Genomic DNA, 143497 nt, shown 5'->3' on the forward strand with positions numbered 1-143497 from the left:
CGGGAAGGAAGTAACTGGCTGGATTGTTAAGGTCCCTCTCCGCGGCAGGTTTTCCTGCAATGGAGGTGGCTCGCTATTGGTCGCTGGCAAGATCTTCCTGTCCCCCCCAAAGTCAATGGTAATTTTCATGGCTCGCCCGTCCCATCACTGAGAAACCCGTGGCAGGGGCCGACTTCAGCGGGACTGTAAAATCCCACCAGTGGGAAGGGCCTGAAAACCCCACCCACTGAGGCCCAATTTCCCCATAACACCCACCACAAATACAGGGTGCAGTCATTAATGACTCACTGCCCCACCATACCATGGCATCAAGTCACACACTGGCTGGAATTTTATTGCCCCGCCTGCCCCGGGAATCGGAGTGGGCGAGGGACGGAACATTGAAAGGTGGGTTGACCCTGAGTGGGATTTTATGGTTTTGGGACGAGCGAGGCCATAAAATCCTGCTATCTCCCATCTGAAAGAAAGAAGAAAAACACAGGAGGTGCAGGAAAGGAGACCAGAGACAGAGAAGCAAAAATGTGCAGCAGCAAGAGATACATTGTCCAAATTATCACATGGGAAAGGAGATTGACTATTACTTTTGAAATGCAGTCACTGTTGCATTGTTGGTGAACAAGGCGACATACAAGGTTAAAATAAATCAGCACACTAACCAATCAGTCTATCTTTAATCAGGATGATTGAGAGAAGAATGTTGTCCAAGCACCTAAAGAATTCTTGTCTCTTCTTCAAATAATACCTCAGAGCTTTTTACATTCTCCTGAATAGTTAGACAAGTGCAACATTTCATTCAATGGATCACTCCCTCAGTACCGCACTCAATTATCAGCCTGGATTATATACCCTTATTGTGGATTGGGAGAACCAGAAGCAAATTGTGCCACCAGCTGAACTAAGCTGATAGTTAAAGGGGGCAGATATTTACAATCCACTGCCTGTGGGATGCTGACATGAAGGGCCTGTACAATTCCCCTCGTGACCTTCCCACTGCCCTTTCATCCACTCTGACCAATCAGCAATTTTACATGGGACAGGTGAGGCCTTGGGCTGTCCACCCACTCTCACCCCTATTGAAATCTTTAAGGCCAATTATTGGCCACTTGCTGCTCAGCTTCAATTTTGAAGCTGGCTGGAGAAGTTCCCAATGGGGTGGAGGTGGGAGGGGGAGCATGGCCTGTCTTCCTGCTTGGGCCTTGAGCCCCCTTTTCACATTGGGCATCCCTAACAAGCCCCCTATCCCCTCTCTTCCCCAGTGGTCTCATCTTCCCTCCCCTATCGCAAGACATTCTTCCCGCACTTACCTGATCCTGGGGATTGATGGTAGTCCCAGACCTGGCCATTGCTGCCAGTTGTGTTGCTGGGAATACAGAGCGCTGGACAATCAGACTGGCTTGCAGCTGTCTGAGACAAGACGTCCACTGTTAAATGTGCCGCTGTGATTGGTGGGGATTCGTTTCCCATAGAGTCTTTGGGTGGCAGAGTGGGAAACTCTACAATTCGAAAAATCCAGCCTGCTCTTTCCTTATGATGAAATGACAAAATTGCCATAGTAAATGCACAGTTAATTCATGGGAAAGAACATAATACATCTTTAAATATCACTCTCTTTGTTTGTACCCCTCTCTGTGACATGGATTTTTGATTTAGACTAAGTCAAGAGCAAGTTTACGCACTCGCAATAGTACCTGACAGGACTAAGGTTAACTGACCATTAAGGCATCCTGTAATTGTAATTTAAAGGGTTAGGATGGTGACCAGGTGTGATTTGGTAATAGCATTGACCAGAATACAATATCTTTCATTTGGTATGGGAGACTTCTTTAACTAAAATAACAATGATTAGATTTTCACAATACCCTCTCCCTCCACCCTTTGTTTTCTACATTGATAATAGCTGCTATCATAAGGCAGTTATCATTGGTGGGGTTACATTGTTGTGGTGGTGGTGTTGTTGGGTTTGGGCTTAACAGAACATTATCCTGACATAAACTGTCAGCAATCTTTCCTTTAAAATGTAGTTGCTGCGAACAGCAGTTTTGTTTAGAGCACAGCTTAATGCACACACATTATTTATCCCAGAACAAGGTCTGTGTGTACCTTTCAGGCGGTTGTGTGGCCATACACCCATGCAGCTTACTGAGAACATTGACGGTTGGAACCATTTATAAACAAAGTCTTCCAAGTCTGTAAATTAGGTGATCAAATTCAATGTAGCCACTTCAATTTGATCAAAACCTTCAACTTACTTAGCTGCTTATATTAATTGATATTTTTCTGATCACCTGCCTAATCCTGACATCAGGAATCAATTATTAGGAATTCGTAGCCTCAATGTTCAATGGATGATGTTAGGAATTTGGGAAGTTAACAAGGTTAACAGTTGAATTTGAGATGAAAACAAAACAATAGACAAGTCACAAGATTAGCAGGTGTCGAGAGGAATAATGAGATGCAATTTGCCCAGTAACAAGATTAGCAATTGTCTAGACGAATAATGAGATGTGATTTTCCCAGTAACAAGATTAGCAGGCATCTAGAGAAATTGAGGTACAAATTGTTATATCAAAAACATAGTTTACCAGAGGCTATACAAATAATAACTTCTAAAGACAGGGAATTTCAGAGATAGACAGTCGAATCCACAAGGTCGAATATCAGAGAGACTGAACAGTATAACTGCTAGCACCCTCAATGGGGAAGGGGGGCAGTTTTCCATCCAACAATCAGGCAGGTTATTTCCATCATAGAGGCCAGTTCCATCTATGATCAGAACCACGGAGACCTGGTCTATCTAAGATTTAGAGACATGATAGATTGCAGATATTCTCCTCAAAAGACCAAGTTTTGTGCTTGCACTGAACCAGGAAAAGATGGTTTCCCAGACCTGGACATTTAAGCAGGATTGTATGGTAACTGTTAGCTGGATTTGACTTATAGGGCGGGATCTTGAGTCTGTATTCGTCATCTGCAAGGTTGACGGTGGGGCTCAAGATCCAGAAGGCACAGATTTCAGATCTTCCCCGCCCCTTGCCGACGATGTCATAATGGATGTGAACCTGCTTTGCATGTATTTGAATGTTTTTAAATATTATTAACATGCCATATATTGACCCCTGTCATATATTGACACCGTGCTGATGTGACGTCATGTCAGCACAGTTTACAACAGATTCACCTAGATGTGAACCTGTTATGGGGATCTCCTCAGGTACGCAAATGTACATATAGCCCCCGGGCGAGAGGAACATGGCCAGGAAATAGCCTGGCAATACCCCCTGACAGTGCCAACCTTCATCAAGGGGCAGATGGCACCACGTTAACCTAACAGTGCCAACCTGTGCCAAGGGGCGAGGTGGGTGTAGAAGAGGCTGATGATCGGGGGGGGGGTACAGGGAAAAGGGGCCAATGATTGGGGGTGGCTGAGATGTGCCGACTCTGATTGGAGGTGGGATGGGGAGGGGAGCCCCTGTAACCTCTGTGCTGGGCTGCGGGATGGATGGGGGGGGCGTATACAGGTTACGATCAGGGCGCCCTTTAAAGATGGTGCCCTGATTTCTGAGCAGCCGAGTTTTGGCACTGTGTTCAGCCCCACCTCCTGTATGATGGCATGAAACATGCCCCCTTGATTTTTTCTGGCAGTCTTGAAAGATCTGGAGAGAGAATTGACTGGTTTCTCTGGAGAGAGACACGCTGTTTTCCTCACCAGAAACAACATTCTGCCATTTTTTGCTAAGATTTAGCCCATAGAGTTATGTTCTTTAGGAAAAAGGAGTCTCAGTGAGTTCAGGGAATGTGGGTATATTTTGGGAACAAGAAGCAATTTCAGATAAAAATGTTGTGTTTAGTTATTAACATACTTAAATGTCATAGCGCATATTTCTTGCTGTGTTTTTCTTTTACTTTAATAAATACTCTTTATTAATTGTTTCCACAATAACTGGACCATTTGTCACTGGGTTGTACATTGTTCCTCACAAGGGAAAGATATAAAAGGGTCCAGAGGGGCAATTTTTTCCACACAGAGGGTGGAGAGTGTCAGGAACAAGCTGCCAGAGGTATAGTAGAGGCGGGTACAATTTTGTCTTTTAAAAATTGTTTAGACAGTTACATGGGTAAGATGGGTATGGAGGGATATGGGCCAAACACGGGCAATTGGGACTAACTTAGTGGTTAAACAAAGGGGCGGCATGGACCGGTTGGGCCTGTTTCCATGCTGTAAACCTCTATGACATGATTCAAAATAAACAGACACCACTGAGAACCAGTGTCCAAGTTATCCTTCAAGATTTTGAGATACTCACAGGTAACATGAGCTGAGTTGTTAACAATGAACCTAAGTCATGCAGTACTGAGAGAGAGGGAAAAAAGCCCCTTTCTAAAATCAGTTGGATTTTTCAAACCAAGTCATCTGTTACGACACAGAGATTAATCCCCTTTACCTCGCGTCATAATCTGCTACAATTATTTGGGAAGGTGTTAGCTGCTCTTAATTAACGTTATAGATTCATTAACATAAAGGCTTTAAGTGAACAATTGACAAGGTATTTTGTTTAGATAACCAGGAACTTTAACTAAACAAGTAACATTTGAATTAAAGGGAGTTTTCGACTGAAATGCTGTTCGGATAAAACAAGGACCATTCAGTGCTGAAACAGCAATAACCAAATCTTAGTCACTCTCAAAAAACTATATACAACCAGGTCTGATAGCATTCGGAAGTTTGGAGTCCTTCGTTAGCTGTCAGCTGTCTGTAAGCACTGTGTGATTTGGTACTTGCTGCTGGTTAGAGGGTGATTTATTTTAAACCCTGTCTGAAGTTGGCAGGGTTAAGAACCAATGTTTTTTTGTTTATATATCCAATTCAATCCAATCAAAGTCCAATTCAGAGTCTCAGCAAGTGGGACATTCCCGATCCAAGCTGACAAGACAGGCCTCTCACTTCCTGTCTTGGGCTTGATCTACAAGATCCAAGCTGATTGGAGCAGGCATTGCACCTTCTCCAAGGCTCAATCTCATTTGCATCTTAGCCAAAAGGCCGCTTTAAAAAACTGCTTCAAATGAAGCCTCAGTGTAACCTCATGACTTCAAACAAGTGCAGCACATCAATGCTACACTTGATCTTAGCCAAAAGGCCGAGAAGCGACTGATCCAGTTCAACCAACCCTGCTTCTGGTTGAACTGCACTGAAGGCAGTTGTGTTCCTCTTTTATAATCCTAATGACCTATCAACATTCCTGTACTCAGGATTGGCTTGAGATTGGCAACAATAGTAAATTCAAATTTGATAGGTCCGCTTTAGCTGTGTTTCTTTAAACTCATAGGTTGTTAGCTGAGTATCTTCTTTAAACTCATCGGCTGACGCAATGCAAAACCTGCAGATCCGGTTACCAAGGCAACCCTAAGGCTTGCTCCTTTTGAAACAAATGTTGCCAGTTAAAGCCTATGCTACTCTGCATTTTAAACATCTCAGCATTGAACAAAAACAGCTTTTAAAGGTCCTGATATAACCAGTTTTTAAAGGGACCATGCCTTACTGTTTCCCTTTTAGTATTTTGCATTCTTTATAGACATTCTGTACATCTTTATACACTCAACTTCAAAACACATTTGAATTATTTATTTTATTGTACCTCCTTGTGACAACATTCACGTTGACCAGAATTGTGTTATGTAGCCTTGATAAGTTAAAGCATCTTTGGTTGCACAAAGACTTAATGCCAGGAATTAGACCCGAGACTGAACTGAAATGGAATAATCCTGAGCACAGATTAGAGATAATTTAAATAATAATTATGATGCATGAGCTGTTGAAAACTTTATGATTCAACCTTAATTAAAATTACACCAACAAATAGAACCACCCTTCAACAATCAGCCTTGGCTGCTAAGTTATCAAAACACAAGGATTTAATAATTGGAATGTGCTGTTAGCTGGGTGCGAGAGTCTCAATTTATATTGGACTGTAACAGTTCCAGGAGAGGTAGGCAGCTTAGAAATTATTTTCTGCTATGATAGTGGCATGCAGCTGAGGGCAACTCAAGCCTCTAGCTTATTGTACTACACACAAGAGAGTCTGAAGCTTTATCTTGTGTCTCAACACGCCTCTAGATCACCAAAGTAGTCTGTCCCTCTTAAAGGTAAGTGAAGGCTGCAAAAAATGTTCTCAGTTGAAGATTGACCTTGAAGAAAAATGCAGCACTTGCCCAAAGAGAGGGCTGAAAGTTTCAGTGATGTTGTCCTGGGGCAATAATATTGGTGAAGCACCAATAGGAGAGAAATGATGTTTCTGTGGTGGGGGCCAGGGCGAGACCATCAGAATGGAATGGAAACAGCTTACAAGTGGGTGGGGAATGGTATTTAAAGTTAAAGTTTTTTTAAAGTTTATTTATTAGTGTCACTAGAAGGCTTACATTAACACTGCAATGAAGTTACTGTGAAAATCCCCTAGTCGCCACACTCTGGCGCCTGTGCGGGTACATTGGGGGAGAATTTAGTGTGGCCAATGCACCGACCCAGCACGTCTTTCGGACAGAAGGGAATGGAAACAGCTTGCAAAGGGAAGTAAATGCCTGGAATCTAGTACAGGATGGAAAAAGTTTAAAAGTGTGATGTCTATCCTTGACCAGACTAATTCTAGCAATAGAAAGTAACAGTCACAACTTGTAAATGTTCCTAAGGGTTTCTAATTGTCAATCTAGTTTCAATGGAGATCGATGTAAGATTAGTCGTCTGTTAAACCAGTAAAGTGCTGATTGTCCCCTGACACACAATTAGTTACTACATTCTAAATGGACAACAAAAAATGGATCATCTGAGAAAAATAAGCTGGAGCCATTGTTCAGAAATGAATGCAGTTATTGTTACCTTCATGATTGAACTTTAAATTTGGAATATTAATATATTGGCCCAGAAATTCTTGAAGTGGGTCTTCTCATGGTCTTCTCATGGTCCATGTCATGAATTGGAATTTTGGACAAGATTTTTGTGGAGTCATGCTGACTCTAGAAGCCTTTTCAAATGATGGATGGGATCTGATATAAAATTTCCACTCTATTTCCAGCTAAGCTTATTTTTATGATAGGGAAAGGGACATGGCATGAAACCTGAACCTTACAGGAACATTTGGAACTGGTGCTGAGTTCAAACAGACCCCATTGTCATTCATCCACTGTGTGGGAGTCATAGGTTTATGGAGGCCACATAAACACTTGTGAGCGGCAGATAATGGGCCCGATTTTACCATTGCATCGTGCCCGTTTTCGGGCGTGAAAACGTGGTAAAGTCGGGTGTGAGGCCATTAACACGATCCGTGCCCGCATCTGCGCAGATTGCCACTTTACCGAGACCCGGGAATGACCGCAATCCAATTCGCACCCGAAACGGGCGCAACGGCGATTTAAATGCATTTGCATGCATTTAAAATGAATTAATGAACTGCCCGCCCAACTTTATCAGCATTTCCCCCTTTACCACCACGTTTGCCAATCCGGAATCGTGCCGAAATGGACTTGCTGAATAAAAGTCTGAGTCAGACGCTCCAGCTGCTGAAGAGGCGAGTTCAGAGCTTCCAACGGCTCCCTGACTGAGATCGGTAATGGGGGGGGAGGAGGGAAGTGGGCCAGATCATTCTCTGGTGGGGGAGAGGGCCGATCATTGTCTGGCTGGTGGGGGGAGGGAGGAGGGGGCGGGTCAGATGTACCTCTGGGGGGGGTGGGGGGGGGGGGAGTGAGGCCAGATCATTCTCTTGTGGGGAGGGATTGAGGCCAGATCATTCTCTGGTTGGGGGAGGGGGGCGGGGGGAGAGTGAGGCCAGATCACTCTCTGGGGGGGGGGAGAGTTTGGGGGAGTGAGGCCAGATCATTCTCTGGGGGGGAGGGAGGGAGGCGGGATGTATCTCTAGGGGGAGCGGGGGGGTGGCGGGGGGGTCCTCTGCCACTTTGTGGACAATTGGTGGGAGGGAAGGGGGCAGGGGGTCGCGATCGGTCTGGGTAGTGTGGGGGTGGGTGGATAGGGGGACAGTTATGTCTGTGGGGACTATCGCTCCCGGGCCACTTTCTCCTCTTTCTGCGGCCCGGGAGCGATCTGACACGAGCGCGTTTTCAAATTTTTTTCTAACTGCGCATGCGCAGTTCAGAGCTCCGATCGTTTCGGGCGCGATAAGCCCCGCCCACAGCGCGATTAAGACTCGCGATTTTTTTTTCAGGCTGAGTGCGAACGGGGGCGCCTGAAAGCAGATTTCCAAGTCAGATCTGAATTGTGCCCAGAACTTAGAATGAAAATGGTAAAATCAGGTCCAATGTCTGTTTAAGTGTCATTGATCTAAAGTTATTTAAACCGTGGCCCATTAAAAATGAAAAATAATTAGGCTGTAGCTGTCAGCTAACTTACAAAAAGTAGATCGCTGCTGTTGGAATATATTGATTGACAGGTTATCTAGTGTAGCTTAAGAAAAAAGCCAACTGTTTCTGCAGTTTCAATACACTTCACTGTTGATATTTACAAAGGGCTATTATTACCAATTATGAGCTCATTATGAATGTTTTGCTGAATGTCAAAAACTACAAAAGCACTTATCTTAGCAGGGTTCTGAGTTCGCAATTTGATTGACAGGTTTAAGAGGCCATTAAATTATTAGCTGACTTCTGGTTAGTTACTAGAAGTTTGTTTGTTTGTGTTGACAACACATGGGGTGGAATTCTCCCAAAAAACAACTTCACATTGGTGAGATAACAGGGGCAATCTGCGTCGGTCTCTCAGGCGCACCACACTGCAATCCTCTCACACCTAGTCACTTTTATGAAGAGTTGAGAGTTTTGCACTGGTACTGGGGGGAGGGGGCTGCTGGAGGTAACAAGTCCAAACCATACCAGTGACCCTGGATTCATGGCACTTGGGTGCCATTTTGCAGGGGCTCTCTGATTTCACAGTGCACTGGGAGATCCCATCAATCTCCCCATGAACATCAGGACCCCCCTCATCTGTGACATGTTCTCCCACCCCCTCCCCGACATGGGTCATTGACACTAGGATCCTCCTGATGGGTGTCTCTGCCCAATCCCAGATATGGCCTCTTACCATGGCCCCCAATGTGCCCCCGATCATGATCCCCCCCATCAAGACTCTTGACATGATCCACCGCTCATTGGCCGCTCCCACATTGCACCGCCCCCCATCATAGCCCCATTCAGGCCCTACCCGTTGGCATTGCCTCCAGCACACTGGTGGTGCCAAACTGCCACTGCCAGGGTGCCCAACTGGCACTGCTGGGTGCCCAGTGGGCACTGCCAGGGTGTCTTGTAGGCACTGCCAGATTGTCCAGTGGTCACTAATGTGAGTCTCATAATGTGAGTTTTTTTGTAGTACGTGTGTATGACTGAGAGCTCTCTCAGACTGTTGGAAATTTTTTCATCTCCACATGGCTCCTGAGGTCTGCATGTAAGGATAAATGTTCAGTGGCTATGGAAATTGCATAAGGAAATGGAGGCTTGGACATTGCATGGGGGCATGGGGGAAATGGAGGTGGCAGGGGATATGAGGGAATGGACGTGGCATGGGGATATGGGGGGAATGGAATTGCACTGGAGTCTGAGGGAAATGGAGGTGACATGGGGGTATGAGGGAGAATAGAATTGGCATCACTATTAATTGCCGAAACTATCAGTTGAAGAGGAATTCACAATTCAGGCGTTTAGCCAGGTTTTAAAGTTATTGATTTTCATTGCTATCTTTGCTGAAGGAAACACTTCAATCATCAAATGGAAGGGCACCTTATAATTCACGATTTCTGAAAATCTTTAGTTCCTTGTCACTAATTTGGATTAGTAAGAGACCCTTGAGGAACTATTCCCCGGTAATTATCCTCCTAGATTCCACTATCCCTTTTCCTGGTTTTGCTGTATCTGGTCAGCAGGATGATCTTTTGTGTCACCAACGCCAATTTTAAACATTGGAATTTCAAAATAAATTCCTTCAATTGCATTTCAACCAATGTCTGTGATTTACACGTTTCAATGTTTATGCATTGGGCTGTCAGGGGAATTTCTGACAGAGATGCCATTACTCAATGGAGGATACCATAGATTGCCATGGCAAGCAGTTTGAATGAGAAATACCAGATTGACCCATAAACTGCAACTTGTTTATTCTGCCTGATCATCAGTTCCTGTCGATATGGAACAAGGTCCCAGGATGGCTTATGGAAATCATAGAAATCATAGAAACCCTACAGTACAGAAAAAGGCCATTAGGCCCATCGAGTCTGCACCGACCACAATCCCACCCAGGCCCTACCCCCATATCCCTACAGATTTACCCACTAATCCCCCTAACCTACGCATCTCAGGACACTAAGGGCAATTTTTAGCATGGCCAATCAACCTAACTCGCACATCTTTAGACTGTGGGAGGAAACCGGAGCACCCGGAGGAAACCCACACGGACACGAGGAGAATGTGCAAACTCCACACAGACAGTGACCCAAGCCGGGAATCAAACCCAGGTCCCTGGAGCTGTGAAGCAGCAGTGCTAACCACTGTGCTACCGTGCCGCCCATCATTTGCATTTTGTTGCCAAATTCAACAACATGGGGACAAGGTAAAGGATGACTATTTCTGTGACCGAAATAACATAACCCTTTATTCTCCTATGACAAGTGAAGTGTTTTTAACTCCATTACCCAATTGCAATCAGATGCTAACTGGAAGAGAGATACTTTTTCTCATAGTGTATATTGTGAAGTCTCACGGTTAACTATTTCCATTTTTCTCACGTATCTGAAATGACTTTAATCAGGCATTAGGGTTGGCCTGTTAGAATATGAACTCCCTGATTAAGGACCAAACTGATGGGCCAATCAGGGAGCCTCTTACTTTGCACTTAACCAGGAGTGCCAGTTCCTCTGGGACTCCGAGTGTAGACTCCAAACTGAAAGCATTCTGTGCGCTGTTGTCAGACTTATAAATAAAGGGATTTTGGTGAAGGGACTTCTGTCTCCGAGGACATATTACAGTTTCCTAGAGTTCATGTGATTTATGAATGTTAACTCAGTTTTAAGGACACCATGTGATTTTAGGTGAATTTGCCAACAGGATATAATTACTTAATGCTGATTAGAACTTATTTATTTGCCAAATATTCAGCACCAACTATTTTTCCTTGCTGGAAAATGTTGATCCATTCGAGGGTACAATGTCTTATCCAAGCATTGTCATGTAAATGTAAATATTTGCACTACATTTTGGTGAACTATTCTCCACTGGGAGACATTCTGTTTTCATCCAAGAAATCCACATTTCCAATCTGGAGCAGAGAGAATTCTGACAGTCCTTTCCCTCTGTAACCCCTCCTGGGTCTTTTGAGGCCTTTATGGTCGCTGCATTATTGCCAATTAACTGAAGAAAGAGTGGGGCTCAAATCTGGAACCTACCTTCAGCTGCTCAATGATACATTAGGAAAGATTCTTTCGTGCAGCTTAATATAATAAATCCTTTCTGCTCCTTTATTGACATCTTGTTTTTATTGACTAAAAAAGACTGAAAGACATTAAAGTTTCATCATTACTGCCTCATCAGTATATTGGCAACATAGACATCTTACTTAATTGTCTAATTGCCCATGAACATTATTTTTAATTACTGTATGTGTAGGATTTCTGCACTCAATAGTATGTCAGTCTGGGCCAGTACTTTTTAATGCATTTTAATGCGTTATTTAGCTAATTATTCTTACATCATTCTCCTCCCAATCAAATTGTAACCTACTGGCGGAAACTTTCTTTAACAAGAAATGAATCATCAAGGTTTTAAATGATTAACTGCAGGAAGATCTCCCGTGTCAACAAGAAATGATTTAGTTCATTAGGATCAGCTCTGAAGATGAAGTCTCTTTACTATTCACTTTCTTTTCTCTTTATGAAGATTGTTTCCTCTTTGCCCATTTTTTATCAAAGTGAAGATATGGAAATGTCTCCAAGTGACTTGAACTATGCACAGGTTTGCAATATTCAATCATTTGTGAATATGTTGAAAGATTGGTGAGTTGTACATTTCTTAAAACAAGTTAAGAGAGGGGTTTTATGAAATATATTTGACCTGATCTTTTACTCTTTTGAATAGAAATATATTAAACAGTTCTACACCTTAGCGGATGGCTCTGAAGGTCTTTTAGAAAGTAAGGACTCTCTCTCAGGAAAGATTCGAGAAGTGCAGCATTTCTATGGATTGAAGGAAACGGGGAAACTGACCCAGGAAACTATGGAAATAATGAAAATGCCTCGATGTGGATTTCCTGATGTTGCTCACTACAGTCTCTATCCAGGGAGACCCCGTTGGAGGAAACCATATGTCACATACAGGTAAAGAATTTTGGCAGCCTATCTCTTTCTATTTTTGATTAACAAACAAAAATTACAATGATAAAACCATGTTTTTCCTTCCTCAAGAGTAGTGAACTATGTACCTCGACTAAGCTACTTTGAGGTGGAAGATGCCATTTGGAGGGCTGTGAGTGTTTGGCAAAAGGCAATCCCACTGAATTTTGTCAGAGTCCATAATATTGAAGCTGATATCATGATTTCATTTGAACGACGTGGTACGTTAACTGTTCTTAAACTTGTTGCTCATTAGCAAGGGAATAACTTATCCCCTTAAGTTTTTATTCACTTTCTTTGAATTCATTTCACGGGAACATAGACTGTATGGTTTATGTACTGAATCTTTGAAATGTATTTGTTATTTAATCGGAAGTATTGTTATTGATATTGTATATCCTTATTAAGTGTTTATCACATTTCATTGAGTTAAATTTCAATACATCAGCTGGAATTCTCTGTCCTCGCCAGCATCTGGGATTTTCCGTTCCAGCTGCTGTGAATGGAGATTTGGCTGAGCACCAAATTCTCTGTTCTCACTGGCAGCGGCAGCGGGGCGTGCAATACCAGAGAACCCCAGCCTTTGTATCTTTCGAGAACACTTGCAATGTCATTCAAGATGGTTTTAATGGATTTATTGGTGGCAGCAAAGGCTCATCCTAAGGGCAGCATGGTGGGTGGCACAGTGGTTAGCACTGCTGCCTCACTGTGCCAAGGACCCAGGTTCAATTCCGGCTTCGGGTGAAAGTGTGGAGTTTGCACGTTTTCCCTATGTCTGCGTGGGTTCCCTCCGGGTGCTCCAGTTTCCTCCCACATTCCAAAGATGTGTGGGTTAAGTTGATTGGCCATGCTAAATTGCCCCTCAGTGTCAGGGTGATTAGTGGAGTAAATATATGGGGTAATGGGGATAGGGCCTGGGTGGGATTGTTGTCGGTGCAAGCTCAATGGGCTGAATGACCTCTTTCTGCACTGCAGGGATTCTATGTTTCAATGAAAATGCTTGGAGTAGTTGCCTACACAGTGCAGTAATGTTAAGAATCATTGTGATGATAATCTGGATTAAAAGACTACAGCGGAAAGATCACCAGTAATTTACTGTCAATGGCAGTTCTTATGGAGGCATAGTCAAATCTGTTATTGCATTTGCAGTATTTGGTGGCAAAATTCTCTTTGACATCACTTAATGCCTAGAATGTTTTTTTGTTATTTGTGATATAACAGCCCAAAATAATCTGTAATTTAATAACCTGTTAACCTATTCCCCATACACTAATTTTTATGGATATTATTAGCACCCTCAATAATGTCACACTTTGAGGAAATGAGAGTAATCTTTCTCAGCTAACTGTTGATAGTTAATAGATTTTGTGATGACCCTGCTCCTCTCAGAGATTGAAAGTGATCATTTGAAAATCACAAATCCATCAGCTCTGAAACTGGAATTGTTATCCAGTTCCATCACTTCTGGTATTTTCGAGCTATTAACAATAATAAAACCTTTGGGTCTCATTTATCACCATCTCAGACTTTCATCACCCAGATCTGGCCACTGAAGACTATGGAATTTCAAATGGGTCTTTTATCCAGGGTAAACTGAATTTCTGTGATCTATTCCATTGCTTTGAAAAGCACTGTGCTGGAATCCAGCTCCACCCATTAAAACCAGCCATACCCCTAGTTTAAACTATTGAGTATGGCGAGTTTACACTAATTGTGTCCATTTGCGGCCCTTTGAGAAGTTTTTTCAAATTAATTTATTTTAGGCACAAAGGTTTTGTAGCAACTCTTTTCTTTTAAAGCAAAATAAACATAAAAGTGTGAATATAAAATACTGCAGGTGCTGGAATTTGAAACAAAAACAGAAAAGTGCTGGAAAATCTCAGCAGGTCTGACCGCATCTGTGGAGAGAGAATAGAGCTAACATTTCGAGTCTCGCTGACCCAAAGGCTCTATTCTCTCTCCACAGTTGCTGTCAGAACTGCTGAGATTTTCCAAATATAACAGTGTATTTAACTGACTGAAGGACTGACTAATGTACACCAATTCAATTAGTAAATGGTTCTTTATAGTCCTTAAAGTCATTTAAACTTAAGCTGATGGATCTGACAGAAGGGCTTTGCCGGATCTGGGATGGCAGGGGTGGATATGGGTGAAGGGGCCAGGAAAATATCAGGGTCATGTCTAGATGGATCTCCCATACATCTGTGCCACTCTGTGACTGGGCCAGCAACATCAGGAACCTGCCCGCAGTCCTAATGGGACGTGGAGCTCGGGGGAGACTAGTTAGGAGCCACTTCCGGGAAATAACTCGCCTGCTTTGGCTCCTGTCAAGTGCAGGCTTGGGGTCTCCAGTTGAGGTCAGGGATCCCAAAGCCTCCAGCAAAATCCTGCCCCACTATTAATAAAAAATGCAGCAGGTTATGAATGTTAATTTTTTGATGGAATAATGAAAGTAATTTGAAAATATTAAAATATGATAGAATAGTTGTTAATGAAAGAGAGATAAACAATAATAGGCACGATATGGTCAATTATGGATATTAGCCAAGACTTTCTATTGCAATCTAGTTGCAGTTTGAGGTTGTAATCAGGCAGGAGTCTGTGGGAAGTGGGGTGGAGATCCCTGAGGCTTGCTCTGCCCACAAGTGCCCATCCCATTTTCAGCTCCCATTTCTGGTGGCTGGGGAAAATTTTGATCCCCAAAAGGTTGAAAATTAATTGAGATGACCTTAGCTCAGGCATCCTGCACACCATTGCTCACTATTCTGTCATACAGGATAACTCCGACTAAGTTCCTGTTCACCGGCCCAGCAGCAACAGTGGCGTGGCTGTATGCTTCCAAAGGTCTGATTTGCTAAATTTTCAAGAAACTCACTTCATATTCAACTTTAGAATAACTGAAGTTCCTCATCCCTGGAACCGCTCTTGTGAATCTTTTCCGCACTCTCTTTAATTCCTTCACATCTTTCTCAAAGCTTGGTGCTCAGAACTGGATGCAATACTCCAGTTGAGTCTGAACTAACATTTTTAGCAGTTTTTACATTTCTTCCTTGCTATGGCGATATTGATAAAGTCCAGGATGCAGCACGCATTATGAACCACTCTCTGTGTCCTGCCACCTGCAGTGATTGATGCACAATGACACCCAGATGTCCCTGCTCCTGGTGAGAGACAGCCAGCACCTGGTGAGGGGCGGTCAGCACCCGGTGAGGGACAGCCAGCACCGACAGCTAGAACCCGGTGAGGACCAATTAGCACCCGGTGAGGGACAGCCAGCACCCGGTGAGGGACAGCCAGCACCCAGTGAGGTACAGCCAGCACCCAGTGAGGTACAGCCAGCACCCGGTGAGGTACAGCCAGCACCCGGTGAGGTACAGCCAGCACCCGGTGAGGGACAGCCAGCACCCGGTGAGGTACAGCCAGCACCCGGTGAGGTACAGCCAGCACCCGGTGAGGGACAGCCAGCACCCGGTGAGGGACAGCCAGCACCCGGTGAGGGACAGCCAGCACCCGGTGAGGGACAGCCAGCACCCGGTGAGGGACAGCCAGCACCCGGTGAGGGACAGCCAGCACCCGGTGAGGTACAGCCAGCACCCGGTGAGGTACAGCCAGCACCCGGTGAGGGACAGCCAGCACCCGGTGAGGGACAGCCAGCACCCGGTGAGGTACAGCCAGCACCCGGTGAGGGACAGCCAGCACCCGGTGAGGGACAGCCAGCACCCGGTGAGGGACAGCCAGCACCCGGTGAGGGACAGCCAGCACCCGGTGAGGGATAGCCAGCACCCGGTGAGGGACAGCCAGCACCCGGTGAGGTACAGCCAGCACCCGGTGAGGGACAGCCAGCACCCGGTGAGGGACAGCCAGCACCCGGTGAGGTACAGCCAGCACCCGGTGAGGTACAGCCAGCACCCGGTGAGGGACAGCCAGCACCCGGTGAGGGACAGCCAGCACCCGGTGAGGGACAGCCAGCACCCGGTGAGGGACAGCCAGCACCCGGTGAGGTACAGCCAGCACCCGGTGAGGACCAGTTAGTTCTCTTGAGAATTGCATAAGTCTAGAGTATCAGGCATCGGGAAAAAAACAGGTTTGCGCCCCCCGCGAGCCAGATTGCCATTTCTCTTTCTATCAGATAATAGAACTCACTTTCTAAAAATAAGCCTCACCAGCTACTCACGTCTTCGGTATTGGCAGGTTAACTGAAATGTTTTATTTCACACTAAATAACAGTACATTTCTAAAAAAAAATCCCTGCTTCTTAGGCTAACTGCCTACTTTGTAGAAAGGGAAACAAAACTACAAGGGCGGAATGGTACTGCCACTTTCTGCCCGTTTTGCGGTGGGAGAATGCCGTAAAATCAGGTGTAAAGCAGCTAGCGTGATGGGCGCCGGTTTTTGCGACCGGTGTGATTTTATGACACCCAGAATTCCAGCGTGGTCAGCTGCTCGCTGGAAGTGGACAAGAGGCTGATTAATTTATTGAAATTTATTGAAATGCTGATTTCCATGTGTTTAGTGAGCCTGGCGCTCAATTGTCTGGGCTCACTTGCCTTTATGGCTTCGCTGGGAAAGGTTCTGTCCGGCAAGGAAAGCACCTGCTTTCCATGAACGGGGAAAAAGTCATGTTGGTCTCGCCGATGGAACTGGAGGCCATTGAGGCCCCCCAGGGAGGCTGTGTGCAAGGCGGGGGTGTCCCTTGGGCAGTGCCAGACTGGCAATGACACCCTGGCATCTTGGCAATGTCAGCCTGGCACCTGGGCAATGCCCACCAGGCAGCGCTGGGGGCGGGGCCTATAGTTGGTGGGGCCCATGGGGGGTGGGGGGGCAGAGCCTGTGGGAACGGTGTCTGTGGGGCTGGGGCCTGCGGTGGCAGGGTATGTGGGGAAGATTTGCCTGCTGCCACTCTGCACGCGATTGGTGGGGGAGGGAGGGGGTCCGTGATCGGTGGGGGAGGAGGGAAGGGGGCTGCGATTGGTGGGGGAGAGAGGGGCACCATAATCGGTCTGGGTGGTGGGGGTGTCGAAGGGGGCTGCAACTCAGGCCACGGACCCCCGTGATCATTGGGTGTGAGCTGGTTGAGGCTGCCTGCAGTAACAGGGCCTGGCAGCTCTCTCTCTGTCTGTCAGACTGGTGGTATTGTTAATGCACATGTGCAGCATTAGAGGTCTGCACGTGCGCAATGCCTCCCTCTACAGGCTGTCTGGTGAATTAAGCCCCGCTTCACAGCCTCTCGAGCCAGAAATAGATCAGTCCAAAATTTCAGAGACAGAGTGCATAAGATTAGACGTGAAAACCCGCCCAAAAAACAGATCAGGGACTCTCCCATTTTCAGACTAGCTGGACACTTCGAAAAAATCTCGTAAAATTCCACCTCAATACACAGCAGCTAATCAGCCTCCTTACAATTTCAGCTTGATTTTTTCATTTTCCTGCTTCAGTTTCGTGATCCAATGTGGTTCACAGTGATCCAGCCTGCATCAGAGCGATCTTGTCCTGCTTCTCAACGATCCCGCTCTGCTTCTCGGTGGCTCAGTGGTTAGTACTGCTGCCTCACAGCACCAGGGATCCGGGTTCAATTCTGGACTCGGGTCATTGTCTGTGTGGAGTTTGCACATTCTCCCTGTGTCTGCGTGGCTTTCCTCCAGGGGCTCTGGTTTCCTCCCACAGTCCAAAGATGTGCGGGTTAGATTGATTGGCCATGCTAAATTGACTCTTCAGGCCCTATTTTACCATTTTCATTCGAAGTGCTGGGCGGACTTGAAACTGGGAGTGTTTCAGATCCGACTTTTAGACCTGTTCTCAGGCACCCCCATACACACTCTGCCTGAAAAAATATCAGCGATTCTGAATCGCACTGCAGAGGCTTGTGGGCGGGGCTTAACGCACCCGAAACCCTGCAGCTCCGATTGGTACCTCCAACTGCACATGCACAGGAAAAAAAAAGAGAAACACTCCCCTCCCACATCACTCCTGGGCCAGATAATGCCACCCCCCCCCCCCAGTGCTCACAGACATTGCCCCATCCCCACAACATAACTGACCCCCTTATCCCCCCACCTTCCCACCACCCAGACTGATCGTGGACCATTGCCCCTCCCCCCCACTGATCACACACAGAGTAGCAGCTGACCCCCCTTTCCCCCCACCAACGCACGCAGAGTGGCAGCAGACTCACCTTGCCCCCCTGCCCCTGCCCCCGTCACCCCACCAGAGAGCCATCTGACCCACCTACCTCCCCCCCACCAGAGAGCCATCAGACCCACCTCCTACCCCCCACCAGAGAGCCATCTGACCTGCCTCCCCCCCACCAGAGAGCCACCTGACCTGTCTCTCTCCCTCCCTCTCCCACCAGAGAGCCATCAGACCCGCCTTCCTCCCCTTCACCAGAGAGCCACCTGACCCGCCTTCCCCCCCACCAGAGAGCCATCTGACCCGTCTCCCTCCCTCCCTCTCCCACCAGAGAGCCATCAGACCCACCTCCCTCCCTCCCACCAGAGAGCCATCTGACCCGCTTCCCCCCCACCAGAGAGCCATCTGACCCCGTCTCCCTCCCTCCCCCACCAGAGAGTCATCTGACCTGCCTCCCCCCCTCCCCCCCCCCCATCAGAGTGCCATCTGACCCACTGCCCTCCATCCCCTCCCCCACTACCAATCTAGTCAGAGAGCCACCGGAAGCTCTGAACGTACCTCCTCAGAAGATGGAGCGCCCGAATCAGACTTTTGCAGACCATGTCTGTTTTGCGCCGAATCTAGACGGGTGAACACGGCGGTAAAGGGGGAAGTGCTGGCAAGTTTGGGCGTTTAGCCCATTAAGTCAATTTAAATAGATGCAAATGCATTTAAATTGACGTGGCGCCCGTTTCGGGTGCGGTCCAGACGGCGGCCATATTTGGCCCTTGGTAAAGGGGGAACTGGCGTGGAGGTGTGCACGGATTGTGCTAATCGCCTCTTGCCCGACTTTACCAAGTTTTCCTGCCCCAAAACGGGAGCAACTTGATGGTAAAATCGGGCCCTTAGTGTCTCGGGATTAGCAGGGTAAATATGTGGGTTTACGGGAATAGGGCCAGGGTGGGATAGTGGTTGGTGCAGACTCGATGGGCCGAATGACCTCCTCCTGTACTGTAGGGATTCTACGATTCTATGATTCTCAGCAATCCTAACTTGCTGCACATGCCTCCTGTCCAGTGTAGCTTTGATGTTTGCAGCCAGCAATTACATTTAATGTGTGCTGCCACTGAGTAAACTTTCACTCTGTTTCACTCTGGACAAAGGCTGCCGGACCCGTTGAGTTGTTCTAGCATTTACTGTTTTTGTTTTAGATTTTCAGCATTGGCAGTATTTTAATTATTTATGTAAATGAAGAAACACTTTCAGCCAAGCTTTTGGATGTAGAAACCTCTTGGGTTTCTCCAAAGTTCGGCAATTAGTAAAGAAGCTGGGAAATTTTTCAAAATGTGCTGAGAATACGGGTTAAGTAAAGCATTTTGGTTAATATTGAAGAAGAGAAGTGAGTAGCTGGTGAGGCTTTTTTTTTGGAAAGTAAGTTCCATTGTCCGATAGAAAGAGGAATGACAGGCCAACTCCATCCTCTTGTGGGAATACTGGGATATCTCCCATGACCTGGATAACACTGTGCAGGAAGTACCGGAAGCTGCAGCATTGGGTATTGCTGTTAAGTGATTCTAGCAACACAATGATTAAAATGACAGATATATTTATGTTGGTTTTTGCAAACTGTAGCTGGTTCCTCTCATCTTTGTGGATCTGGTGAGATCATTTAACTCTTTCTGCCACTGAGTGACTATACAGACAGATGCTTGTGATGTGCTGCCACCTTGGCCAGCACCTTCAATTGCATCTTGTGGCTTGCGTCATTGCATGCCCAGCCAAGCCTCCCTCCTTGGTCTTGCTCCACTGGTAGTAAGCTGCCTCAGGTCTCCCAAATTTGCCAGCTAGCTTGCAGCTTTCCTCACAAGCCATTTATTTAGAACCCTTAGGCTACTGCAGGCATTATATTCGATAAAATGTTGTAGGTCCTGCCGACCCCAAAAGGTAAATTCAGAATTGTTAACGTTAATAATGCCTGGAGGTAGTGTCTAATCTGTTAATTATTTTGATTTCAAAACCAACAGAGGATACAGACAATCTGATATTGGCAATTGCAAATTCTTGTGTAACTTGCTAAGGACATTCCCCAAATGGAAAATCTAGCCTCAATTGTCCCTTAGCAATTGAACATTGCTGTATTTGCAGACAATTAAGATGCTTAAGGGTGTGAATTTCCAAGAGCGCTCTCCTGCTCCTCCATGGTAATTTTGACAGAGGAATTGCGGAAACCTCAGACAAACAGCTCAACCTTTCAGTCCTTCATTCAGTGTTCATATGCATCTTCTGCCAAAGTCATATTGGATTAGAAGGTGACAAAATATACAGATAAAATTCTCCCAATGTGCAGGAATTAGGCCAGACTGAACTACTTGATGTGAACAGAAGAGTATAGGAGAGAAATAAAGAGCAGAGAGGGAATAGGAAAGAAATAAAGACCAGAAAGAGAATAGGAGAGAAATACAGAGCAGGGAGAAACAGAAGACCATAAAGAAAGCGAAACAAATCATTTAAATTTTATCAACTGGAATTTGAAAGAGAATTTATATCACCTTAACCCTGAAAATCAACAGCTCATTCCAGCAGGATTTTGAGTTCACTCAGCTTCCTCAGAACTAACACCAGGAACCAAAAATGCATTGGTTCCAGCCTTGCAGTGAAATGCTTCGGATGCTCTCCATGGCTTGATGCCAACATGGGCATTGTCAATATGATGAGACACCATCAGGAACAGAAATTCCCTTCATCAGGGGTTCCTCGGCTCTTGCCTTTCTGCACAGTTTTGTGATTGCCTGGCAAGAGATGGAAGTGTTTCATAGTCTGGACTTCCAAAGGCAGTCAGGAACAGTGGAGGCTCACAGTCACCTCCAGTTCGCATCCACAATGTAGAAGACCCAATATGTGTCCCTAGTGACACTAATGGCAGACAAATGAGAAACCTGCATCCAACCTAAAGTCTCCTGGAGTTAGGCAGAGAATCTCACTGGATGTATCTCTATCTAGGCAGTTGCTACAAAACCACCCTTTTCCAAATTCAACAAAGGTGTTGTTCACATGCTCGGGTGAATCATTGCCAGATCCCTGACATTCTTATTGATAGAAATATATAAAATAACTCTGCTACAAATGGTGGGGAGAAAGTTCGGGAAGAGTCCAGTAATCCAGGTCCAATTATTCTTCTTTGGAATGGAGTTGATGACAGTTCCGGTGAGAACATAGAACAGTACAGCACAGAACAGGCCCTTCGGCCCATGATGTTGTGCCGAGCTTTATCTGAAACCAAGATCAAGCTATCCCACTCCCTATCATCCTGGTGTGCTCCATGTGCCTATCCAATAACCGCTTAAATGTTCCTAAAGTGTCTGACTCCACTATCACTGCAGGCAGTCCATTCCACACCCCAACCACTCTCTGCGTAAAGAACCTAAAGAACCTGAGGATAATTGATTCCTTTCAGGGTTATTAACAATTTCCTGCTGAACAAATGGGCTTTTTCAATATGTGTCTCTGACAGTCATGCTGACATTGAGCTCCATTAAGACCTAACAAGGACATATAGGGCTGAATTCCAGCAGGATCATGGAATTACTTCATCATGTCCCATCGACAGCAGGAGATAAAGAGAAGATATATCTATCCCCTACCCCACAGAAACTTCTCTTCTGGGTACAAATGGAGCAGAATCAGAGCCAAACTGAGATCCACCCCATTTACATCTTGGTCCTCATCAGAATTTTGCCGATACCAGATTTGGAATTAAGAATCTACTGATGATCATGAAACCATTTGTTGACTGTTGGAAAAACCCATCTGGTTCACTAATGTCCTTTAGGAAAGGAATCTGCCTTCCTTACCTGGTTCGGCCTACATGTGACTCCAGAGCCACAGAATGTGGTTGACTCTCAACTGCCCTCTAAGGGCAACTAGGGATGGGCAATAAATGCTGTAAGAAGTCTCACAACACCAGGTTAAAGTCCAGCAGGTTTATTTGGTAGCAAATACCATAAGCTTTCGGAGCACTGCTACTTCGTCAGATGGAGTGGAAATGTGCTCTCAAACAGTACAAACAGACAAAAAGCAGTGCTCCGAAAGCTTATGGTATTTGCTACCAAATAAACCTGTTGGACTTTAACCTGGTGCTGTGAGACTTCTTACCGTGTTCACCCCAGTCCAACGCCGGCATCTCCACACAATAAATGCTGGCCAGTCACTGATGTCCATGGCTCACGAACGAATAAAAAAAAAAGATTTGCTCATAGAAAGACTCTCAACTTAAAACTCTTGAGTTCATAATTCAGCAATGCCAAAACGAATTGTATTCATCCCACCACAGCTGAAGATCAAATGCTTCACATTCTATGTCTGAGGCCATCCAATGAAGTTTCCACCTCTGCTACAGTTTAACTGGGTCTAGCCAAATTCAAATGTAAACAATCACTCTTTGTCCTTGTCAACCCTGCTGGAGCCTTTGGCATGGTTACTCATACTATCCATCTCCAACACCTCTGCTTTGCCTTCCAGCTTGGTGGGATTGCTGTCAGCTTTTTTCCATTCTCATCAATATAATTGTAGCCAAACCACAGTCAACAAAAGCTTCTCTTCCAGCTCCCATATATTTACCTCTGGTCTCCCCAAAGGATCTATCCTTCTATTTCCATCTACGCGCTGCCCCTCAGTGAAATCATCAAAAACAGAGGGAAAATATCTGAAGTATACTGACAATTCCCAGTTCCACTCCACCATGATGTCCCAAAACTTCCCACTGTTTCCTTGAATAAACATTGGGAGGACAGAAACCATTATCTTTAGTCCTCACCGTAAAGCTTGCCTCTTCCTGGCAATTGTCTGAGTCTGAAGCAGACTATTCACAATGGTATTATATTTGACCCTTGGAGGAGCTTCTGCCCACCTCGCTAGACCATCTCCAAGACCGCCAATTTCTACCTCATTAACACTGTCTGACTGCGCCACCCATCCTCAGCTGCTGAAACCCTTAGCCATGCAATCTTCACTTGAGTACTCCAAAGTACTGCCTGCCAAACTCCCACATTCTACTCTTTCTGTAAATTTGAAATTGTCCAAATTTTTTTGACACCCGTTCATCCATTGCCCCTTGTCGCTGACTGACATGGACTGCTGATTAAACAACACCTTTGTTTTCAAAACCTTTCATGGTCTTTCCCTATCTCTGTAATCTCCTCCAGCCCACAACACTCCAAGATACCTGAGTTCTTCTAATTCTGGTGCCTTAAGCAAAGCTGATTTGAATTGCTCCATCATTGGTTTCCTGGGCCCTAATTCAAGGAATTCCTCCCAAGCCTGCCCACCTTGCTTTTAAGACACTCCTTAAAACTAACCTCTTTGATCACGTTTCTTGGTCATTTCATTCAGTGTCTCAGTGTTGATTTGTTTTTGTTTGTGAAACACCTTGGACTGCTTGATTATGTTCAAGATAATAATCATTTGTTGTTGTTGTTAAACTTATTTCTCAGCATTCTGATTCTGTCCAGTTAGCTTTTGAATCAAATATAATGCAACCATGCAGTTTGCAATAGGATAAACTCATTATAGCAGCAATACTGATCAATGAATAATGAATGTTAACATTTTTATCCTTATTATGGCTGCTCTTGAGCATAAATTAAGTAGTATAGTGATTTAAGGCCATGGGGTGGAACCTTACCATATAGTGTCAGCTCAGACTGAAAACCAGTGTCTAGCCCTCCAGTTGCACAGACTGGTTTTCTCTCCAGATCTTCAGCCTCTCAGAGTGAAAACAAATGAGTGGACAGGGTTTACTCTGGTGGGGCGGGGCCTGTTCTCCAACCCCCCCACCTCACATAAATAGAGCCCTCTTCCCCACATGGTTGAACATGTGGTGGGGGGAAGGGAGCTGGGCAATGATGTTCAAATGTTTTCAAATCCATTAAAATAAGGTTTTCACCTTTTGTGGGTGTGAACCTCATGACGTTACCAGCGAGGGTCGGGAAAAAGCGATCCCTCGTGTTTCCTGATTCTCTCTGGATTTTCCGCCTGTGTCACCATTCTCTCTGACGGCGAACTCAGGCTGAAAATCACCCCCAACATCTTGGTCAATAAAGCAATCTAACTGCAGTTATTTCTGACATTGCTCTGTTCTTATTTCATCCTTTTGTCAGCTCATGGTGACAATTTTCCATTTGACGGGCGTGGAGGGACTTTGGCTCACGCATTTTCACCTGCACCGGGTATTGGAGGGAATATTCACTTTGATCGGGATGAGAAATGGACAGTGAGACGCTATGGTAAAGACACTGAATATTCACTAAATCCAAATGAAATCTCAGATTTGTAGTGAGGGCTACATGTATTTATAGGGGTTGTCCAACTTGCACAGGTATGGACTAATCTAATTGGTTTTGCTAATCTATGTAAGTCTTCTTTTAGGTAGGTATCTCCACAATGAAATGTGTAGTGATCCCTTGCCCATCTGAGTGGCCAGTTTCTTTCTTGGAAGCATAAGCAAGTGCGAGAAGCAATCCAGAGGATTTTCACAGTCGCTTCATTGCAGTGTTTTTTTTAATACTTTTCCAATTCAATCAAATCAAGTCCAATTCAGAGTTTCAACAAGCTGAGACATTTCCGATCCAAGCTGACAAGACAGGGCCTTCACACCTGTCTTGGGCCTGATCTACATGAGCCAAGCTGATTGGAGGAGGGGGAGGTTTCCTCCTCCAAGGCTTGATCTCATTTGCATCTTAGCCAAAAGGCGGAGATGCCGCTTTAAAAAATTGCTTCATATGAATATGAAGCTTAAATGCAACCCAATGACCTTGACCAAGTGCAGCATCCAATCCATACTACACTTGATCCCAGCCAAAAGGCCGAGATTGCAGTGTTTTATTTTTTATTTTTTATACTTTTCCAATTCAATCAAATCAAATCCAATTCAGAGTCTCAACAAGTTGAGACATTTCAGATCCAGGCTGACAAGACAGGGCGAGCGATCAAACCACCCTGTCCTGGGCCCGATCTACATGAGCCAAGCTGATTGGAGAAGGGGGAGGTTCCTCCTCCAAGACTTGAGCTCATTTGCATCTTAGCCAAAAGGCCGAGATGCCGCTTTTAAAAATTGCTTCATATGAAACATTTGAAGCCTCAGCGTAACCTAATGACCTCAACCAAGTGGGGCCGACCATGGGCTGCCGATCATGCTACACTTGATCTTAGCCAAAAGGCCGAGAAGTGATTGCACTGTTATTGTGAGCAGACTTAAGTTAAAGAATTCCTCAGCCTTCTTAATCGGTGTTTTCCACTCTTAAAGCTAATGGGAGAAAACACTTTGTTGTCCAGTTTGAAACTCTGTTAGGTTTGACCTTGTTGGGAGCAAATTCCAGTCAATTTGGAAATCCTGATTTGTGTCACTGCAGGTTTTTTTCATGAGTGCTCATTGGAGCAGATGCCTCTATTACAGGAGAAAGCAGAGGAAGCTGGTAAAAATTTCAGGCTGTATTGTTAGTCAGGACATGTGGCACATTAAACCTGATGCAAATAAAGTGCAGCTAGAACAAAAGATACATTTACTGTGAGAACTCACTGTCACAAAGGAGTAGTTGAGGCATTGATCCATTTAAGGGGAAGCTGGATAAATAAATGGGAGAAAGCAGCAGTGGAATATATTGATGGGATTCGATGTGATATAAACACTGGCATGGAGCTGTTGAATCAAACGCCCTGTCTCCGTGGTCTGAATGCTATGTGAGACTATATGAGAGAACGTCACAAAAGCTTCGGTTTTTGCAAGCAGATAATAAACTGTGGCGTGGATGTGTTTGAAAAGTTAGATTATTTCCTTGGGAAAAGCATTTACACAATGTGTCCTCGAACAATCACCTCATTCACTCAGAAATTACTATCACCACGATTGCACTAAACAATTTCAAATAAATGTTTGTGTTAATGTAGCAGATTGAGAAATATCACAGCAACATGTCACATGTACAACTGTTGATATGGACAGTCGTATCTAGGCTATTAACTCTTACTGGCTTTTTATGTGTTTTGAATTTGTCCATGACATAATTAATTATTTCCTTTGCAGGTGTCAACCTGTTTCACGTTGCTACCCATGAATTTGGTCATGCATTGGGGCTTGGTCATTCCAAACATCGATCTGCTGTGATGTACCCCACGTATAAACACCATCAATCAAATATATTGTCTCTTTCTTGGGATGATATCAGGGCAGTGCAAAATCTGTATGGTATGATCAAATTGTTTTTTGATATGACAAATGGCAAAGAGCTTGTTAAATGAGTGCCTATTTTTCAAAACCGAAGGTTTTCCAGTTGTTACTTCCTGATTTGTGCATTTAAGCAGATACAACTAATTGGGAAACTAAATGGACGTCTGTTGCAAAAGATCCCTAACAATTCTTCATCTTGCCCACTCTTGCAAACTTAATTTTCATAGTTCCACAATAGACGCTGCCCATGTTCCTTACATGAGAACTGATTCATCTACTTGAGGTGAAAATAACAGGACGATATCATGGACTCTATTTTCTGTCACTTTTGCTTGGGTGTCACTCTTTCCAAGACTCATAGAACATAGAACATAGAACAGTACAGCACAGAACAGGCCCTTCGGCCCACGATGTTGTGCCGACCTTCATCTGAAACCAAGATCAAGCTATCCCACTCCCTATCATCCTGGTGTGCTCCATGTGCCTATCCAATAACCGCTTAAATGTTTCTAAAGTGTCTGACTCCACTATCACTGCAGGCAGTCCATTCCACACCCCAACCACTCTCTGCGTAAAGAACCTACCTCTGATATCCGTCCTGTATCTCCCACCACGAACCCTATAGTTATGCCCCCTTGTAATAGCTCCATCCACCCGAGGAAATAGTCTTTGAACGTTCACTCTATCTATCCCCTTCATCATTTTATACACCTCTATTAAGTCTCCCCTCAGCCTCCTCCGCTCCAGAGAGAACAGCCCTAGCTCCCTCAACCTTTCCTCATATGACCTACCCTCCAAACCAGGCAGCATCCTGGTAAATCTCCTCTGCACTCTTTCCAGCGCTTCCACATCCTTCTTATAGTGAGGTGACCAGAACTGCACACAATATTCCAAATGTGGTCTCACCAAGGTCCTGTACAGTTGCAGCATAACCCCACGGCTCTTAAACTCCAACCCCCTGTTAATAAAAGCTAACACACTATATGCCTTCTTCACAGCTCTATCCACTTGACTGGCAACCTTTAGAGATCTGTGGATATGGACCCCAAGATCTCTCTGTTCCTCCACAGTCTTCAGAACCCTACCTTTGACCCTGTAATCCACATTTAAATTTGTCCTACCAAAATGAATCACCTCACATTTATCAGTGTTAAACTCCATTTGCCATTTTTCAGCCCAGCTTTGCATCCTATCTATGTCTCTTTGCAGCCTACAACAGCCCTCCACCTCATCCACTACTCCACCAATCTTGGTGTCATCAGCAAATTTACTGATCCACCCTTCAGCCCCCTCCTCTAAGTCATTAATAAAAATCACAAAGAGCAGAGGACCAAGCACTGATCCCTGCGGCACACCGCTAGCAACCTGCCTCCAATCCGAAAATTTTCCATCGACCACCACCCTCTGTCTTCGGTCAGACAGCCAGTTACCTATCCAATCGGCCAACTTTCCCTCTATCCCACACCTCCTCACTTTCATCATAAGCCGACCATGGGGGACCTTATCAAACGCCTTACTAAAATCCATGTATATGACATCAACTGCCCTACCTTCATCAACACACTTAGTTACCTCCTCAAAAAATTCTATCAAATTTGTGAGGCACGACTTGCCCTTCACGAATCCGTGCTGACTATCTCGGATTAATCCGCATCTTTCTAAATGGTCGTAAATCTCATCCCTAAGGACCCTTTCCATCAATTTACCAACCACCGAAGTCAGACTAACCGGTCTATAATTACCAGGGTCATTTCTATTCCCTTTCTTAAACAGAGGAACAACATTCGCCATTCTCCAGCCCTCTGGCACCATCCCCGTGGACAGCGAGGACCCAAAGATCAAAGCCAAAGGCGCTGCAATCTCATCCCTTGCCTCCCACAGAATCCTAGGATACATTTCATCAGGCCCAGGGGACTTATCGACCTTCAGTTTATTCAAAACTGCCAAGACATCCTCCCTCCGAACATCTATTTCCTCCAGCCTATTAGCCTGTAACACCTTCTCTTCCTCAAAAACATGGCCCCTCTCCTTGGTGGACACTGAAGAAAAGTATTCATTCATCACCTCGCCTATCTCTACTGACTCCATACACAAGTTCCCACTACTGTCCTTGACCGGCCCTAACCTCACCCTGGTCATTCTTTTATTCCTCACATAAGAGTAAAAAGCCTTGGGGTTTTCCTTGATCCGACCCGCCAAGGACTTCTCATGTCCCCTCCTAGCTCTCCTAAGCCCCTTTTTCAGCTCATTCCTTGCTAACTTGTAACCCTCAATCGAGCCATCTGAACCTTGTTTCCTCATCCCTACATAAGCTTCCCTCTTCCTTTTCACAAGACATTCCACCTCTTTTGTGAACCATGGTTCCCTCACTCGGCCATTTCCTCCCTGCCTGACAGGGACATACCTATCAAGGACATCCAGTATTTGTTCCTTGAAAAAGTTCCACTTTTCATTAGTTCCTTTCTCTGACAGTTTCTGTTCCCAACTTATGCCCCCTAATTCTCACTGCGGCTCCCCACTGGTATGTCATCCCCCTCAACCGTATCCAAAGCGGAATACTTGTTGCTAAGGGGAACGACCACCGGGGATCCCTGCACGGACTGCTTCCTCCCAGCCCCTCTCACCGTCACCCATCTGTTTTCAATCCTCGGAGTAACTGTATTCCTAAAGCTTGTGTCTATGGCCATCTCTGCGTCCCTGATGATCCTAAGTTCATCCAACTCCAGCTCCAGTTCCCTAACACGGTTTTGGAGGAGCTGCAGATGGGTGCACTTCCCACAGGTGTAATCAGCAGGGACACTGTCATCGTCCCTCACCTCAAACATAGTGCAAGAGGAACATTGCACTGCCTGCACACCCATCCCCTCTAGATACCTTGCCAGTACCAGGTAGAAAGTGCAAAAATGAATTCAACTCACCCCTACTCGCCCTTTCAGCCTAAGCCCTGTGAGCCAAAGTCTTATAGCTCACACTCTGCTTCCCACACACTCCACTGCCCACTCCCGACGCTGCCCGCTGTATACTGCAGCCTACCTTTTATACTTCACGCGCTTAAAAAACCCTTCCCAGACTCCTTTGCTGCCCACTTCTAGTTTTCACTTTAAACTTGAAAAACTGCTGTTAAAGTAAAGGCCAAAAAAATACACACACTAGCTGACTAATTAAATAAATAAACAATTCAATTAATCTCTCACCAGCACTGCTGCCTTCAATCACCCCTCTCAGCTTGCTCCATGGATCAACTCATCCATATAAACTGAGCATTTCGGATTTTTAGATGCTGAATAGTAATTGGACGTGAGTGAAGTCCAGTGGGAAGACTGTCAAACCACCTGGTAATACCTCAACTGTTTCTCTTGCTTTTTCTTCCTGAATACATTTGTGAAATTGTTCTGGTGCTGCCTTTCCCTCAGTTGATCCAATAATGCCAAAATGCACTTTCCCATCGGAATCCCCTCATATCTGTGCTTTCTTGGTGGAATTTTAGGATCTAGGGAGGTATGCTAAGCAGATTACTTTTCACCCAAATCCTGCTACAATTCCTCACAGCAGAATCTATAACCTGAGGTTGGGGGATGCAGTGACCTAGCAATATTGTCACTGGACTGCATAATCCAGATACAAGATCTGGGGACCGGGATTCAAATCCCACTTGTGGCAGATAGTTAAGTTTGAATTCAATAAGAATCTGGAATTAAAAGTTTGATGAAACCATTGTAAAAACCCATCAAGTTCACTCATGTCTTTGAGGGAAGGAAATCTCCTGTCCTTACCTGGTTTGGCCTACATGTGACTCCAGAAATGTGGTTGATTCTGCAATGCCCTCTGAAATGGAGGGCAGTTGAGGATGGGCAATAAATGCTGGCCCAGCCAGCTATGCTTATGTCTAGTAAATGTGAATTTAAAAAATAAATTTGTTACAAGAAGTGTGTTTATTGACTGATTGACAAGGGATGGCATGATGCAATGACATCACATACTCCAACCAGACCTGCAGCTGAATCTTTCTACAGGCCATGAACTGCCAATGGCCGTCAAGGTCAAAACCACCTTGTATGTTGATGCTTGAGGATGGTTTCCAGCTGCATTGAAAACATCAACAACTTAAGCCAATCGGGTGTCCATTGATACATAAAACATACCTCTGATGCTGCATTTACTTGAACAAGCAATTTCATATCCTCTTCATGGACAACCACATGCATCATGAATGTGCTGTGCAGCTTTATGGAGTTCTTGGCATCCGGAAATATCAAAGGTTCCATTCATACACACGGAACGACATATTTACTGAAGAATGCCACTATCTATGTGAATAGGAAAGGATTACACTATTCATCACACTATTCAGCTTTTGAATCCTTCAGCACCTAATTATGGAAATCTACCTCACCATCCAGACAATTTTTACAATCCCTTCATTTTAAGGCAGTCTGCATTCCCACAAGGGCAAGTATCAGGATAACCCCTGGGTAATCAAGGCCAGTGGGGCCATGGATCATACGGCCCCACTGGTGTGGTATTCCAAGACAAAATCTAATGTGATCAGTTGGATTGTTCCACCCAGAGAATCAAGAATCGCAACAGTGCTGGAAGGGGCCATCCAGCCCATCGAGTCTGTACGCAAACAGGTCCTCCCCTTCTCCCTATCCCCATAACTCCAGGCAGTTACATTGGCTAATCCACCTAACCTAAAAATCTTCTGACACGAAGGGGCAATTTAATAGGACCACCTAACCTGCATACCTTTGGACTCTGGGAGGAATCCGGAGCACCAAGAGGAAACCCACGCAGACACATGGAGAACGTGCAAACTCCACACAGAGAATCATCTGAGGCCAGAATTGAACCCGGGTCCCTGGTACTATGAGACAGTAGTGCTAACTATGTGCCATTGTTACCTCATTTGGCTGGAATTTTATGGACTTTCCCACCTGGTGAGATATTATGGTCCTGCTGAAGTACTTGGCAATTTAAATGGCCTGTTACATCTTCCTGGGGAGGTGGTGAGGGGGTGGGTTAGGGTTAAGTGATGAAGCTGTAAAATCCTGGCCATTGTTCTTTCTACAAGTTCTGAATGCCTATGAGAGAGCGAGCCCATTCCAGCCTGAATCCTCTGACCTCTATGGCATTATGATCTTTGGTATGAAACACGACCGCAAGTAACTTGGAGTTGACATGTGCTGCATGATGGATTAATGGACTTCTCTGACCAAGTCATCTCCTTCAATGCATTGATGGTGTGGTTTGTGCTGAGTACATCAACACTTGTTCCTCCTCAAATACTCTTGCCTTGCATTGGCCAGATCTCTGGGCTCATTGATAGGACACAAATCAGCCCTACAGACAGCATGTTCGTCTTTCTTCCATACCATCAATATCTGTGTTGTTCACTCATATCTGATCTGGTGCTTACTCCCAAGCGAAATAATTTAATCTCTGGGATATGAATGCTTCAACTGATTCTTGAAATTAAAGAACGAGAAATAAAGTATGCTATTAAGTGCTGACATGTCTGATGTCCTGAGAACTGGCTTGCTTTTACATTGAGGAGAAGGAGGAGGACATTTGGCCTTTTGAGCCTGCTCCGCCATTTGATCTGGTTGTGGTATCATTGCACTTTCCTGTCTCTTCCTCCAGAGGCCTTGAATTCCTTATTGATTAAAAATCCATAAAATTCAATGATCTGGCCTCCACTGTTTTCGCGGAAGAGAATTCCACAGACTAACTACACTCTGAGAGAAAACATTCCTCATCTCTATCTTAAAAGAGAGACTCTTATTCTTAAACTATGTCCCCGAGTTCTAGTCTCTCCCACAAGTGGAAACATCCTCCTGGTATCCACCCTTTCAAGTTCCCTCAGGATCTTATATGTTTCAATCAGATCACACTTCATTCTTCTAAACTTCAGTGGGTATAGGCTCAACCTTTCTTCATGAGATGACTCCTTCATCCCAGGAATGGATTAGGTGAACTTTCTCTTACATCAAGAGAAAGGAAAGAGGAAGGCAACTCTCTATAGTGTCCTGATGAACAACCTCTATATGTAACTTTCAACAGATGAAGGGATGTGGTTCAGAGTTTTAATATATTCCTTCTAGGCAACTAAACAATGAGAGAAGAGGATAACACGAAGATCAGCAGAATTTGAAGCCTGACTTGGAAGCAAGTCTGCTGTTTTTTTGTGTATTGTTCTGCTTTATTGGGATTTTCTGGCTGTGCTCGCCCCAAAACTAGAAAATCCTGCCCGAAGTCAATGGACCTTTACATGGTCCGGCCCCTGCCTGCTATGATTGCCGTGGCGGGCGGGATGGGAAAGTTCTGGTCATTGTCTCTCACCCCGCGATTTAAAGGATTTCTTCCTCATGCTTTAAAGTTAGCAAGTTTGTCTCCTCTAGAGTCTGCCATGGTTGTCATGGGCATCTGTCCCTACAAGAAGAATGAAAGAAATTAGAAGTAAAGGTGGCATGTAATAATAATCAAACATCAGTATGCAGTCTGGGACACCTGCCATTTGTACACATCTGTTGGTTATATTAGGTGGGAAATCATTTGAAATATTTCTTTTCCCAATATGGATAAGGCTGACAAAACCAATTTTAATGTCCATCTTTAGTTTTCCTGAGAAGATGGGGCTGGGTCTTCTTCTTACTGCAACTCCTGCTGTGATGGTGCTTATATAATGGTGTTGATAAGGGCTCTACTCTGACAGTGAAGGAATGGTGATAAAAGCCCAGGTTCTGTCAGCATTTTGTTCTGTGGTAACTTTAACTTTTTTTCTTTGTTCTGTATACTTCATTTCCTCTTTAGGAACCATGCAAATATATTACCAAAAATCAGCAGAACCACTAATACCAGATAAATGTGATGTGTCCATATCGTTTGATGCTGTCACCAAGGCACATGGAGAAATTTTGCTCTTCAATAATGAGTAAAACTTTCATTATTTATGTAATTATATAATTTGGACATTCTCATTGTACTTTAACTTCATTTAATGGTTTTTGGTTTTTGAATCTTGATTAGATACTTCTGGCGTACATACCAACAAAGGGCTAATCCCAAGTTGACCTCTATCCAAGATGTCTGGATCGGCCTCCCATCAAATATTGATGCAGCTTGTGAAATCCCTGACGAAGATACTATTTACTTTTTCAAAGGTAATGCAAGTTATTCTATATTGCTTTGATATTGGAGCTGAACTGAATCAGTGTAATAAAGTGAGCACTTTGATCACAGGACATTATGTGAGAAATTAAAAATAACTTCAGCAGGGACACAAGATATATACCAGTGATCAGGAAGGACTGTAGAAAAAGAGATAATCAGCCATGGATATCGAAGGAAATAAAGGAGGGTATCAAATTGAAAGAAAATGCATACAAAGTGGCAAAGATTAGTGGGAATCTAGAAGATTGGGAAATCTTTCAAGGTCAGCAGAAAACCATGAAAAAAGCTATGAAGAAAAGGAAGATGGATTAGGAGAGTAAACTAGTTCAGAATATAAAAACAGATAGCAAAAGTTTCTACAAATATATAAAACGAAAAAGAGTGGCTGAAGTAAACATTGGTCCTTTAAAGGATGAAAAAGGGGATGTAATAACTGGAAATGAGAATATGGCTGAGGCATTGAACAGGTATTTTGTGTCGGTCTTCACAGTGGAAGACACAAATAACATGCCAAAAATCGTTGACAAGAAGGCTATGGCAGGTGAGGACCTAGAAACTATCATTATCACGAAAGAGGTAGTGTTGGGCAAGTTAATGGGGCTAAAGGTGGACAAGTCTCCTGGTCCTGATGGAATGCATCCCAGGGTACTACAAGACATGGCCGGAGAAATCACAATTGCACGAATGGTAATTTACCAAAATTCGCTGGACTCTGGGGCGGTTCCAGCAGATTGGAAAGCAGCAAATGTGACGCCACTGTTTAAAAGAGGAGGTAGACAAAAGGCGGATCACTATAGGCTGGTTAGCTTAACTTCTATAATAGGGAAAATGCTTGAATCTATCATCAAGGAAGAAATAGCGAGACATCTGGATATAAATTGTCCCATTATAAGACACAGCATGGGTTCATGAAGGGAAGGTCATGTTTGACTAATTTAGTGGAATTCTTTGAGAACATTACATGTGTAGTGGATAATGGGGAACCTGTGGATGTGGTGTATCTGGATTTCCAGAAGGCATTTGACAAGATGCCGTACCAAAGACTGCGACATAAGATAAAGGTGCATGGTGTTACAGGTAATGTATTAGCATGGATAGAGGATTGGTTAACTAACAGAAAGCAAAGAGCGGGGGTAAATGGGTGTTTTTCTGGTTTGCGATCAGTGATTAGTGGTGTGCCTCAGGGATCAGTGTTGGGACCACAATTGTTTACGATTTACATAGATGATTCGGAGTTGGCGACAAAGTGTAGTGTGTCAAAATTCGCAGATGACACTAAGATGGGTGGCCGAGCAAAGTGTGCAGAGGACGCTGAAAGTCTGCAAAGGGATATAGATAGTCTAAGTGAGTGGCCGAGTGTCTGGCAGATGGAGTACAATGTTGGTAAATGTGAGGTCATCCATTTTGGTAGGAATAACAGCAAAATGGACCTTTATTTAAATGGTAAAAAATTGCAGCATGCTGCTGTGCAGAGGGACCTGGGTGTCCTTGTGCAGGAATCTCAAGGAGTTGGTTTGCAGGTGCAGCAGGTCATTAAGAAGCCAAATGGAATTTTGTTCTTTATTGCTAGTGGGATGGAGTTTAAAAAGCGAGGTTATGTTGCAGCTGTATAAGGTGCTGGTGAGGCCACACCTGGAGTACTGTGTACAGTTTTGGTCTCCTTACTTGAGAAAGGATATACTGGCATTGGAGGGGGTGCAGAGGAGATTCACTAGGTTGATTCCGAAGTTGAGAGGGTTGGCTTATGAGGAGAGAGTGAGTATTTTGGGGCTATACTCATTGAAATTCAGAAGAATGAGGGGAGATCTTATCGAAACAGATAAGATTATGAAGGGAATAGATAAGATAGAAGCAGGGAAGTTGTTTCCACTGGTGGGTGAAACTGGAACTAGAGGGCATAGCCTCAAAATAAGGGGAAGCAGATTTCGGACTGCGTTGAGGAGAAACTTCTTCACACAAAGGGTCGTGAATCTATGGAATTCCGTGCCCAGTGAAGCAGTTGAGGCTACCTTGTTGAGAGTTTTTAAGGCAAAGATAGATGGATTTTTGAACAGTAAAGGAATTAAGGGTTATGGTGAGCGGTGAAGTGGAGCTGAGTCCACGAAAATATTAGCCATGATCTTATTGAATGGCGGAGCAGGCACAAGGGGCCAGATGGCCTACTCCTGCTCCAAGTTCTTATGTTGTTATGTTCTTAAGATGGGTGGTCGTTGATTATCTACTTCACCTGATGAACTCCACCTTCTATTTCTTGAAAGGAATTCACAATACAATATTTTTTTTTAATTTGCAGGATCAAAGTTTTGGACCTATCGCCATTATGAACTGAGTCGAAATTCATCTCAATCTATTTACCTGTTTGGACTCCCAACATATGTGGAGCAAATCGATGCAGTAATATTTATTCAACAGACAAAGAAGATAATATTCTTTGTCGGAAATGTATATTGGAGGCACGTATTGTTCACTTTTATTGCTTTTAGCTGTTTGGTCTTTCGTCTTGTGTTGGTCAGAAAATATTTGCCGCAATCAATGCCCTCAATCACTCCCTCTCCTTTTTGATGTATTTTTCTGCAGTGAAACATTTACTCTCTTTTCCCAGTTATTCTCCCTGTGTGGCCTCCGGCTTTGCTTTGTCAGATGCACAGGGCACAGATCTGAACATGTCCGCCACACAGTTTGTTCAGCATCCGTTATCAGATCTACCTGAACGAATCAACTGCTAATCGAGCCTCACTATCCTCTACCAAAACCAACTGCTACTCCAGGGCTATCCTGCAGTGTAGAAATAACCCTGCTCTTTCTTTTCTCCGTGACTGTCTCCTTAAACACCTCCCCCTTCCATTTTCTATCCTCACATTGAACAAGTGCAGGGAGATCATGGGATTTGTTGTCACTCTGACAGATAATCTTTATCAGAAATGAATCAATCTGAACTACTCTAATCAACATCAGAGTCCTATTTCCTTGACACCATTCCCACTCTATTGGTGACCATCTTCCTTACCTTATTGGCCCCGGGTTGGCTGATGTTACAAATGAATCCTTTTCCTCCAACACTTAAGACTTTACTTTCAAATATGGTCTCAGCACTTCCTACCTTAAAAAAAAATCCACCTTCAATCTCTCTGTTCTTGGAAACTACCATGCATTTCAAACCTCACTTTCCTCTCTAAATTCTGCAATACTTCATCACCTTTTCATTCTGTGCCTCCTTTCCTACAACTCCATGTTTGAACCTTTCGAATCAACTTTCATGTTAATCCACGGCACTGAAATGGCCCGAAGTTAAATCACTTCCACTCCAGCTGTGTTTATTTCCTCCTGATGATCCACCTTTACCTCTCTGTATTTTGTGATATGTTCATCATCTTCTCTAATGCCTCTCCTCCATTGTCCATCTCAGTGGGACTGCTCCAAGCCAGACCAGCTTGCACTCCCATTCCCTTGCCTGTAGATTCTCCCAAGGGTCAATCTTTGGTCCTCTGTTCTTCTTCTTTTACACGCTGCCCCTTGGTGGCACCATCCAAAGATATGGGGTGGGTGTGGGTGGGGGGTGGGGGGGGGGGGGGGGGGGGTGGGAGGGTGGAGGGCACCTTGTACATTTAGAGCAGAATTGTAACCATGGTATATCATTCCTAACATCGGACCTGGAACCATCACTTCCACTCTCTTGCTTTCCTCACTTCCCACGCAATTGCAATTCAAATTTCAAGTGCTGTTTCATACACAGGAAACACATGTGACCCTGCAGCAGGGGAAGCTTTTCATTGGTGAAATCATCTGTTAGCTGACAATGTTGCAGCTATGTGTGGGCTATAAAAGAACCTCCTTGTCCAACAGGGAGGCTCCGTATCACAGTCAAATATTTCCTGCCCGTCTCCAATGCCATTAACGTTGGACTTATTGAGAGCACAAAGGTAGCAAGGGCATTTTCCGATTAAGTTTAAATGATAAATATTTCACATTACATTGTTTTCACTTAATTCATGTGTGCATCATCATTGTTTCTTAAGACAAGCTTCGTCAGAGAGCTAACTGTGTTGGTGCCCCTCATGGTTGGCACACATTGATGGTTCCAGGGGAGTTTGGGACATTTCCTTGATTGTGGAAGAAATAACGTTGTGTTTTTTGTTGTTCAGTATTTGTGTGTTCAGTGTTGTACTCGCTAGTCTGTGGCACATGACTTAACTTGCAGTTTCAGTTGGCCCTCTCTTCTTTACGTTGTGAAGGACATTGTCCAGGGATAATTGAAATGTTGTAGCTGAACTCAAAGACCTGTAAGGACTCTGCTAACCAACACATTGAATTGGACACGCAGTACTGACCCTGTCCTTTAGACCTCCAATTATATTACCTTGACTGACTGTCACCCCACCCCACCCCAGCACTCAGTTGCCCTTCCCGCTTCACTCTTCCATGGCCCAGACCCCTCCTCTTCCCTCCTTTTGATCATTCATTCAATCTCCCATGCACCCAGATTCCAATCTTTCTAACAGCAACCACACTGCTGCTGCCCAGACTGACCCTTGCTGATTCTGAGCCTCCATGCAAGCTGCTATTGTCCTGCTCCCCTCCCTATTGCTGCAGAGTTCCTCAAGGAAAGCTGCTGACCTCGGACACAACTGGACAAAGCTGACTGGCGCACACCACCTTTCAACATCTGCTGTGAGATTCAGGTGCATCACTGACTTTCTTTTGAAGGTAGGGTGTAATTTTAAAAAGTTTTATGCTAAAGATGAACATTCATGGCTTGTCAATATATTACAAGTCTGAACCTGCCACAGGTCGGAGTGAGGCTTGGAACACCACAAACACATTGCTGACGTAATCTCTGCATCTCAACCCCCTATCGGGATATCAAAATTTCAGCTCCTACTTTATTGAATCACTCCGGATGCCACATTTCCTACTCTTGAGGGCTCCATAAATCCTCCCACACAGCGACAACACCCAGTTTTACCTTCTTCATTTCCTGAGACTGCTCTATTATATCTGTGCTGTCAGATTGTTTGTTTGACATCCCATAGGGCCCGATTCTCCGACCTCGCTTTTATCCTGCTTCAGTGAACAGAGATTTGGCTGAGCGCCAAGTTCTCCATCCTCGCTGGCGGCGGCAGTGGGGCGTGAATGGCCGGCGAATTCCAGCTATAATCTCTTTGTTGGCATTATCTTTGTGTCTTCCCACAAACGGTTTACTCTCGCCATTGATTCCATGTCCTTCTCGGGTTTCTGTTTCAGGATAAACGAGACTGTGAGAGACTTTGCTGTGCTATTGAGGCTATAATGAGGTCAGGAACCAAGTGTGCTGTGTCAGTGGTGCTTGAGAGCACTGTTGATGACACCTTCCATCATGATGAAGAATAAACTGATGGGCTGGTAATTGGCTGGTTTGGATTTGTTCTCCTTTATCTGGACAGGACGTTTCTGGACAATTTTCCACATTGTTGGGAAGATGTCATTGTTGTAGCTGGATTGGAACAGTCTTTCTTTCTTCCTCTTTATTTTGCTTTCTGCATCCAGATGGTGGACCAGCTTTGGGGAATCAGGAGAGTAGTTACTCGCCGCAGGATTCCTCACCTCTGAGCTGCCCTTGGAAGGTTGGTTCCGTTCCGTTTCTGGTCAATGGTAACTCCCAGGATGTTGATAGTGGGGGTTTCAGCGATGGTAATGCCATTGAATGTTGAGATTGTTAGAATCTTCTTTGTTATAAATAGTCATTGCCTGGCAATCATGTGGCGCAGATGTTACCTGGCAATTCTCAGCCTTTGCTTTGCTTCAGATGGACACTGACTGCTTCAGTCTCTGAGGAGTACAAATGGTACTAAAGTCTGTGCGATCATCAGTGTACATCCTGACTTCTGATCTTATGATGGAGGGAAGGTCATTGATGAAGCACCTAAAGCTGGTTTTGCCTCAGATAGAACCCTGAGGAACTCCTGGAGCAATGTCCCAGGACTGAGATGATCGACCTTTAACAACTACAACCATCTTCCTTTGTTCTAAGTATGATTCAAATGAGTTTGGAGTTTTCCCCTGATTCCCATTGACTCCAGTTTTGCTCGGGCTCCTTGATGTCATACTCAGTCAAATGCTGCCTTGCTTTCAAGAGCATTCACCCAGCACAAAGGAAGGGGATTATGGTCATGGAAGTCAATCATTTCAGGCCAGGATGCTGCTTCAGGTGTTGCTCATGATCGTACTTTAGGTTCAACATTCTTCAGCTGCTCCATCATAAGGTCAGAAGTGGGGATGTTTGCTGATGATTGAAAATTGTACAGTACCATTCACAGCTCCTCGGGGATTGAAGCTGTCCGTGTTCATATGCAGCAAGACTTGGACAATATTCAGGGCTTGGCTTGATGAATTGTATGTGACATTCACACCAGACAAGTGCCAGGCAATGACCATCTTAAATATGTGTGAATCTAATCATCTCCCCTTGACATTTAATGACTTTATCATTTCTGAAACTCCCAACATCAACATCCTGGCGGTTCCCATTGACCAGCAATGGCACTGGACTAAACATATGAATGCTGCAGCCAAGAGAGCAGACCAGAGGCTGGGAATTCCCCAAAGCCTGTCCGCCATCCATAAGGCACAAGTCAGGAGTGTGATGGAATAATCTCCACCTCAATGAATCAATGTGGCTCCAACAATAATCAAGACGCTCAACATCATTCAGGACAAATCCACGAGCTTGAAAGGCAGTCCAGTCCCCACCTGAAGCATTCACCCCCTCTCTCACTGACACACAGAGGCAGCAGTGTGAAGATAAACAAGATGCACTGCAGCAACCTGCCAAACCTCCTTTGCAGGCACCTTCCAAACCCCAGGTCTCTATTACCTAAAAGGACAAGGGCAGCAGATGCATGACACCATAAATATCAGCAACTTCCCCTCCAAACAGCACACCATGCTGACTGGAACTATATCATCCTTTCTCTCTGACTCTGCGCCCTAAACTGGGAACTCCCTTCCCAATAGCACAATGTATATACATACATCAGATGGACTGCAGAGACTCAAGAGACAACACACCACCACCTTCAAGGGCCATTAGGAATGTGCAACAAATCCTGGCCTTGCCAGTGATGCCCATGGAAGAATTAAAAAGAAAAGATTATTTTTATTAATTCATGGGTCATGCTGGCTGTCCAGCATTGATTGCCCATCACTAGTTGTCCAAGGGCACTAGTTGCTGTGGCTCTGGAGTCACATGTAGGCCAGACCAGGTAAGGATGGCAGATTTCCTTCCCTAAAGGACATTGGTGAACCAGATGTGCTTTTCTGACAATCGACAATGGTTTCATGGTCATCAGTAGAATCTTAATTCCAGATATATTTTTAATTGAATTCAAATTTCACCAGCTGCTGCAGTGGGATTCAAACCCTGGTCCCCAGAACTTTAGCTGAGTCTCTGGATTAATAGTCTAGCTATTTTACCACTGGACCATCGCCTCCCCGAGAAATTCAATGAGATAAAACAGGAAGAGAGAAAAAAGCTTTGAAGGAGACTTGCGTTTTTATAAGTCTCCATTAATAAATTAAAAGTTGAATGAATGAGCCTCCAAACTTGTTAATTTTCAGTACCAGAGAGTTTGTTTCTCAGTAATTAAGACATCACACCAATAAAAGGACAATCAGACTGAAATTGATACACCCCAACTCTGTGGCAAGTTTAATCCATATCTGCGATATATCCTCAGAAACCTCACGCCATTCAATACATTTAAATAGAAAGCCAGAACTGTTGTTTTGCAATTGAAGGAGGAGCAGGTCATCCTGTAAGTCAACTTCTGATTTCTACGTTTAACATGTGGCTCACCAGAAGTTGCTGTCTGAATTGAATCTAACTAACTGAGTGCCGTGGAGAGAGAACAGAGTTAACGGCCCATATTCTCCATCCTCAGTCTCAGCTGAGATTTTCTGGTGCCGCTCAGACTGAATGGGGTTTTGGATGGAACGCCAAATTTTCCGTTCTCACTCATAACAGGTCCCTGCCCGGACGAGAGCGGACAAACCCACCCAATATTTCAGGTTGATGACTTTTCATCGGGACTGGCAGTAGCGAGAGCTGTAATAGGTTTTGAGTAAGGTGTGGTTGAGAAAAGGGAGAAAAGAAAGGCCTGTGGTTGGATGGAAAACAGGAGAGATTGAATGAGAGAAGAGTTAGTCTTCCAGGAACAAAGAGAATGGTGATGGGAGAAAGAAAAGAAACAAATAAATAAAAGCTGTGGCTGGTGCAGGTGCTGCTAACTGAAAGAGAAAATAAGAGAATAGCTGAAACATATAAATAAAAGGAAATAAAATGGGTATAAGACTGAAATTATTGAATTCAATGTGTATTTATCCAGATTAATTCAGCCTTCACAAGTCCTTGGAATGCCACGATGAATACATGTATCCATTTGTGTGCACATGTGCAAAGTAGAGCAAATATTATCTTTTTGCTTTCTTTATTTATTCATGGGTTGTGAGCATCGCTGGCTGGGCCCGCATTCATTGCCCATCCCTCATTGCCCTGAAACTGAATGGCTTACTAGGCCATTCCAGAGGGTATTTAAGAGTCAACCACATTGCTGGAGTCACATGTAGGCCAGACCAGGTAAGGATGGCAGATTTCCTTCCTTAAAGGACATCAGTGAAGCAGATGGGTTGTTACAATAATCAACAGTGGCCGATATGGTCACATTAGACTTTTTAGCTCCAGATTATTAATAAATTCAAGTTTCACCATCTGCTGTGGTGGGATTTGAGCCCGGATCTCCAGGGCATTACTCTGGGTTTCGTGATTACTAGCCCAGTGACAATACCACCATGTCACTTCATCCCTAAAACAATGGGATACACATACTGACACCTGCCTGAACTACAGGGAGCCAATGTTATGCAGAGTCATGGATGCATCCTTTAAAGAGTGGAAATTCCACCTTGTTGAAGATGTGGCAGAAATCGTGAGATAGTGGAAAATCCCAGCCATTGGGTTTACTATTTTACACTACTATTTAAAAAACAACAAAGACAGGTTCAGTGATCCCAACCTCCCAGTGGAGACATGCACGCAAAAGGAGCATCGGCTGCAAATATATTATAATGCCCAAGATAATTCTTAGATTTTGCTCCTTCAGATCACTGCAAGGTAGTCTGACAGGTGAAGTCGGGTCAAAACCAATGCACATTGTCGTAATAGTTGGAATGGAAATTCAAATAAATAAAGCATTATTCCTGTATTAAATTTGAACTCAGAAATTCTACAATTTATGTGTAGATGAGGCTGATTGGCCATGTTAAATTGCCCCTTAGTGTCAGGGGTACTAGCAGGGTACATACATGGGGTTATGGGGATAGGGCCTGGGTGGAATTCTTGTCGGTACAGGCTCGATGGGCCAAATGGTTTCCTTCTGCACTGTAGCGATTCAATGAATAGAGCAGACAAACACACAGAACAAAGCTTGATTGGTATTAATTGTGAAATGGAATGTTGCTGCATTTTGAAATTAGTAAGTTTAAGTTCCAGAGCATTCTCGAGCATAGGTCCCCAAATAATAGATAATGTGCAATATTATTTATCCATTCAGTGGTATTGCAAGGTGTGCTATGAGCCAGTTTAACTAAAGGCGTTTTATTTTTTGCTGTTCAGTTACAATGAAGAAATAAAGACGATGGACTACGACTACCCAAAATGGATAAGCAGTAACTGGCCAGGAATCAATAACAAAATAGATGCTGCCTTACACAATGATGGTAAGTGCATCTGTTGGGTGTCATCTTGCCAGAATTTGGCAGAGTGTTGGTTCCAGCGAGGATAAACAATGGGTTTTTACGGCCTCGCTCGAGTGAGACCAGAAAATCCAGCCTGAGGTCAATGGACATTTCCGTTGTCCGTCCCTCGCCCGCTCCGATTCTGTCGCGAGCGGGGCGGGTGGTAGAATTCCCAGGAATGTCTGGTTTGGTTTTTTCTCCAGATCTGACAACACACTTGTCACCACTGGGTGAGTTTCATGCTGTGATGTAGCGGGGTTGGGACGAAACACACCAGCAAAGCCCAGCTGAAGTGAGATCAGAACATGAATGATCCTTCCCCCTAGTCCATCCCAGAGGTCTCAGGGACTCCCGCAAACCTGCCACCCTGATCGATGTTGGCATTTCCCATCCCTGGCTCAGAGCTGCAACCCCGATTGAAGTTGGCATTCCTCCACCCCCCCCCCCCCACTCCTAATTGGAGTCGACATTCAACCCTCCCACCCCCTGATTGGTGTTGGCACCTCTTCCTGCCTCCTGTCCCCTTAACCATCAGTGCCAGCACACCCCCTTCCCCCTGAGCATTGGAAACCTTCTCCACCCACCTCCCCACCCCAACCCCCCACCCACACAGTGAGTGCCGGCACCCACCCTACCTCCACCTCCAAATGGCCATTGCTGGCATCCCCAGATCCTATGTCGCTCTGGGCCACCACCACATACAAGTGAATCCCACCTATTAGATTCCCATTGGGGTCCACCACAGGATGTCAACTTGCTGGTACCAACCTCACAGTGCCAACCACTGCCTGGCAATGTTTCTCTCCCCCAAGGGCTATACTCACCTTTACACCCACAGGGGGACCCCACGACAGGTTCAAGCCTGGGCGAACCTGTTGTAAACCTTGCCAAAGTGACGTCATGTCGGCGCAGTGTGAATATCTGGCAAGGGGTCAATATGTGTCAAGGGGGAGGGTTAACTCCACTAATCCCCCTAACCTACACATCTTGGGAAACTAAGGGGCAATTTAGCATGCCCAAGCCACCCAACCTGCACATCTTAATTTGATCAAACTCATGGTGGGAGAATCATTTTGAGGGTTGATGAAGTACAGATGATTGCAGATTGGATTACATAACCAATTCTATTCTCATCCCAAATTTATTCACGCATTGCTTTTCTGTTTTCTCCTAGAATTATTTTACTTCTTCAGTGGGCCACGACTGTATGAGTATGACAGCTGGAGAAAAGAAATAGTTCGCACATTAAATTCTAACAGCTGGCTGGGATGTTAACTATTTGAATTCTGACCCACTATATAATGCATATTTTAAACTGAAATCCAAATTTCTATGGCAAGACCTTGAGAAGAAGAGAGCGCTGGATTTGAATTAATTATGACCATAAGACATCGGAGCAGAATTAGGCCACTCAGCCCATCGAGTCTGCTCTGCCATTCAATCATGGCTGATATTTTTCACATCCCTATCCTCCTGCCTTTTCCCCATAACCCCTGATTCCCTTATTCATCAAGAACTATCTGTCTCTGTCTTAAAGACACTCAATGACCTGACCTCCACAGCCTTGTGCGGCAAAGAGTTTCACAGATTCACCACTCTCTGGCTGAAGAAATTCCTCCTCATCTCTGTTTTAAAGGATCGTCCCTTTAGCCTGATGTTGTGTCCTCTGGTTCTAGTTTTTCCCACTGGTGGAAACATCCTCTCCACGTCCACTCTATCCAGGAAATTAAATAACATCTGGATGCGACAAACTCATTTATTGCACTGTACTTTTTAGCAAAAGAATCAATAATAAACACATTAGAAATCATGGACTCTGAAATGGCCTTTCAGTCCATTGAGGTTGTTTCTTTCACAGATCGCCGATGTATTGTTAGATTTCAACACATAGAATTACAGCAAAAATACCATCAGAGACTTTGTTCATCATTGAGTCCATCTCTCTGAACAATGCCTTTTGGCTGAGATTATATTTTACAACTGTTTCCTTCTCTTATTAACAAAATCATTTTCAATATTGTCAATTCTGTGACCTGGAATTCAATTGCACCCAAAACCGGACTAGTGGAATGTGGCAAATGGCTCCGCATTGGGGCCCAGCGAGTTACAATCCAAATAAATGACTTAGATGAAGAGACTGAGAGTGAAGCATCTGGGTTTGCTGATGCTGCCAAGCTAGATGGGAATCTCAGCTGAGAGGTTGCAAAGAGGTATCGGCAGGTTGGGTGAATGGGCAACATGGTGGTAGTTGGAGCATGTTGTGAGGAGGTTTGAGGTCAGTCGCTTTGGTGGTACGGTAAGAAGTCTCACAACACCTGGTTAAAGACCAACACTTCTTACTGTGCCCACCCCAGTCCAACGCCAACATCTCCACATCATGACTTTGGTCGTAAGAATGAAAAAGCTGATATTTTTTAAAAGGCATGAAACTTGTAAATGTTGATGTTTGGTGGGACTTGGATCTACTCTTACAAGGAACAGTGTAAATTAGCAAGCAGGTACAACAAGCAATTAGGAAAGCAAAGAGCATTTTGGCCCGAGTACAAAGGCTAAGAATAAAAGCCCAAAGCTTCTGAGATCCAGAGCAGTGAAGTCTGGCCTGACGTTGGTGCAGCTTGTCAGAACCCTTTGGAAGGCCATGTGCTGGAATTGCTTGGGATGTTTAAACATCTAACGCGGTGATCTGAGTAATTTTCTCTGAAATTGAGTTCAGGGTAGGAGCCTTAGGCTGGATATGCTGAATTTACCTGGAAAGTGACCTTGGAAATGTTATGTTGGTTAATATTTAAAGCAACTCAGTGATGAGTGAGTGTAACTGCACTGAGGCCCCCAATCACATTCACCAACCTGATCCAGCCACCTATCCTATCTGACCCGATTACCCCCTCAAGAACCATTTATCCGTTGAAAAATGGTGAGAGTGATGGTTCCACTGGGAAGTGCAGCCAGAGCCAGGTTCACAGCACTGTGAGTAGCTCAGCAGCACCAGAGGGGGAGGAGTCAGAGTGGATGAGCAATAGTGGTAGGTACTTGATAGTGAAGTCTGCAGACAGGCATTTCTGTGGCCACAGACGTGACTCCAGGCTGGTGTGTTGCCTCCTGGTGACAGGGTCAAAGATGTCACTGTCGGGTATTCTGAAGGGAGAGGGTGAATACTCAGAAGTTGTGGTTCACATTGCTACCAATGTCACTGGGAGAAGAAGAGATGCGATCTGGCAACAAGAACTTAGGGAGCTAGGTAGCAGATTGAAAAGTAGGACATCAAAGATTGTAATCTCTGGATTATTCCGAGTGCCACATGTTAGAGGTGTGGGAATAGGAGGGTAGAGCAGGTAAAGAGGAGGTAGTGTCACAATATAGATCAAGGAGTCAACTACTGCAGTGAGGATGGATGTTATGTTAGCTTCTCAACTGAGGCCAAATGAGTAGAAACAATAAGAGGGCAATCACATTGCTGGGTGTATGCTATGGGCCCCCAAACAGTCAGGGAGTGATCGAAGAGCCGATACGTAGCAAATCACTGGGAAGTGTAAAAAAAACAAGTGAATATGAGTAGGAAATTTCAACTTCCCCAATATTATTTGTGAGGCTTAGAGGGGATGGGATTCTTAAAGTGCATCCAGGAGAGCTTTCTGAGTCAGCACATGGGAATTCCTACAGGACAGGGGGCGGTACAGGACCCATGTATCGGGAATAAGCCGGATAGGTGGTAAAAGTGTCAGTGGGGGGGGTATTACAGTTGTGACAATAACTCAGTAAGATTTAAGGTCGGCATGGAAAACGAAAAATGCGAACTGGAAATAAAGGTTTGGAATTGGGATCTAAAAGTGGGAATCATTCAAAAAGGAAAAAGAGAGAGTACAGGGCCAACATGTTCCCGTAAAGGTAAAGGATGGAACGAGAAAACTCTGGATGGCAAGGGATACAGGATTGGGTAAGGAAAACAAACAGGGAGGCTTAGGGCAGATACAGGGGGAGTCAAAAGAATGGAAGTCCTCAAAGAGTTGGAATAACTTTGAAAGTGACTTGTTGTGGCTTCAAGTTAAGAAGGGCTCATTACCAACAATATATATTTATGTACAAACATTGGTCTAACAGAATGCAATACACGGCTACTCTGTCCTGCTCCCTGGCTCCAACCTCGGTTGCTCCCCGAACCAGAACCCATGCCCTTGCACCTGATTGGTTCGGCTTCCCATGCTGCCTCTCCATACGATCCGTCTCAATCATGTGGCCCTCAGGGATTTCCCCTTAAAGGGGCCACGGTACCACACCCCTTCCCCCGAACTCCGGAGTTCACTTATGAATGAAAGAAAAGGAACATCATTAAACACAGACATTACAACTCAACAAGACACGACGGATACCTCAGAAAAACTCATCAAAAGTTCAGTCTGTCAGGAGACTTCCGGACTTCCGGAGGATCATCTCAAATCGGTGCTCTGATCTTCAGTGAGGAAGGCAGCGAGCTATTGCAAAAGTGAAACTCATCAATCAGTGGTAGAGATCCTCTTCAGAAGGTACAGCCCCTCGGTCTCAGAAACTGCTGGATGGCCCGACTCCACACTTATAACAGGGATCCCTGAATCAGCAACTGCTGAACACGAGTCTACTGCAGGAGACGGCCTGGTGGCACGGGGCAGCACGGTGGCACAGTGGTTAGCACTGTGTAGCATGTTAGGAACGAAAGGGTTGTCAGGGAAAAAATCGGACCTCTCAGGGACAAAAGGGGGGAATTATGCTTGGAGCCCAAAGAAGTAGGGGAGATCCTAAATGAATACTTTGCGTCGGTATTCACAAAGGAGAGGGATATGTTGACTGGGAGTGAATCGGAGGGGAGTGTTGAACCGTTGGAGAGAATCTCCATTACAAAGGAGGAAGTGTTAGGTTTGTTAGAGAATTTAAAGACTGGCAAATCCCCAGGGCCTGATGGAATCTATCCAAGGCTGCTCAGGGAGACGAGAGATGAAATCGCTGGGCCTCTGACGCAAATCTTTGTCTCGTCACTGGACGCAGGTGAGGTCCCAGAGGATTGGAGGATAGCTAATGTGGTCCCGTTATTTAAGAAGGGTAGGAAGGATAACCCGGGTAATTATAGGCCGGTGAGCTTGACGTCCGTGGTGGGGAAGTTGTTGGAGAAGATTCTTAGAGATAGGATGTATGCGCATTTAGAAAGGAATACACTCATTAACGATAGTCAGCATGATTTTGTGAGAGGGAGGTCATGCCTCACTAACCTGGTGGATTTTTTTGAAGAAGTGACCAGAATGGTTGACGAGGGAAGGGCCGTGGATGTCGTCTATATGGACTTTAGTAAAGCGTTTGACAAAGTCCCTCATGGTAGGCTGGTGAAAAAGGTTGGATCTCATGGGATAAAGGGGGAGGTGGCGAGATGGGTGGAGAACTGGCTTGGTCACAGAAGACAGAGGGTGGTAGTGGAAGGGTCTTTTTCCGGCTGGAGGCCTGTGACTAGTGGTGTTCCGCAGGGATCTGAATTGGGACCTCTGCTGTTTGTGATTTATATAAATGATCTGGAAGAAGGTGTAACTGGGGTGATCAGTAAGTTTGCGGACAACACAAAATTGGCAGGACTTGCAGATAGTGAGGAGCATTGTCAGAAGCTACAGAAGGATATAGATAGGCTGGAAATTTGGGCAAAGAAATGGCAAATGGAGTTCAATCCTGATAAATGCGAAGTGATGCATTTTGGTAGAAATAATGTAGGGAGGAGCTATACGATAAATGGCAGAACCATAAAGGGTGTAGATACGCAGAGGGACCTGGGTGTGCAAGTCCACAGATCCTTGAAAGTGATGTCACAGGTGGAGAAGGTGGTGAAGAAGGCATATGGCATGCTTGCCTTTATAGGACGGGGCATAGAGTATAAAAGTTGGGGTCTGATGTTGCAGATGTATAGAACGTTGGTTCGTCCGCATTTGGAATACTGCGTCCAGTTCTGGTCGCCACACTACCAGAAGGACGTGGAGGCTTTGGAGCGAGTACAGAGGAGGTTTACCAGGATGTTGCCTGGTATGGAGGGGCTTAGTTATGAGGAGAGATTGGGTAAACTGGGGTTGTTCTCCCTGGAAAGACGGAGGATGAGGGGAGACTTAATAGAGGTGTATAAAATTATGAAAGGCATAGATAGGGTGAACGGTGGGAAGCTTTTCCCCAGGTCGGTGGTGACGTTCACGAGGGGTCATAGGTTCAAGGTGAAGGGGGGGAGGTTTAACACAGATATCAGACGGACATATTTTACACAGAGGGTGGTGGGGGCCTGGAATGCGCTGCCAGGCAAGGTGGTGGAGGCGGACACACTGGGAACGTTTAAGACTTATCTAGACAGCCATATGAACGGAGTGGGAATGGAGGGATACAAAAGAATGGTCTAGTTGGACCAGGGAGCGGCGCGGGCTTGGAGGGCTGAAGGGCCTGTTCCTGTGCTGTATTGTTCTTTGTTCTTTGTTCTTTGTTCTCTGCTGCCTCACAGCGCCAAGGACCCGGGTTCAATTCCGTCCTCGAGTCACCCTCTGTGTGGAGTTTGCACATTCTCGTGGGTTTCCTCTGGGTGCTCCCATTTCCTCCCAGAACCCCAAGATGTGCAGGTTAGGTTGATTAGCCATGTTAAATTGACCCTTGGTGTGAGGGGGATTAGCAGGGTAAATGTGTGGGGTTATGGGAATAGGGCTTGGGAGGGATTGTGGCCGGTACAGACTCGACGGGCCGAATGTCCTCCTTCTGCACTGTATGGATTTCTATGAGACACCAGATGATACTTTGTATCAGATCCAACACTCTTCACCAAATGTTCCACTTATTTTTTACAAGACAGCCTTGTACTTCTGTCATGGAGGAGACTGGTCCCATTCCTCCCATACTCGCACGAATAGTTTGGTTGGATCAAAGTGCACAAGCAGTGATAACGAGTGTAAAGCCTGCTTAACTTTGGCAAACACTTCATTTTGTGTTTCTCTCCATTTCCAATGCTCATGCTTCTTCAAAAGCTGGTGAAGTGGGACTCAGATTACAGACACATTTTGTCAGAACCTGCTGTAATAATTCACCATTCCCAGGAATGCTTTTAATTCTGACACATTATTAGTCTGCAGTACTTCATTTATGACTTTAACCTTGTTCTCCAAATGATGTAAGCCTTTAGCGAATACCCTGAAACGCAAGTACAAAACTTCATCCGCCTGGAAAGTGCATTTCACTCGATTCAAATGGATGTCCACTTCTTAAAATCTTCTCAAAACTTCCTCCAAATTTGACCTGCACTCCCCAGGGGATGCTCCAGTAATCAGGATGTCATCCAGATACACCACGACGTTAGGAATACCTTGTTATAAACTTTCCATTGTACGTTGAAATATGGCACAGGCTGAAAAGACTCAAAAAGGTAAATGTGTGTACTGGGAAAGTCAGTCCATTGTGGGTGTTGATAGTAACCGACCTCTGGGAATCTTCATCCAACTCCTGTTGCTGGTAGGTGTGACTGAGATCTAACTTGGTGTACTTCAGGCCCCCTGCTAATTTTGTTTAGGGGTTGTCAAATCTAGGAATAGGGTATCTGTCTATCTGAGCTTTGGATTAATAGTTAGTTTATAATTCCCACATATTCTTACAGTACGATCCGGCTTAAGGATAGGGACTAAGGGTGCAGCCCATTCCGGGAATTGTACAGGTTTTACAACATCTAATTCTTCCAAGCTTCCGAGCTCCAACTCTACCTGATGATGGAGTCCATGAGGCATTGGGCAGAACTGAAAAAATGTTGGCGTTGCCTCGGGATTCAGATACATTTTGGCTTTAACCCCTTTTATTCATCCCAGTTCCTTTCCAAAAACCTCTGAGTATTTGCACAGTAACCTCCATCCCGTAAATTTAATATTTCCAACCAATCTAATTTTATCTGGTTCAACCAATCCTGACCCATTAGGCAAGATCTGTGACCCTCAATTACCAGAACTGGTAGTCGAGCTGTTTGGTTTCTGCAGAATACTGTAACTGTAACTGACCCTACTGTCTTCACCATCTCTTCTGTGTATGTAGACAATATGGCTCCTGGCTCACTCAATCTCAAGGGTTGAAGGCCTTTTTGAAGGTAATAAAATGTCTGTTCCCCATGACTGTGGCCATGGCTCCAATATCAACTTCCATTTGAAGAGATCTGCCGTTTACCATTAAGGCTGTGTCTACAGGATGCACCTTATTGAGTTGGGCCTGTTTAAGGTGGGCTCCTTATCCATTTTGTTTTAACAGAGTTAAACCAACTGTTGTTATTTTTCCGCATGTTCTGTCCTGACTGCTTCATTCTGCACCACGCTTGTAAATGACCCTTCCTTTCACATGGGTAACATATCTAATTTCTGCACCGGCAAGTTTCTTGAGAGTGCTCTTCCCATCAAAAACAAGGTTCCACTTCCAGTGCTGTACTCTCCTTCTTGGAATCTGCTGCACCCTCACTTGGGCTGATCCTCACAGCAACTGTTGCCTGCCATAAATGGTTCACCTTGTAATTCACTTACTCCCTGCTCAGCGCATTCAGTCATCTCCACAGCTTTTTCTGAAGAGATTTTGGTTTCAGCCAGTAACTTCTTCTGCATTACAAGGCTGTTTATTCCACAGATCAAATGGTCTCTTAACATCTCCATTAGAGCTGAGCTGAATTGCAGTGCTCTGCTAACCCTCTCCATCTGGTCATGAAGCCCGAGACAGTCTCCCCGGACTGCAGAATGAAATTTATACCGAACCTGACGATTGAAGGTCGGGATTAAAATTATTTTTGATCAATTCAACTATCTGGAGCACCAGGCTATGTTAGACCCCTCACTAGGCTGTACATTTGTGGGCCACAGACCATGAGCAGTATCACTTTTCATTTTTCCTCTACTGTGATCTCATTTGCAACAAAGAAATATCACAGTCATGGAATAGAGTGCCTACAGTGCAGAAGGAGGCCATTCAGCCCATCAAGTCTGCACCGATCACAATGGCAGCCAAGCCCTATTCCCGTAACCCCACTTATTATTTACCCTAGCCAATCCACTTGACACTAGGGTCAATTTAGCATGGCCAATCAACCTAACCCGCACATCTTTGAACTGTTGAGGAAACTGGAGCACCCGGAGGAAACCCATGCAGACACGGGGAGAATGTGCAAACTTCATACCGGCAGTCACCCAATGCCAGAATTGAACCCAGGTCCCTGGGCTTTGAGACAGCAGTGCTAACCGCTATGCCACCGTGCTGCCCCTTTCTTAGTCTTTTGATATTCTGCATCCGGTTTTCTCGTTCTGGGTCGAATGGGACAATCTTTCTGATTAAAAGCATTTTTATGTGGTGAATGTACGTCGCTTCTTCATAGCTTCTATGCTCACTCTCCTCCCCCTCTAAATGCACACTGCAATCTCCTGATGACTAACAAAAGATTTTCCTCATTGTCAGTGCAATAATTTTGAAGACGACTCATTGTGACTTAAAGTGAAGAAGGATTTATTGCCAATAACATACATGTACAATCAATGGTCTAACAGAACTGCTATATGCGTCTACAATCCCCTGTTCCCCGTCTCCAACTGAAGTCCCTCCACAACCCAGGATATGTGCTCTTGCACTCGCTCTGCGCTGTGTCTCCTTGGGTCTGGCCTGATCACGGGGTCACAGGGATTTGCCCCTGAAGGGGGTCACACTAGCACAGGAGTATAGAAAGTACAGGGAGGGGGGGTTACTGAAAAAATAAATTTGGAGAGCAATGAGGGGGCATGAAAAAGCACTGGTGGACAAGATAAAGGAACGTCCCAAGGTGCTCTATATGTTTATTAAGGGAAAGAGGATAACCAAGGAAACAATAGGGCCCATGAGGGACCAAAGTGGTAATCTGTGCATCGAGCTGGAAGACGTAGTTTGGCTCGGGGCTTGTGTTGAAGTCTGTCTTGGAGTTTGTGTCGAAGTCTGGCTCGGAGCTTGTGTCGAAGTCTGGCTCGGAGCTTGTGTCGAAGTCTGGCTCGGAGCTTGTGTCGAAGTCTGATTCAGAGCTTGTGTCGAAGTCTGGCTCGGAGCTTGTGTTGTGTCAACTGCAGCTCCTAAATCCAAAGGGACAAGATTTGAAATAATGTGAAATGAAAGGAAATTGTGAGACTGTAAATACAGTGATTTGAAGGAAAGGCCTAATGGCACTTCAAATTTGTTTTCATCCTTTATGAGTCTCAGCCAGCTCCGCATTTCAGCTAATGCCCCAGTCTCCTCCGATCACCATTGCTGGGTTTGTCCTGTCCTATCTGCAGGACAGACACACCAGAGGTGACAACACAATTGAGTGTATAGAGGGAGTAGCTGCAGGAGTCCTTCGCTTTGACTTCTGACCCCATTTAGGAAAATTGCCCAGGTTTGAACTGTCCATCAAAATCTTACCTGGCCAATTGCTGCCCCATCAGTCAACTCTTAGCATTCAGCAAATCTGGGCGACACGGTGGCACAGTGGTTAGCACTGCTGCCTCATAGCGCCAGGAACCCGGGTTCAATTCCGGCCTCGGGTCACTGTCTGTGCGGAGTTTGCACATTCTCCCCGTGTCTGCGTGGGTTTCCTCCAAGTGCTCCGGTTTCCTCCCACAGTCCAAAGATGTGTGGGTTAAGTTGATTGGCCATGCTTAATTCTCCCTAGTGTCAGGGGCATTAGCAGAGTAATCATGAAGGGTTATGGGAGTGGGGCCTGGGTGGGATTGTGATCGGTGTGGACTCGATGGGCCAAATGGCCTCCTTCTGCACTGTAGGGATTCTATGATTCTATGAAATTAATGGGAAGGGAAAGAGGATTTTGCTATCAAGCAATACTTCCTCACCAAAAACCTACTCATTGTCCCTGAGTTTGATTCTCACCAGGACTGTTTGTTCCAAACCTCATTACAGCCTTGGAACAGATATGGGCAAAATAACTGAATTCCAGAGAGCCTGGCGAGTGTGACTACTCTTGACAGCAATTGACAGAGTGTGGCTGCTTATTCAATCATCTTCCCTCTGTTTTATGCTGAGAAATGGGGGTACTTTTGATGATTACACAGTGTTTAGTTCAGTTCTAACCCGTGAAATAATCATCAGCGGCATGCAGCAAGATTTGGCAACATTAATTCTTGGGCTTCTAAATGGCAAGTAATATTCGTGCCACATTTGTTCTAGATTCTGAGCATCTTGAACAATAGATAATTAAACCATTCCTTGACATCCAACAGTTTTACTATCAGTAACCTCCTCACAAATACCCCTGGGGAGGGGGGTTCAGCATTGACCAGGAATTGAACTGAACCAGCATAAGATACAAGAGCAGTTACAAGAGCCTGTCAGAGGCTGGGAATTCCGCAGTGAGTAACTTGTCTCCTGACTCTCCAAAGCCTACCCACCATCCACAGGACACATGTCAGGAGTGTGAAGGAATACATGGTTATGATGGGCCAAAGAGTCACCTGTCATGCTATAACCATTGTAAAATCCTATATCAAATCACTTGAAGTTTCCACAAGAGTGCCTCCAGGTGTCCTGCATAATTTAGCTGGAAGATCAGCAGAAACCCCACAGAGATGACATTGGGCAACATTTCCCCACAAAAACAAAGTGTCAAAATAATGGAGAATGAGCCCGACTTCAGAGAGCTCAGACACTGGTTCACAAGGGCTCCGTGATCTCACAGTGAACTGGGAGACACTTCCCACCCCCACGGACATTGGGACTCCAACTCCCCACCCCCCACAATTGGTGGCATGTTCTCTACCACATCCGCCCCTCAACACAGGTTGTCCGCATCGGGGCATCAGAGTCCTCCCGATGGGTCCCCTGCCTGATGTGTACTTGCTTTGAGTGTACTTGCTGATCTAGTTTGGTTCCCATTTAAGCAAGACTCAATTTCAAAACTGCCGTCATAGGTTTCAAATTCCTTGATGGTCTTGCTTCTCCCTTTGTAACATTCTCCGCCTTACAACCCTCCAAAATAATTGTGCTCCAACTCTCGTCCTCGGGCATTCCAGTTTTTAATCCATTTACTACTGACTTCAGTGCCACCAGCTACCAAGGCTCTGGGCTCTGGAATTCTCTGCTCAAGCCACTCTGCATTTAAACCCCTTTTTCTCCATTCAGATGCTACATCAAAGCCTCTCTTTGCTCAAGCTTTTGGTCAGCTGCTCTGTTATTTCCTGAAGTGTTGAATTTTACTTGACAACTCCGAGTGAAGTGCTTGTGAAAAACTCCAAATCAATAAAAATCAATATTGTTGTACCGTATAAAGACTGGATTCCAGCAACATCATCGCCTGAAAGTGCAAAGTTGTCTTTTGGCATAAATGTGTAGAAGGGAAGCATCACGGAGCCGGAAACATTAGTGTGACCAAGTCCAAGAGAGTGGCCAAATTCGTGAACTGCAACAATCAGCAAGTTGAAGTCTGGAAAAACAATGTTAAAATATTCTGTTCAAACCTGTTTAAACTGAAGCGTTTAAAGCATATTTATTCACAAGCATTATGTTTGAATTCTGTCAATCTTGTAAGTGGCTATTGAAATTGATTCTAAAGTTAAGGAAAAAAAACATGTCCAATGATCTTTCATCCAAATGTTTCAGGTTTATATTGTTTCAGAGAAATCCAGGTTCAAAAGGACCAGGAGATGATCACAAGAATAAAAACAAGCAGGCATTGTGTTACTCTACATCAGTAGAAGACACTGGCAATTCAATGAGGTAAATTCAATGATAAACAATGAGGTAAATTTTCAGATCTAAAACATCCGATACAGAGTTGATTCATCTTAAATTTCCAGTTATCCATTGTGGGGGTTCCCAATCCGAGAGCAGACACATTGGTCTGCAATGAAGGCAGGTGATCCATTGGAAGTTATGCCACACATAAGCAGCATACAGAATACATAGCCTCCATCAATCTCATCAAGTGATGTACCAATGCCATTTCTCACTGTCCCTCACTGGGAAAATTGCTGATCAAGGCATCTCACGATATCTTACCATCACTTTCAGATTTGCTGAGGAAGATAATCCTTTTGACTAACTATAGACTGTGGTCCATAGGTAGCATTCTGGCCATTGAATCAAGACTTAATTAATAGGATAACACTGGACCTGGCCAAACTGGACTGGGAGCTGCTACTTGTAGGAAGGTCCACATCAGAGCAGTGGGAGTCATTCAAAAAGCAAATCGAGAGAATACAAAGCCAACATGTTTCCGTAAAGGTAAAGGGTGGGACCAAAAGTCCAGAGAAGACTGGATGTCAATTGATGCAAATCTGCTCTCAAACAGGGCACAGAGACACACAGGTTTCCACTCCATCTGACGAAGGAGCAGCGCTCCGAAAGCTAATGGTATTTGCTACCAAATAAACATGTTGGACTTTAACCTGGTGTTGTTAAAACTGTTGCTGTGTTTGCCCCAGTCCAACGCCGGCATCTCCACATCATGTCAATTGATGTACAGCATTGGATAAGGAAAAACAAGGGAGGCTGATAGCAGATTCAGGAGCCTTCAACCAGTGGATGCCCAAGAGGAGTAGAGAAATTGCAGGGGGGGCGGGGGTGGGGGAGCGGCGGGGTCATACTTACAAAGGAAATTAGGAGCATGAAGAGGGGGCATGAAAAAACGCTGCTGGGCAAAATAAAGGAAAATCTCAAGGTGTTTTATAACTTTAAGGGCATTAGGGAGCAAAGTAGCACCTGCCATTTGGAGCCAAAAGTCGCAGGGAAGGTATTAAATGAGTATTGTGCATCTGCATTCAATATGGAGAAGGATGATGCAGGGAAAGGAACTGTGATATAATTGAACAGATTAGCATTGACAGAGAGGAGTTGTCAGCAGTTCTAGTGGGTTTAAAAGTGGATAAATCCCCAGGCCCAGATGAGATGCATCCGAGGCTGTTGTGTGAGGCCAGGGAAGAGACTGCAGAGGTTCTGACGCTAATTTTCAAATCCTCTCTGACCACACTTACCTGATGAAGGAGCAGCGCTCCGAAAGCTAGTGGCTTTTGCAACCAAATAAACCTGTTGGACTTTAACCTGGTGTTGTGAGACTTCTTACAGGAGATGTGCCAGAGGACGAGGTGGCAGCTAACGTGGTATCATTATTGATCCAAAAAAAGGGAAACTCCAGGTAATTACAGGCAAGTGAGTCTAACATCAGTGGAAGGGAAATGGTTGGAAAAATATCTGAGGGACAGAATTAATCTACACTTGAAGAGGCAAGGATTAATCAAGGATAGTCAGCATGGCTTTGTCAGCTGGAGATCATGTCTAACAAATTTCATTGAATTTGACTGGATGCGTAGATGAGGGCAGCGCAGTGGATGTAGTCTCCATGGACTTCAGTAAGGCTTTTTGACAAGGTTCCATATGGGAGATTGATCAAGAAGGTGAGAGCCCATGGGATCCAGGGCAATTTGGTAAATTGGATCCAAAATTGGCGAAGTGGCAGGAGGCAGAGGGTATTGGTTGAAGGTTGTTTTTGTGACTGGAAGCCTGTATAGAGTGATGTACTGCAAGGATCAGTGCTGGGTCACTTGCTGTTTTTAGTACATGAATGGTCTGGTCATGAATGTGGGAGGTATGATCAATAAACTTGCAAATGACATGAAAACTGGATTAACAAGGCAGGGGAATAAATAATGAAGGGTAGGAGACTTGAAAATACAGAGCACCAGGGCGTCGGGAAAAGGTTACAAAAGTGTGAGTCTCGTACCAACCGACTCAAGAACAGCTTCTTCCCTGCTGTTGTCAGACTTTTGAATAGACTTATCTTGCATTAACTTGATCTTTCTCTCCACCTTAGCTATGACTGTAACACTACATTTTGCACTCTCTCTTTTCTGTCTCTATGAACGGTATGTTTTGTCTGTATAGCGCGCAAGAAACAATACTTTTCACTGTATGTTAATACATGTGACAACAATAAATCAAATCAAACCTTGGGGTGATGTCCAAAGCTCCCTGAAGATAGCAGGACAGGTAAATAAGATAGTTCGGAAGGCATATAGGATACTTACCTTTATTAGCCGAGGCACAGAATATAAGAGCAGGGAGGTTGTGATGGAGCCACAGCTAGAGTACTGTGTGCAGTTCTGGTCGCCACACTATAGGAAGGATGTGATTGCACTGGAAAGGGTACAGAAGAGGTACACCAGGATGTTGCCTGGGCTGAAGCGTTTCAGCCATGAAGAGAGGCTGGTGAGGCTGAGATTGTTCTCCTTAGAGCAGAGAAGTCTGAGGGGGAACCCGATTGAGGTGTACAAAATTATGGAGGACAGAGGGCAGATGTGAATAAACTTTTTTCCTCAGCAGAGATGTCTCGTGTCCAGCATTAAGTACTTCAGTGAGAATTAATTTTTTTGTTTCTCTCTGGCAGCCTGAATACCACCCATTTGCCCGACTCGCACCAGCTACTTCTCCACCCCCACCCATACCTCAGGAAAAATGCTAACTTCACACCGTACCGTGGGCGGCACGGTAGCACAGTGGTTAGCACTGCTGCTTCACAGCTCCAGGGACCTGGGTTCGATTCCCGGCTTGGGTCACTGTCTGTGTGGAGTTTGCACATTCTCCTCGTGTCTGCTTGGGTTTCCTCCGGGTGCTCCGGTTTCCTCCCACAGTCCAAAGATGTGCAGGTTAGGTTGATTGGCCATGCTAAAATTGCCCTTAGTGTCCTGGGATGCGTAGGTTAGAGGGATTAGTGGATAAATATGTAGGGATATGGGGGTAGGGCCTGGGTAGGATTGTGGTCGGTGCAGACTCGATGGGCTGAATGGCCTCTTTCTGTGCTGTAGGGTTTCTAAGTTTCTTTCTCTCTGTCATTAATGCCCTGATTAGTTCGTTACTCTGGCAACCTGCACCATGCAAACAACATACAACAAACATCAGGCATGACAATGCACAGGCTCTTCAATTCCACTCTGCACTAACAGCAGCACTGGCTGTCTCCCACCAGCCAGCTCTCAGGCCATTTGGCTCATTGAGTTTTAATTCATGGTGAAGTATATTTACCTTCGCTTGTATTTGTCCACTGTTCATCCTCATCGAAATGAGCATCACCTCCAATTCCAGGCCCAGGACGAAAGGCATGGGCCAGAACGCGACCAGGTCCATCAAATGGAGATCCATCACCATGATCTAGCGAGTAGAATTGAACAAACAGCTCAGTGAAGATTCGTTTCCAGCTTTTATTTTTATTCATCCGTGGGACATAGGCATCGCTGGCTGGCCGGCATTTATTGCACATCCCTAATTGCCCTTGTTCAGAGACAGTTGAGAGTCAACAACATTGCTGTGGATCTGGAGTCACATGTAGGCCAGGCCAGGTAAGGACAGCAGATTTCCTTCCCCAATGAACATTATTGAACCAGATGTGTATTCCCGACAATCGAAAATGGTTTCATCGTCATCAGTAGATTCTTAAATCCAGATATGTTTTTGTGAATTCAAATTCAAATTCCACCATCTGCCATGGTGGGATTCGAACCTTGGTCCCCAGAACATCAGCTGAGTTTCTGGATTGATTGTCTAGCGATAATACCACTAGGCCATGGCCTCCCCTGGATGAGGATGAAAGGATTACATGCAATCGTTTGAACAATAAAATGAAGCAATTGATTGCTGGCAATAACTGTTCACTGATCTGCTGATGCCTCCTATTACTCCACAATTAACTAAATACTTGAATTTAAATTCGTCAAGCTGGGATTTGAACTCACGGGTTAGATTTTACACAGGGGACGGTGAGGTCTCTGCCACCCTGCTGGAAAAGTCAGAAGTAATCCTGCCTCAGATTGGTGAACGAATCCTCCAGCCATTTAACGGCTGTTCAGCTGTTGGTTGGATTGAGGTGGAACTTCGTCTCTGTTCCAAGTTGAAGTCCGACCTCCAGGACTTGCTGGTTAATCAAAAGGCCAACAGCACTCTGGTCCCTGGACAATGAGGTAACCACTGCTGGGACTGCACAATCCCTGAGAAGGCCTTCAGTGACCGAGCCCGCACTGTCAGCTGAGTCCATGAGTGTCACCAGGCCCATGTCAGTGGCCCCAGCAGAATGACTGAGGGAGCTAGGGGGGAACATAAGAACATAAGAAGTAGGAGCAGGGGTAGGCCATCTGGCTCCTCAACCCTGCTCCGCCATTCAATAAGATCATGGCTGATCTTTTTGTGAACTCAGCTCCACTTACCCGCCCGCTCATCAGAACCCTTAATTCCTTTGCTGTTCAAAAATTTAACTATCCTTGCCTTAAAAACATTCAATGAGGTAGCTTCAACTGCTTCACTGGGCAGGGAATTCCACAGGTTCACAAACCTTTGAAAGAAGTTCCTCCTCAACTCAGTCCTAAATCTGCTCCCCCTTATTTTGAGGTCATGCCCCCCAGTTCTAGTTTCACCTGCCAGTGGAAACAACTTCCCTACTTCTATTTTATCTATTGCCTTCATAATCTTATATGTTTCGATAAGATCTCCCCTCATTCTTCCGAATTCCAATGAGTATACTCAGTCTCTCCTCATAAGCCAACCCTCTCTACTCTGGAATCAACCTAGTGAATCTTCTTTGTACCCCCTCCAGTGCCAGTATATCCTTTCTCAAGTAAGGAGACCAAAACTGTACACAGCACTCCAGGTGTGGCCTCACCCGCAACCTATAGCTGCAACATAACCTCGCTGTTTTTAAACTCCATCCCTCTAGCAGTGAAGGACAAAATTCCAGTTGCCTTCTTAATTACCTGCTGCACCTGCAAACCAAATATTGTGATTCATGCTCAAGGACACCCAGTTCTCTGCACAGCAGCATGCTGCAATTTTTTTACCATTTCAATAATAGTCCATTTTGCTGTTATTCCTACTAAAATGGATGACTTCACATTTACCAACATTGTACTCCATCTGCCAGACCCTTGCCCACTCACTTCAACTATTTATATCCCTTTGCAGACTTTCAGCGTCCTCTGTACACTTGGCTCTGCCACTCATCTTAGTGTCATCTGCGAATTTTGACATACTACACTTGGTCCCCAATTCCAAATCATCTGTGTAAAACGTAAACAATTGCAGTCCCAACACTGATCCCTGAGGCACACCACTAGTCACTGATCACCAACCAGAAAAACACCCATTTACTTTCTTTACTACCCATTACATTCTTTGCTTTCTGTTCGGTAACCAATTCTCTATCCATGCTAATACATTACCCGTAAGACCATGCACCTTTATCTTATGGAGCAGTCTTTGGTGGGGCACCTTGTCAAATGCCTTCTGGAAATCCAGATACACCACATCCACAGATTCCCCATTGTCCACTGCGGGCGTAATATTCTCAAAGAATTCCACCACATTGGTCAAACAAGACCTACCCTTCATGAACCCATGGCGCATCTCCCAATGGGACAATTTATATCCAGATGTCTCGTTGTTTCTTCCTTGATGATAGATTCAAGCATTTTCCCTGCTACAGAAGTTAAGACAACTGGCCTATAGTTACCTGCCTTTTGTCTACCTCTTTTTTTAAACAGTGGCATTGCATTTGCTGTTTTCCAATCTGCTGGAACCACCCCAGAGTCCAGCGAATTTTGGTAAATTACCACAAGCACATTTGCTGTTTCCCCAGCCATTTCTTTTATTACCGTGGGTTGCACTCCTTCAGGACCAGGAGACTTGTCTACCTTGAGCTTCATTAGCTTGCCCAACGCTACCTCTTTCATGATAATGATAATTTCTAGGTCCTCACCTGCCATAGCCTTCTTGTCATCAATTTTTGGCATTTTATTTGTGTCTTCCACTGTGAAAACCCACACAAAATACCTGTTCAATGCCTCAGCCATTTCCTCATTTTCAGTTGTTACATCCCCCCTTCTCATCCTCTAAAGGACTAATGTTTACTTTCGCCATTCTTTTTCATTTTATATATTTGTAGAAACCTTTGGCTATCTGTTTTTATATTCTGAACCAGTTTATTCTCAAAATTCATCTTACTTTTCTTCATAGCTTTTTTCATGGTTTTCTGTTGACCTTGAAAGATTTCCCAATCCTCTAATTTCCCACTAATCTTTTCCACTTTGTATGCATTTTCTTTCAACTTGATACCCTCCTTTATTTCCTTGGATATCCATGGTTGATTATCTCTTTTCCTCCAGTCCTTCCTTATCACCGGTGTGGCCAAACAGGCCACCTAAAATGGTGATTTATAAAGCACTCTGGGACAATTGGGCAAGAATAAAGCAGCAGACTGCAGCCTAAAAGACAGAGATAAACAGGCTGCAGTTCAGACGGCTGAATACACAGGATATGGGCCATCTCCAGGACAAAGGGGACTTTCTGGTTAAACTGGGTTGATTACCAGACAAAGGGGGGCCTTAACCCTTATTTGGGAGGGAGGTATGTGTCCTACGTGCCCCCAGCACCTACAGAGATGACCATTGAGAACACACCTAGAGATTGGTGTGGCAGCACCCGATTGGACTTTATCGATCAGGGTGATCAAGCCCTGATCGATTGATTGGAAATGGCCAAAAGGGGCGCAAAAACCAACGGGGTAGAAAGGGTGCTGCACAACCAAGAATCTCTCTCTCTCTCTCTGAACCCACAAACGAGCTACAACAATGGTGACCATCGCCAGCAATGACCAGCACGAGGAGAGCCACCACACCTGTGAAGGAAGGAAGACCAGAGTCAGAGTGCCAGACCAGACCAAAGGACCAGACTATGCAGAGGACTACAGAGATCAGAGCACAGATAAAGGCCAATATCTACTTGGGTACTTACCAGTCACGCAAAGTTAAGTCAAGGTCTAGTATTGGACTTGAACTTCAGTATTTCTGTAAGATAACTTATTGTTGGTTGGGTGGGTGATTATTGATTGTGTGTTTGAATTAATATTGTTGTACTAACAAGAAGTCTACTCGCAATTCTTTGTCCACCGTATAAGGGTTAAAACAGACTGTGTGGCAGGCACAACAAATTGGCGACTCTGGTGGGACATCGACAAGAAGTAACTTTGTTGCTCTGATATCGAATCCCACAGAATCTATATTGAACCATTATTTAAAACTCAGAGCCAACAGGTGTAAACTCCTTATTGGACAAATTGCTGCTTTTGGGAAATTGTCATTGTGCATCCATTGTTACTAACAAGGAGGATAGGGTAAACTCTGTAGGTTTACATTAGAATCCAGAGGGATAAGGACCAGAACATAGCCCAAAGCCGTACCTGCAATCCGATCAACTCCCTACCCCTTGCCATAGATCATAGATACTCTACAGTGCAGAAAGAGGCCGTTTGGCCCATCAAGTCTGCACCAACCACAATCACACCCAGGCTCTACCCCCATGTCCCTACATATTTACCCGCTAATCCCTCTAACCTTGTAGGTTTTAGGGCAAATCCTCCATGATTAAAGAACCCAGGGATAAGGAAAATGGCCGACTGGCTGTCGGGAACCTTTACAGCCACATGAATATGCAAGAGGCTGGGAATAACGAGAAGGTCGAGACAGGGATAATCTAATCAACAGGAAACAAAGGAGAAACCATGGCCAGCAGACAAGGAGTAAATAGCCCAGCAGCAAGACAATGAGAACAGAGATCATTCCATCCACAGACAACATCAATGACTCAGCTCGCTGATGGGATTCCAATCAGGATGACTATCAATCGAAACTATCAATGATCAGAAACTGTTTTGTGTGAGAGAATCACGGGTTCAGGTTTTAAAAAGGGACAAGCAAGCTCTGGCCTCTCTCCTCTCTCCACTCTCTTCTCCTGTTCCTGGCTGCCTCTCGTTCGTCTCCAGCACGCAGCCCGAAGTCCACTGATGAGACTTTGGGGAAAGCAGGGGGGCTTTTGCATGCACCTTTCATAGTTTAAGACACTGGTAAACTTGTGTAAAGTAAGCATTCCCGTTGTGCCCGTTTTAGTATTCCTTCCATAGCTATAGTCTTATAGAGCATAAGGCATTGTGTGTGGTTTTCCTGGTGTTTGGTGATCTTGACCTTGATGTTTTAACAAATATAGATATATCTTTGACTTCCATTGGAGTCCGTTTTGATCTTTTCAATTTCTCACCAACGATCTCTGACCAAGTCACAATATTAAATATCCCTTACCATAATTCCGGAGTCTAGAACTGAGGGTACCCTGGGCGCTTCGAAACCGCCCACTCAGGAAAGGCTGCCAGGTAGTGGATCGGCAGCAGTTTGCTTTTCTCTCTCTTGGGAGCGCTACTCTAGTGAAGTAGGCGCAAGGTGGCCGTTGTTCCATCGGCGAGAGAGAGAATCACTCGGGCATTGGTGGGGTTTGGGTAACGGAGAACCAAACCTGAGATTAGCCCACGAGTGGAGTTAAAAAGGGGATCCCGCTACAACCTACACATCTCAGGACACTAAGGGGCAATTTTAGCATGGCCAATCAACCTAACCCGCACATTTTTGGAGTGTGGGAGGAAACCAGAGCACCCGGAGGAAACCCACGCAGACACGGGGAGAATGTGCAAACTCCACACAGACAGTGACCCAAGCCTGGAATCGATCCCAGGTCCTTGGAGCTATGAAGCAGCAGTGCTAACCACTGTGCTACCGTGCTGCCCATGTAGTTCTATATTCAACGACATTCTATGTGGTTGAATATAGAATGGCAGGAAACAGCACAGAGGCAAGAAGTGTCCCATGCGGGAAAAAAAATCAGAGAATACATTAAGAAGAAAAGGTAGCCCCGAAAGGCAGAATCCTGTGCCAATACTGAGATGGGACCGGGATCCCTAGGACAGAAGTATTGGGACGATCTGAGGAAAGTTCAGGGAAAACAGGCAGGCAAATGTGAGAAAGCGACTGCCATTGTGAGCTGCTTCGGACAGCTGCTAGGAACAGAAAAGGAATTAAACACAGTTCGTAAGGAACTGGAGGAATCGAAGCAGGCACAGGAGGGAAAGGAGGAGGAGATTAAGAAACTCAAGGAACAGCAGCAGGAGAGGATAGAGCAGATAAGAGCTGAAAAGGACAGAGAGGCAGATGAATTAAAGAGAACAGACCAGGCAAATTTATTACATCTGGGCAATTTTCAAACCCAGTATGAGAGAGCGTTCCAATACGCCGAGCGCGCTGTCTTGGCGAAAGGTGAAGCCGAGCAGGCAGTAGCACGACTGGAAGCTAAGTGTACCGATCTGCAGGTGCAAATAAAAGCGCGACATCAAACCAGTAAAGAACAGCGACAGGCAACCGCTGACCACTCCAAATGCCAGCGAGAAATTTCACGGCTGGAATTCCTATTATCGGTTCAAAACGGATTTATGTGAACTTTCGGGACAGGAGAGGAAGAGGAGATAGAGGATGCAGATTGGGGAGAGTTAAAGGAGAATGCCAAACTTTATGTTACGCGAACCCGAGGATTGGGGTCCACCACCATCCGTCCCAGGGGGAGACATACTCACCGTGCCCCCAGATTCACCTCCAGTCCCGATGCACCAGTGACAACTGTACGTTGGGTAGGAGAGGCTTCGGGCCCAGCTGTTACATACACAACCCCGTTTACGGTGGCACAATTGGTTGAGATCGCAAATAAAATCACAACCTTTGAGCCATCGGCTGACCCACACAGTTTCTTTGAGGATGTTCGGCAGCAGAAGATAATGCATGGGCGAGATGAAAGGAAAGAAGTGAAGCTGATAGTCATGTGCTTAAACAAGTCTGCACGGTCTGTCCTGCCAGCCCCTCAAAATGTCGGGGAAGGAAATTTAAACAAAATTAAGGAAGCGATATTGACCACAGTAAGGCTTAATAAAGGGGATCCTGTAGATGGGTTAAATAAATGTAGACAGAGGAAAGGAGAACATCCGACTACCTTTGCCAGTCGTTTATGGATCCACTTCACGGGAGTGTCTGGGGAATTAGATCGGGCTCGATTAAATGAAGCCGATTCATCCAAATGGGCTCGGACATTAGTGTCGTACACCACAGAGAAAGGCAAGAAAGCCTGCGCTAATTTTGACCCCGCAGAGACCACACACAATGAAGCATGGGGTCTCCGACGGTTAGCTCGAGTCTGGGAACAGGAAGTTCAGGGACCCCCAATGTCACAGTCAGATAGGGAGGCGAGAACGCTTCCGATGAGGGCAGCCTAGGTCCAGTACGGAGAAACGAGGGTAAAGGGGATTCCCAACACCAGAGAGGTACAGCTCCACCTTACACAGCAGCCCCGGGGAGAGATAGAGGGACATGTTTTAATTGCAGGCAGCCAGGACACTTCACCTGAGAGTGTAGGAGACCCCACCACCCTATACATGGTCCCCGAGACAAGCGGGACCACCGGCTCCACCAGTTAGGCCAGCTCCTAGGTACGAGAGAAAGCACCGCCCACTACCAATAGAAGGTCCCGATCACCCCATGCGTATTGTAAGCGCCAGCCCACCTCTATATCCAACTGTCCCTGCCTATGGAACCCTAGATTGACGGTGTCCGGCCTCCCCAACCTGGGTCTGCAGCACCAGGTGGGATAGCGTAGAAAGACCCCTAATTAACGGCGAGGTAAAAGGCCACCTTGTAGAAGTCCTTTGGGATACCGGAGGCTCCCAAACTACCCTGAACATATCAAAATTAAAGACAGACATCCCTTGGCCAACTACGGGCACAATCACACTCAGTGGATTCACAGGACACATGCAGGAGGGACACATTACAGCCCCTGTACAGGTCCGCCCAGGTAGCAGGGCGTGTGACCATCCGGTGGTGTTAGTTGACCTTCCCCCAAACACTGAACACATTCTTGGGTCCGATTCCATAAATAAATGTAATCTTTCATTGATCCAGCTAATCGATGCATTTGGCAGATGGCTACGATTAGCAGAGCACCATCAATCATTCCAGTCGGGACATATGCTAATAGGGTTAGCACAATAGGGGAATTCTGGTTTGATCCATGAACGATTAGTAGTGATCCGGCCATCAGGGAGGTGCTTCAAAGAAACAATGGGGTGTTTGCGCAGCATCAGCATGATTGTGGTCAGATACCTGGGGAGGTGTTAATTGAAGGGCCGGACCCGAAACCACAGAGACAATACGGTTTCCCCAGACAGGCAGAGGGGGAGGTGGCCAGAGTAACTGATAGTCTATTACAGCAGGGGGTGTTGAGACGAGTGGCAGCCACAAATAATGCGCCGATACGGCCTGTGAAAAAGGCAGATGGATCATGGAGGTTAACGATCAATTATCGGGAATTAAATAAGGTTACCCCACTCACGGCCCCCACAGTAGCCACAAGCCCCGTCACCATGATGAGACAGGGAGCCCAGGCAAAGTTTTTCACGGTACTGGATATTAGTAATGGCTTCTGGTCCGTCCCTTTAAATCGGTCCTGCCAGTACAAGTTCACCTTTACCTCCCAAGGACAGCAATACACTTGGACTTGCCGACCACAGGGTTTCCATAATTCCCCGTCCATCTTCCACGGGCGACTAGCGACTGGATTAGAAATGTTTTCCCGACCTGAGTGCTTGGTCCAATATGTAGACGATTTATTGTTACAGACTAACACCAAAGAGGAGCTTGTAATATTGCTGGATGAATTACTCGCACTGCTCCACTCATTAGGCTGCAAAGTCAACCTGAAAAAGACCCAAATTTTGCAACCCCAAGATCATATACCTGGGTACAGTGATTACTCATGGGAAGAGGGAGATCGAACAAGAAAGGATAGACTCCATAGTGCACCTCCCACTGCCCCGAGATGTGAGTGCCCTCCGATCTTTCCTGGGCCTAGTAGGGTACTGTCGGAACTATATAGACTGCTTCGACACCAAGGCAGCCCCACTTTCCAAATTGCTAAAGAGAAACATGACCTGGGAGTGGACTGCGCAGCACACAGCTGCAGTAACCGATTTAAAGCGCGCCCTCGCCACAGCACCAGCCTTACTAGTCCCTGACCCAGATCTACCCCACGCCTTAGAGGTTGCAGCCGCCGCCCACACACTTTCGGCAGTATTATTACAGCAAAGACATGGCAGACCAGGCCCAGTAGCCTGCGCCTCACGAGTATTAGACCCAGTCGAACAGGGCTTCTCCGGGTGTGAACGACACCTGCTCGCGGTGTTTTGGGCTGTGCAGCATTTCGCCGATATCACCGGACTGAACCCAATAACCATTCTCACCGAACACACCCCAACTCAGCTTCTGCTGGACGGCCGCCTTAAAGACAGCTCAGTAAGCCAGGTCCGCACTGCCCATTGGACACGACTACTGCAGGGTAGGGACATCACTGTAAAACGATCCAAAATGCCCACGTTACTGGCAGATAATTTAAATCGTGGGGGAGACCCGCATGAGTGTCAGGTTATAGCCACAAAGGACGCCACAGGTCCGTTTATCCTAAAACAACAGGAGATATGTTCAGGGACAAAACAGACAGCCACCCAACGGACAGACTCAGCCATGAGAATTTATGTAGACGGTTCATCCACCACAGAGAATGGGACCAGAATCACACAATGTGGCATTTATGTGGAAAATCAACAGGGACAGCCACGAATAGTACTCACTCTCAAACCAGACATAGGGACGCCTTAACAACTTATTTGGGAAGGAGGTATGTGTCCTCCGTGCCTCCAGCACCTACAGACATGACCAAGCCCTGATCGATTGATTGGCAATGGCCAAACAGGTGCGAAAACCAACGGGGTAGAAAGGGTGCTGCACAACCAAGAATCTCTGTCTCTCTCTCTGACCCCACGAACGAGCTACAACAACAGTGACCATCGCCAGCACGAGGAGAGCCACCGTACCCGAGAAGGAAGGAAGACCAGAGCCAGAGTGCCAGACCAGACCAAAGGACCAGACTGCGCAGAAGACTACAGAGACCAGTGCACAGATAAAGGCCAATATCTGCCTGGGTACTTGCCAGTCACGCAAAGTTAAGTCAAGGTCTAGTATTGAACTTGAACTTTCGTATTTCTGTCAGATAATTTATTGTTGGTTGGGTGGGTGATTATTGATTGTGTGTCTCAGTAAATATTGTTGTACTAACAAGAAGTCAACTCGCAATTCTTTGTCCACCGTATTAATGTTAAAACAGACTGTGAGGCAGGCACAACACTGGTATATATTTTTGCTGAGCACTGTGAAAAATCGCATTGAAAGTCCTCCACTGTTTTTCAATTGCCCCACCATAAAGTTTTTGCTCCCAGTCTACCTCAGCCAATGCCTCCCTCACCCCTTTGTAGTCTCCTTTGTTTAAGCACAAATTTTACCTTTTCACGCTCCATCTGTATTTTAAATTCAACCATATTGTGATTGCTGCTTCCGAGAGGAATCCTAACTATAAGATCATGAATTATTCCTGTCTCATTTCACAGGACCAGATCTAGGATAGCTTGCTCCCTCATAGGTTCCATTACATACTGTTCAAGGAAGCTATCTTGGATACATTCCATGAACTCCTCCTCAAGGCTGCCATGACCGACCTGGTTTGACCAATTGAAATGTAAATTAAAATCCCCCATGATAATTGCTGTACCAGTTTTACATGCATCAGTTTTTTCTATGTTTTTTCTTGCTCCACCGTGATGTTATTATTTGGTCGCCAAGAGACAGCGCCGAGCAATGACTTTTTCTCCTTACTATTTCTAATTTCCCCCCAAATAGATTCAACCTTTTTTTCCATAGAACCTATATCATCTCTCACTACTGCCTGATGTTATCCTAAAATATCAGAGCTACACCATCTCCCTTACCTTCCTGTCTGTCCTTCTGAACAGTCTGATACCCCTGGATATTTAACTCCCAGTCGAGACCATCCTGCAACTCTGTCTCTATAATGGCCACCAAATCATTCTCATATGCGATGATTTGTGTCGTCAACTCATTTGCCTTGTTTCAAATGCTATGAGCATTCAGATAAAGTGCCCATGTGCTAGTTTTTGTACATTCTTTTTGAATTCTACCACCTCTAATAATAACATCTCCTGAGTTCTTCCTTTTAACTTTTTTCCTGATTTTTGATTTAGTTGTAACCTTCTCCCCACATGCTAATCTGCTGCTTTGCTTTCTATGAAAGAAGCTGGTTACAGGTCAAGGAGGCGCAATGTGGAGGTAACACAACATTTGCAGGAGCGATATATTATTGTTTGAACATACCTCTGAAAACAAATCTAATTTCAATGTCTGCAGGAGATGGTATCTGAGTAAATGTCAATGGAGTGACATCGGCCCAATATTGGAAAGCCTCTTTTATCGTGGTATCCACAACATCCCGCGGTAAGTCAGGTGTATACTCCTGTATTCTGTGTGGAGACAAAGTCACTTGCATCACTGTCTTTATAACCTGTCGGAATAATTATGCTGATTGTGTGCAGGTGTTTCTGAGATCAATGTTTGCCCTTCAGAAAACAGCTCATGCCACCTGCTCCAGTCACTTCCACAGTGACAAACATTGGCATCCAAACAGCGGAGTTCAGATGGCCAGTTTCCGGGGAGAGATTATGTGAATCACTGAGTAGGAATGAAAGGAATTCTGAGAGGAGAACCAGTTCCTGCTCTTCTTCAACCGCTGAACCCATGGATTTAGACCGCAAAGGATCTGCCTGCAAATTGAATTCAGCAGAACTTTATCAATTCATGTGAGAGTGTCCCAGCAGCATGAAATGTTTGGGGAACCTCTGTATGAAATGATCCTGCATTTGTGCAGTGCTGTGTAACTGTCTGATTGAGCTGCCCAACACCACGCAGACCAGGGCCTTCTACAGCAGGCCCTTGTGGGCAAGGTCCTAAACTCAGACAAAGTCTCCTTGAGGGGTCTGGTAACCCAGTGGTTCTGCTGCTACTTACAACCTGGAGATTGCGGTCTTCATAAATCCTCAGTCACGCATTGTGACTTTGAAATCAACAAATCTGATTATTTGTGGATTAGCATCAGAAAATGATAATGGAAGTTGCTGGGTTGCTGTAAAATTCCCACTGTTTCCCTGATAGTCTCGTCCCGGACTCACCACAGCTGATGTGAGTGTAATCTCACACTATGGGCACGATTTTACCAACAATTTGCGCCCGTTTTCGGGCACGAAATTGTGGTAAAGTCGGGTGTGAGGCCTTTATCGTGATCTGCGCCCGCGCAGATCGCCACTTTACTGAGACCCGGGAATGGTGGGGATCCGTTCCGCGCCCAAAGCGGGCTCAACGACGATTTAAATGCATTAATTAATGAACTGCCCGCCCAATTCTATCAGCATTTCCCCCTTTTCCACCGCGTTTGCCAATCCGGAACCGCGCTTTTAGGGATCTGCTGAATAAAAGCCTGAGTCGGGCGCTCCAGCCTCTGAAGAGCACGTTCAGAGCTTCCAACGGCTCTCTGACTCAGATCAGTGGTGGGGGGGAGGAGGGAGGCGGGTCAGGTCATTCTCTGGTTGGAGGGGGGTGGAGGGAAATGAGGTCAGATCGTTGTCTGGTTGTGGGAGGGGGGAGGAGGAGGCGGGTCAGATGTATCTCTGGCGAGGGGGGAGGGCCGATTGTTGTCTGGTGGTGGTGGGTCAGATGTTCCTCTGGAGGGGAGGGGGAGGGAGGCCAGACCATTCTCTTGATGGGGGGGGAGAGTGAGGCAAGTTCGTTGTCGGGGGCGGGGGAAGTGAGACCAGATCGTCGTTTAGAGGGGGGAGGGGGGGGGGGGTGGGGGGCGGGGGCGGGGGGGCGGGGAGGGAGTGAGGCCAGATCGTTGTCTTTTGGCGGGGGGGGGAGGAGGGAGGCGGGTAAGATGTATCTCGGGGAACGGGGGGAGCAGGTGGATCTCTGGTGGGGGGGGGGGCAGATGGATCTCTGGTGGGGGCGCAGATGGATCTCTGGTGGGGGGGGGCCAATGGATCTCTGGTGGGGGGGCAGATGCATCTCTGGTGGGAGGGGCAAATGGATCTCTGGTGTGGGGCAGGGGGGTCCGCTGCCATTCTGCGGGCGATCGGTGGGGGGGTGGGGGGCAGGGGTGGCGATTGGTCTGGGTAGTGGGGTGTGAATAAGGGACACACACACATCACTGTCCCCCTTATCCACCACCTCCCGTTACCCAGACCAATCGCCACCCCTGCTCCCCCCCCTCCCCCCGCCACACCGATCGCCTGCAGGGTGGCAGTGGACCCCCCCCCTGCGCCCCCCGCACCCCCACCAGAGATCTATCTGCCCCCCCCCCACCACCAGAGATCCATCTGTGCCCCCCGCCCCCTGCCCCGAGATACACCCTCGCTCCCGCTTTTCGCTCCCGGGCCGCTTTCTCTGCTTTCTGCGGCTCGGGAGTGATCCACCACAGGCGCGCTTTTTCCAATTTGTTTCTCACTGCACATGCGCAGTTCAGAGCTCTGATCGTTCTGGCAGCGCTAAGCCCCGCCCACAGCGCGAATCGGACTGGAGATGGCTGAGAGCGCATGGGGGTGCCTGAAAGCAGATTTCTGCGTCGGATCTGTACTGCTCCCAGATTCGGCACTTGGAATGAAAATGGTAAAATCGGGCCCTATGTGTGACCAACTTGATTATTCTATATCATTAGAGTTCATTTTGGATGAGGAATAAGAATAAGAATATTTGTAGAAAATGATTTGCTGGCCTGACATTAGTTCAGGGAGGCTCTCGCCTCCATTGTAGGGAAACACTCACATGGTGAAATACATTCCATTTATAAAGCTCCACACCTTGAGGAAACCTGCAAACTCGTGTATTATTGTTTTAAACATGGTTTTGAGAGGGAAAATATTGAAATCTCTGCCTGACTGGACAATAACACTGTCAGATACTGGAGTCAGCTATGAATGGAAATTTTCACAGATGTCTCCAGCTGTTGCTCAGAAAGAATAACAGGAAAAAAGCTCAAGGCATCGATCACCCTGACAGCCAGTGACTGAATTTATTCTATGAAGATGCTGGAAGATGTGGCTTCATGAATCTGCACATTTCTGTCACAGCTTCACTCAAAGATCATGGGTCTCCCAAGCAGCTCCCTTTGGATATGTCCAGACTGAGTCACCTTGGCCTGTTTATGCCGATATCTTCAGCACCGAAGCTGCAACTGATCTCTGTGTGGATGTTCTTTTTAATCATCCTATTCCTCCCCCAGATCCAGCAGAAAGAGTTGTTTACCCGGTGATTATATCGAATACCACTGTAGCTCTGGACATATCAGTCTCTGATTGAAGATCAGATGCAGCTCAAACAGACTAATTGGCCCCCAATAGCCCAGAAACTAACAATTCACTCTGTGACTTTGTGAAAGCTTTATTTCCAACACCTATCTTGCGGATTGACTTCCAGAAGATTCAAATGGCTAACTGGATATACAAACCTTTAGCATTGAACGTAAAGGCTCTATTTTCACTGAAGATTGGTTATTTAACACACTTTCTGCATCTTAACAATCCTGGCCAAGCCAAGCGTGGCGGCAGTCATTGTCAGATATTCTATCAAAGTGGAACCAATAGGGAATTAGCCAACTGGGTAAATGATGGATCAGATGTGTCAGTTCTCCCTGGTACATTTGAAATTGTAACTGATGCTCATAAAATTGACCAATTTTATTGAATAAACAGGAATGTCAAATTGCCAAGATCTATACCTGTAAGTGAGGTCCTTCTTCTCAAATACAGCACCGAGAGTAGTGAACTCTTCCGCATCAGTCACTCCACAACGAGGAAGATTTGGATTCACTGTTCCACTGACCAGGTTTGCAGCTAATTGAAAACGATAAGCTTTCTGTGCTCCCTAGATGCAGGAGAAGAGTTTATTTTTAAGGGATAATATTTCATTTCCTAATTATTCTATTGTCATTAAGAGCTGAAATTTATTTGGAAATGAAAAACAAACAATGCCTATTTTTACCCATGATTAACAATCCAGTGATTTAAATCACAAAAACACACAACTTTACAAATTGGGATTGTTGGGACTGCAATTTAGTTCACGGTTTGCTATTCAAGGGAAAAAGCCATTTCTCCACCTTTCATTCAAAGAGAAACTTCTTCGCAATCTTCGTATTATCCAAATAAATACACTTGATAGTTTGAAGTGATTTCTAAAATGTTAAATAACATAGTATTTTCACTGCAGCAATTCATTCCTAAATGCCTTTATCCAGGGAAATGTGATCTCTCAATAAAAGTCTCCTGATGTCAAATTCAAATACACAGAAGGTGGATGTGGAATCCCCCGAGCAGGTTGCACTGTTGGTTGTTACCACAGAAACCCTGCCAACATTCTGCACTGATATGGGCACACACGACCATGTGTCCTCCATGAACACATTGAATTGGCACTAATTTAGCGTCACTCAGCCTGATCACCCGGTTTGATGTCAGGATGACAAATGAGGACCAAGCAGGAAAATAATTTACAAAGCTGATGCGCAGAGATGTAGAAGTCATGGAGGTCCCACAAGGTTGACCTCAGAGAACAAAAAGAGGGGGGAGTGTGGAAATTAAAATGCTCAGATTAAAGAAAATCATGCCTTCTCTGTAACAGCTTGTGAGAATGTTATTAGTTGCAGACCTTCAAGGGAGCCTGTCTGCTTTAGACAATACTTCTCTTGCCTAGTCCTCCAAACATTCTGATTTTTGACCTTCACTAGAGGATGAACAAGACCAGATTTTTTCCATAACAAATACCAAAGGTGAGATATGGGGATATGCTATGCAAATGAAGAATTAGCAGAAGTCAATTTTTCATCAAATGAGATAGGATGAAAAGCCAAGATTCAGTTGCCAAATATGTCTGTCAATGAAGGATGTGAAAAATCTCTTGTTCCTGATTTGCTGGAATTGACTATAACTGCTGAGCTGTTTCTCTGTAAAGTCAGAACCACTCCAGCCATTTCGATAGAGGGAGGGGAGTTCTCCTTGTGCACAAGTAATTAAAGACCTTGCATGAGATGTATGGTATCCAGCGCAGTTTGTATTAAAAGTTGACTAAGTGTCCATGAGGTTGCTGGTACCCAAGGATCTCTGACACTTTTTGAAGATTCCACCAAGATTGCAAACCACCGGAGTGTCTCCACGGGAAGGCAGCGTGGTGCCTCGATGACCAAAGGCTCGGAGACCGCGGCTGCCTGATTTTGGGCATTGAATCATTTTGACCGGGGGAATGCACACACTTTCCTGTGTAAGCAGAGTAAGAAGTCTAACAACACCAGGTTAAAGTCCAACAGGTTTATTTGGTAGCAAAAGCCACTAGCTTTCGGAACAGGCTGTTCCACTGTGTAAGCATTACCAGGGTACGCACAGGGTTCAAGTCCCCTGAGGGTGCAGCAGAAGGTTGGGGGTTGGACCCCCTGTATAGGCACGTTTTTCCAGGGTTTGGGTCCCTGGAAAACCGCGGTCCCGATTTAACTGATTACCTCATTCCAAATTGATTCAGATCTTTTTGCTGTTATGCCCTTTTCTGCCACATGATGGCACTCTGGACCAGATGATTTTGCTCTGTTCGAATCGCAAGTGCTTTCATCCTTTGTCATCCTGGTTTTTTTGCGTCGGTCTTTTTCTGCCTGTGTATCACTGTGTCCCATGCCTACCAGCAGGATAGAACAGATCCCCGCTTTGATCATGGGAAATTCCTTCGGGAAGGCACATGGGCCTCCTCCTGAGGGAATACAATTGGAAATTCAGTCCCTTTCTCAGGTGGTGTGACAGAACCGCATGGCCTCGATCTCCTGTTAGCAGCGCAGGGGGGAGTGTGCATGGCAGTCAATCAGACATGCTGCTTTTACATTAATGAGGATCATAGAATCGACACAGACGTACGTACCATTCAGGAGCAGGTGTCTCTTTTGCACTCAGTTGTTCAGGAAAAGCCTTTTAATCAGTGGGGCGGGCTCCCTCACCTTGGCAGGTGATTTGGAGATTTTTTAAGACCTTTCTCAGGTACCTTATTATAGGCCTGGCTTTGCTCACCGTTTGGTTATTCAGTTTGTCTCTTGCTGTATCCGTTCTATCTGCCACCCTCGTTCTTTTCTCCACAGCCCAGCGCCCCCATCTCCTTCCAGTCCTCCCAGTTAACGAACTGACCAAGGAAGAATTTAGAAAACTGATGCGCACAGATGTAGAAGTCATGAAGGACCCATAAGGTTGTCCTTAGTGGACAAAAAAGGGGGGAAGTGTGGAAGTTAAAATGCGCAGATGAAAAAAAATCATACCTTCTCTGTAACAGCTTGTGAGAATGTTATTAGTTGCAGATCTTCAAGGGAGCCTGTCTGTTTTAGACTAATCCTCTCATGCCTCGCCCTCAAAACATTCTGCTTTTTGACCTTCACTGCAGGGTGAACAAGACCAGTTTTCTTCCATAACAAATACTAAAGGAGAGATATGGGGATATGCTATGCAAATGAAGGGTTAGCAGAAGTCAATTTTTCATCGAATGAGAAAGGGCGAAAAGCCAGGATTTAATTGGCTAATATGTCTGTCAATGAAGGATGTGAAAAATCTCTTGTTCCTGATTTGCTGGAATTGATGATAACGGCTGAGTTGTTTCTCTGTAAAGTCAGAACCACTTCAGCCATTTCGATAGAGGGAGTTCTCCTTGTGCACAAGTAATTAAAGACCTCGCATGAGATGTATGGTGTCCAGCGCAGTTTGTATTAAGAGTTGACTAAGTGTGCATAAGGTTGATGGTACCCAAGGATTCTGACATTCTCTTTTGGTTTCAGATTCCAGCATCCACAGCAATTTGCTTTTCTCGAGGGAGAAATGTGTTCAATATTAAACTGTAGCTGTGAGTGATTGCACCAAGATGGAGCAAGTTTAAAAACAAATGGCAGATGGCCTGGTGTGAGAAGGTTGGCAGCAGTGAGGGATTTCACTCAGGCAATACATGCATGAGATATTTAAAAAATAAGGGTTTAAGGTGGAGGGGAAAGGTCACAATCTAAAGTTATTGATCTCAGTGTTGAGTTCTGGAGGCTGCAATGCGTCTCATCAGAAGATGAGATGTTGCTCCTCCAGCTTGCACCGGGCTTCACTGGAGCACTGCAGCAGGCCAAGGATGGACATGTGGGCATGAGAGCAAGATGCTGAGTTAAAAGCAACAGGAAGGATGGGGTCATGCTTGCGGACTGAGTGAAGGTGTTCCGCAAGGTGGTCACCCAGTCTGCATTCAGTTTCCCCAGTGTAGAGGAGACCACATTGGGAACACATTAGCCCAAATAGTGCAAGTGAAATGCTGTGTAACCTGAAAGGAGGGTTTGGGGCCGTGAATGGTGAGGAGGGAGGAGGTAAAGGGGAAGGTGTTGCACCTTCTGCAATTGCAAGGGAAGGTGCCATGGGAAAGGGATTGGGAGTTGGGAGTGATGGAGGAGCAGGCCATGGTGTCACGGAGGGAGCAGTCCCAGTGGAATGCAGACTGCGGGTTAAGGGGAAGATGTGTTCCATGTCAGCATCATGCTGGAATTAGAGAAAATGGTGAAAGATGATCCTTTGATTGCAGAGGCTGGCGGAATGAAAAGTGAGGGCAAGGGGGACCCTATCATGTTTCTGGGGTGGAGGGGAAGGGGTGAGGTCAGATGTATGGGAGATGGATCAAACCCGGTTGAATGCCCTGTTAATCGTAGCGGGAGGGAAACCTTGGTTTAGAAAGAAACTGACCTGTCAGGAGCACTAAGTTTGAAGGTGATAGCATTCGCACAGATGTGACAGTGGCAGAGAAACTGGGAGAATGGAATGGAGTCCTTACAGGAAGCGAGGTGTGAGGAGTTGTAGTCAAGGTAGCTGTGGAAGTCAGTGGGTTTGGAAAGAATATTGGCAGTCAGTCTACAACCGGAATTGGAGACAGAGAAGTCAAGGAAGGAAGAGAAGGGAAGTGTTGGAGGTGGATCATGTGAAGGTGAGAGAGGGATGCAAATTGGAAGCAAAACCAATAAAAATTCCCAAGTCTCGACGAGATCAGGAAGCGGCATTGATACCGTCTTCGATGAAACAGAAAATGTGTTGTGGGCGCAGGACAGAGTAAGATTGGAACAGAGAATGTGCAACAGAACCCACAAATAGGCAAGCTTAACTGGGACCCATGAGGGAACTCTCAGTCACACGTTTTATTTGCAGGAAGTGAGACAAGTTCAAGGAGAAATTATTTCGTGACAGAACATGTCCGGCCAGAGGGAGGAGAGTGCTGGTGGTGGATGGGGATTGTTTGGGCCTCTGCTCCAGGAAGAAGCAGACAGCCCTGAGACCCTCCTGGTGAGGGATGGAGGTGTAGAGAGATTGAACCTCCACAGTGAAGTGGAGGTACTGAGGGCCAGGAAACTGGAAATTGTTGATATGACATAGAGCAGCAGATGAATCATGAATGTCGGTGGGAAGAGACTGGATAAAGGGAGAGAGAGAGGATGGAGCCAAGATAGGAAGAAATGGGTTCCATGGGGCAGGAACAGACTGGACAGTGGGGTTACCAGGGTAACACTGTTTGTCAATTTTGGGAAGGTGGTAGAAATAGACGATGCGGGACTGGGGGACAATGAGGCTGGAGGCTGTGGGCTGAAGATCACCAGAAGCGATGAGGTCAGTGAGCATCCTGGAAACAATGGCTTGATGTTTAGTGGTGGGGTCATGTTCGAGGGGGAGGTAGGAGGAAGTGTCTGAGAGTTGGCACTCAGTCTCTGCAATGCAGACAATGTGCGGACCAGCTGGCAGGGGTATTCACCGACATCTTTCACCTCTCTTTACACCGATCTGAGGTCGCTATCTGTTTCAAGAAGACGACCATCATCCCTGTACCAAAGAAAAGCCAGGCAGCGTGCCTTAATGACTGTCGCCCAGTGGCTCTGACACCCATCATTATGAAGTGCTTCGAAAGGTGAGTCATGGCACAAATCAATTCCAGCCTCCCAGATTGCTTGGATCCACTACAGTTCACCTACCACCACAACACGTCCACAGCAGACACCATCTCCCTGGCCCTACACTCAACTCTGAAACACCTGGATAACAAGGACATCCATGTCACACTTCTATTTATCGACTACAGCTCAGCCTTCAACACCATTATTCCTACAAAACTCATCTTGAAACTCCATGGCCTGGGTCAGAGACAGGGAAGGAATGGTGATATTGCTCCAAGTCAGGATCACGTGTGTCAGCTGCCCTGCTTCCTCTTGGTGGTGGAGGTTCCAGGTTTGGAAGCTGCGACTGAAAACAGCCTGGTGAATTGCTACATTGTACCTCTTTCAGTTTTATCCATTGCACAAGATCTTTGCTGTACACTTCCTGCAAAACCGGTTAGTATCTCCAGCAACAGAATGCGACGGTTCAGACCTCGAGGTGCTTGGGGAATGTGACTTAATGAAAAAGGAATTCTGTACGATACAGAGGCGCAGCTGATCCAGCTTCCAATGTAAATTCTGATCCGGCACCTGTGATTGAAGCTTCTAGGCTGAATGGTGTAAATTTCAGGACAACTTTAGGGATTGCAGCCCCGTCTCCAATGGCAGGGGCAGTGTTGGAGCTGTCTATGGGATGATCCTGGCAGCATACCTCTGCCCTCTGGAGGTTAGAGGTTTGCGGATAAGTGCCACGCATTTACCCGATCATTCCTTTTGCTGTATTTCAATTGGAATGTCTGGGCCAACATTTTCCAAGCAGCTGACAAGCACTTAACCGTGTCGGTGCCCCGTATCTTGTTAAATGGGCGCAGCACACACAATGGACCAGAGATAAAATCAGGAATCAAAGCCGAAAAGCGAGTCAATCTTCGGGGCTTTTGGTACTTTATGCTGCAATGAATAGATTTAGTGTTCCCAGAGAGTAGAGAAACTACAGCTTAGGTAAATACTGACTGAACTTGAACTTTATCAGTATTTCATATTCTTTAATCATATTATCAAAAATGGTTAATCAAAAACAGAAAGGACCTGAAGTAGAACAAAACAAGAATGTGGTCAGGTTAATCATATCCACGTGATACTCTTGCATTGAAATATAGAAACTAGAAACAGAAGTAGAACATTCGGCCCTCTGAGCCTGCTCCGCCATTCATTATGATCATGGCTGATCATCAAATTCAATGTCCTAATTCCCCCTTTTCCCGCATGTCCCTTGATCCCTTTCACCCTTAGAGCTATATCTAATTTCCTTTTTAAATCAGACCATGTTTTGGCCTCAACTACTTTCTGCAGTCGTGAATTCCACACATTCACCACCCTCCCGGTGAAGAAATTTCTCTTCACCTCAGTTCCAAAAGGATTACCCCTTATCCTCAAACTATGACCCCCTAGTTCTGGACGCCCCACACCATTGAGAACATTCTTCCTGAATCTACCCTGTCTAACCCTGTTAGACTTTTATAAGTTTCTATGAAATCCCCTCTTATTCTTCTAAACTCCAGTGAATATAATCCTTACTGATTTAGTTTCTCCTCATATGACAGACCTGCCATCCCAGGAATCAGCTTGGGAAACCTCCACAACCTCCCTCTGTAGCAAGGACATCCTTCCTCAGATGAGGACACCAAAACTGCACACAATACTCCTGGTGTGGCCTCAACAACGTCCTATACAATTGCAGCAAAACATCCCTCTCCCGATACTCAAATCCTCTCGCTATGAAGGCCAACATACCATTTGCCTTCTTTACTGTCTGATGTACCTGCGCGCTTACGTTCAGCAACTGATGTACGAGGAATTTGAGGTCTTGTTGAGTATCCACCTCTCAATTTGCACCCATTCAAGTAATAATCTGTCTTTCTATTATTGCCACCAAAGTGGATAACCTCACATTTATCACATTATACGGCATCTGACCTGCAGATGCCCAAACACTCAGCCTGTCCAAATCATGCTGAAGCATCTCTTCGCATAGTAGTCTGTAATGTGAGACCTGGTCGAAAGCCATCTGAAAGTCTAAATAAACCAGATCCACTGGTTTTCCTCGCTCAACCCTATCAGTTACATAGAGTCAGAGAGTCATAGAGGTTTACAGCATGGAAACAGGCCCTTCGGCCCAACTTTTCCAAGCTGCCCTTTTTTTAAAACCCCTAAACTAATCCCAAGTGCCCACATTTGGCCCATATCCCTCTATACCCATCGTACCCATGTAACTATCTAAATGCTTTTTAAAAGACAAAATTGTACCCGCCTCTACTACTACCTCTGGCAGCTTGTTTCAGACACTCACCACCCTCTCTGTGAAAAAATTGCCCCTCTGGACACTTTTGTATCTCTCCCCTCTCACCGTAAACCTATGCCCTCTAGTTTTAGACTCCCCTAACTTTGGGAAAAGATATCGACTATCTAGCTGATCTATGTCCTTCATTATTTTATGGACCTCTTTAGGATCACCCCTCAGCCTCCTACGCTCCAGAGAAAAAAGTCCCAGTCTATCCAGCCTCTCCTTATAACCCAAATCATCAAGTCCCGGTCTTTCTCGTTTAATAATATCCTTTCTACAATAGGGTGAACAGAATTGCACACAGTATTCCAAGTGTGGCCTTACCAATGTCTTGTACAACTTCAACAAGACATTCCAACTCCTGTATTCAATGTTCTGACCGATGAAACCAAGCATGCCGAATGCCCTCTTCACCACTCTGTCCACCTGTGACTCCACTTTCAAGGAGCTATGAACATGCGAGTCTGTGATAGGTATGTCCCTGTCAGGCAAGGAGGAATTGGTAGGGCTAGGGAACCGTGGTGCACCAAAAAAGTTTCTTTGTTGGTTAAAAAGAAAAAGGAGGCTTATGTTCGGATGAGACGTGAGCACTCGGGTAGTGCACTAGAAAGCTTTAGATTGGCTAAGAGGGAGTTGAAGAGCGAGCTTAGAAGGGCTAAAAGGGGACATGAGAAGACTTTGGCGGATAGGGTTAAAGAGAATCCTAAGGCGTTCTATAGGTATGTCAAGAACAGAAGGTTGGTTAGGGCAAGTTTAGGGCCAGTTATAGATGGCAGAGGGAAGTTATGTGTGGAACCGGAGGAGATTGGTGAAGCATTGAACCAATATTTCTCTTCGGTGTTCACGCAAGGGGACATGAATATAGCTGAGGAGGACACTGGGTTGCAAGGGAGTAGAATAGACAGTATTACAGTTGATAAGGAGGATGTGCAGGATATTCTGGAGGGTCTGAAAATAGATAAATCCCCTGGTCCGGATGGGATTTATCCAAGAATTCTCTGGGAGGCAAGAGAAGTGATTGCAGAGCCTCTGGCTCTGATCTTCAGGTCGTCGTTGGCCTCTGGTATAGTACCAGAAGATTGGAGGTTAGCGAATGTTGTCCCATTGTTTAAGAAGGGGAACAGAGACTTCCCCGGGAATTATAGACCGGTGAGTCTCACTTCTGTTGTCGGCAAGATGTTGGAAAAAATTATAAGGGATAGGATTTATAGTTATTTGGAGAGTAATGAATTGATAGGTGATAGTCAGCATGGTTTTGTGGCAGGTAGGTCGTGCCTTACTAACCTTATTGAGTTTTTTGAGAAAGTGACCAAGGAGGTGGATGGGGGCAAGGCAGTGGACGTGGTATATATGGATTTTAGTAAGGCGTTTGATAAGGTTCACCATGGTAGGCTTCTGCAGAAAATGCAGATGTATGGGATTGGGGGTGATCTAGGAAATTGGATCAGGAATTGGCTAGCGGATAGGAAACAGAGGGTGGTGGTTGATAGTAAATATTCATCATGGAGTGCGGTTACAAGTGGTGTACCTCAGGGATCTGTTTTGGGGCCACTGCTGTTTGTAATATTTATTAATGATCTGGATGAGGGTATAGTTGGGTGGATTAGCAAATTTGCTGATGACACCAAAGTCGGTGGTGTGGTAGACAGTGAGGAAGGGTGTCGTAGTTTGCAGGAAGACTTAGACAGGTTGCAAAGTTGGGCCGAGAGGTGGCGGATGGAGTTTAATGCGGAGAAGTGTGAGGTAATTCACTTTGGTAGGAATAACAGATGTGTTGAGTATAGGGCTAACGGGAGGACTTTGAATAGTGTGGAGGAGCAGAGGGATCTAGGTGTATGTGTGCATAGATCCCTGAAAGTTGGGAATCAAGTAGATAAGGTTGTTAAGAAGGCATATGGTGTCTTGGCGTTTATTGGTAGGGGGATTGAATTTAGGAGTCGTAGCGTTATGTTGCAACTGTACACAACTCTGGTGCGGCCGCACTTGGAGTACTGTGTGCAGTTCTGGTCCCCACATTACAGGAAGGATGTGGAGGCTTTGGAGAGGGTGCAGAGGAGGTTTACCAGGATGTTGCCTGGTATGGAGGGGAGATCCTATGAGGAGAGGCTGAGGGATTTGGGATTGTTTTCGCTGGAAAGGCGGCGGCTAAGAGGGGATCTTATTGAAACATATAAGATGATTAGAGGTTTAGATAGGGTGGATAGTGATAGCCTTTTTCCTCTGATGGAGAAATCCAGCACGAGGGGGCATGGCTTTAAATTGAGGGGGGGTAGTTATAGAACCGATGTCAGGGGTAGGTTCTTTACCCAGAGGGTGGTGAGGGATTGGAATGCCCTGCCAGCATCAGTAGTAAATGCGCCTAGTTTGGGGGCGTTTAAGAGATCCGTAGATAGGTTCATGGACGAAAAGAAATTGGTTTAGGTTGGAGGGTCACAGTTTTTTTTTAACTGGTCGGTGCAACATCGTGGGCCGAAGGGCCTGTTCTGCGCTGTAATGTTCTATGTTCTATGTTCTATGTACCCCTAGATCTCTTTGTTCTGTAACTCTCCCCAACGCCCTACCATTAACTGAGTAAGTCCTGCCCTGATTCAATCTACTAGAATGCATCACCTCGCATTTGTCTAAATTAAACTCCATCTGCCATTCGTCAGCCCACTGGCCCAATTGATCAAGATCCCATTGCAATTGGAGATAACTTTCGTCACTGTCCACTCTGCCACCAATCTTAGTGTCATCTGCAAACTTACTGACCATGCATCCTATATTCTCATCCAAATCATTAATATAAATGACAAATAACAGTGGACCCAGCTCTGATCCCTGAGGCACACTGCTGGTCACAGGCTTCCAGTTTGAAAAACAACTCTCTACAACCACCCTCTGGCTTCTGTCAAGAAGCCAATTTTGTATCCATTTAGATACCTCACCCTGGATTCCGTGAGATTTAACCTTCTGCAACAACCAACCATGCGGTACCTTGTCAAAGGCTTTGCTTAAGTCGATGTAGACAACATCAACTGCACTGCCCTCTTGGTTACCCCTTCAAAAAACGCAATCAAATTTGTGAGACATGATTTTCCACTCACAAAGCTATGCTGACTGTCCCTAATCAGTCCTTGCGTCTCTAAATGCCTGTAGATCCTGTCTCTCAAAATACCTTCCAACAATTTACCCACCACAGATGTGAGGCTCACTGGCCTGTAGTTCCCAGGCTTTTCCCTGTAGCCCTTATTAAACAAAGGCACAACATTTGCCACTCTCCAATCTTCTGGCACCTCACTCGTGACTATTGATGATTCAGATATCTCGGCTAGGGGATCCGCAATTTCCTCCCTAGCCTCCCACAATGTCCTGGGATACACTTCATCTGGTCCCGAGGATTTATCAACCTTGATGCACTTTAAGACTTCCAGCACCTCCTTCTCTGTAATATGTACACTACTCAAGACATCCCTATTTATTTCCCCAAGTTCCCTAAAACCCTTGCTTTTCTCAACAGTAAATACTGATGAGAAATATTCATTTCGGATCTCACCCATCTCTTGTGGATCCGCACATAGATGACCTTGTTGACCCTTAAGAGGCCCTACTGTCTCCCTTGTTACTCTTTTGCCCTTTATGTATTTGTAGAAGCTCTTTGGATTCTTCTTTGCCTTATCTGCTAAAACAATCTTGTGTCCCCTTTTTGCCTCCTCATAAAATTCCAATAGATTCGTCAAGCATGATTTCCCTTTTGTAAATCCATGCTGACTTTGTCTGATTATACCACAACCTTCCAAATGCCGAGTTATGAAATCCTTGATAATAGATTCTAGCAACTTCCCGAGTACCGACGTTAGGCTTACTGGTCTCGAGTTCCCTGTTTTCTCTCTACCTCCCTTTTTGAATAGTGAGCTTACATTAGCTGCCCTCCAATCTGTAGGAAACATTCCGGAGTCCAAAGAATTTTGGAAAATGACCACCAATGGATCTGCTATTTCCAGGGCCACTTCTTAAGTATTCTGGGATAAAGATTATCAGGACCTGGAGATTTATCCACCTTCAATCCCATCAATTTCCCCATAGCCATGTTTCTTTTAATGCTGGTTTCCTTCAGCTCCTCACTGAAGCATGTTTCACTCAGCACTTCTGGCACATTATTCATGTCTTCCTTGTGAAGACTGAAGCAAAGTACAAATTTAATTCCTTAATCATTTCTTTATTCCCCGTTAGGTATTCTCCTGTTTCTGAATGTAAGGGGCCGACATTTGTTTTTGTCAATCGTTTTCTGTTTACTTATCTATAGAAACTTTTATAGTATTTGGAATGGAAAGCTTAAATATTTTACATACCTCAGTTTCATTTGCGTCCTTTACTAAAGACAATGGAAGTGCAGTTGAAGAAAAAGCGAGAAAGCCTAGTTCGAGCACAACTGCAACGCAAAAGTACATTGCCTTCATTGTGGCTGTTTACGGCGTGGTAAACAGGTTTATGATAAAAGGAAGTCCACTGCCTATTTTTATATAAAGCTGGAGAACTAAGTGACTCAATGAATCAGAGCAGAAAGCGCTGCCTCAGATCAATTGTAATAAATAAATCGTTGCTGAGACATTGGACAAGTATTTTCTTATGCAACGACTGTGCTGTCAGTTGATAATAAATCCTTTCAAATTTAAATTATGAAGCAAGGAAGCAGAAAAAGAAGGAAAAATCCTGGAAGCTAAGTGATATTTTACATTATAAAGCATTAGAGAAGCAGCAGAATGAAGTAGAATAGTTGTAATGTTCTACAAACACAGGTGAAGTATTTTTCACCTCTTGACTCACACACTTGGTGCAACAGGAGTATCAGAATTGAAATACAATGTATAAGGTTTGCCCAAGTTGTCTCTCTGACATCAAAGAAATACATACCCAACGACAGACTGTCAGGGATGTAAGTATATACCCACCAATAAGCCCTCAGGAATAACAACATGAACTTGCTTTGATGTCGCATGTTTATCATGGTAAAGCAACCCAAAGATTTTCAAAGGATTGCTATCAAGAAAAAACACAGATGCCTAACGAATAAAAAATATATTAAAACAGGTGACCAAAAGTGTGCTCGCTGAGGTGGCTCTTAAGGAGCATTTTAAAGAGGAGGAGGGAGGGACAGAGTCAGAGATGGTGAGTGAAGAATTTCTAGAGATTAGGGCCCAAGTTGCTGAGGGTATGGCTGCTAATGGTGGGCCGATGGAAATCAGGAATGTGCAAGAGGAAGAGTTGGAAGAGTATCGAGATCTTGGTGGTTGGAGGACTGGGGGAGGATGCACCAATGAGGAGATTGAGACCTTGTTGGATTGGGAGCCAGTGTAGGTCAGCGAGCACAGGCTGATGGGTGAATACGACTCTTGTGAGCTTGAATAAGGTCAACAGGACATTTATGGAAGGCACAAGGTGTGCGGCTGGTCAGGAAAGCATTGGCATTTTTAAATCTGAAAGTGACACAAGCATAGATGAGGGGTTGTGCAGCAGATGAGTTGAGGCCTGGGCAAGGACGAGCGATGTAACCCACGGTGGAAATGGACAGTCATGGTGATGGAGAGGGCCTGATGTCCACAGCTCAGCTCAGGGTCAGGTAGATCACACTGAGACAGTGGTCTTGCGAGGGACAGAGTCTCTGGTACAAACCTCAAAAGATGGGCTTAATTTCCAGTCCCACAGAGATGGATTTTTCCACGTTCGGCTCGGCTCACCATTGGTCGTCAGAGGGAACTTCTGGACCCACTGAAGTTAATGGCGATATGCATGGCTCACCTGTCCCACCACTGGGGAACCTGCAAGGAGGGTCGTCTTCGGTGGGACTGGAAGATCCTACTAGCAGGAATGATGGTCTGCCCCAGACCACCAATAATGTGCCAGTGACTGAGATACTTAGCCAGAAATAAATCCTGAATTCTAACCGAATCAATTCTTCAGTTTCCTTTGCAGACACTGCCTGAGCTGCTGAATGTTTCCAGCATTTTCTGTTTCTGTTCCATCGTGAGATGACCAGCTGAGACATTCACACACTAACAACTGGAATTGCTGGAAAGTATTGGAAAGCAAACAAACACGACCAATACACTGATTCCCACATTGAAATCTGAATTTCAATATGTTTAATGAGCCCAGGACGGTACTCTCTGTGCCTGCTAGAGTCTCCCCCCACCCCCTCAATCCCCCAGCCGGGAGAGGTTCCCACCAGCGGGGATTGAAGCTGGGGCCCATCACTGGGATGAGGTGTGATCACCCTGCTGGTGGGGACAGAGGCCACTGAGGCCCAGCCCAGGAGGTTGTGGGATAGGGGGGTACCCCTTGGGCAATGCCAGCTTGGTACCCTGGCACTACCCACCGGGCACGATGCCCACAATGTGCAGAGCAATAAGTTGCGGGTTGAGTGGGAAGAGGTAGTGTCTGGGATGAGCTGAGTTGCTCTCACAGAAAGGTTGCTTGGGCACAACAGGATCAATGGCCAGCTTCTGTGATGTAGCTATTCTGTGATTCAATGATACTAAAAACACCTCAGCGTTTTTTCTGTGGAAATTCTGTGGTGAATAACTCATCCCCTGAATCCCCCAAAGCTATCATCAGGACACAAGTCGCGAGTGTGAAGGAATACCTTCCACTTGCCTCATTGGACACGCGCAGCTCCAACAACATTGAAAACATTCAACAGCACCATGGAAATAGCAGCTTGCTCGATTGGCACCCAATACACCAGCTTAAACATTCAGTCATTCCAGCACGAGAGCACATGGCTGCTGTGTGTATCATCTACACAAGGCACTCCAGCAATTTCTGGAGCTTCCTTCCACAGCGTCTTCCAAATCGGCAACTTCCATCACCTGAAAGAAAATGAATTGCAGACACATGGGGCGTGATTTTACCATTGCATTGCGCCCATTTTCGGGCGCGAAAACGTGGTAAAGTCGTGTGTGAGGCCATTAACACGATCTGTGCCCGCGGCTGCGCAGATTGCCACTTTATCAAAACCCGGGATTCGCCCCCAAAACGGGCGCAACAGCGATTTAAATACATTTGCATGCATTTAAATTGAATTAATGAACTGCCCGCCCAACTCTATCAGCAGTTCCCCCTTTACCACCGTGTTTGCCAATCCGGAACCGAGCCGTAATGGACCTGCTAAATAAAAGTCTAAATTGGGCGCTCCGGCTGCTGAAGAGGCACATTCCGAGCTTCCAACGGCTCACTGACTCAGACCAGTGGTCGGGGTGGGGAGGAGGTAGGTGGGTCAGATCATCCTCTGGTTGGCGGGGGGAGGGAGGAGGAGGAGGCAGGTCAGATGTATCTCTGGTGGGGTGGTAGGGGGAGGACTGATCGCTGTCTGGTGGGGAGGGAGGAGGAGGCGGGTCGGATGTTCCTCTTGGGTGGGGGATGAGTGAGGCCAGATCGTTGTCTGGGGAGGGGTGGGAGGAGGGAGGCCCGATCGCTCATGGGTGGTGGGGGGGCAGATGGATCTCCAGTTGGGGGGGGGGCGGTCAGATGGATCTCAGGTGGGGGGGGCAGGGGTAACGCTGCCACTCTGCGTGCAATTGTTCGGGGGGAGGGGGGGCAGGGGTGGCGAACGGTCTGGGGAGTGGGAGGGGTGGATAAGGGGGACAGTGATGTGTATCGGTAGTGGGGGGGTGGATAAGGGGGACAGCAATGTGTATGGGTAGTGGGGGGGAGGTGGATAAGGGGGACAGTGATGTGTGTGGGTAGTGGGGGGTGGATAAGGGGGACAGTGATGTGTCTGGGGATGGGGGTGGATAAGGGGGACAGTGATGTGTGTGGGTAGGGAGGGTGGATAAGGGGGACAGTGATGTGTGTGGGTAGTGGGGGGTGGATAAGGGGGACAGTGATGTGTGTGGGTGGGGGGGTGGATAAGGGGGACAGTGATGTGTGCGGGTAGTGGGGGATGGATAAGGGGGACAGTGATGTGTGTGGGTAGTGGGGGATGGATAAGGGGGACAGTGATGTGTGTGGGTAGTGGGGTGTGGATAAGGGGGACAGTGATGTGTGTGGGTAGTGGGGGATGGATAAGGGGGACAGTGATGTGTGTGGGTAGTGGGGTGTGGATAAGGGGGACAGTGATGTGTGCGGGTAGTGGGGGATGGATAAGGGGGACAGTGATGTGTGTGGGTGGGGGGGGGGTGGATAAGGGGGACAGTGATGTGTGTGGGTAGTGGGGGGGTGGATAAGGGGGACAGTGATGTGTGTGGTGTCCATCGCTCCTGCTTTTCGCTCCCGAGCCACTTTCTCCGCTTTCTGTGGCCCGGGAGCGATGTGACACGGGCGCGCTTTTTCAATTTTTTTCTAACTGTGCATGCGCAGCTCGGAGCTCCGATCGTTTCGGCCGCGCTAAGCCCCGCCCACAGCGCGAATGGGACTGGAGCTGTTTTTTTCAGGTGGAGTGCGTATGGGGGCGCCTGAGGGCAGATTTCCAAGTCGGATCTGAATTACACCGAGATTCAGCACCTAGAATGAAAATGGTAAAATCGGGCCCATGAATTCATCATGTTTTTGATTTGATTTATTGTTGCCACATGTATTGGGATACAGCGAAAAGTATTGTTTCTTATGCGTGCGCTGTACAGACAAAGCATAACGTTCATCGAGTACAGCGGGGTGAAGGAAAGGAGAGGGTGCAGAATATAGTGATACAAAGCTCGGGCGCCCAGAAAGATCAACGCAATATAAGATAGGTCCATTCAAAGGTCTGATGGCAGCAGGAAACAAACTGTTCTTGAATCGGTTGGTACGTGATCCCAGATTTTTGTATCAATTTTCTGACAGAAGAAGTCTGAAGAGGATATGTCCAGGGTGCTTGATAATGCTGGGCTGCTTTTCTGAGGCAGCGGGAAGTGTAGACAGAGTCAATGGACGAGGCTCCGTTCAAAACCCTTTGTAGTTTCTTGCAGTCTTGGTCAGAGCAGGAGCTATACCAAGCTGTGATACATCTGGAAAGGAGGCATTCTAAGGTGCAGCTGCAACAATAGATGAGTGTTGTCCTGTACATGCCGAGTTTCCTTCGCCTTCTGAGAAAGTAGAGGCGTTGGTGGGCTTTCCTAACTATGGTGTCAGCGTGGAGGGACCAGGACAGGTTGTTGGTGATCTGGACACCTCAGAACTTGAAGCTCTCGACCATTTACACTTCATCACCATTCTCCACTACACTTCCTGAAGTCTCTGGAAGATGACTATCTCCTTTGTTTTGGTGACATTGAGGAAGAGATTATTGTTGTCACACCAGTTCACAAGAATCTCTGTCTCTTTCCTGTAAGCAGTCTCATCATCGCTTGAAATGCGACCAACCATGATGGTGTCATCAGCAAACTTGAAAATTAAGTTGGAGGGGAATTTGGCCACACAGTCATAGGTGTAGAAAGAGTTTGAGAAAGGGCTGAGAACACAGTCTTGTGGGGCACCAATATTGAGGGTTATGTCAGAGAGATTGTGAGGGTGGTGTGAGTGTCGGTGACGGGGGTGACTGTGTGTGAGAGAGGGTAAACGTATGTGAGAAGCGGGAGAATGTGTGTGAGGGGGGTGTGAGAGGTGGTGAGAGTGTGTGTGAGGCGGGTGAGTGTGTGTGAGGGGGTGAGTGTGTGTGAGGCGGGTGAGTGTGTGTGAGCGGGGGTGAGTGTGTGTGAGTGGGGGTGAGTGTGTGTGAGGCGGGTGAGTGTGTGTGAGGGGGGGGTGAGAGTGTGTGAGGGGGTGAGTGTGTGTGAGGCGGTGAGTGTGTGTGTGAGGGGGTGACTGTGTGTGTGAGGGGGTGAGTGTGTGTGAGGGGGTGAGTGTGTGAGAGGTGGTGAGAGCGTGTGTGAGGCGGGTGAGTGTGTGTGAGGGGGTGAGTGTGTGTGAGGCAGGTGAGTGTGTGTGAGCGGGGGTGAGTGTGTGTAAGTGGGGGTGAGTGTGTGTGAGGGGGTGAGTGTGTGTGAGGCGGGTGAGTGTGTGTGAGCGGGGGTGAGTGTGTGTGAGTGGGGGTGAGTGTGTGTGAGGCGGATGAGTGTGTGTGAGGGGGGGTGAGAGTGTGTGAGGGGGTGAGTGTGTGTGAGGGGGTGAGTGTGTGTGTGAGGGGGTGACTGTGTGTGTGAGGGGGGGTGAGTGTGTGTGAGGGGGTGAGTGTGTGTGAGGGTGGGTGAGTGTGTGTGAGGGGGGGTGAGTGTGTGTGAGGGGGTGAGTGTGTGTGAGAGGGTGAGTGTGTGTGTGAGGGGGTGAGTGTGTGTGTGAGGGGGTGAGTGTGTGTGAGGGTGGGTGAGTGTGTGTGAGGGGGTGAGTGTGTGAGTGGGGGTGAGTGTGTGTGAGCGGGGTGAGTGTGTGTGTGAGGGGGTGAGTGTGTGTGTGAGGGGGTGAGTGTGTGTGAGGGGGTGAGTGTGTGTGTGAGGGGGTGAGTGTGTGTGTGAGGGGGTGAGTGTGTGTGAGGGGGTGAGTGTGTGTGAGGGGCTGAGTGTGTGTGAGGGGGTGAGTGTGTTTGTGAGGGGGTGAGTGTGTGTGAGGGGGTGAGTGTGTGTGAGGGGGGGTGAGTGTGTGTGAGGGGGTGAGTGTGTGAGTGGGGATGAGTGTGTGTGAGCGGGGGTGAGTGTGTGTGAGCGGGAGTGAGTGTGTGTGGGGGGTGAGTGTGTGTGAGGGGGGAAGAGTGTGTGTGAGCGGGGGTGAGTGTGTGTGAGCGGGAGTGAGTGTGTGTGAGGGGGTGAGTGAGTGAGTGGGGGTGAGTGTGTGTGAGCGGGGGTGAGTGTGTGTGAGCGGGAGTGAGTGTGTGTGAGCGGGAGTGAGTGTGTGTGGGGGGTGAGTGTGTGTGAGGGGGGAAGAGTGTGTGTGAGCGGGGGTGAGTGTGTGTGAGCGGGAGTGAGTGTGTGTGAGGGGGTGAGTGTGTGTGAGCGGGGGTGAGTGTGTGTGAGCGGGGGTGAGTGAGTGTGAGCGGGAGTGAGTGTGTGTGAGGGGGTGAGTGTATGAGTGGGGGTGAGTGTGTGTGAGCGGGGGTGAGTGTGTGTGAGCGGGGGTGAGTGTGTGTGAGGGGGTGAGTGTGTGAGTGGGGGTGAGTGTGTGTGAGTGGGGGTGAGTGTGTGTGAGTGGGGGAGAGTGTGTGTGAGCGGGGGTGAGTGTGTGTGAGCGGGGGTGAGTGAGTGTGAGTGGGGGTGAGTGTGTGTGAGCGGGGGTGAGTGTGTGTGAGTGGGGGTGAGTGTGTGTGAGCGGGGGTGAGTGTGTGTGAGCGGGGGTGAGTGTGTGTGAATGGTAAAATCGGGCCCATGAATTCATCATGTTTTTGATTTGATTTATTATTGCCACATGTATTGGGATACAGCGAAAAGTATTGTTTCTTATGCGTGCGCTGTACAGACAAAGCATAACGTTCATCGAGTACAGCGGGGTGAAGGAAAGGAGAGGGTGCAGAATATAGTGATACAAAGCTCGGGCGCCCAGAAAGATCAACGCAATATAAGATAGGTCCATTCAAAGGTCTGATGGCAGCAGGAAACAAACTGTTCTTGAATCGGTTGGTACGTGATCCCAGATTTTTGTATCAATTTTCTGACAGAAGAAGTCTGAAGAGGATATGTCCAGGGTGCTTGATAATGCTGGGCTGCTTTTCTGAGGCAGCGGGAAGTGTAGACGGAGTCAATGGACGAGGCTCCGTTCAAAACCCTTTGTAGTTTCTTGCAGTCTTGGTCAGAGCAGGAGCTATACCAAGCTGTGATACATCTGGAAAGGAGGCATTCTAAGGTGCAGCTGCAACAATAGATGAGTGTTGTCCTGTACATGCCGAGTTTCCTTCGCCTTCTGAGAAAGTAGAGGCGTTGGTGGGCTTTCCTAACTATGGTGTCAGCGTGGAGGGACCAGGACAGGTTGTTGGTGATCTGGACACCTCAGAACTTGAAGCTCTCGACCATTTACACTTCATCACCATTGACATAAACAGGGGCATGTTCTCCACTACACTTCCTGAAGTCTCTGGAAGATGACTATCTCCTTTGTTTTGGTGACATTGAGGAAGAGATTATTGTTGTCACACCAGTTCACAAGAATCTCTGTCTCTTTCCTGTAAGCAGTCTCATCATCGCTTGAAATGCGGCCAACCATGATGGTGTCATCAGCAAACTTGAAAATTAAGTTGGAGGGGAATTTGGCCACACAGTCATAGGTGTAGAAAGAGTTTGAGAAAGGGCTGAGAACACAGTCTTGTGGGGCACCAATATTGAGGGTTATGTCAGAGAGATTGTGAGGGTGGTGAGAGTCGGTGACGGGGGTGACTGTGTGTGAGAGAGGGTAAACGTATGTGAGAAGCGGGAGAATGTGTGTGAGGGGGGTGTGAGAGGTGGTGAGAGTGTGTGTGAGGCGGGTGAGTGTGTGTGAGGGGGTGAGTGTGTGTGAGGGGGGGTGAGTGTGTGTGAGGGGGTGAGTGTGTGAGTGGGGGTGAGTGTGTGTGAGCGGGGGTGAGTGTGTGTGAGGGGGTGAGTGTGTGTGAGGGGGTGAGTGTGTGTGTGAGGGGGTGAGTGTGTGTGTGAGGGGGTGAGTGTGTGTGAGGGTGGGTGAGTGTGTGTGAGGGGGTGAGTGTGTGAGTGGGGGTGAGTGTGTGTGAGCGGGGGTGAGTGTGTGTGAGCGGGAGTGAGTGTGTGTGAGGGGGTGAGTGTATGTGAGGGGGGAAGAGTGTGTGTGAGCGGGGGTGAGTGTGTGAGTGGGGGTGAGTGTGTGTGAGCGGGGGTGAGTGTGTGTGAGCGGGGGTGAGGGTGTGTGAGCGGGGGTGAGTGAGTGTGAATGGTAAAATCGGGCCCATGAATTCATCATGTTTTTGATTTGATTTATTGTTGCCACATGTATTGGGATACAGCGAAAAGTATTGTTTCTTATGCGTGCGCTGTACAGACAAAGCATAACGTTCATCGAGTACAGCGGGGTGAAGGAAAGGAGAGGGTGCAGAATATAGTGATACAAAGCCCGGGCGCCCAGAAAGATCAACGCAATATAAGATAGGTCCATTCAAAGGTCTGATGGCAGCAGGAAACAAACTGTTCTTGAATCGGTTGGTACGTGATCCCAGATTTTTGTATCAATTTTCTGACAGAAGAAGTCTGAAGAGGATATGTCCAGGGTGCTTGATAATGCTGGGCTGCTTTTCTGAGGCAGTGGGAAGTGTAGACGGAGTCAATGGACGTGGCTCCGTTCAAAACCCTTTGTAGTTTCTTGCAGTCTTGGTCAGAGCAGGAGCTATACCAAGCTGTGAAACATCTGGAAAGGAGGCATTCTAAGGTGCAGCTGCAACAATAGATGAGTGTTGTCCTGTACATGCCGAGTTTCCTTCGCCTTCTGAGAAAGTAGAGGCGTTGGTGGGCTTTCCTAACTATGGTGTCAGCGTGGAGGGACCAGGACAGGTTGTTGGTGATCTGGACACCTCAGAACTTGAAGCTCTCGACCATTTACACTTCATCACCATTCTCCACTACACTTCCTGAAGTCTCTGGAAGATGACTATCTCCTTTGTTTTGGTGACATTGAGGAAGAGATTATTGTTGTCACACCAGTTCACAAGAATCTCTGTCTCTTTCCTGTAAGCAGTCTCATCATCGCTTGAAATGCGACCAACCATGATGGTGTCATCAGCAAACTTGAAAATTAAGTTGGAGGGGAATTTGGCCACACAGTCATAGGTGTAGAAAGAGTTTGAGAAAGGGCTGAGAACACAGTCTTGTGGGGCACCAATATTGAGGGTTATGTCAGAGAGATTGTGAGGGTGGTGTGAGTGTCGGTGACGGGGGTGACTGTGTGTGAGAGAGGGTAAACGTATGTGAGAAGCGGGAGAATGTGTGTGAGGGGGGTGTGAGAGGTGGTGAGAGTGTGTGTGAGGCGGGTGAGTGTGTGTGAGGGGGTGAGTGTGTGTGAGGCGGGTGAGTGTGTGTGAGCGGGGGTGAGTGTGTGTGAGTGGGGGTGAGTGTGTGTGAGGCGGGTGAGTGTGTGTGAGGGGGGGGTGAGAGTGTGTGAGGGGGTGAGTGTGTGTGAGGCGGTGAGTGTGTGTGTGAGGGGGTGACTGTGTGTGTGAGGGGGGTGAGTGTGTGTGAGGGGGTGAGTGTGTGAGAGGTGGTGAGAGTGTGTGTGAGGCGGGTGAGTGGGTGTGAGGGGGTGAGTGTGTGTGAGGCGGGTGAGTGTGTGTGAGCGGGGGTGAGTGTGTGTAAGTGGGGGTGAGTGTGTGTGAGGGGGTGAGTGTGTGTGAGGCGGGTGAGTGTGTGTGAGCGGGGGTGAGTGTGTGTGAGTGGGGGTGAGTGTGTGTGAGGCGGGTGAGTGTGTGTGAGGGGGGGTGAGAGTGTGTGAGGGGGTGAGTGTGTGTGAGGGGGTGAGTGTGTGTGTGAGGGGGTGACTGTGTGTGTGAGGGGGGGTGAGTGTGTGTGAGGGGGTGAGTGTGTGTGAGGGTGGGTGAGTGTGTGTGAGGGGGGGTGAGTGTGTGTGAGGGGGTGAGTGTGTGTGTGAGGGGGTGAGTGTGTGTGTGAGGGGGTGAGTGTGTGTGAGGGTGGGTGAGTGTGTGTGAGGGGGTGAGTGTGTGAGTGGGGGTGAGTGTGTGTGAGCGGGGTGAGTGTGTGTGTGAGGGGGTGAGTGTGTGTGTGAGGGGGTGAGTGTGTGTGAGGGGGTGAGTGTGTGTGTGAGGGGGTGAGTGTGTGTGTGAGGGGGTGAGTGTGTGTGAGGGGGTGAGTGTGTGTGAGGGGCTGAGTGTGTGTGAGGGGGTGAGTGTGTTTGTGAGGGGGTGAGTGTGTGTGAGGGGGTGAGTGTGTGTGAGGGGGGGTGAGTGTGTGTGAGGGGGTGAGTGTGTGAGTGGGGGTGAGTGTGCGTGAGCGGGGGTGAGTGTGTGTGAGCGGGAGTGAGTGTGTGTGGGGGGTGTGTGTGTGAGGGGGGAAGAGTGTGTGTGAGCGGGGGTGAGTGTGTGTGAGCGGGAGTGAGTGTGTGTGAAGGGGTGAGTGTGTGAGTGGGGGTGAGTGTGTGTGAGCGGGGGTGAGTGTGTGTGAGCGGGGGTGAGTGTGTGTGAGCGGGGGTGAGTGAGTGTGAATGGTAAAATCGGGCCCATGAATTCATCATGTTTTTGATTTGATTTATTGTTGCCACATGTATTGGGATACAGCGAAAAGTATTGTTTCTTATGCGTGCGCTGTACAGACAAAGCATAACGTTCATCGAGTACAGCGGGGTGAAGGAAAGGAGAGGGTGCAGAATATAGTGATACAAAGCTCGGGCGCCCAGAAAGATCAACGCAATATAAGATAGGTCCATTCAAAGGTCTGATGGCAGCAGGAAACAAACTGTTCTTGAATCGGTTGGTACGTGATCCCAGATTTTTGTATCAATTTTCTGACAGAAGAAGTCTGAAGAGGATATGTCCAGGGTGCTTGATAATGCTGGGCTGCTTTTCTGAGGCAGTGGGAAGTGTAGACGGAGTCAATGGACGTGGCTCCGTTCAAAACCCTTTGTAGTTTCTTGCAGTCTTGGTCAGAGCAGGAGCTATACCAAGCTGTGAAACATCTGGAAAGGAGGCATTCTAAGGTGCAGCTGCAACAATAGATGAGTGTTGTCCTGTACATGCCGAGTTTCCTTCGCCTTCTGAGAAAGTAGAGGCGTTGGTGGGCTTTCCTAACTATGGTGTCAGCGTGGAGGGACCAGGACAGGTTGTTGGTGATCTGGACACCTCAGAACTTGAAGCTCTCGACCATTTACACTTCATCACCATTCTCCACTACACTTCCTGAAGTCTCTGGAAGATGACTATCTCCTTTGTTTTGGTGACATTGAGGAAGAGATTATTGTTGTCACACCAGTTCACAAGAATCTCTGTCTCTTTCCTGTAAGCAGTCTCATCATCGCTTGAAATGCGACCAACCATGATGGTGTCATCAGCAAACTTGAAAATTAAGTTGGAGGGGAATTTGGCCACACAGTCATAGGTGTAGAAAGAGTTTGAGAAAGGGCTGAGAACACAGTCTTGTGGGGCACCAATATTGAGGGTTATGTCAGAGAGATTGTGAGGGTGGTGTGAGTGTCGGTGACGGGGGTGACTGTGTGTGAGAGAGGGTAAACGTATGTGAGAAGCGGGAGAATGTGTGTGAGGGGGGTGTGAGAGGTGGTGAGAGTGTGTGTGAGGCGGGTGAGTGTGTGTGAGGGGGTGAGTGTGTGTGAGGCGGGTGAGTGTGTGTGAGCGGGGGTGAGTGTGTGTGAGTGGGGGTGAGTGTGTGTGAGGCGGGTGAGTGTGTGTGAGGGGGGGGTGAGAGTGTGTGAGGGGGTGAGTGTGTGTGAGGCGGTGAGTGTGTGTGTGAGGGGGTGACTGTGTGTGTGAGGGGGGTGAGTGTGTGTGAGGGGGTGAGTGTGTGAGAGGTGGTGAGAGTGTGTGTGAGGCGGGTGAGTGGGTGTGAGGGGGTGAGTGTGTGTGAGGCGGGTGAGTGTGTGTGAGCGGGGGTGAGTGTGTGTAAGTGGGGGTGAGTGTGTGTGAGGGGGTGAGTGTGTGTGAGGCGGGTGAGTGTGTGTGAGCGGGGGTGAGTGTGTGTGAGTGGGGGTGAGTGTGTGTGAGGCGGGTGAGTGTGTGTGAGGGGGGGTGAGAGTGTGTGAGGGGGTGAGTGTGTGTGAGGGGGTGAGTGTGTGTGTGAGGGGGTGACTGTGTGTGTGAGGGGGGGTGAGTGTGTGTGAGGGGGTGAGTGTGTGTGAGGGTGGGTGAGTGTGTGTGAGGGGGGGTGAGTGTGTGTGAGGGGGTGAGTGTGTGTGTGAGGGGGTGAGTGTGTGTGTGAGGGGGTGAGTGTGTGTGAGGGTGGGTGAGTGTGTGTGAGGGGGTGAGTGTGTGAGTGGGGGTGAGTGTGTGTGAGCGGGGTGAGTGTGTGTGTGAGGGGGTGAGTGTGTGTGTGAGGGGGTGAGTGTGTGTGAGGGGGTGAGTGTGTGTGTGAGGGGGTGAGTGTGTGTGTGAGGGGGTGAGTGTGTGTGAGGGGGTGAGTGTGTGTGAGGGGCTGAGTGTGTGTGAGGGGGTGAGTGTGTTTGTGAGGGGGTGAGTGTGTGTGAGGGGGTGAGTGTGTGTGAGGGGGGGTGAGTGTGTGTGAGGGGGTGAGTGTGTGAGTGGGGGTGAGTGTGCGTGAGCGGGGGTGAGTGTGTGTGAGCGGGAGTGAGTGTGTGTGGGGGGTGTGTGTGTGAGGGGGGAAGAGTGTGTGTGAGCGGGGGTGAGTGTGTGTGAGCGGGAGTGAGTGTGTGTGAAGGGGTGAGTGTGTGAGTGGGGGTGAGTGTGTGTGAGCGGGGGTGAGTGTGTGTGAGCGGGGGTGAGTGTGTGTGAGCGGGGGTGAGTGAGTGTGAATGGTAAAATCGGGCCCATGAATTCATCATGTTTTTGATTTGATTTATTGTTGCCACATGTATTGGGATACAGCGAAAAGTATTGTTTCTTATGCGTGCGCTGTACAGACAAAGCATAACGTTCATCGAGTACAGCGGGGTGAAGGAAAGGAGAGGGTGCAGAATATAGTGATACAAAGCTCGGGCGCCCAGAAAGATCAACGCAATATAAGATAGGTCCATTCAAAGGTCTGATGGCAGCAGGAAACAAACTGTTCTTGAATCGGTTGGTACGTGATCCCAGATTTTTGTATCAATTTTCTGACAGAAGAAGTCTGAAGAGGATATGTCCAGGGTGCTTGATAATGCTGGGCTGCTTTTCTGAGGCAGCGGGAAGTGTAGACGGAGTCAATGGACGAGGCTCCGTTCAAAACCCTTTGTAGTTTCTTGCAGTCTTGGTCAGAGGAGGAGCTATACCAAGCTGTGAAACATCTGGAAAGGAGGCATTCTAAGGTGCAGCTGCAACAATAGATGAGTGTTGTCCTGTACATGCCGAGTTTCCTTAGCCTTCTGAGAAAGTAGAGGCGTTGGTGGGCTTTCCTAACTATGGTGTCAGCGTGGAGGGACCAGGACAGGTTGTTGGTGATCTGGACACCTCAGAACTTGAAGCTCTCGACCATTTACACTTCATCACCATTGACATAAACAGGGGCATGTTTTCCACTACACTTCCTGAAGTCTCTGGAAGATGACTATCTCCTTTGTTTTGGTGACATTGAGGAAGAGATTATTGTTGTCACACCAGTTCACAGGAATCTCTGTCTCTTTCCTGTAAGCAGTCTCATCATCGCTTGAAATGCGGCCAACCATGATGGTGTCATCAGCAAACTTGAAAATTAAGTTGGAGGGGAATTTGGCCACACAGTCATAGGTGTAGAAAGAGTTTGAGAAAGGGCTGAGAACACAGTCTTGTGGGGCACCAATATTGAGATTATGTCAGAGAGATTGTGAGGGTGGTGTGAGTGTCTGTGACGGGGGTGACTGTGTGTGAGAGAGGGTAAACGTATGTGAGAAGCGGGAGAATGTGTGTGAGGGGGGTGTGAGAGGTGGTGAGAGTGTGTGTGAGGCGGGTGAGTGTGTGTGAGGCGGGAGAATGTGTGTGAGTGGGGGTGAGAGTGTGTGAGGGGGTGAGAGTGTGTGAGGGGGTGAGTGTGTGTGAGGCGGGTGAGTGTGTGTGAGCGGGGGTGAGTGTGTGTGAGTGGGGGTGAGTGTGTGTGAGGGGGTGAGTGTGTGTGAGTGGGGGTGAGTGTGTGTGAGGGTGGGTGAGTGTGTGTGAGGGGGTGAGTGTGTGTGAGGGGGTGAGTGTGTGTGAGTGGGGGTGAGTGTGTGTGAGGGGGTGAGTGTTTGTGAGCGGGGGTGAGTGTGTGTGAGGGGGTGAGTGTGTGTGAGGGGGGGTGAGTGTGTGTGAGGGGGTGAGTGTGTGTGTGAGGGGGTGAGTGTGTGTGAGGGGGTGAGTGTGTGTGAGCGGGGATGAGTGTGTGTGAGGGGGTGAGTGTGTGTGAGCGGGGGTGAGAGTGTGTGAGTGGGGGTGAGTGTGTGTGTGAGGGGGTGAGTGTGTGTGAGGGGGTGAGTGTGTGTGTGAGGGGGTGAGTGTGTGTGAGGGGGTGAGTGTGTGTGAGGGGGTGAGTGTGTGTGAGGGGGTGAGTGTGTGTGAGTGGGGGTGAGTGTGTGTGAGGGGGTGAGTGTGTGTGAGCGGGGGTGAGTGTGTGTGAGGGGGTGAGTGTGTGTGAGGGGGGTGAGTGTGTGTGAGGGGGTGAGTGTGTGTGTGAGGGGGTGAGTGTGTGTGAGGGGGTGAGTGTGTGTGAGCGGGGATGAGTGTGTGTGAGGGGGTGAGTGTGTGTGAGGGGGTGAGTGTGTGTGAGGGGGGAAGAGTGTGTGTGAGCGGGGGTGAGGGTGTCTGAGCGGGTGTGAGTGTGTGTGAGGGGGTGAGTGTGTGAGTGGGGGTGAGTGTGTGTGAGGGGGTGAGTGTGTGAGTGGGGGTGAGTGTGTGTGAGCGGGGGTGAGTGTGTGTGAGGCGGGTGAGTGTGTGTGAGCGGGGTTGAGTGTGTGTGAGGCGGGTGAGTGTGTGTGAGTGGGGTTGAGTGTGTGTGAGGGGGTGAGTGTGTGTGAGGGGGGGTGAGTGTGTGTGAGCGGGGGTGAGTGTGTGTGAGGGGGTGAGTGTGTGAGTGGGGATGAGTGTGTGTGAGCGGGGGTGAGTGTGTGTGAGTGGGGGTGAGTGTGTGTGAGCGGGGATGAGTGTGTGTGAGGCGGGTGAGTGTGTGTGAGCGGGGGTGAGTGTGTGTGAGGAGGTGAGTGTGTGTGAGCGGGGGTGAGTGTGTGTGAGTGGGGGTGAGTGTGTGTGAGGCGGGTGAGTGTGTGTGAGCGGGGGTGTGTGTGTGTGAGGGGGTGAGTGTGTGTGAGCGGGGGTGAGTGTGTGTGAGTGGGGGTGAGTGTGTGTGAGTGGGGGTTAGTGTGTGTGAGGGGGGTGAGTGTGTGTGAGCGGGAGTGAGTGTGTGTGAGGGGGTGAGTGTGTGTGAGGGGGTTAGTGTGTGTGAGGGGGGAAGAGTGTGTGTGAGCGGGGGTGAGTGTGTGTGAGGGGGTGAGTGTGTGTGAGGGGGGAAAAGTGTGTGTGAGTGGGGGTGAGTGGGGGTGAGTGTGTGTGAGGGGGTGAGTGTGTGTGAGGCGGGTGAGCGTGTGTGAGCGGGGGTGAGTATGTGTGAGTGGGGGTGAGTGTGTGTGAGGGGGTGAGTGTGTGTGAGGCGGGAGAATGTGTGTGAGTGGGGGTGTGAGTGTGTGAGGGGGTGAGTGTGTGTGAGTGGGGGTGAGTGTGTGTGAGTGGGGGTGAGTGTGTGTGAGGGTGTGAGTGTGTGTGAGTGGGGGTGAGTGTGTGTGAGCGGGGGTGATTGTGTGTGAGCGGGGGTCAGAGTGTGTGAGAGGGGGTGAGTGTGTGTGTGAGGGGGTGAGTGTGTGTGAGGGGGTGAGTGTGTGTGTGAGGGGATGAGTGTGTGTGAGGGGGTGAGTGTGTGTGAGGGGGTGAGTGTGTGTGAGGGGGTGAGTGTTTGTGAGTGGGGGTGAGTGTGTGTGAGGGGGTGAGTGTGTGTGAGGGGGTGAGTGTGTGTGAGGGGGTGAGTGTGTGTGAGTGGGGGTGAGTGTGTGTGAGGGGGTGAGTGTGTGTGAGGGGGGGTGAGTGTGTGTGAGGGGGTGAGTGTGTGTGTGAGGGGGTGAGTGTGTGTGAGGGGGTGAGTGTGTGTGAGCGGGGATGAGTGTGTGTGAGGGGGTGAGTGTGTGTGAGGGGGGGTGAGTGTGTGTGAGGGGGTGAGTGTGTGTGTGAGGGGGTGAGTGTGTGCGAGGGGGTGAGTGTGTGTGTGAGGGGGTGAGTGTGAGTGAGCGGGGGTGAGTGTGTGTGAGGGGGTGAGTGTGTGTGAGGGGGGGTGAGTGTGTGTGAGGGGGTGAGTGTGTGTGTGAGGGGGTGAGTGTGTGTGAGGCGGGTGAGCGTGTGTGAGCGGGGGTGAGTGTGTGTGAGTGGGGGTGAGTGTGTGTGAGGGGGTGAGTGTCTGTGAGGCGGGAGAATGTGTGTGAGTGGGGGTGAGAGTGTGTGAGGGGGTCAGAGTGTGTGAGGGGGTGAGTGTGTGTGAGGCGGGTGAGTGTGTGTGAGCGGGGGTGAGTGTGTGTGAGTGGGGGTGAGTGTGTGTGAGGGGGTGAGTGTGTGTGAGTGGGGGTGAGTGTGTGTGAGGGGGTGAGTGTGTGTGAGGGGGTGAGTGTGTGTGAGGGGGTGAGTGTGTGTGAGTGGGGGTGAGTGTGTGTGAGGGGGTGAGTGTTTGTGAGCGGGGGTGAGTGTGTGTGAGGGGGTGAGTGTGTGTGAGGGGGGGTGAGTGTGTGTGAGGGGGTGAGTGTGTGTGTGAGGTGGTGAGTGTGTGTGAGGGGGTGAGTGTGTGTGAGCGGGGATGAGTGTGTGTGAGGGGGTGAGTGTGTGTGAGCGGGGGTGAGAGTGTGTGAGTGGGGGTGAGTGTGTGTGTGAGGGGGTGAGTGTGTGTGAGGGGTGAGTGTGTGTGTGAGGGGGTGAGTGTGTGTGAGGGGGTGAGTGTGTGTGAGGGGGTGAGTGTGTGTGAGGGGGTGAGTGTGTGTGAGTGGGGGTGAGTGTGTGTGAGGGGGTGAGTGTGTGTGAGCGGGGGTGAGTGTGTGTGAGGGGGTGAGTGTGTGTGAGGGGGGGTGAGTGTGTGTGAGGGGGTGAGTGTGTGTGTGAGGGGGTGAGTGTGTGTGAGCGGGTGAGTGTGTGTGAGCGGGGATGAGTGTGTGTGAGGGGGTAAGTGTGTGTGAGGGGGTGAGTGTGTGTGAGCGGGAGTGAGTGTGTGTGAGGGGGTGAGTGTGTGTGAGGGGGTGAGTGTGTGTGAGGGGGGAAGAGTGTGTGTGAGCGGGGGTGAGGGTGTGTGAGCGGGTGTGAGTGTGTGTGAGGGGGTGAGTGTGTGAGTGGGGGTGAGTGTGTGTGAGGGGGTGAGTGTGTGAGTGGGGGTGAGTGTGTGTGAGCGGGGGTGAGTGTGTGTGAGGCGGGTGAGTGTGTGTGAGCGGGGTTGAGTGTGTGTGAGGCGGGTGAGTGTGTGTGAGTGGGGTTGAGTGTGTGTGAGGGGGTGAGTGTGTGTGAGGGGGGGTGAGTGTATGTGAGCGGGGGTGAGTGTGTGTGAGGGGGTGAGTGTGTGAGTGGGGATGAGTGTGTGTGAGCGGGGGTGAGTGTGTGTGAGGCGGGTGAGTGTGTGTGAGCGGGGGTGTGTGTGAGGGGGTGAGTGTGTGTGAGCGGGGGTGAGTGTGTGTGAGTGGGGGTGAGTGTGTGTGAGGCGGGTGAGTGTGTGTGAGCGGGGGTGAGTGTGTGTGAGGGGGTGAGTGTGTGTGAGCGGGGGTGAGTGTGTGTGAGTGGGGGTGAGTGTGTGTGAGTGGGGGTGAGTGTGTGTGAGGGGGGTGAGTGTGTGTGAGCGGGAGTGAGTGTGTGTGAGGGGGTGAGTGTGTGTGAGGGGGGAAAAGTGTGTGTGAGTGGGGGTGAGTGGGGGTGAGTGTGTGTGAGGGGGTGAGTGTGTGTGAGGCGGGTGAGCGGGTGTGAGCGGGGGTGAGTGTGTGTGAGTGGGGGTGAGTGTGTGTGAGGGGGTGAGTGTGTGTGAGGCGGGAGAATGTGTGTGAGTGGGGGTGAGAGTGTGTGAGGGGGTGAGTGTGTGTGAGTGGGGGTGAGTGTGTGTGAGTGGGGGTGAGTGTGTGTGAGGGTGTGAGTGTGTGTGAGTGGGGGTGAGTGTGTGTGAGCGGGGGTGATTGTGTGTGAGCGGGGGTGAGAGTGTGTGAGTGGGGGTGAGTGTGTGTGTGAGGGTGTGAGTGTGTGTGAGGGGGTGAGTGTGTGTGTGAGGGGATGAGTGTGTGTGAGGGGGTGAGTGTGTGTGAGGGGGTGAGTGTGTGTGAGGGGGTGAGTGTGTGTGAGTGGGGGTGAGTGTGTGTGAGGGGGTGAGTGTGTGTGAGCGGGGGTGAGTGTGTGTGAGGGGGTGAGTGTGTGTGAGGGGGGGTGAGTGTGTGTGAGGGGGTGAGTGTGTGTGTGAGGGGGTGAGTGTGTGTGAGGGGGTGAGTGTGTGTGAGCGGGGATGAGTGTGTGTGAGGGGGTGAGTGTGTGTGAGGGGGGGTGAGTGTGTGTGAGGGGGTGAGTGTGTGTGAGGGGTGAGTGTGTGTGAGGGGGTGAGTGTGTGTGTGAGGGGGTGAGTGTGTGTGAGGGGGTGAGTGTGTGTGAGGGGGTGAGTGTGTGTGAGTGGGGGTGAGTGTGTGTGAGGGGGTGAGTGTTTGTGAGCGGGGGTGAGTGTGTGTGAGGGGGTGAGAGTGTGTGAGGGGGGGTGAGTGTGTGTGAGGGGGTGAGTGTGTGTGTGAGGGGGTGAGTGTGTGTGAGGGGGTGAGTGTGTGTGAGCGGGGATGAGTGTGTGTGAGGGGGTGAGTGTGTGTGAGCGGGGGTGAGAGTGTGTGAGTGGGGGTGAGTGTGTGTGTGAGGGGGTGAGTGTGTGTGAGGGGGTGAGTGTGTGTGTGAGGGGGTGAGTGTGTGTGAGCGGGGGTGAGTGTGTGTGAGGGGGAGAGTGTGTGTGAGGGGGGGTGAGTGTATGTGAGGGGGTGAGTGTGTGTGTGAGGGGGTGAGTATGTGTGAGGGGGTGAGTGTGTGTGAGCGGGGATGAGTGTGTGTGAGGGGGTGAGTGTGTGTGAGGGGGGGTGAGTGTGTGTGAGGGGGTGAGTGTGTGTGAGCGGGAGTGAGTGTGTGTGAGGGGGTGAGTGTGTGTGAGGGGGTGAGTGTGTGTGAGGGGGAAGAGTGTGTGTGAGCGGGGGTGAGGGTGTGTGAGCGGGTGTGAGTGTGTGTGAGGGGGTGAGTGTGTGAGTGGGGGTGAGTGTGTGTGAGGGGGTGAGTGTGTGAGTGGGGGTGAGTGTGTGTGAGCGGGGGTGAGTGTGTGTGAGGCGGGTGAGTGTGTGTGAGCGGGGTTGAGTGTGTGTGAGGCGGGTGAGCGTGTGTGAGCGGGGGTGAGTGTGTGTGAGTGGGGGTGAGTGTGTGTGAGGGGGTGAGTGTCTGTGAGGCGGGAGAATGTGTGTGAGTGGGGGTGAGAGTGTGTGAGGGGGTCAGAGTGTGTGAGGGGGTGAGTGTGTGTGAGGCGGGTGAGTGTGTGTGAGCGGGGGTGAGTGTGTGTGAGTGGGGGTGAGTGTGTGTGAGGGGGTGAGTGTGTGTGAGTGGGGGTGAGTGTGTGTGAGGGGGTGAGTGTGTGTGAGGGGGTGAGTGTGTGTGAGGGGGTGAGTGTGTGTGAGTGGGGGTGAGTGTGTGTGAGGGGGTGAGTGTTTGTGAGCGGGGGTGAGTGTGTGTGAGGGGGTGAGTGTGTGTGAGGGGGGGTGAGTGTGTGTGAGGGGGTGAGTGTGTGTGTGAGGTGGTGAGTGTGTGTGAGGGGGTGAGTGTGTGTGAGCGGGGATGAGTGTGTGTGAGGGGGTGAGTGTGTGTGAGCGGGGGTGAGAGTGTGTGAGTGGGGGTGAGTGTGTGTGTGAGGGGGTGAGTGTGTGTGAGGGGTGAGTGTGTGTGTGAGGGGGTGAGTGTGTGTGAGGGGGTGAGTGTGTGTGAGGGGGTGAGTGTGTGTGAGGGGGTGAGTGTGTGTGAGTGGGGGTGAGTGTGTGTGAGGGGGTGAGTGTGTGTGAGCGGGGGTGAGTGTGTGTGAGGGGGTGAGTGTGTGTGAGGGGGGGTGAGTGTGTGTGAGGGGGTGAGTGTGTGTGTGAGGGGGTGAGTGTGTGTGAGCGGGTGAGTGTGTGTGAGCGGGGATGAGTGTGTGTGAGGGGGTAAGTGTGTGTGAGGGGGTGAGTGTGTGTGAGCGGGAGTGAGTGTGTGTGAGGGGGTGAGTGTGTGTGAGGGGGTGAGTGTGTGTGAGGGGGGAAGAGTGTGTGTGAGCGGGGGTGAGGGTGTGTGAGCGGGTGTGAGTGTGTGTGAGGGGGTGAGTGTGTGAGTGGGGGTGAGTGTGTGTGAGGGGGTGAGTGTGTGAGTGGGGGTGAGTGTGTGTGAGCGGGGGTGAGTGTGTGTGAGGCGGGTGAGTGTGTGTGAGCGGGGTTGAGTGTGTGTGAGGCGGGTGAGTGTGTGTGAGTGGGGTTGAGTGTGTGTGAGGGGGTGAGTGTGTGTGAGGGGGGGTGAGTGTATGTGAGCGGGGGTGAGTGTGTGTGAGGGGGTGAGTGTGTGAGTGGGGATGAGTGTGTGTGAGCGGGGGTGAGTGTGTGTGAGGCGGGTGAGTGTGTGTGAGCGGGGGTGAGTGTGTGTGAGGGGGTGAGTGTGTGTGAGCGGGGGTGAGTGTGTGTGAGTGGGGGTGAGTATGTGTGAGGCGGGTGAGTGTGTGTGAGCGGGGGTGAGTGTGTGTGAGGGGGTGAGTGTGTGTGAGCGGGGGTGAGTGTGTGTGAGTGGGGGTGAGTGTGTGTGAGTGGGGGTGAGTGTGTGTGAGGGGGGTGAGTGTGTGTGAGCGGGAGTGAGTGTGTGTGAGGGGGTGAGTGTGTGTGAGGGGGGAAAAGTGTGTGTGAGTGGGGGTGAGTGGGGGTGAGTGTGTGTGAGGGGGTGAGTGTGTGTGAGGCGGGTGAGCGTGTGTGAGCGGGGGTGAGTGTGTGTGAGTGGGGGTGAGTGTGTGTGAGGGGGTGAGTGTGTGTGAGGCGGGAGAATGTGTGTGAGTGGGGGTGAGAGTGTGTGAGGGGGTGAGTGTGTGTGAGTGGGGGTGAGTGTGTGTGAGTGGGGGTGAGTGTGTGTGAGGGTGTGAGTGTGTGTGAGTGGGGGTGAGTGTGTGTGAGCGGGGTGATTGTGTGTGAGCGGGGGTGAGAGTGTGTGAGTGGGGGTGAGTGTGTGTGTGAGGGGGTGAGTGTGTGTGAGGGGGTGAGTGTGTGTGTGAGGGGATGAGTGTGTGTGAGGGGGTGAGTGTGTGTGAGGGGGTGAGTGTGTGTGAGGGGGTGAGTGTGTGTGAGTGGGGGTGAGTGTGTGTGAGGGGGTGAGTGTGTGTGAGCGGGGGTGAGTGTGTGTGAGGGGGTGAGTGTGTGTGAGGGGGGGTGAGTGTGTGTGAGGGGGTGAGTGTGTGTGTGAGGGGGTGAGTGTGTGTGAGGGGGTGAGTGTGTGTGAGCGGGGATGAGTGTGTGTGAGGGGGTGAGTGTGTGTGAGGGGGGGTGAGTGTGTGTGAGGGGGTGAGTGTGTGTGAGGGGTGAGTGTGTGTGAGGGGGTGAGTGTGTGTGTGAGGGGGTGAGTGTGTGTGAGGGGGTGAGTGTGTGTGAGGGGGTGAGTGTGTGTGAGTGGGGGTGAGTGTGTGTGAGGGGGTGAGTGTTTGTGAGCGGGGGTGAGTGTGTGTGAGGGGGTGAGAGTGTGTGAGGGGGGGTGAGTGTGTGTGAGTGGGTGAGTGTGTGTGTGAGGGGGTGAGTGTGTGTGAGGGGGTGAGTGTGTGTGAGCGGGGATGAGTGTGTGTTTATGGGTTGAGTGTGTGTGAGCGGGGGTGAGAGTGTGTGAGTGGGGGTGAGTGTGTGTGTGAGGGGGTGAGTGTGTGTGAGGGGGTGAGTGTGTGTGTGAGGGGGTGAGTGTGTGTGAGGGGGTGAGTGTGTGTGAGGGGGTGAGTGTGTGTGAGGGGGTGAGTGTGTGTGAGTGGGGGTGAGTGTGTGTGAGGGGGTGAGTGTGTGTGAGCGGGGGTGAGTGTGTGTGAGGGGGAGAGTGTGTGTGAGGGGGGTGAGTGTATGTGAGGGGGTGAGTGTGTGTGTGAGGGGGTGAGTGTGTGTGAGGGGGTGAGTGTGTGTGAGCGGGGATGAGTGTGTGTGAGGGGGTGAGTGTGTGTGAGGGGGGGTGAGTGTGTGTGAGGGGGTGAGTGTGTGTGAGCGGGAGTGAGTGTGTGTGAGGGGGTGAGTGTGTGTGAGGGGGTGAGTGTGTGTGAGGGGGAAGAGTGTGTGTGAGCGGGGGTGAGGGTGTGTGAGCGGGTGTGAGTGTGTGTGAGGGGGTGAGTGTGTGAGTGGGGGTGAGTGTGTGTGAGGGGGTGAGTGTGTGAGTGGGAGTGAGTGTGTGTGAGCGGGGGTGAGTGTGTGTGAGGCGGGTGAGTGTGTGTGAGCGGGGTTGAGTGTGTGTGAGGCGGGTGAGTGTGTGTGAGCGGGGTTGAGTGTGTGTGAGGGGGTGAGTGTGTGTGAGGGGGGGTGAGTGTGTGTGAGCGGGGGTGAGTGTGTGTGAGGGGGTGAGTGTGTGAGTGGGGATGAGTGTGTGTGAGCGGGGGTGAGTGTGTGTGAGTGGGGGTGAGTGTGTGTGAGCGGGGTTGAGTGTGTGTGAGGCGGGTGAGTGTGTGTGAGCGGGGGTGAGTGTGTGTGAGGGGGTGAGTGTGTGTGAGCGGGGGTGAGTGTGTGTGAGTGGGGGTGAGTGTGTGTGAGGCGGGTGAGTGTGTGTGAGCGGGGGTGAGTGTGTGTGAGGGGGTGAGTGTGTGTGAGGGGGGAAAGGTGTGTGTGAGTGGGGGTGAGTGGGGGTGAGTGTGTGTGAGGGGGTGAGCGTGTGTGAGGTGGGTGAGTGTGTGTGAGGCGGGAGAATGTGTGTGAGTGGGGGTGAGAGTGTGTGAGGGGGTGAGTGTGTGTGAGTGGGGGTGAGTGTGTGTGAGTGGGGGTGAGTGTGTGTGAGGGTGTGAGTGTGTGTGAGTGGGGGTGAATGTGTGTGAGCGGGGGTGATTGTGTGTGAGCGGGGGTGAGAGTGTGTGAGTGGGGGTGAGTGTGTGTGTGAGGGGGTGAGTGTGTGTGAGGGGGTGAGTGTGTGTGTGAGGGGATGAGTGTGTGTGAGGGGGTGAGTGTGTGTGAGGGGGTGAGTGTGTGTGAGGGGGTGAGTGTGTGTGAGTGGGGGTGAGTGTGTGTGAGGCGGTGAGTGTGTGTGAGCGGGGGTGAGTGTGTGTGAGGGGGTGAGTGTGTGTGAGGGGGGGTGAGTGTGTGTGAGGGGGTGAGTGTGTGTGTGAGGGGGTGAGTGTGTGTGAGGGGGTGAGTGTGTGTGAGCGGGGATGAGTGTGTGTGAGGGGGTGAGTGTGTGTGAGGGGGGGTGAGTGTGTGTGAGGGGGTGAGTGTGTGTGAGGGGGTGAGTGTGTGTGAGGGGGGAAGAGTGTGTGTGAGCGGGGGTGAGGGTGTGTGAGCGGGTGTGAGTGTGTGTGAGGGGGTGAGTGTGTGAGTGGGGGTGAGTGTGTGTGAGGGGGTGAGTGTGTGAGTGGGGGTGAGTGTGTGTGAGCGGGGGTGAGTGTGTGTGAGGCGGGTGAGTGTGTGTGAGCGGGGTTGAGTGTGTGTGAGGCGGGTGAGTGTGTGTGAGCGTGGTTGAGTGTGTGTGAGGGGGTGAGTGTGTGTGAGGGGGGGTGAGTGTGTGTGAGCGGGGGTGAGTGTGTGTGAGGGGGGGTGAGTGTGTGTGAGGGGGGTGAGTGTGTGTGAGCGGGAGTGAGTGTGTGTGAGGGGGTGAGTGTGTGTGAGGGGGTGAGTGTGTGTGAGGGGGGAAGAGTGTGTGTGAGCGGGGGTGAGTGTGTGTGAGGGGGTGAGTGTGTGTGGGGGGGAAGAGTGTGTGTGAGTGTGTGTGAGCGGAGTTGAGTGTGTGTGAGGGGGTGAGTGTGTGTGAGGGGGGGTGAGTGTGTGTGAGCGGGGGTGAGTGTGTGTGAGGGGGTGAGTGTGTGAGTGGGGATGAGTGTGTGTGAGCGGGGGTGAGTGTGTGTGAGTGGGGGTGAGTGTGTGTGAGCGGGGATGAGTGTGTGTGAGGCGGGTGAGTGTGTGTGAGCGGGGGTGAGTGTGTGTGAGGGGGTGAGTGTGTGTGAGCGGGGGTGAGTGTGTGTGAGTGGGGGTGAGTGTGTGTGAGGCGGGTGAGTGTGTGTGAGCGGGGGTGAGTGTGTGTGAGGGGGTGAGAGTGTGTGAGCGGGGGTGAGTGTGTGTGAGTGGGGGTGAGTGTGTGTGAGTGGGGGTGAGTGTGTGTGAGGGGGGTGAGTGTGTGTGAGCGGGAGTGAGTGTGTGTGAGGGGGTGAGTGTGTGTGAGGGGGGAAGAGTGTGTGTGAGCGGGGGTGAGTGTGTGTGAGGGGGTGAGTGTGTGTGAGGGGGGAAAGGTGTGTGTGAGTGGGGGTGAGTGGGGGTGAGTGTGTGTGAGGGGGTGAGTGTGTGTGAGGCGGGTGAGCGTGTGTGAGCGGGGGTGAGTGTGTGTGAGTGGGGGTGAGTGTGTGTGAGGGGGTGAGTGTGTGTGAGGCGGGAGAATGTGTGTGAGTGGGGGTGAGAGTGTGTGAGGGGGTGAGTGTGTGTGAGTGGGGGTGAGTGTGTGTGAGTGGGGGTGAGTGTGTGTGAGGGTGTGAGTGTGTGTGAGTGGGGGTGTGTGTGTGTGAGCGGGGGTGATTGTGTGTGAGCGGGGGTGAGAGTGTGTGAGTGGGGGTGAGTGTGTGTGTGAGGGGGTGAGTGTGTGTGAGGGGGTGAGTGTGTGTGTGAGGGGATGAGTGTGTGTGAGGGGGTGAGTGTGTGTGAGGGGGTGAGTGTGTGTGAGGGGGTGAGTGTGTGTGAGTGGGGGTGAGTGTGTGTGAGGGGGTGAGTGTGTGTGAGCGGGGGTGAGTGTGTGTGAGGGGGTGAGTGTGTGTGAGGGGGGGTGAGTGTGTGTGAGGGGGTGAGTGTGTGTGTGAGGGGGTGAGTGTGTGTGAGGGGGTGAGTGTGTGTGAGCGGGGATGAGTGTGTGTGAGGGGGTGAGTGTGTGTGAGGGGGGGTGAGTGTGTGTGAGGGGGTGAGTGTGTGTGAGGGGGTGAGTGTGTGTGAGGGGGGAATAGTGTGTGTGAGCGGGGGTGAGGGTGTGTGAGTGTGTGTGAGGGGGTGAGTGTGTGAGTGGGGGTGAGTGTGTGTGACGGGGTCAGTGTGTGAGTGGGGGTGAGTGTGTGTGAGCGGGGGTGAGTGTGTGTGAGGCGGGTGAGTGTGTGTGAGCGGGGTTGATTGTGTGTGAGGCGGGTGAGTGTGTGTGAGCGTGGTTGAGTGTTTGTGAGGGGGTGAGTGTGTGTGAGGGGGGGTGAGTGTGTGTGAGCGGGGGTGAGTGTGTGTGAGGGGGGGTGAGTGTGTGTGAGGGGGGTGAGTGTGTGTGAGCGGGAGTGAGTGTGTGTGAGGGGGTGAGTGTGTGTGAGGGGGTGAGTGTGTGTGAGGGGGGAAGAGTGTGTGTGAGCGGGGGTGAGTTTGTGTGAGGGGGTGAGTGTGTGTGGGGGGGAAGAGTGTGTGTGAGTGGGGGTGAGTGGGGGTGAGTGGCGGTGAGGGGGTGAGTGTGTGTGAGGGGGGAAGAGTGTGTGTGAGTGGGGGTGAGTGTGTGTGTGAGCGGGGGTGAGTGTGTGTGAGGGGGGTGAGTGTGTGTGAGGGGGTGAGTGTGTGTGCGGGGGTGAGTGTGTGTGAGGGGGGTGAGTGTGTGTGAGCGGGAGTGAGTGCGTGTGAGGGGGGAAGAGTGTGTGTGAGCGGGGGTGAGTGTGTGTGAGCGGGGGTGAGTGTGTGTGAGGGGGTGAGTGTGTGTGAGGGGGTGAGTGTGTGTGAGCGGGGGTGAGTGTGTGTGAGCGGGAGTGAGTGTGTGAGAGGGGGTGAGTGTGTGTGAGCGGGGGTGAGTGTGTGTGAGGGGGTGAGTGTGTGTGAGGGGGTGAGTGTGTGTGAGCGGGGTGAGTGTGTGTGAGCGGGAGTGAGTGTGTGAGAGGGGGTGAGTGTGTGTGAGCGGGGGTGAGTGTGTGTGAGCGGGAGTGAGTGTGTGTGAGGGGGTGAGTGTGTGAATGGGGGTGAGTGTGTGTGAGCGGGGGTGAGTGTATGTGAGTGGGGGTGAGTGTGTGTGAGCGGGGGTGAGTGTGTGTGAGGCGGGTGAGTGTGTGTGAGCGGGGGTGAGTGTGTGTGAGGGGGTGAGTGTGTGTGAGTGGGGGTGAGTGTGTGTGAGGCGGGTGAGTGTGTGTGAGCGGGGCTGAGTGTGTGTGAGGGGGTGAGTGTGTGTGAGGGGGTGAGTGTGTGTGAGGGGGGAAGAGTGGGGGTGAGTGGGGGTGAGTGTGTGTGAGGGGTTGACTGTGTGTAAGGGGTGGTAAATGTTTGTGGGGGTGAGTGTGTGTGTGAGGGGGGGGCGAGTGTGTGGTGTGTGTGGGGGGAGTGTGTCTAAGGGGGGGGCGCGAGTGTATATGAGGGGGGGGTGAGTACGTGGGGGTCTGGATGAAATGATCATAGTCTGTGGATACGAGATTGCCATGATGTGGAGATGCCGGCCTTGGACTGGGATCAGCACAGTAAGAAGTCTCACAACACCAGGTTAAAGTCCAACAGATTTATTTGGCAGCACTAGCTTTCAGAGTCTCAGGCTCCTTCATCAGGTGAGTGAGGACTTGTGTTCACAAACAGGTCAGAGACAGACACAACCATTATCTTGGAAATTGAGTTTGTGTCTGTCTCTGACCTGTTTGTGAACACAAGTCCTCACTCACCTGATGAAGGAGCCTGAGACTCTGAAAGCTAGTGCTGCCAAATAAATCTGTTGGACTTTAACCTGGTGTTGTGAGACTTCTTACGATACGAGGTAGGACATTTAAGATTTTTAATTCCTCTCTGGTCACGGGGGAAGAGCCAGAGGGCTGGAGGGCAACGAATGAGGTTCCATTTTTCAAAAAGGGTGGATGAGATGAACCAGGAAGTTACAGAGCCGTGAGTCTCTGTAAGGAAGCTACTGGAGAAAATTCTGAAGGGGAGAATTAATCGCCACTTGGAAAGGCATGTGTTGATTAGGGATAGTCAGCATGGATTTGTCAGATTGAGGTCATGCTTAACAAATCTGACAGGATTATTTTGAAAATGAAATTGAATGTGTGGATGAGGGAAGTGATTCTATGGATTTTAGCAAAGCCATTGACAAGGTCCCACGTGGGAGACTGATTGAGAAGGTTGAAGGACGTGGAATTCAGGGAGACTTGGTGAGATGGATCCAAAACTGGCTTAGTAATAGGACACAAAGGGTGGTGGTAGAAGGCTGTTTGTGTGACTGGCGGCTGGTTTCCAGTGGCATACCACAAGATTCAGTGCTGGGATCCTTCTTGACTGTTACATACATAAATTATATCAACGATAATGTGGGCTGTTAGAGTGACTGGACGCCAGTATTCAGTGGTGTACCACAAGGTGGGGGAATGATGAGCAAGTTTGCAGATGACACCACGATTGGTTGGGTGCTTAATAGTGAGGAAGAAGGTTGTAGTTTGCAGAAAGTTAGAGATGGGTTGGACAGATGGGCAGAGCAGTGGCAGATTCTATTTAACCCTGAAAAGTGTGAGGTGATGCACTTTGGAAGAAGTAACAAGACAAGTGAGTATTTAATGAATGGCAGGACACGAGGAAGCTCAGAGGAATAGATCGATCTTGGGGTACTTATTTGCAGATTCCTGAAGGCGGCGGAGCTGGTGAATAGGGTAGTTAAGAAGGCATGTGGGTCACTTGCTTTTGTCAGCCGTGGCATAGAGTATAAGGGCAAGTAGATAATTTTGGAGCTATACAGACGTTGGTTAGGCCACAGCTGGAGTACTGTGTGCAGTTCTGGTCACCTCACTATAGAATCATAGAAACCCCACAGTAGAGAAAGAGGCCATTCGGCCCATCGAGTCTGCACCGACCACAATCCCACCCAGGCCCCACCCCCATATCCCTACATATTTACCCACTAATCCCTCTAACCTACACATCTCAGGACACTAAGGGGCAATTTTAGCATGGCCAATCAACCTAACCTGCACATCTTTGGTCTGTGGGATGAAACCGGAGCACCCGGAGGAAACCCACGCAGACACGGGGAGAATGTGCAAACTCCACACAGGCAGTGACCCAAGCCGGGAATCGAACCCAGGTCCCTGGAGCTGTGAAGCAACAGTGCTAACCACTGTGTTACCGTGCTGCCCCGTGCCGGAAGGATGTGATAGCAATAGAGGGGGTTTAGAGAAGATTCACCAGGATGTTGCCTGGGATGGAGAATTTGAGTTATCAGGTGAGACTGGATAGAATCATAGAATCCCTACAGTTCTGGGGTGAGCGTAGCCGAAAAATCCCACCCCATATGTAAGTCGACAGTGGGAATTGTCGGTGCAAGACGATTGTTTGTTGTGTGGCATGCGGGTTGTTATCCCCCAGTCTTTGAGATGGAATGTATTGGAGTCATTGCACTAAGAACACCCAGTGGTGGTGCAAATGAAAGAGGTGGCCCTCAGCTATATGTGGTGGCCGAAATAAATGCCTGCACGGAGGAGAAAGCAAGCTTGTGTGAGTCGTGTGCCAAGATTAGAAAGGCACCAGCTGCGTCACCATTGCACCATGGGAATGGCAAAAAAGGGACCTGGGATTGGGTCCACATAGATTTTGTGGGACCAGTAGAAGGTCAGATGCTGCGGGTGGTCATCGATGCGCACTCAAAGTGGCCAGAAATGATTTATATGAAATCGGTGTCCACGGAAATGACCTTAGACAAGCTTAATGTTTGCGAGGTTTGCTTACCTTAACCAAATTGTCAGTGACAACAGAGCACAGTTTGTGTCGGCAGACCTTGAAGAGTACAAGGAGCTACAGGGCATTCGGCGTGTAAAGTCTGTGCCAGACCACCCAGCGATGAATGGGCGAGCAGAGTGTTTTGTACAGACTGTTAAACACTCTTTGGTGGTTTCACAGGGGGAGGGGTCATTGATGTGAAGATTGAATCAGTTCTTGAGCGTGTATAGGAACCCTCCTATGCAACAACAAAATGCTCTCCGGCAGCGCTGATGTTCGGGAGACAGTTGTGTATAATGTTTGACCTGCTGAGGCCTGATGAGACGAGATGAGTGGTGGAGAAGAACCAGGAGGTGCAGATCGGCCGTGGAGCTGCACATACCAAGCTGAGGGTGATTTCAAGGGTGATTTAGTCCCGGCCAGCAACCATGCTTGGGGGGAGAAGTGGGCTTTAGCTATGATTGTGGCCAAGTCAGAGCCCTTGTCTTACACATTGGAAACTCGGGACAAGTTAGTGTGGCGCCGACATGCAGACCAACTGTTCGAGGCCCCACACTAACGGGGAAGAAGCCCACCTATAAGTTTGCAGGGGTTCCAAACAGTGCCAGCAGAGCTATCAGGAGAGGGAGGCCTTGAATCGACAGCTCCTCCAGTCATGGAGGGGATGAGGAACTTGACATTGGTGACTGACGAGGTGCAGAAAGAGGGGCCACTGTTCGTGGGCTCATCGAGACCACACTCGCCAGAAAGCATCATAAAACCAGTTCCAGTCCCCATGAAACATCCCCCAAGGGATCATCATCCCCCTGACAGGTTGATCATGTCTATGGAAGATGGATGTGAGGGTGTGGAATGAACTATGCACTGTATCATAAATACGCTGTGGGTTCTGCACCAAGCACCTTTATAATGTAAAGAGAGAGAAATGTACAATCGTATGTCAGTAGTTTAATATGCTGTAAAGTTTATTTTTAGTGTCACAAGTAGGCTTACATTAACACTGCAATGAAGTTACTGTGAAAGTCCTCTCATCACCACACTCTGGAACCTGTTCGGGGACACTGAAGGAGAATTTAGCATGGCCAATGCACCTAACCAGCACATCTTTGGACTGTGGGAGGAAACCGGATCACCTGGAGGGAACATAGAACATAGAACATAGAAAGCCACAGCACAAACAGGCCCTTCGGCCCACAAGTTGCGCCGATCATATCCCTACCTCTAGGCCTATCTATAGCCCTCAATCCCATTAAATCCCATGTACTCATCCAGAAGTCTCTTAAAAGACCCCAACGAGTTTGCCTCCACCACCACCGACGTCAGCCGATTCCACTCACCCACCACCCTCTGAGTGAAAAACTTACCCCTGACATCTCCTCTGTACCTACCCCCCAGCACCTTAAACCTGTGTCCTCTTGTAGCAACCATTTCAGCCCTTGGAAATAGCCTCTGAGAGTCTACCCTATCCAGACCTCTTAACATCTTGTAAACCTCTATCAGGTCACCTCTCATCCTTCGTCTCTCCAGGGAGAAGAGACCAAGCTCCCTCAACCTATCCTCATAAGGCATGCCCCCCAATCCAGGCAACATCCTTGTAAATCTCCTCTGCACCCTTCCAATGGCTTCAACATCTTTCCTGTAATGAGGTGACCAGAACTGCGCGCAGTACTCCAAGTGGGGTCTAACCAGGGTCCTATAAAGCTGCAGCATTATCTCCCGACTCCTAAACTCAATCCCTCGATTAATGAAGGCTAGTACGCCGTACGCCTTCTTGACCGCATCCTCCACCTGCGAGGCCGATTTAAGAGTCCTATGGACCCGGACCCCAAGGTCCTTCTGATCCTCTACACTGCTAAGAATGGTACCCTTCATATTATACTGCTGTTTCATCCCATTGGATCTGCCAAAATGGATCACTACACACTTATCCGGGTTGAAGTCCATCTGCCACTTCTCCGCCCAGTCTTGCATTCTATCTATGTCTCGCTGCAACTTCTGACATCCCTCCAAACTATCCACAACACCACCTACCTTGGTGTCGTCAGCAAACTTACCAACCCATCCCTCCACTTCCTCATCCAGGTCATTTATGAAAATGACAAACAGCAAGGGTCCCAGAACAGATCCCTGGGGCACTCCACTGGTCACTGACCTCCATGCAGAGAAAGACCCCTCCACAGCCACTCTCTGCCTTCTGCAGGCAAGCCAGTTCTGGATCCACAAGGCAACAGCCCCTTGGATCCCATGCCCTCTCACTTTCTCAAGAAGTCTTGCATGGGGGACCTTATCGAACGCCTTGCTGAAGTCCATATAGACCACATCCATCGCTCTTCCTTTGTCAATGTGTTTGGTCACATTTTCAAAGAACTCAACCAGGCTCGTAAGGCACGACCTGCCCTTGACAAAGCCGTGCTGACTACTTTTGATCATACTAAACTTCTCTAGATGATCATAAATCCTGTCTCTCAGGATCCTCTCCATCAACTTACCAACCACTGAGGTTAGACTCACCGGTCGGTAATTTCCCAGGCTGTCCCTGTTCCCTTTCTTGAATATAGGGACCACATCTGCAATCCTCCAATCCTCCGGAACATCTCCCGTCTCCATCGACGATGCAAAGATCATCGCCAAAGGCTCCGCAATCTCCTCCCTCGCCTCCCACAGTAACCTGGGGTACATCCCATCCGGTCCCGGCGACTTACCAACCTTGATGCCATGGGGAGAATGTGCAGACTCCACACAGACAGTGACCCAAGCTGGGAATCGAATCCAGGTCCCTGGCGCTGTGAGACAGCAATGCTAACCACTGTGCCACTGTGCTGCCCCTCTGTTGGTGTTGCTGTATGGGGCAGTTTGCTGTTTATAGGGGAGGAGTGTTATGTCTGTTGGTGCATCGCCCCTTTAACGGAGTGGATCATGTGTCCTTGGGTGTGGGATGAGCTATTGGGATCCACCCAGAGTTGGGCAGTCAACATTTGGAGTGTGGATCGAATAGACTTAACGACGAGCTGTGCTCCCTGACGCCTGACTGTGGAGTAGCTATTGAGGAGACTCCTCACTACAACAGGATTTAACAAATAGAAAGAAGGCGTTCCCTTTGGTTGAGAGGGGTCAATCACAAGGGGGCATCGTTTTTAAGGAGAAGGGGCAGGAGATTCAGAGACGATTTGAGAAAAGAAATTCAGTCAGAGGCTGGAATATGGAATGCACTGACTGGGAAGGTAGTGGAGGACAGAAAAGTTACAACATTTAAAAGGTATTTGGATGAACACTTGAAACATTATAACACTCAAGGGTAAGGGACAAGCGCTGGAAAATGGGACCAGCATGCCTTTAGTGGTAGTCATTGTCGATGCAGGCCCAATTGGTCGCAGGGCCTTTTCTGCGCTGTCCAACTTTCGGACTCTATGACTCCACCTGCTTTGAAACAGCATCACCTCCTGTGCCCATGAGCACTGGGCAATGTGCCAATGACCTGGGTACAAACTCTTTGAAAGTTGAAGAGCAGAATGTGCTGTGTCCCCCAGATGTTTAGCAAGTTGCAATACAAGGGACTCACTGGGTAGCTGGAACTCTTATTCATCCTACCTGAATACAACAATTCATTGAACCTCTTGCTGCACTGCACCCAGGATCATCAGTGCTCCTTCGAGAAACTTATCACCTTTGTAATCTGACTCCATGCATTCTTGCCGTTCAGTCTGCGGGGTAGAGAATGTTTCTGCTGTCCCTATCGTGCCAAGATCACAGACTTTTCTCAGAACTCCTGACTGTTTCCTGGTTCCGTCATCCTGGTTTCTGAACAGACAAATTACAGTAAGTGTGTTGTGTGCATCATTAGCTTGGCACAATGCCACGATAGCAAGGGGATGGTGTTTGGTGCTCTGCTTGTCAGTGATGTGTTCTCCATGTACAGGCTTGTTGGCCTAACTGTTGCTGTACAAGTGTCAATGTGTCCTGTGTTGTCACTGCATGGCAACATTTTATAGGATTAGCTTTCGGAGCGCTTCTCCTTCATCAGATGGAGTGGAAATCTGCTCTCAGACAGGGCACAGGGACACAAAATCAAGTTACAGAATACTGATTAGAATGAGAATCCCGACAGCCAACCAGATCAAGTCTTATGCTGAGAGACTTTGCCGTCGCACCTCTCTCACACTCCTCAAACACCTCGTACACCAGCTCAACAGCAAACGCCGCAGCCTGGAAACCAAGATAGAGTCCACATTCTCAACTTGCGCTCAGGATGCAGACCAGCTGCGAAACTCTGCCAAGCAGACGAGACAAAGGAACTACACCATCTACATGCACACCAAGAACAGGAAACTTGAGAAACTCGGCATCACCACCAGCAGCAACCAAGCCTCCCCCGGTACCACAGTAGAAAACAGTACCACTGCAGGGAAGTCCATTGTCAACTTGTCCGACTACACACTTCAGCCAGATGAAATCGAAGTTCTCAGCCGAAGGCTCAACCTTTGCCCCACCACCAAAATAGACCCCATCAGTCTCGCAGCAGACACAGAGGAATTCATCAGGCGAATGAGGCTGCGGGAGTTCTTCCACAAACCCCAAGAGGACAACAGCAAACACAATGAGACAGACAATGAACCGAAACAGCCGACAGAGAGATCCGCAGTGCATCCGAAGAGGAAAGAGTTGAATTGGACTCCTCCGGAAGGCCGCTGCCCTCGACTTGACATGTATGCCCAAGCCATCAGGAGGTGCGTTAACACCAAATTCATCAGCCGCACTCACAAGACAGCACCGAACATCACCCAAGCACAACGCAATGCCATCCGCGCTCTCAAGACCAACCGCAACATTGTCATCAAACCAGCAGACAAAGGAGGGGCCATCGTCGTACTGAACAGAATGGATTTCTGCAAAGAAGTGTACCGACAACAAAACAACGAGGAACACTACAGACAATTACCCGCAGATCCGACCAAAGGACACACCCGTCAACTCAACACTCTGATCAAAACCTTTGACCTGGACCTTCAAAGTACCCTCCGTGCTCTCATCCCACGTACTCCCGCGTTGGAGATCTCTACTGCCTCCCAAAGATACACAAGGCAAACACACCCGGCCGTCCTATCGTATCGGGCAATGGGACCCTGTGCGAGAACCTCTCCGGCTATGTCGAGGGCATCTTGAAACCCATTATACAAAGAACCCCCAGCTTTTGTCGCGACACTACGGACTTCCGACAGAAAGTCAACGCACATGGGGCAGTTGAACCAGGAGCGCTCCTCGTCACAATGGATGTCTCGGCACTCTACACCAGCATCCCCCACGATGATGGCATTGCTGCAACTGCCTCAGTACTCAACGCCGACAACTGCCAGTTTCCAGATGCAATTTTACAACTCACCCGCTTCATCCTGGACCACAATGTCTTCACCTTCAACAACCAGTTCTTCATCCAGACACACGGAACAGCCATGGGGACCAAATTCGCAACTCAATATGCCAACATCTTCATGCACAGGTTCGAACAAGACTTCTTCACCGCACAGGACCTTCAACCGATGCTATACACTAGATACATCGATGACATTTTCTTCCTTTGGACTCATGGTGAACAATCACTGAAACAACTATATGATGACATCAACAAGTTCCATCCCACCATCAGACTCACCATGGACTACTCTCCGGAATCGGTTGCATTCTTGGACACACGCATCTCCATTAAGGACGGTCACCTCAGCACCTCACTGTACCGCAAGCCCACGGATAACCTCGTGATGCTCCACTTCTCCAACTTCCACCCTAAACACGTTAAAGAAGCCATCCCCTACGGACAAGCCCTCCGTATACACAGGATCTGCTCGGATGAGGAGGATCGCAACAGTCACCTCCAGACGCTGAAAGATGCCCTCATAAGAACAGGATATGGGGCTCGACTCATCGATCAACAGTTCCGACGATCCACAGCGAAAAACCGCACCGACCTCCTCAGAAGACAAACACGGGACATGGTGGACAGAGTACCCTTCATGGTGGACAGAGTACCGTCCAGTTCTTCCCTGGAGTGGAGAAGCTACGACATCTCCTCTGGAGCCTTCAGCATGTCATCGATGAAGACGAACATCTCGCCAAGGCCATCCCCACACCCCCACTTCTTGCCTTCAAACAACCGCGCAACCTCAAACAGACAATTGTCCGCAGCAAACTACCCAGCCTTCAGGAGAACAGTGACCACGACACTACACAACCCTGCCACAGCAACCTCTGCAAGACGTGCCGGATCATCGACACGGATGCCATCATCTCACGTGAGAACACCAGCTACCACGTACACAGTACCTACTCTTGCAATTCGGCCAACGTTGTCTACCTGATACGCTGCAGGAAAGGATGTCCCGAGGCATGGTACATTTGGGAAACCATGCAGATGCTATGACAACGGATGAATGAACACCACTCGACAATCACCAGGCAAGACTGTTCTCTTCCTGTGGGGGAGCACTTCAGCAGTCACGGGCATTCAGCCTCTGATCTTCGGGTAAGCGTTCTCCAAGGCGGCCTACACGACACACAACAGCGCAGAGTTGCTGAGCAGAAACTGATAGCCAAGTTCCTCACACATGAGGACGGCCTAAACTGGGGTTGGATTTCTGTCACATTATCAGTAGCCCCCACAGCGTGCCTCCTGGACTTGCAGAATCTCACTGGCTGTCCTGTCTGGAGACAATACACATCTCTTTAACCTGTGCTTAATGCTCCCTCCACCCACATTGTCTGTATCTTTAAGATCTGGTTGGCTGTAGGGATTTGCATTCTAATCAGTATTCTGTAACTTGATTTTGTGTCTCTGTGCCCTGTTTGAGAGCAGACTTCCACTCCATCTGACGAAGGAGCAGCGCTCCGAAAGCTAATGGTATTTGCTACCAAATAAACCTGTTGGGCTTTAACCTGGTGTTGTAAAAACTCTTACTGTGTTCACCCCAGTCCAACGCCGGCATCTCCACATCATAACCTTTTATAGGGCCAGATCTCCTTGAGGGATGGATAAATCTTGGTCTGAAATAAGGCTGGGTGCCACATGCTGAGCTGGGAGCACTTCTGGAGGAAGAGGGATTGTGTGTGAGAGCTGCAGCACTGAGGTCTGAGTGTTGGTACAGCCCCTGAACTGGGTGGCTACACCCACTTATTCAGCTGCATTGGGACCTCTGCATGTTCACTTTGTTGAATGCAACCACTTGCAGGGGTGTGTAGAGAAAGGCCATGCTAGCAGATTCCTCAGAGCTGGATCTTCACAGGCAGTGGCAGGATATCAATGGATCATTAATTTGTTAGATTACTGAGAGATTCTTCATACTGGGCCAACAGGGCAATAGCCAGCAATGATATCAGCAATGACAGTAAATACTCACGAGACAAATTGCAACCAACAGTTCCAGTGCCGTGGGCAAGTTCTTCAAAACAATGCCCTCCAATCCTGACAGCAGGAAGATTGCAGCAGAAGTGGGCCTTTCATTAGCCCTGAGGCAGGATGGACTTATCTCTGCTGTTTCTGCTGCCCACTGTGTGTCTGGAGATGTGAGAAAAGTATGTTTGATTGATGGACAGGTTGGAGATGGGAATTCTGGAAACTCCAAATAGAGTTGACAACCCAAACATGAGAGAACATCCAAGACAAAACTTTAAAGGTGTAGCAGAAACTGATGGACAGAATGGAAGTCAAAGGTTGAGACATTTTCTGCAGTGGTGAAGGGGCGATCGAATATAAGCAGTCAGTGTTTTGGAGACAAAGATGGTGCTCAATGTAGAAAACTGAACAAGAGGAAGGAGGTTCCATGTATAGAAACATAGAAGATGGGAGCAGGAGGAAGCCGTTTGGCCCTTTGAGCCTGCTCCACCATTCATTACGATCATGGCTGATCATCCAACTATGGTTGTGTAGGCTGTCAAGATTAGTCCGGATTTACCTTGAGGTGCCACTGGACAGGCTGAAAGAGTTGAGCTTGGAGGCACCTAGGTGCTGTTGTGAACCAGTGAGGACAGCTTTGATTAGATCCATTTTAATGCCTTTGAAATTATGAATCAAGCAGTCTAGATTGTCACTAGGATAGTTAGAGAATCATGGAATCCCTACAGTACAGAAGGAGGCCATTCGGCCCATCAAGTCTGTACCAACCACATCCCACCCAGATCCTATTCCTGTAATACCACGCATTTACCCTGATAATCCCCATGATAACAAGGCCCACCTGTACCACTCATTGCCATGGTGATGGGGTCCATGTGTGCCTGTGGTAAAAAAGCACACAAATCCCTCTTGTCTCCATGGTAGTCAAGCCCACATGTTCTCCACATCCCCATGGTAACGAGGTCTGTACTAGGGCAAACCTAGGGAGTGTGGGCCGCAGCAGGAGAGGAATGAATGGAAAGGCTTAAACAGCCAGCACTGTAGTATCCGCACTCACTGCAAAATACTAATAACTACATCTCAGAAAGCACGAAAACAGTCACACACCAGGTGATATCGGTCCAAGATTTCAGCAACCACATGAGAATTGATATCAATTAGGGCTCCAAAAGGTCTAGAGGGACCATTGTGCCTCTGAAAACTTAATCAAACATCCAGGCGATGGGACAATTACACCCAATCAAAATCAGTTTGACAAATACAATGCATTGATATTGTAAACAGGTGGACAGGAGGTGTCCACCAAGCGATTAAAGCTGAATCACCCGAGACAGTACATCTGCACAATGTAATCAAAAACAGAACTGTAAACAATTTAAAGTAACAATCTGACGACCTAATTGAAATGTAGCACATTGTAACACAAAAAGGTATAAGAATACGCAAGAGCCAATGCTCAGTGGAGTGGCTCGGAAGCAAGCTGTAGTTACAGTCACGAGGTCTGCCCGCCCTCATGCATGTTGAATGAAGCCATTTTGTTGATGTTCTACATCGTCTCAGAAGACTCAGTTTGTTCATTCTCCCCAACAAGCTCCAACTTCAAAGTTGATTCTGCGTCCTATTGGACCTTGGACTTTGTCAGTGTCAGTTCTTTCTTCACATTGCATCCTCGGTTATCTGAAAGCTGCTTATTATGGTTATCACACATCTCTGATTTCTAGCAGTCTTTGGCCTTGCTGTGTCATGGGGCAGGTGGAAGAGGCAGGCTCTAAAAACTACCTCAACTGGTAAGGGGACTGAACCGTTACTGTCGGTGTTGTACCACACGTTTTCTATTTGAGTAAGTGTGAAAAGAAATGCGACTACTTGTGTTTATGTGGAGTGTCTTTGTTGCATCAATTATTTGAAATGAGATTTAACCCCCTGTTTGAAAAAAACCCTGCACCAGTTAACTAACATTTGACTAATGTTGATTTTTTGTTGGATCATTGTAGTCGAAACACAAAAAAAAACTTGGTTAACAAATTGTTGTTTACATTGACTTCCATTGGAGGTTCCTTTTCTTTTAAAAGTTATCTCAGTTTCTATGGGCATTGTATACTCTAAGTCCCCAGTAGAATTGTCTGATGAATTTCCTGGAGAATTATCCAAGGAGAAAAGATTTGCAGGGCTATGAGGTAAAAGCAGGGGAGTGAGATTAGCTGAGTTGCTCTTGCAAGAGAGCCAGCATGGACGGAATAGGCTAAATTGCTTCCTGCTGAGCTGTAAACATGGTCTATTATTGCTTTCCTTGAATCTATCCCATTGGCACCCCTGCTACTAATCTTCCCTTGCAGATTTAATGCAGGAATTTAAATAATTTTCATTACAAAACCGTGCAAACAAATCCATAACATTGTGGATAAAAGTAATTAATTGACTCCTTTTATCTCATGGTCTAAGCATGATGGTTTCATTCATGTTATACCAGTGAGTACTTGTTTGTGGATAAATCATACCGTACGTTATTTCCTAAATTCTAAAATATGATTTGAATTACAAACTGTCCATTGAATTCTACCCTCTTCCTCCAAAAGGAAAATAACACGGAGAACTCCAAATCATTAGCAATTGGTATGATTGCGTGAAATAGCTGTAGCATCCCCTGCTCTGCCTATACTGCAAATGTCCAGGAATCTGCAACCTCCTCCCCACTGACACACATTAGAACCTGACAGGAACATTACTTTCCATTCTTGCTGACAAGACAACAAATGGGAGACAGTCCCAACTGACGAGGAATTCCTGCTTACAGAATTTCAAAACATTTCACAACTTCCATCAACATTGACAGAAATGTGAAATGCATGAAATCTGCAGTGCAGACACCCAAGTGAAACATACTGTCGAAATAGTTTGGAGACCTATGTCCACCAACAAAATAGTCCAAGTTTGATCACTCAGGAAAATAAACTCTCCATGTGAATGGAATCAAAAATTGATGACTAAACTGAGCAACCTTGACTACAGGAGGCCAGCAATAACCACTCTCATCAGTTTTCCCCAAGGTCTTGAGAAGGACAGATCAATCCGTTCTTCCCGAACACTCTCGGTTTTTGTGAGATCTGAATATTCAATTGCTCCTGACACCAAACCAGCCTCAATGAACTTTCAAACCTGAAGCCCCCAGTTTCTCAGCTCTCATACTAAGGACAAACCCTAATTTAAGAAGGAACAGCAGTTTTCAGGAGGATTGCAGAATTTTATTTTATTTGATTTGATTTATTATTGTCACATGTATTAGTATACAGTGAGAACTATTGCTTCTTGCGCGTGATACAAACGGAGAAGGAAAGGAGGGAATGCAGACTGTAGTGTTACAGTCATAGCTGGGGTGTAGAGAAAGATCAACTTAATACGAGGTATATCCAATCAAAAGTCTGATGGCAGCAGGGAAGCAGCTGCTCTTGAGTTGATTAATAAGTGTCCTCAGACTTCTGTATTTTTTTCCAGATGGAAGAAGGTAGAAGAGAGTATGTCCAGGTTGGATGGGGTCCTTGATTATGCCGGCTGCTTTTCCATGGCAGCGGGAAGTGTAGACAGAGTCAATGGATGGGAGGCTGATTTGCGTGATGGACTGGGCTTCGTTCACAACCCTTTGTAATTTCTTGTGGTCTTGGACAGAGCAGAAGCCATACCAAGCAATGATACAACCAGAAAGAATACTTTCTATGGTGCATCTGTAAAAGTTGCTGAGAGTCGTAGCAGACATGCCAAATTTCTTTAGCCTCTTTGATTTGATTTGATTTATTATTGTCACATGTATTAACATACAGTGAAAAATATTGTTTCTTGCGTGCTATACAGACAAAACATACCGTTCATAGAGAAGGAAATGAGAGAATGCAGAATGTAATGTTACAGACATAGCTCGGGTGCAGAGAATGATCAAATTAATGCAAGGTAAGTCCATTCAAAAGTCTGACAACAGCAGGGAAGAAGCTGTTCTTGAGTCGGTTGGTACGTGACCTCAGACTTTTGTATTTTTCTCCTGAAGGAAGAAGGTGGAAGAGAGAATGTCCGGGGTGCGTGGGGTCCTTAATTATGCTGGCTGATTTGCTGAGGCAGCGGGGAGTGTAGACAGAGTCAATGGATGGGAGGCTGGTTTGCATAACGGATTGGACTACATTCACGATCTTTTGTAGTTCCTTGCAATCTTGGGCAGAGCAGGAGCCATACCAAGCTGTGATATAACCAGAAAGAATGCTTTCCATGGTGCTTCTGCAAAATCTGTCTACTTGAGAAACCAGAGGCGTTGGTGGGCTTTCTTAACTATAGTGCAGGCATGGACGGCCCAGGGCTAGTAATCCAGAGACCTAGCGTAAAGCTCTGTGGACCCGGTTCAAATCCCACCATGGGGATGGTGGAATTCAAAACTCAATTAAAAAACATCTGGAATTAAAAGTCTAATGATGACCATGAAACCATAATCGGCCCAAGTAATTCATTCCTGTCCTTCATGTGACTGCAGACTTATTGCAATGTAGTTGATTCTTAGATGCCTTTGAAATAGCCAAACAAGTCACTCAGTTGTCCTCAACCATGGGAAAGGAAACAAAAAAGGAATGAAACTGGACGGACCAATCGGCATCGACTGAGGTACCGTAAAGGGCAATGACAACCTTGCCTTGTTGTCTGCAAATTCCTCCTCATTAACATCTGGGCATTGTGCCAAAATTGGGAGAGCTGTCTCGCAGACAAGTCAAGCAACAGTCTGATGGAGCTATATTCACAGAATCATAACTTGCAGATAATGTCCCAGACATCACCATTCCTGGGTACAGACCCAGCAGAGGTGCCAGCACAGTAGTATATGATAGAGTAGGTGTTGCTCTGGGGATCCTCAACATTGCCACTCGACCCCATGAATTCTGCTGGCACCAGATCATACATGGACAAGGAAATCTCCTGCCGATTGCCCCCCTCAGCTGATGAATCAGCTCTCTTCCAAGTTGAGCACCGATGGTGGCACTAGTCTCTCGTTGTTAATGGCTGCATTGCTTCTCTCTCCCTGTTAATGGCTATGTTATTCTCCTGTCATTGTTAATAGCCCTGTTGCTCCTCTCTTGCTCCTCTAGGTGTGACCTGCTGCCTCCAGCTCCTCTTTGCACTCTCTCTACTTGATGGTGGTTACTCCTCTGGATCCTGTATTCCCCCGCTCTTCCAAGTGTTTTTCTTAATATTTCCTCAATTCTTTAAGTTATAAAGCCAATGCTCAGAGTGGACCAGGCAAGCCCGAATCCATCACCTTGCTTGCTCCAAAAACCAAATTCAAATCCAATCCAATTCATGATGCGCACAAGTTAAAGCAGGTGCTGTAACTGGTTGCAGAAGAGGGTGTAACCTCGAAGACCATTGAATTGCAGTACACGAGACAGTATCAGTTACAAGATTTTCCAGTGCAACAGTGGAGGGCTCCGTCAGAGACATGCAGAGCAGCAAAGATTACATCGACCTACTGGGGCCAGGAAATCCTTCAGTTAATCTCACAGAAGCCAATGTGACCAAACAGTCATCACGCACCATGCCCAGTGTGTAGCCACAAGGATCTGGGTGCACAAGATTTTCAATGGACTTACGTGAGTCGTCACAATCAGAGATTGTGTCTTCAAATGTCATATCCCTCCCACTACATTCATTACTCAATACACTGCATTCCCATTAATCACTTCCCAACATTTTTTATTCATTATGTCTCGGATCTAACATTCATATCTCTATCTTTGTTCCATACAATAGGAATGCTGCAAGCGTCATACTCACCTGTTGGCACTCTCAATTATTCACCATGTTCGCAACATCATCCAGACAAGTCACACAACTCATCAACTACCCATTCTCTTTTGCAGAACGAGCTGGTGCACAACTGGAGGCAGCAACTCCTGACCAGGGGGGAGAGGCACGGTGCATGTCCTTACTCACATGGGGGAAACAGTGGACATCATCATTGCAGTGGCCCCGATTGAGGCCATTGCCAGAAGTGGGTTGAAACGATAAAGGATTACGATAAACTCAAATCTAATCCTCTTCCTCACATCGCAGTTTCCCACAATCTTTTCTGGAATAAGTTGCTGATGGTGTAAGCATGCACCTCTCATCTTGCTCAGGCTTCTCAAAGCAAACCTGCGCCGGAATGTTCTGCTCCTGTTCTTTTCTGGAGGGTTTGATGACGGGAGTGAAAAATCTCACTGGAACCCAAATTACATTTTATGTCAGCGGGTAATCTCGTTGTGAATGTCACCACCCCACTTCCTGCCTCGCTAGTGACGTACCGGGAATCCTGATGTTCAACGATGGGAAGTCTTGTTGTGAATGTCACCCCCACCAACCACATCAGCCCCACCCAGCCCCCCCCCCCACCCGACCCTGCCAGAGCCCTCACCTGGCAGTGACGTACCGGGAATCCTGATGTTCAACGGCGGGAACATCATTCTAATGAATTTGAATCGCATTATCAGGCCTCTGCCACTAACCATTACCCTGCCCAACCCTCACCTGCACTGAGATAATCCATTCACATTGGTGTGAGGGAATGCTGTTGTGAATTACAACAAGTCTCCCATAGCATGCACCTGGCAGGCTGACCCCACAGGGAACTCAGGTGTGTGCATCGCTCAGGGGGGTGAGCTTCATGCCGGGGGGAGTGATCCAAATAGGGACCAGTAACTTTTACTGAAAATAGATAAAGTGTGAGATTCCAGGTAGCCACAAGATTCCACAGTTTTTGGAGCTAATGAAATTGTGGTGGACCTCAGTTGTGCCTTTGTCCTATATGGACCACCGTTGTGTGTGTTTGTCATACCTGGACACATCCCCTTCCAGTTTGGTTCCTCCCCTCAGCACCTAGTATAAAGGTGGCTGTCTCCTCCCCCTTGTTCAGTCCAGGTCGGTTAATTGTTGGGATCTGCTCCTGATTCTGTTGTGAATAAAAGCCTACACTTATATTTGCATATCGGTAGTCTTTCGCCTTATTGATAGTGCATCAGAAATAAACCTGAATATGCAGTCAGAAATATAAAGATTACAGGTGGAATTTTGAACGGTGACACAGGCCCAAAATCCCGACATTCTGAAAACAAGATTCCTGCCGGCGAAATCCTGATCCCCAATTTTCTACGCTTCACACCCCATGTCAGTGACGTAATGTGGTCCCCACCTAGCAAGATAGTGAAGCTCATTTTAATATGTTAACATCTAATTAATGAGACATCCTGCCAGCTCTCCCTGTCTCAGAATATTCCATCCTCACCAGCGTGACGTCTCGCTGGTCCAGTTTGCAACAACTCTATAACAATGTGAACCTGACGACCAAACCTCCAAAGGGAATCATCGAATCCCTACAGTGCAGGAGCCATTCAGCCCATCGAGCCTGCACCGACAACAATCCCACACAGGCACTAACCCCACAAGCACAAGCATTTACCCTGCTAATCCAACTGACACTAAGGGGTGATTTTGCATGGCCAATCCACCTAACCCGCACATCTTTGGACTGTGGAAGGAAACCGGAGCACCCGGAGGAAACCCACACAGATATGGAGATAACGTGCAAACTCTACACAGGGAGTCATCCAAGGCCGGAATTGAACCCGGGTCCCTGGCACTATAAGGCAGCAGTGCGAACCACTGTGCTACCGTATCAGGGGTGAGCGCACAGGTTGTAACTGCCTAGAAAGGAGTCGAATGGAGAGGGGGTATCAGGGGACCAATAAGAACATCACGGGTCTGGGAAAATGAATATTGGATGGGTGGGTTTTGTCACTAGCCGGGGGTGGGTTCCTATTATTGTGAGGGTGGATGTGTGTGGGTCTTGACAGAGGGAGTTCTGGCGTGTGCGCTCCAGTCGTTCCGGTGACCTTTTGCTGGGGTGAAATCATTTGTTGTTGTCAGGGAATGCCTTTCTGGGGAATTAGCAGGAAGGGGCTTGCAGCAGGAGCAGTCACGGGGTCAGCACATGGGGTGACGGAAACGCCCCAGAGTGATTTCATTTGATTAATTATTGTCACTTGTATTAGTACACAGTGAAAGGTATTGTTTCTTGCACGCGATACAGACAAAGCATAACTTTCAGAGAGTACACAGGAGGGAAAGAAAGAAGAGGGCGCAGGATATTGTGTTACAGTCATCGCAAGGGTGGAGAAAAAGATCAACAAGGGATGTCCATTCAAACGCCTGGTGGCAGCAGGAAGAAGCTGTTTGGTTGGTTGGTGATCTCAGACGTTTGTATCTTTTTCCCATCGGAAAAAGGTGGATGAAATTATGTCCAGGGTGTGTGGTGTCCAAAATTATTCTGGCTGCTTTTCTGAGGCAGCAGGAAGTGTAGCCTGAGTCAATGGATGGGAGGCTGGTTTGTGTGATGGATTGGGCTACGTTCACAACCCCTTGTAGTTTCTTGAGATCTTGGTCAGAGCAGGAGCCATTCAAGCTGTGATGCAACCAGAAAGAATGCTTTCTATGGTGCATCTGTAAAAATTGGTGAGAGTCGTAGCGGACACGCCAAATTTCCTTCGCCTCTTGAGAAAGTAGAAGCGTTGGTGGGATTTTGTAACGATAGCGTCGGCGTGGAGGGACCAGGGCAGGTTAGAAATATAGAAACATAGAAAAACTACAGCACAAAACAGGCCCTTCAGCTCCACAAGTTGTGCCGAACATATCCCTACCTTTTAGGCCTACCTATAACCCTCCATCCTATTAAGTCCCATGTACTCATCCAGGAGTCTCTTAAAAGACCCTATTGAGTTTGCCTCCACCACCACTGACGGCAGCCGATTCCACTCGCCCACCACCCTCTGTGTGAAAAACTTCCCCCCAACATCTCCCCTGTACCTATCCCCCAGCACCTTAAACCTGTGTCCTCTCGTAGCAGCCATTTCTACCCTGGGAAAAAGCCTCTGAGAATCCACCCAATCTATGCCTCTCAACATCTTGTATACCTCTATTAGGTCACCTCTCATCCTACGTCTCTCCAAGGAGAAAAGACCGAGCTCCCTCAGCCTATCCTCATAAGGCATGCCACTCAATCCAGGCAACATCCTTGTAAATCTCCTCTGCACCCTTTCAATCTTTTCCACATCCTTCCTGTAATGAGGCGACCAGAACTGAGCACAGTACTCCAAGTGGGGTCTGACGAGGGTCTTATATAGCTGCATCATTATCCCCGGACTCGTAGACTCAATCCCTCGATTGATAAAGGCCAGCACACCATACGCCTTTTAACCACCTCCTCCACCTGCGGGGCCGATTTTAGAGTCCTATGGACCCGGACCCCAAGGTCCTTCTGACCCTCGACAGTACTAAGAGTCTTTCCCTTTATATTGTATTCCTTCATCCCATTTGAACTGCCAAAATGGACCACTACACATTTATCTGGGTTGAAGTCCATCTGCCACTTCTCCGCCCCAGTCTTGCATCCTATCTATGTCCCTCTGTAACTTCTGACATCCCTCCAGACTATCTACAACCCCACCAACCTTCGTGTCGTCGGCAAATTTACCAACCCATTCCTCCACTTCCTCATTCAGGTCATTTATGAAAATGACAAACAGCAAGGGTCCCAGAACAGATCACTGGGGCACTCCACTGGTGACCGACCTCCAATTAGAAAAAGACCCATCTATACCCACTCTCTGCCTCCTTTGGGCAAGCCAGTTCTGGATCCACAGGGCAGCAGCCCCTTGGATCCCATGCCCTCTCACTTTTTCTAGAAGCCTTGCATGAGGGACCTTATCAAACGCCTTGCTAAAATCCATATAAACCACATCTACCGCTTTCCCTTCGTCAATGTGTTTAGTCACATTTTCTAAGAACTCCACCAGGCTCGTAAGGCACGATCTGCCTTTGACAAAGCCATGCTGAGTATTCTTGAGCATACTAAACCTCTCTAAATGCTCATAAATCTTGTCCCTCAGGATCTTCTCCATCAGCTTACCAACCACTGAGGTTAGACTAACCGGTCGGTAACTTCCTGGGCTATCCCTATTCCCCTTCTTGAAAATAGGAACAACATCCGCAATCCTCCAATCCTCCAGCACCTCCCCCGTCTCCATCGACAATGCAAAGATCATCGCCAGAGGCACTGCAATCTCTTCCCTTGCCTCCCACAGAAACCTGGGGTACATCCCATCTGGACCCGGCGACTTATCTATCTTGATGCCATTCAAAGATTCCAGCACATACTCAATCCCTTCAGTCCACCGCAAGCCCGCAGTACATCCACCCAGGTCCTTCTCCTCTGTGAAAACCGAGGCAAAATACTCATTCAGCACCTCTGCCATTTCTACCGGTTCCGTACAGATTTTCCCACCTTCACCTTTTATAGACCCTATTCCTTCACGTCTCATCCTTTTACTCTTCACATATTTATAGAACGCCTTAGGGTTTTCCTTAATCCTACCTGCCAAGGCCTTCTCGTAACTCCTTCTGGCTCTCCTAATTTCCTTCTTTAGTACCTTCCTACAAGCCGTATACTCATCTAGATCCCTATCTTTGCCAAGCTCTCTGAACCTTTTGTACACTTTCCTTTTCTTCTTGACTAGGTCCCGCACAGCTTTCGTGCACCACGGTTCCTTTAACCGACCAACTCCTCCCTGTCTGCTCGGAACGTTGTCCTGTAGAACTCTAGACAGACATTCCTTGAAAAACTGCCACCTCTCTTCAGAACATTTCCCCGAGAATACCTTCTTCCAATTCACTCCTCTAATTTGCTGCCTTATGTCTTCATATTTTCCCTTACTCCATACAAATGCTTTCCTAGCTTGCCTGATCGTCTCTTTTTCCAATGCAAGCATAAAGGAGATAGAGTTATGATCGCTATCCCCAAGATGCTAACCCACTGAGAGATCTGACACCTGTCCAGGTTCATTGGTCAGTATCAGATCAAGTACAGCCTCTCCTCTTGTAGGTTTGTCTACATGCTGTGTCAGGAAACCCTCCTGAACACACCTAACGAACTCCTCCCCATCCAATCCTCTTACCCTAGGGATATTCCAATCTATGTTTGGGAAATTAAAGTCTCCCATCACAACAACTCTGCTATTACTGCATCTCTCCAGGATCTGTTTCCCTATCCGCTCCTCCACCTCCCTGTTACTATTGGGCGGCCTATAGAAAACTCCCAGCAAAGTGATCGACCCCTTCCCACTCCGAACTTCCACCCACAGAGACTCTGTAGACAATCCCTCCACAGCATACACTTTCTCTACAGCTGTGACACTATTCCTGATCAGCAGTGCCACTCCACCCCCTCTCTTGCCTCCCTGCCTGTCCTTCCTGAAACATCTGGATCCCGGCACCTGGAGTATCCAGTCCTGTCCCTGAGACATCCAAGTCTCCGTAATGGCCACCACATCACACTTCCAGGCATCGATCCACGCTCTGAGCTCATCCATTTTATTCACTATACTCCTGGCATTAAAGTAAACACACCTCAATCCTTTTGTCTGAGCTCTCCCCTTCTCTATCCCTCATCCATCCTCCCTCTTGCACTGTCTATAACCCTTCTCTGTTTGCGAGCTAACGTCCTCGCTCCCAGTCACCTCGTCTCGATCCCCTCCCCCCAACCTATCTAGTTTAAACTCTCCCCAGTAGCCTTAGCCAACCTTCCCCCCAGGATTTTGGTCCCCCTGGGATTCAAGTGCCACCCATTTTGTGTGTACAGGTCACACCTGCCCTTAAAGAGGTCCCAATGGTCCAAGAACCTGAATCCCTGCCCCGCCTGCACCAGTCCCTCAGCCACAGATTCATCCTCCACCTCACTCCATTCCTGCCCTCACCCTCCCGTGGCACAGGCAGCAATCCTGAGATTACTACCTTTGCTTTCCTCTTTCTCAGCTGTCTCCCTAATTCCCTATACTCTCTTTTCATGACCCCTTCCCCCTTCCTTCCCACATCAGCGGTACCAATATGTACCACTACCTCTGGCTCCTCTCCCTCCCCCCTCAGGATTTCTGGGACTCGACCAGCGACATCCTGGATCTCGGCCCCAGGGAGGCAGACCACCATCCGAGACTCCCGCTTGCCTCCGCAAAAACGCCTGTCCGACCCCCTTACTGTCGAGTCCCCGATTAACACTGCCTTCCTCCTCTTTTCCTTAGCCCTCTGAGTTACAGGGCCAGACTCCACTCCGGAGACACGGCCACCGCTGCTTCCCCCAGGTGGGCTGTCCCCCCCAGCAGTTCTCAAGCAGGAGTACTTGTTGTGTAGGGGCACATCCACCGGGGTGCTCTCAATCACCCGAGCTTTACCCTTCCTGGCCGTCACCCACTTGGCCTCCACCCGTGGCCCTGGTGTGACCACCAGATGATAGCTCTTGTCTATCACCTCCTCATTCTCCCTTAACAGCCTAAGATCCTCGAGCTGCAGTTCCAGCTCCTTAACACGGCCCCTCAGGAACCGCAGTTCGACACACCCCTCACAGATGTGGATGTCCGGGAGGCCAGGTGCCTCCAGGACCTCCCACATCCTACACTGGGAACAACACACTGGCTTCACACTCATAATTGACCCTTTTTACCAAGGTACACAGAGAAAATAAATAAGAATTAAAAACTCACCCCTGCTCGCCCTGTCCCCTGAAGCCCTGTGAGCCAAAGCCCTTATAGCTCTCACTCTGCTTCCTACTCACTCACTCCACTGCCCGCTCCCGATGCTGCCTGCTGTATACTGCGGCCTTCCTTTTATACGTCGCATGCTTAAAAAACCCTTCCCAGACTCCTTGGCAGCCCACTTCCGGTTTTCAGTTTAAAATTAAGAAAAGAAAAATACTACTCGAAAAATAAAGGCAAAAAAAATCACACCAACTAAATAAATAAATAAATAAATCTCTCACCGGCACTCCTGCCACAAATCACTCCCTCTCTGCTTGCTCCAGTGGAACAATGAACAATGGAACACGGTTGTTGGTGATCTGGGCACCTAGAAACCTCAAGCTCTCGATCATTTCCATTTCATCACCATTGATGTTGAAGGAGGAAAAATATACAGATGGGTACACATAAGATGGTTGCCAGGCACGCAAACAGTCACCTGGGAAAGAGACATTAAACGGGCACTGACTTTCAGTACAGACAGCCACCTGAGAATAAAACATAAAGGACAGACAGCTATCCAAAGTTAAACATGCAGGAATCAAATCCTACAGGAAGCCAGCCAGGGCTTAAAGATAAGGAATAGGGGAAGATAATGAGATTAACTACAGGTGGGATCGGGAATACATAACTGCAGGAAAACCAATTACTGTAAATTACTATATGAATTGGCCGAACCTAAAAACCATTGATCGCCACTGACGTAGGAAATGTATCCATTCCTAAGGCAATGCGATGTTAACATGTTGATGTCTGTATCTGTCTGTATTTGTCTATAACGATGTGTTAACGATCGATCACCTACTTGATTACAACGATGTGATAATGGCTAGATGTCCGGTCCATCTATTGTGTAAAGGGTATAAAGATGGACTGCTCCTATTGTCTCATTGAGAGAAGGTTTGCTGCTTGTTAGTGCCTTTCTCCACGAAGCTTCGTTAAAATAAAACTGTATTCTTGAAACCTTCAAGCCTGACCTAGTGGTACAATTCCCACAACAATGTAGACGGGGGCATGTCCGCCATTACGCTTCCTGAACTTAACGACTATCTCCTCGTTTTACTGACATTGAGGGAGAGATTATTGCTGTCGCACCATTTCACTAGATTCTCTATCTCTTTCCTGTGCTCTGTCTGATCATTGTTTGAGACCCGACCCACTATGCTGGTGTCATCAGCAAACTTGAGAATGGAGTTGGCGGTTTGGCCACACAGTTATAGGTGTATAAGGAGTATAGTAAGGAGCTGAGGACACAGCCTTGCAGGGCACTGGTGTTGAGGATAATCATGGAGGAGGTGTTGTTGCTGATCCTTACTGATTTCGGTCTGTGGGTTAGGAAGTGGGTGGGGATTGTGAGCCATTCCATGTCGGCTGGGGTCGATGCGGCACAATGACAGGGGGTCACGATTAGCTCTGTGGGATAAACAGACCCTGTAACTGAGGGGACAAAGACGCCATTAAGACTTCTCCCCCACCCTCAGACTGCAAAGCACAGCTGCACGGCCCTAACAGGATGGAGGAGCGATTACATTGCTCCAGGAAAGCTGGCCAACTGGGCTGATAGCATTCAAAATGGAGAGCTCGTAAGAGCTGCTACCCCTGAGACGGGGATGCAAGCAAAAGTTAATAATTAAGTAGAGTTTAATCTGGAGGCTGGAGAATAATCATCTGTGGCTGCCACAGGAGGTTCATCTTGTAGAAAACCAAATAACCAATTAAAATAAATCAAATAAACTGAGGGGCAAATTAAAGGGACAGTCCCTTAAAAGGAAGCTGCCTGAACGAAAAACAAAAACACAAATGAAACTTAAAACAATTTGAAGGGGGTTGATAAGGCATCCCATCCCCCAGGGCCCACTGGGCACAGAAGGCCTCAATTATGCTGGTCGAGAATATGTCCTCTCTTTCTAGAATTACCCAGCCTCCATTGTAGCCGTGGTAGAGAGGCGGGTAGTTGGGTCAGATGATCTCCTTGAGCACCCGCTTCCTGGACCTGTTGATGGTGAGTTTGGCAGGGCCCAGGAGCAGGTTCACGAGGAGATTCTCCTCCTTCCCCACCCCTCTCCACGCCGGGTCTCCATTGATCTAAAGCATGGGGCTGAGGTGTAAAACTGCAACAAAGGTTTATTGAGGAGCAGAAAAGGGGGTGCAGTCTAAAATAGGCAGTTAAAAAGCAAAAAGGGCAGGCACCTTGGGAGACCATAAACTGATGCAGCCAATGGTTATTTGGCACTGCTGCACACCACAACCTCCAGCCCAGGTCCCGGCTGGTAAGAAAGATCTCCACTGGGGACTTTTGCCACTGGAAGACTACAAGGTTGACCAAGGGTGATGGGAATGGGCAAGGGCAAGCAGCAGCCGCCCATACGGTAAACCCCTCCGCATTGTGCAAAGGGCATGGATGGCATTGAGGTGGCTCAGGCTGAGGGGCTCTGACTCCCAAGGGTAAGTTTGGGGTTTGGGGTCGATGTGAAATTCTGTCCAAACAGCAGTGCGCTCAGATGGAATTCACCCACACCTGCGACTCCTCAAGACCACGAGTGCCATCGGGTCTGAGCACGGCCATTTTAAGGTCATGGATGGGATTGGCTGTAACCTGGACATTCAACACTGCATGCTATCTCATGGGGTGTCATCCACCCAGCACGTCCCTGACCCTGGTCACCCCGGCAGCCTCAGCCGTCTCTCCGCCAGCCACCTGAAATGGTGCTGCTCCAGACGGGGGAGAGCTGTGGTGCGAAGTGACCATGTTCCAGACTTTGAGTAGGTCCTGGTAAAAGACGGGCAACACCTGCAAGGAGTGACAGAAACCCCTCAGGTCTACGAATGGGAGCTGCACATTATAGTTCAGGCCGTGCACCTGGAGGAAACAATACACCACCAGGACACGCGATTGAGGAAGGGGCTCAACGTAAAGGTATCGCTGCAGGGTTTGAAGGCGGAAGATCAACACCTTGGTGCAGAGGCACACCAGCACCTGACTGCCCTCCCGAAGCAGGAGATTCAGAACCTCAACGGCGACCCAGTGCAGTCTTTTGTCCCAGGAGAAATGTATGAGAGTTTTCTGGAGACATGTGACAGAGTCAGGAGGAGGGGTCACAGTGACCAGCCGGTACCACAGCATGGAGGCGATCAGCTGGTTTATGACGAGAACTCGTGCCCTGTAAGACAGCACTGGGAGCAGTCCTGTCCAGCAACCCAGGCGAGCGGTGATCTTGGCCTCCAGCTCCTGCCAATTCACTGGCCAGGTTTCCTCAGCCAGGCAAAGATGGAATCCCAAATAGAGGAGGCTGGTCATGCTCCAGGTGAAAGGCCTGAGTCCCTCTGGGAGGGACCGACCAGGAGCCCGGAACACTTGGCCCAGTTTATACTGTCAGAAGTCTCACAACACCAGGTTAAAGTCCAACAGGTTTATTTGGTAGCAAATACCATAAGCTTTCGGAGCACAGCTCCTTCGTCAGATGGAGTGGATATCTGTTCTCAAACAGTGCAAACAGACAATTTCTGTGTCTGTTTGCACTGTTTGAGAACAGATATCCACTCCATCTGATGAAGGAGCTGTGCTCCGAAAGCTTATGGTATTTGCTACCAAATAAACCTGTTGGACTTTAACCTGGTGTTGTGAGACTTCTTACTGTGCTTACCCCAGTCCAACGCCGGCATCTCCACATCCAGTTTATACTGGCAGAGGACGTGGCAGAGTGCACAGCCGGGCACTCGTGCATCCTTTGCAGGATCTGTGAACATGAGGAGCACGTCATCAGCATGGGCTGAAAACACCACCCTGATGCCCGGTCCATGCAGAACCAATCCCGACAACCTCCTCCGCAACAGGTGCAGGAAAAGCTCTACACAGATAGAATACAGTTGGCCAGACAAGGGCACCCCTGACATACTGCTCTCCCAGGTTTAGTTTAGAATTCAAATTTAACTGTCTCCCTTGGTGAGATTTGAACTGGGAACTCCAGAGCATTGCTCGAGGTTTGTGGTTTATCTGTTCAGTGACTTTGTGATTTCACAGATACAATCATGGAGTTTGTAGAGTTGGCGGATATGCTACCAGCCACAAGGCAGGAAAGATGATGCCAGTGTCAATGTGCAGCCACACACAGGCAGGAGGAGATCCCTGAGGAGGAAAGGGCTGGCAGGGCCTGCTCAGATGCCGGGGCTGCCCCACAGGGAGTGGATACTCCGAGGTGACGGCCGTTGATGTATCTGTTGGTGAGTGAGCACCAGTACAGGAGGAGACGGCGGACGACACTGTCACTCACCTTTGCCGGGTTCTGAATGAGTTGGTGCCACATGGTCTCAGAGGCCACACAGGGCCTGTCACAGCTGCCCTAACGTTCTGAACTAGTGGCTCTTTTCAGGGCTTTAGCGGTGTGCTTTGTGAGGGTGCATCACGACATTAATTTTGACTGGGACCAGACTAGCTCGGACGCCAGAGCTGTGGGATTCGCTGGCAGAACTGTCTTCCCACAAATGCAGGGAGCCATTCATTGCACACATGTGGCTCTCTGTTCCCCATAGTGTCAAGGTGTCCCCTTCATGAACCACAAGGTTTCCACTTCCTGAATGTTCAGGTGGTCTGTGACCATGCCAAGTGCATCCTGTAAGTGTGTGCCATGTTCCCAGGGAGCGCCTACAACAGCTATATCCTTGGCTGCTCTCAGATACTGGAAATGCTTGAAGGAGCTCAGTGGCTACAAGGTTGGGACAAGGGGTACCCTCTCAGAACTGATGATGTGTGTGCGGAGGCCACAGAGTGCAGCAGAGACACATCACAATGAGGCACATGCTGCAACTTGTGCTTTGGTAGAACAGAGTGGTGTCTCGACCAGTCAGGTAGAGTCACCTGGTACAGCCACCAGAGTGTGGATCTCTGATGGCGGGGGAGGGGGGTGGTGCAGGGGCGGGGGGTCTGCTGCCACTCTGTGGGCGATCGGTGGGGGGGAAATGGGGCTGAGGGTTGCGATCGGTCTGGGCCATTGGGGGGTGGGTGGATAAGGGGGACAGTTATGTTGTGGGGGTGGGGCAACATCTGTGGGGGCCATTGCTCCCACTTTTCACTCCCGGGCCGCTTTATCCGCTTTTTGGGTTCCGGGAGCGATGTGGCACTGCAAGAGGAAGAGATGGATGAGTGAACATGACCCCTCCGATGAGGATGTCAAAGAGGGTGCTGAGGAGGTACCCCCGGAGGAGGCAGAGTAAGGCCATAGGGTGATGGCAACTGCCCAAATGGGGAGGAGAGCTTGGGGCACCCTGATAGCCTCCCACTCCAATGATGACCAGGATTAGGTGGGCACTGTCGTCCTATCATGTGGAGTGCCCCTTCCTCAATGGGCCTGATTTTACCATTTTCATTCTAAGTGCTGAATCTGGGCGCAATTCAGATCCGACTTGGAAATCTGCTTTCAGGCGGTCCCATACGCATTTCGCCTGAAAAAAAAATCGCGAGCCCCAATCGCACTGTGGGTGGGGCTTAGCACACCCGAAAAGATCAGAGCTCTAAGCTGCGCATGCGCAGTGAGGACAAGAAAATTTGAAAATCGCGCCCCTGTCACATCGCTCCCGGACCCAAAAAGCGGATAAAGCGGTCCGGGAGTGAAAAGAACAAAGAACAAAGAACAATACAGCACAGGAACAGGCCCTTCGGCCCTCCAAGCCCGCGCCGCTCCCCGGTCCAGGATTGAATCCTGAATCCAGGATCCCCGCCCAATTTTCCAGCCTATCTACATACCAATATCCTATCCACCGATCTGTCCCCCACAGCTACGATGCTTTGTTCATTACAACCTATTAACTCACCCTCACCCCCCCATTCCAGACCATGTGATCTCCAGGGAGAGGCGAAAACCCAGAGTGAAAAACCCCAGGGCCAATATGGGGAAAAAAAAAAATCTGGGAAATTCCTCTCCGACCCCCTGAGGCGATCGAAACGAGTCCAGGAGATCACAATGGCCCTGATCGGAAAATGCTTCCCAACCCTAGTCATTTCCACTTCCACGAGAAACAAGGAACAATTAGCCCGCGCCGCTCCCTGGTCCAAACTAGACCACTCTTTTGTATCCCTCCATTCCCACTCCGTTCATATAGCTGTCTAGATAAGTCTTAAAAGCGGATAAAGCGGCCCGGGAGTGAAAAGTGGGAGCAATGGCCCCCACAGATGTTGCCCCACCCCCACCACATAACTGTCCCCCTTATCCACACACCCCCCAATGGCCCAGACCGATCGCAACCCTCAGCCCCATTTCCCCCCCACCGATCGCCCACAGAGTGGCAGCAGACCCCCCGCCCCTGCACCACCCCCCTCCCCCGCCATCAGAGATCCATCTAGCCTCCCTCCCAGTATATTTCATATATTCACAGCGCAGTATCTTGACAGTTTCACAAATTAAGTGCATTTTCACTATTATAGCTGTGGAATCCCTTCTCTCTGCTGTCTGTACTTGCAAAATCCACCGAGGTACATATCCAGGCCTTTATTGAAGTTGTGTAATGAAACATATAGGTGCGTGTACAAATAACCGTTGCTTGATTCAACAACCTTTGGAATTGTGTTTTGCAACAGCCAACTTGCAGTAAATTCTAAGAGCTGCATTTCCAAGTTTAGAAGATAATTTGGGAAATGTTAATAAGATAATTTCTACTTCTTTTGAACTTGCTGGTGTCAGGGAAAAAAAACAATTCATGGCAAGTGAAATATAATCTAAGTAGCATTAATAACAGGAATGATCAGAATTAGAAATGTGTTGGGATAGAATTAACTCCCCCCCCACCGCCAGAATGATCAGTCCTCCACCACCCCCCCCCCCGAATGATTGCCCCCCTATGCCCCCCCCAAAATGGTCAGGCCTCCACCCCCCCCCCTCCAATGATCTGGCCTCGTCCACCCCTCCTAAGAAAGTGATCGGGCCTCCCCCACACCACCCCCCCCCCCCACACAGAGAATGATCGGGCCCCCCCCAAACCCCCCGCAGAGAATGATCGGGCAACCCCCACCCCTCCCAGAATGATTGGGCCTCCCCCACCGCCCCCCCCACAGAGAATGATCGGGCCTCCCACATCCCGCACCCCTCCCAGAATGATCGGGCCACCGCCACACCCCCCCTCCCACCAACCAGACAATGATCGGGCGTCCCTGCTCCCTCCCCCCCGACCAGAATGTTCGGACCTCTCCCACACCCCCCCATACCCCCACAAACCAGACAATGATCGGGCCTCCCTCCTCCCTCCCCCCTCCTCCCTCCCCCCCTGCCCCCCACCCCCGACAGAATGATTGGGCCTCCCCGAAGGGAAGGTGACGGATATCGTATTGAAGTGAACGATATCTGGAATGCAGCTCCACATCCTGAAACCATGGCTACGATTCTCCCATCCTGCTCCGCACAGCTGGCCGGGAGAATCGCGCGATGGCCGAATCACGTGATTCCCGGGAGCGTTCGCGCCGCGCTTGTGTCTCCCAGGGCTGGATTTCTGACGTCGTCTGCGCCACACTGGAAATCGGCTGAGAGGCGGGGTCAGCATTTAAATAGTATTTTAGGTACTATTTAAATACTATTCGTGGGCCAGGACTGAAGTATCCGGGCCCGCTAGCCTCTCCACCCCACCAGAATGTTTCACTCCAGCGGGGTTTCGAATACCTCCCCAATTTCAGGGAGCTGGTGGCCTGACCCCGCTGGACTGAAGGGAGGGGCAATCAGTGCCCCCAGGGGGTTGGGCGGTTGGGAGGTTGTGCCCCCTGGGCATGGGCACCCGAGCAGTGTCAGCCTGTGTCCCTGCACTGCCCGGGGGCACCTTGGCACTGCCCACTGGGCATCGGGTAGTTGCCAAGGGAGAGGGACGAAGCCTATTGGGGGCGGGGCCTCAGGGTGGGGGCCTATTGGGGCGATCGGTGGGGGTGGGGGGGCTCTGCTGACACTCTGCCTAGGGAACAGTTGGGGAAGGAGGGAGACCAGTGGTCGGGCAAGCTGGGGGATGGGAGGTCAGCTGTGGGGGAGGGGGGGGGCCGGGGGGGGGGTGGGTGCTGGTGGGGGCGGTTTCATCGTTGGGGGGGGGGGTCAGAACTGCAGGGGGGGGGGGGTTGGGACTGAGGGTGGGATTAACTGTCGGGGGGAAGGGCTGAAGAGATTGGGGGTGGGCCGGCGGGTGGGGGGGGGCGGCGTCGGGGTTGGGCCCAGGAATGGTCAGGGAGCCAACGATCGGGTCGTGAGGATGTGGAGAGCCAGCGTTGCGGAGATCGCGAGCTGGCCAGCGATCGGTGAAGTTGTCAGTGTGGGGCCACTGCGCCTGTGCCGATCTCGGCACTGACAGATTGGCGCGTGCACAGTAGCCCCGCTCAGCACGATGCTGCCAGTCTCTCCAGTGGAAATAGGCGCCCCCTCTGGCTTTTAAAGATATTCACGCTGGTGGCCTCTGCAGTGCACAGAGTGTGGGAGATTCTTCTCTGAACGCCCACTGAGAAAA

General features: G+C 48.3%; 2 protein-coding genes across 3 annotated transcripts; one reads left to right on the plus strand and one right to left on the minus strand.

Moving 5' to 3' along the window:
- The first annotated feature begins 11833 nt into the window (after nt 1–11833).
- Nucleotides 11834–45547, plus strand: LOC144499596 (matrix metalloproteinase-20-like). The gene is made up of 10 exons (XM_078221734.1): nt 11834–11994; nt 12118–12356; nt 12444–12592; nt 24632–24757; nt 26554–26715; nt 33508–33628; nt 33724–33857; nt 36161–36320; nt 43514–43617; nt 44810–45547. Exons 1-10 carry the CDS (start codon nt 11878–11880, stop codon nt 44908–44910), a joined length of 1413 nt encoding a protein of 470 aa, XP_078077860.1. The 5' UTR covers nt 11834–11877; the 3' UTR covers nt 44911–45547.
- Nucleotides 45548–53113: 7566 nt separating this feature from the next.
- Nucleotides 53114–118745, minus strand: LOC144499600 (matrix metalloproteinase-18-like). 2 transcript variants are annotated; one of them, XM_078221739.1, is made up of 6 exons: nt 118616–118745; nt 74209–74354; nt 70761–70906; nt 59656–59781; nt 55901–56062; nt 53114–53720 (listed from the first exon to the last, which is right to left on the minus strand). In XM_078221739.1, the coding sequence occupies exons 1-6, from the start codon at nt 118631–118633 to the stop codon at nt 53446–53448; spliced, it is 873 nt and encodes a 290-aa protein (XP_078077865.1). In that variant the 5' UTR covers nt 118634–118745; the 3' UTR covers nt 53114–53445. The 2 variants fall into 2 exon arrangements, with proteins under 2 accessions (XP_078077865.1, XP_078077864.1); XM_078221738.1 differs by lacking the exon at nt 118616–118745 and adding an exon at nt 86068–86218.
- Nucleotides 118746–143497: the final 24752 nt, after the last annotated feature.

The sequence above is a fragment of the Mustelus asterias genome, chromosome 10 (assembly GCF_964213995.1).
Source record: "Mustelus asterias chromosome 10, sMusAst1.hap1.1, whole genome shotgun sequence".
Taxonomy (NCBI): Eukaryota; Metazoa; Chordata; class Chondrichthyes; order Carcharhiniformes; family Triakidae; genus Mustelus; species Mustelus asterias.

Bases quoted from the DNA above. Each gene is read 5' to 3' on its own strand.
- LOC144499596 (XM_078221734.1), top strand. From the start codon at position 11,878: ATGAAGTCTCTTTACTATTCACTTTCTTTTCTCTTTATGAAGATTGTT. The intron at 11,995-12,117 runs GTTTGCAATATT...TCTTTTGAATAG, and splicing joins GTGACTTGAACTATGCACAG to AAATATATTAAACAGTTCTA. The intron at 12,593-24,631 runs GTACGTTAACTG...TCCTTTTGTCAG, and splicing joins GATTTCATTTGAACGACGTG to CTCATGGTGACAATTTTCCA.
- LOC144499600 (XM_078221738.1), bottom strand. From the start codon at position 86,175: ATGAAGGCAATGTACTTTTGCGTTGCAGTTGTGCTCGAACTAGGCTTT. The intron at 74,355-86,067 runs GTATGTAAAATA...TCCTGCATCTAG, and splicing joins AGGACGCAAATGAAACTGAG to GGAGCACAGAAAGCTTATCG. The intron at 56,063-59,655 runs GTAAATATACTT...TTGTTTTTCCAG, and splicing joins GTGGACAAATACAAGCGAAG to ACTTCAACTTGCTGATTGTT.